This window comes from Artemia franciscana, chromosome 6 (genome assembly GCF_032884065.1).
Source record: "Artemia franciscana chromosome 6, ASM3288406v1, whole genome shotgun sequence".
Taxonomy (NCBI): domain Eukaryota; kingdom Metazoa; phylum Arthropoda; class Branchiopoda; order Anostraca; family Artemiidae; genus Artemia; species Artemia franciscana.
The window spans coordinates 10875350-11019528 of record NC_088868.1 but is presented as its reverse complement, the minus strand read 5'-3'; the positions used below and the strand labels follow the sequence as shown (position 1 = coordinate 11019528).

General features: G+C 35.7%; 3 protein-coding genes and 1 long non-coding RNA gene across 14 annotated transcripts; 2 read left to right on the top strand and 2 right to left on the bottom strand.

The window, feature by feature from the left end:
* Positions 1 to 26556: 26556 nt before the first annotated feature.
* On the bottom strand, positions 26557 to 87629 carry LOC136028038 (uncharacterized). 2 transcript variants are annotated; one of them, XR_010617719.1, is made up of 3 exons: positions 84818 to 87629; positions 80167 to 80240; positions 26557 to 26707 (listed from the first exon to the last, which is right to left on the bottom strand). It is a non-coding gene; the product is annotated as an uncharacterized LOC136028038 (long non-coding RNA). The 2 variants fall into 2 exon arrangements; XR_010617718.1 differs by having other exon boundaries at positions 84870 to 87629.
* Positions 30789 to 46934, top strand: LOC136028037 (zinc finger protein 583-like). 4 transcript variants are annotated; one of them, XM_065705627.1, is made up of 5 exons: positions 30837 to 30892; positions 33795 to 33902; positions 40421 to 40555; positions 44694 to 44849; positions 46022 to 46934. In XM_065705627.1, the coding sequence occupies exons 3-5, from the start codon at positions 40510 to 40512 to the stop codon at positions 46705 to 46707; spliced, it is 888 nt and encodes a 295-aa protein (XP_065561699.1). In that variant the 5' UTR covers positions 30837 to 30892; positions 33795 to 33902; positions 40421 to 40509; the 3' UTR covers positions 46708 to 46934. The 4 variants fall into 4 exon arrangements, with proteins under 4 accessions (XP_065561698.1, XP_065561699.1, XP_065561701.1 ...); XM_065705628.1 differs by lacking the exon at positions 33795 to 33902 and adding an exon at positions 33408 to 33485 and having other exon boundaries at positions 30840 to 30892; XM_065705626.1 differs by lacking the exon at positions 33795 to 33902 and having other exon boundaries at positions 30789 to 30892.
* Positions 65383 to 95111, top strand: LOC136028035 (zinc finger protein 182-like). Of its 2 annotated transcripts, XM_065705617.1 has the most exons (4): positions 65383 to 65545; positions 70478 to 70608; positions 72412 to 72582; positions 88881 to 95111. In XM_065705617.1, exons 2-4 carry the CDS (start codon positions 70566 to 70568, stop codon positions 89849 to 89851), a joined length of 1185 nt encoding a protein of 394 aa, XP_065561689.1. In that variant the 5' UTR covers positions 65383 to 65545; positions 70478 to 70565; the 3' UTR covers positions 89852 to 95111. The 2 variants fall into 2 exon arrangements, with proteins under 2 accessions (XP_065561689.1, XP_065561690.1); XM_065705618.1 differs by lacking the exons at positions 65383 to 65545; positions 70478 to 70608; positions 72412 to 72582 and adding an exon at positions 84046 to 84225.
* Positions 95112 to 96799: 1688 nt separating this feature from the next.
* LOC136028036 (zinc finger protein 664-like) lies at positions 96800 to 133668 on the bottom strand. Of its 6 annotated transcripts, none has more exons than XM_065705619.1 (4): positions 133524 to 133668; positions 107381 to 107543; positions 104332 to 104502; positions 96800 to 100356 (listed from the first exon to the last, which is right to left on the bottom strand). In XM_065705619.1, the coding sequence occupies exons 2-4, from the start codon at positions 107421 to 107423 to the stop codon at positions 99428 to 99430; spliced, it is 1143 nt and encodes a 380-aa protein (XP_065561691.1). In that variant the 5' UTR covers positions 107424 to 107543; positions 133524 to 133668; the 3' UTR covers positions 96800 to 99427. The 6 variants fall into 6 exon arrangements, with proteins under 6 accessions (XP_065561691.1, XP_065561694.1, XP_065561693.1 ...); XM_065705622.1 differs by having other exon boundaries at positions 133625 to 133665; XM_065705621.1 differs by having other exon boundaries at positions 133579 to 133660.
* Positions 133669 to 144179: the final 10511 nt, after the last annotated feature.

Sequence of the window (144179 nt, the reverse complement as noted above, 5' to 3'; positions counted from 1 at the left end):
CCAAGGAAAGATCCTCCAACATAGCCCCCTCCCCTCAGCCCCACCCCCAAACAAAATAAAATCCCCCTGAAAACGTCTGTACACTTCCCACTGGTCAAAGCTTGTAACTTGCAGCCCCTCCCCCAGGGATTGTGGGAGAGTAAGTCATCCCCAAAGACATAGTTGATATGGTTTTCGACTATGCTGAACAAAATGGCTATCTCGAAATTTTGATCCGTTGACTTTGGTAAAAAAATGAGCGTGGGAGGGGGCCTAGATGCCCTCCAATTTTTTTGGTCACTTAAAAAGGGCACTAGAACTTTTCATTTCCGTTAGAATGAGTCCTCTTGCAACATTCTAGGACCACTTGGTCGATACGATGACCCCTGGAAAAACAAACAAAAAACAAACAAACTCGCACCCGTGATTTGTCTACTGGCAAAAAATACAAAATTCCACATTTTTGTAGATAGGAGCTTGAAACTTCTACAGTAGGGTTCTCTGATACGCTGATTTTGATGGTGTCATTTTCGTTAAGATTCTACGACTTTTAGGGTGTGTTTCGCCCTATTTTCTTAAATAATACAAATTTTCTCAGGCTTGTAACTGTTGATGGGTAAGTTTAAACTTAATGAAACTTATATATTTAAAATCAGCATTAAAATGCGATTCTTTTGATGTAGCTATTGATATAAAAATTCAATTTTTTAGAGTTTTGGTTACTATTGAGCCGGGTCGCTCCTTACTACAGTTCGTTACCACGAACTGTTTGAAAAGATCTTGCAAAGATTTACTCAGTGGCTGCTCTCCCTCAAGTGCTTTATGTATCTCTTCTATGGGACTGGTTCACACAAACTGACAGACTAAAATTCCGATTTGTATGCTGCAAATACCTTAAGTTTTTGCTTTGATACCCTCTCTACGAGAGAAATGCATTTGTTCTAAGATCTCAAAATATGGTGGACCCAATTGTCATTGTGCTGTCTACTGAAACAAGTGCAGAAAAAAGGCGTTGGAAAAATTGTTCTAGTTTTGCCTCTACACCTGATCTACAAGTGCAAATGAAGAAGTTATTACTTAATCTTGTTCTCTGATGCTGAGTGTTTTTGTTTTTTTTTTCTTTTTCTTCTTTTGTATTACTCCACTTTTCTCTCTTTTTTTTTGTATGAGTGGGCAAAAATAAAATTATTATCATTATATATTTACCACATTTCAAATTGCAGAAACTGAAAAGAATAATGTTGGTGTATATCGGAAAAAATTCAGTGAGCATGTTGAACCCTTCTCAAACCCCATCTTCTCTCGATTCAATTGTCACCAATGAAATCAAAAAGAAGGAGAGACAATTGAATCATATGTGACAGCAGTAAAGTTATTGGCCCTATATTGTGATTTTGGAAACAGTTCTGATGAAATGGTGAGAGATATATTGGTATTTAGGGTGCAGAGCGATAGGATAAGAGAAAGACTGTTAGAGAAAGGATAGAGACAGTGAAGGTTGGACACTGACATAATGAAAGCTATTGAAACAACTCAAGCAATTGATACAGTAGTGGAGACCCATGAGTAAATGAAAACGAACCAAGTATCTTTTTATATAAAACAAGCAGTGGAAGCCATATGCAAACAAAAGGTGTTACAAAAGATAATGACATCAAGCAGTTACTTCTCCGGGAATCCATACTCCCGTGAACACAAATGCCCTGCAAAGGAGAAAATCTGTGCCAAATGTTGGGAGCCAAGTCATTTTGCAAAGGTTTGCTAAAGCAGGTCAGTCAATGAAATCGAAGGCTTTTCCATTGAGAATGAAGAAAATAACCAGTACTTCATTGAATCTATTGACTAGAATTTATTCAGTGCAAAAGCAAATTATTATAGTTAACCTACCTGAATACCACAAAGACATGATCTTCAGGCTTGATGCAGGAGGGGATGCAAACATTCTCCCTGCAAACAAATTTAGATCATTAAAACCAAGGCCTACTTTGCTTTCCAGTAAGGATATCCTAACAAGCTATAGCGGATGCAGCCGAAAGGTACTCGGAATTGCACAAATGGTGATTCAGCATAAGGACCGAAAACCACAGGTTCATGCATTTCATGTTGTGGAAACCAACAAAGGTCCAATAAACTTGATAACATTTGTGCTCAGCCTATCATGTGATAAGGTTCATATAAAGGTTCAGTCAGACCTGAAGTGCAACATATCCTTGAGGAGTATGATGACATATTCCATGGTATTGACATTTTGCCTGGAAAATTTCATATTTATTTAAAGAAAGGATCAGTACCAACTGTCCAGCCACCAAAAGAGTTCCCTATGCCCTTCAAAGCCTTGGCATCATAAAGAAGGTGAAGAAACCAACAGACTGGGTCAACTCCATTGTTCTGGTTTAGAACCCAGCTGCTACAATCCAAATTTTCCTTGATTCAGTTGATTTGAATAAACTCATGAAGCGTTATTATCACCCCATTTCTAGTTTGGATGATATTGCAGTAAAATGTGCTGGAACAGAGCGGTTTTTTAAGACTGATGCTAGAAATGGCTACTCGTCAATGGTTTTGGAAGAGGAATACCAAACCACTTTCAGTACCATATTTGGAAGATACAGATTTAAGAGATCCTTTTGGGCTCATGTCAGCTCAGGATGAGTACCAAAAGCAGTTGGAAAAGGTGTTTGAAGATATTGAAATTGAAATGATTTTTGATGATGTTTCTGGAATGGCTAGTTGTACTACACAGCATGATAGGGAGCTGAGGATAGTTCTGGAAAGGGATCAAGTTCAATAAAGAGAAGTGTCTCTTTGATGTTGAAGCTATTCCTTATTTTGGTCACACACTGACAAAAGGAGGTGTGAAACCTGATCCTTCCAAACTTAGGGCAATCAAGGAAATGTCAGCCCCGAAAAGCAAAGATAAGTTGCAGACTCTCCTTTGTATGTTTTATTATTTGTCAAGATGTATTTCTAGCCTCTCTACCTTAAACCAACCACTTCTGGAATTAGCGAAAGCCAAGGAGTTTGAATGGAAAGCTGTGCACAACCAGGCAAGAGCCAGAATCCAAGAAGCCGTTTGCAGCAATCTTGCATATTTTGATTCAAAAAGCACTGTGGCAGAAGTGGTAACAGATGCATCACAACATGGACTTGGTGCTCAGCTGATTGCAGATCACGCAAGAGTAGCCTTTGTTACCAGGTCTCTGAGTAATACAGAAAAGTCGTACTCTCAAATCCGAAATTAACTGCTGGGCTTTGTATTTGCCTGTACAAATTTTCACCAATACTTTTGCGGTACAAAGATCATTGTGACAACAGACTACAAATCACTATAGGCAATCTTGTCCAAACCTATAAACAGGGCAGCACCTAGATTGCGAAAGATTTAGATTCAAAAATGAAAACGAACAGGAGTTAAACTAAGAATCATAACAAACAACATACTACAGTTGGTAACATAAATGAATAAATAAATCTTAAAACGAGTAAACCTTGAATTGAATATGCAAATCAAGCTTTAAACAAACGAAAATCACTACAAACGAGAGTTTGGCTATTGCCCACTTCCCTAACTGTAAAAGTCTAAAGCCTACTGCGTCAACAATTTTGGAAATAACTAATAATATTAAACTGAATATGTGAAATTCCCAATTTTTTTTTTCTGCTGATCTTACGTTTAGCATGGCCTTTACTTTCTTTTAACAGCTTCTTTTTGGAAAGGTTTTTTTTTTTTATCAATTTCTGTAGTATCACACCCAAAACACCTCATTTTGGTAAGTGTCTGAAGGCTTGCATTAGCCTTGTGGACGGTTAAATTAATATGGGCACTGAAACTACAGTCACTAGAACAAAGTTTCGTTTATAATTCTTTGGGTGGAGGGGGATGGGCGGGGGAGGGTCAGGAGTCAGCTCCTGTATGTTTTGGAATAAAATATTGTTAGTATTTTTTGAGGAGGGTCAAGGGTCAGCTCCCGAAATTTTGGAATAAAATCGTCGTTAATTATTCTTTCGATGGAGGGAGGTCGGGTCAAGGAGGGCCTGAGGTCAGCTCCCATATTTTTTGGAATTAAATATCGTTAATATTTTTGTGAGGGGGGGGGGGTGGCTCGCGCCATGCGGGGCCAGGAGTCAGTTCCCATATGTTTTGGAATAAAATGTCGTTAATTTTTTCAGCTCTCATAAGTTTTCCCATAAATTCCCATAGTATTGTTAATTTTTTTTTTGGGGGGGGGGGGGTATATAGGGCCAAGGGTCAGCTCCCATAAGTCTTGGAATAAAATATCCTTCATATAATTTTTTGAGGGGGTTGGGGGTCAGGCCATGGACGGCAAGGGGTCACTCCCAAAAATTTTGATTAAAATATAGTTAATATTTGTTTTTATGGGGGGGGGTTCGGGCCAGGAATCAGCTCCCTTAAGTTTTGGAATAAAATTTCATCAATAAGTTGTTCGTTTTTGAGATATGGGATCGGGCTATGGTGAGCCAGCCTGCACTTCCCATAGTTTTTCGAATAAAATGAAGTTAATACTTTGTGAGGGGAGGGGGAATGGGTCGTGCCATGCAGGGCCAGGAGTCAGTTCCCATAAGTTTTGGAATAAAAGATCGTTATTTTTTTTCAGCTCCCATAAGTTTTGAAATAAAATGTTGTTATTTGGGGGGGGGGCATATAGGGTCAAGGGTTGGCTCCCACAAATTTTGGAATGAAGTATCCTTAATACAAAATTTTCGAGGGGGGGTTGGGGTTCAGGCCATGGATGGCCAGGGCCATTCCCATAAGATTTGGAATAAAATATCGTTAATAAATTTTTTGGCCGGGGGGGGGCATTGGGGGCCGCTGGTCAGATTCCTTAAGTTTTGGAATAAAATTTCATCATTAAGTTGTTCGTTTTTTGGGGGTAAGAGATGGTGCCATGGAGGGCCAGGCGTAACTTCCCATTAGTTTTAGAATAAAATATTGTTAATAAGTTTATTTGGGAGAGGGGGTAGAGTTGGGCCAAGAAGGGTCAAGGGTTAGCACCAAGAAGTTTTGGAATAAAATATCGTAATTTTTTTTTTGGGGGGGGGGGGGCAAGTCCTGCCAAGGAGGTCAAGTGGGACCATGGAGGACCAGGGGTCAGCTCTTTTATTTTTTGGAATAAAACATTGCTAATTAGTTGTTTTTTTTGGGGGGGGGTGTCGAGCCAAGGGCTCGACACCCCCCCCCCTTATATTTTTGCTTGTGCTATGCTGAGGACGGCCGCTGGATAAAAAAAAAAAATATGATAAAACATTGGAGCCTTGTACTCTTTACTATACCTCTCATGACCAAACTATGATAAAAAAAAAATTTTAGTTTTAAGGGTAGGCCTAAGATATTGTGAGTGGTGGCAGCCTGTTCAATATTTGGGAGGAGTCTGAATATGATATCACAAACAGACAGTAATTTCTTTTATTATTATTTTTAAGGGACGTGGTTGTAAATGATTCCCAGTGGAACAACCCTCCGAAAATTTTAAGTTGTGACCTAAATAGTTCGTTCTAGTAGCCAGAAATGTCAATATGCCAGTTTTAAGGGAAAAAAACTTATGTAGCTGATTTTTAGGCCGGACTCCAGCATTGATCTTCATTTTCGTTTACTATTACATCACACATTTTTTCAATACCCTTTATCTTAGCTTCACTGATTTGTCTTGTCACATTTGATGGTCTAGGCCAGTGGTCCTCAACCTTTTTTTTACCCATGGACCCTTTTTCCTTTCTTTTTTGGAAGTATGTTTGGAAGGATATCGTGTCTTAGAACTCTTATTTTAAATCCCGACAAGATCCCGTAACATTGGGGGGGGGGACCTGAAATCTTGGGAAACGCTTAGAACGGAGGAATTGGGATGAAACTTGGTGGGAAAAATAAGCAGAAGTCCAAGATACGTGATTAGCATGACCGGAACGGATCTGCTCTGTTGGGGGGATTTTGGGGTTGTTAATTTGGAAAAAATAGAAAAAATGAAGTATTTCTAACTTACGAACGGGTAATGGGATCTTAGTGAAATTTCATGTTTGAAGGATATCGTGTCTCAGAACTCTTATTTTGAATCGAGACCAGATCCCGTAACGTTGGGGGGACCTAAAATCTTGGGAAACGCTTAGAATGGAGGAATCGGAATGAAACTTGGTGAGAAAAATAAGCAGAAGTCCTAGATACGTGATTAACATGACCGGAACGGATCAGCTCTGTTGGGGGGGGGGGTTCATTCTGAAAATTAGAAAAAATGCGGTATTTTTAACTTACGAAGGAGTGATCGGATCTTAATGAAATTTGAAGTTTGGAAGAATATTGTGTCTCAGAGCTCTTCTTTTAAATTCCGACTGGATCCAGGGACATTGGGGGGAATTGAGGGGGGACCTAAAACCTCGGAAAACGCTTAGAGTTGAGGGATCGAGATGAACGTTGGTGGGGAAAATAAGCACAAGTCCTAGATACGTGATTGACATAACCGGAACGGATCCGCTCTCTTTGGGGGAGCTGGGAGGAGGGTTAATTCTGAAAAATTAGAAAAATGAGGTATTTTTAACTTACGAAGGAGTGATAGGATCTTAATGAAATTTGATTTTTGGAATGATACCGTGTCTCAGAGCTCTTATTTTACATCCCGACCGGATCCGGTGACTTTGGGGGGAGTTGTGGGGGGGGGGCTAAAATCTTGGAAAATGCTTAGAGTGGAGGGATCGGGATGAAACTTGGTGGTAAAAATAACTTTGTGGTTGAAAACTTCGTGGTTGAAAAATTAGAAAAATTAGAAAAATTGAGGTATTTTTAACTTAAGAACGGTTGACCGGATCCTAATGAAATTTGATATTTAGAAGGAACTCATGTCTCAGAGCTCTGATTTCAAATCCCGACCAGATCTTTTGACATTGGGGGGAGTTGGAAGGGGAAACTGGAAATCTTGGAAAACGCTTATAAATGTCGTATATACGTGATTGACGTAATCGGACTGGATCCGCTCTCTTTGGTGGAGTTATGTGGTGGGGTTCACTGCTTTGGCGAGTTTGGTGCTTCTGGGCGCATTAGGCCGGTGAAAATTGGTAGGCTTTTCAGGGAGCTGTACAAATTGACTTGATAAAGTTGTTTCCCCTATTCGACCATCTGGGGGGCGGAAGGGAGAGGAAAAATTAAAAAATTGAGATATTTTTAACTTACGATTGGGTGATCGGATCTTAATGAATTTGATATTTAGAAGGACCTCGTGACTCGGAGCTCTTACTTTAAATCTGACCGGCATTATCCCTCTGATTTTCTTTTTAAACCAATCTGTTGATTCTTAGAATTTTGCTAGAGCTCATACCATATGAGCTCTCGACTCTTCCGACCTCGTCACAAGTCCCATATGAGGTCTTAGCTCTTGTTTAAATTAAATAATTTTTTTTTTAACGGGAAGTAAGGAGCGACATTAAAACTTAAAACGAACAGAAATTACTTCGTATATGAAAGGGCTGCTTCCTCATCAACGCCCTGCTCTTTACGCTAAAGTTTGACTCTTTCTCTTAATTCTACTTTTTAAAACAGTATTTAGCGTAAAGAGCGGGGCGTTTATGAGGAAGCAGCCCTTCCATATACGAAGTAATTTCTGTTCGTTTTTAGTTTTAATGTCGCTCCTTACTTCCCGTTAAAAAAAATGTTTTTTTTTTTATTTAATTTCTGAACGTTTTTGAATCAATGCATGTCTTGATTTTGGCTCTCCGCTAATGAATAATTAAAACGAAATTTGAAAATTTGTTTTTTTGGCTATTTGGCTTTCTCATAGTCTTGATCGAGTGATTTTGAGAAAAAAAGGAGCGGGAGAGGAGGCCTAGTTGCCCTCCGATGTTTTGGTTACTTAAAAAGGCAACTAGAACTTTTAATTTTTTATGAATGTTTATTCGTAAAAGATATACGTAACTTACAAATTAGCTTACGTAACGAACTTCTGTATTCTCATGTTTTTATTACGTATATGAAGGGATTCAACCCCTCGTCAGCACCTCGCTCATTACACTAAAGCTTAAATCTTGTCCCAATATCCTAAGAAAGACCCCTGAATCACAAAAGCCGTAGAATAAATTGTTGAAATTACTAAAAATGCTGTAGCGTAAAGAGCGAGGAATTAGGAGGAGGTGAGCCCATCATACACGCAATAATTTTTGTTTGTTTTAAGTTTTAATGCTTCTCCTTACTTTCAGTTGAAAAAACTTTTTCATATTTATTTTTTCGTTGTTTTTTTTAATAATGCTAGAAAATCCTGCTCTCCCTTCATGAAACTTTTCTTCACCCATGAAAAATTCCTCCAAGGAAAGTTCCCCCCAACATATCCCCATCTTCTCAACCCCCCCTAAACCTAAAAATCCCCCAGAATACGTCTGTACTCTTCCAAAATAACCATTACTATATGTAAGCACTGGTCAAAGTTTGCAACTTGTGGCCGCTCCCACGGGGACTCTGGTGGAGTAAGTCGTCCCCAAAAACATAGTTATAAGGTTTCTTGACCACGCTGAATAAAATGGCTATCTCAGAATTTTGATCCGGTGACATTGGGAAAATGATTTGCGTGGGAGGGGGCCTAGGTGCCCTCCAATTTTTTTGGTCACTGAAAAAGGGCACTATAACTTTTCATTTCCATTAGAATGAGCCCTCTCGCAAGATTCTCGGACCACTGGGTCGATACGATCACCCCTGGGAAAAAAAAACAAATAAACACGCATCCGTGATCTGCCTTCTGGCAAAAAATACAAAATTCCACATTTTTGAAGATAGGAGCTTGAAACTTCTACAATTGGCTTTTCTGATATGCCGAATCTCATGGTGTGATTTTCGTTAGGATTCTATGACTTTTAGGGGTTGTTTCCCCCTTTTTCCTAAAATAAGGCAAATTTTCTCAGGCTTGTAACTTTTGATGAGTAGGATTAAACTTGATGAAATTTATATATCTAAAATCAGCATCAAAATCCGATTCTTTTGATGTAGCTATTGGTATCAAAATTCCATTTTTTAGAGTTTTGGTTACTATTGAGCCGGGTCGCTCCTTACGTTCGTTACAACGAACTGTTTGATAGAATTATTGCACCTGGTATTTTACGTTTAGCTATGTGCTTTTTGTAAGGTTGCATGCGTAATAGATATAAAAGCGATACAATCACTTCTTGAGGGGGGGGGAATGATGCAATTTATTCTCTTGAAATGTGGTCTTAAACATTATGTTAATCAGATGATTTTTTTCTTCCAAAATTAAAGCTCAAACTCGTTATCAATGTAGATTGTTTCTGTAGGCCTGAAAATCCAATTTTCTATAATATTTTTGACGCGTTCTGGTTTTTGCAGGCGCTTGTAATTCTTGCTGCCGTCGCATGTTATGTAATCACATATTAATTCTTGATTCGTTTTAATTCTTGCTGTCGCTTGTCTTCTAACCGTTTTTTTTTTTTTTCACTTTTAATTTTGACTTGATGTATTTGTCCTTGATGCAACTATTATAACCTTATATTCCTTCGTTCCTCATGGTCTAGGTTGTCCATTTGTCTTCTAGGTAGTATGAACTGGCAAATAGACTCATTACACCTGTGTCGCAGACATTAAAAACGATACATCTACTCCTGTGGCAAAATGGATGTATCTAAGCTCTTGAAATATGCTCATAAAGATAACGTCCATCACGGGATTTTTTTTCCTCCCGAAGTTGAGGCTCTTCATGAATTTCCTCAGACTTTGACCTATGTAGATCGTTTTTTAGGCCAGGAAATACCATCATACCAATTTTCCAAATAAAAAAGTATGGAGCCGTTTTCAACAAAAAAGCTCATAAGCACGTATAGGAAAATACAATTGTTGCTTCTTTTATGAGATAAGAATATAGTACTGGGAGCCCGATACTGCAGTCCTGTATATATGAATTCTTTTTGTCGCTTGTCTTCTTACCGGGGCTGTTGTCCCAGTGAAGTAGCATGTTGGTTTACAACAGTCTCCATTTCTTAAATTTTATGTGGCCTTTGGTATAGTTGTTTCTGTCGCGCAATGTTTCTTAATAGAGATCCAATAAGTATTAAAAGAATGTGCAAGGCTCAACAGCATCACCGGATTCTAAAAACTACGTTGGAATAAAACGCCGTTGTTCGTGTAACCTAATATTTCTTTCGTCTTCATTTTCGACTCTTTCTGATTCTCGCTTTCGCTTGGCTTAGTGCCTTTGTTCTTCACTTCCATTTTTGACATGTTCTGATTCTCGGTGTCACATGTCTTCTTTCTGCATTTTTCTTTGTCTTCATTTTGGACTTTCATTATTTAAGACAATGTTTCAATGACCTTTGCCTTAGCTACTCCTATTGGTCTTGGTTGTCCGGGTTAGTCATTTTCAGTCATTGTCAATTTAGGTTTTCCGGGTCACCCGCTTGATCTTATCATGTTCGATGGTTCAAAAATGTATTCTTATTCGAACGAATTATGATTTGAATACCTGTAAATTTGTGTTTTATGGGTCTTATAGGCATTGTTTTAAAGCTTGCGTAGCACACTGAATAGTGCGTTAGAACTCTAATGCGAAAGACATTGTTTTACCTATTATATAAGATCAACGATACGCAATAGGGAATCCTTGGTGTGGAACAGGCTGTATTTTATATTTACCTAAATATAATCTGGTTTAATTTTTATATTAACGTGCGAAACTATTCAAATATTCGAATATCAAGAGTAATAAAGAATTATTTTTTGCAATTGCCATTTTTTCACAGTTATCGTGCGAGATTCAGAAACTGATCACATGTTCCAACCGTTTTAAGGAAAACAAGTCTTCTAAACCTATGCGTCTTAGCTAAATTCAGTCTGCTTTAATTTCTCTAAGATTAACATGCTAGACTAATAGAGTGTTTGAATATTTAAAGGGTCATAAGTAAAGTTTTTTGCAATTCCTATTTTTTGTTTTTAACTTATCGTGCCAGATTGAGCAACAGAGGGGATGTTTCAAGGGTTTTTCTTCACTTCATTTGACTCATTACTTTTGTTATTTTGTACTTAGCTATGTTTCTTGTGTAAATTTGCATGCGTCGTAAATTCTAAAGACGATGCAACGGCTGTTGAGGTGAAAATGATGTATTTATGCTATTGAAATATGCTAATAAAAATCTGCAAACGTATGTTCTTCATTTTCTTTTTTGACAAGTTCTGATTCTCGGTGTCGCATGCCTTCTGACTGCGTTTTTCTTTTTTTCTTCATTTTGGATTTTCGACGATAATCCAATCGTCGAAAGTAGCTTCTCGTCGTAAGTAGCAACCTCCAAATGAATCACCTTTGTTTGTTATTCTTTCCTTATGAAAATGAAGTCCCCCCAGGGAATACGTATACGTTGAAGAGTCTCAATCACCTGTAATCAACAGTTGTATAGATTATGGCATCTTTGTTGATTTGTTCTTGGTTTGGTGCCACATTTTGTTGATGTCGATGTTTCCGTTGGCGTTGTTCTTGTAACTTAATATTTTGTTGTTGTTCACCTTCATTTTTTCTTCCCTTTATTTTTGACACGTTCTGATCTCGCTATCGCTTGTAATTCTCGCTGCCGCTTATCTTCTAACTGTGCATTTATTTTCTCACCGTGGCATATATTTTACTGCATATTTCTTTGTTTTTCACTTTCAATTTTATTTGTTCTACTGTCAAATGTCTTGCAACTGCGTATTTCTTTGTTCTTTACATTTGTTTTTGACTCGTTGTAAATGTCGTTGACGCATGTATTCTAACTGTATATTTCTTTGTTTTTAATTTTCATTTATCATTACTTTAGGCATTTTTTCAATATATTTACCTTAGCTGTTCGGATTGCTCTTGTGGTATTTGATGGTCTAGGTCGTTCATTTGTACTCTAGGCACCATGAAGCTGCTCAAAACGCCTTTTGTTAATAGACTAATTACACTTGGTATTTTATACTTAGCTATGTTCCTTTTGTTATGTAGCATGCGTCATAATGTTCACTCCCGCGGGGGGGGGGGGGTGAAAATGATGAAATATATTCCCTTGAAATATGCTCATGAATATGATGTCAATCTTATGACATTTCGTGTCAGTTATGTATGTATGTATGCTCTTAAAATATGCTCAAAAATAAGAAGTCACTCATGAGATTTTTTTTTCCAAAATTAAGGATCTTAACGAATCTCTCAAACTCGTATCTTATATAGATCTTTTTTTGTGGCCAGAAAACCAAAGGATGCCTATTTCTCCCAAAAGATTATGGAGCTGTTTTTGAGAAAAAATACAGAAATAAATAAATATACAATTATCGCTCGTTTAAAGTGATAAGATATGTTTTTTCTTTTTAGAAGTCGAAGCTGAAGATGAGATCACTGGAGAAACTGATTTTAATTCTCAAACTAATCAAAATGATACCCCCAAGGCCAGATTTTTCCTTTCAGATCCTGCAAAAAACTCTAAATTTGGCTTCAATGAAATGGCGTCTATGGCTTTAAATGATCCAGGTATATCTTTATTTGCTAAACTAAGTAACTTCTCTTGATACTGATCGAAAATTATGTTTTATGTTTTATAAATTAAGGAAATACGCCTATTATTATAGGGGACATGATAGTGTTGCATGAGTAAAGAGCGAAATGGCTTCAAATTATTAATTGTATTTTTTTTTCAGTTCACTTGTTTTTGTTTTCCTTGGAATCGTTTTTCAGAAGTAAAAGTCTTGTTTTCCTATGATAATAAAGAGTTTTTCGAAGTGAAAATTATATTTTTTAAGCTTCATAGAAAGAAATTCTTTTTTACGTGTACCTAGAATTTCGTAGAGCTGGTATAAATTTAACATCTGAATATAATTCAGAGCATTACAAGTTTGATCAGTTATAGACCTGAAATAAAACTATAAACAACTTATTGAATCATACTTATTTTACTCAAAGAAAAACACAAATTTCAATCACAAACTTAGATTAATTGAGTCAAAGGGATTTGCTCGTAGACATAAAAAATAAATATGCATGCTCAATAACAAAAGTATAAACAACTTGTTTAATCATACTTCTTTTACATCAGAATATTCAAAAATTTAAATCACACAATTAGATTAATTGAGCCAAAGAGATTTGTTCATAGATATAAAAAGTAAATATGCATGCTCAATCGGTAAATATACATATACAGTAAATATTCGGTGTATATATACGGTAAATATACATGATAAATCAACTATATTCATTCCATAGCTTGTTACATTTGTAGCTGTGGTTATACCTCATTAGTTTACACTTTATTGTGAAATGACTACAAGGACTGTTTTGGAACCTTAAATTCTTTGTTGATGCCTAAATAGGATGAAATCCTTCTGGTCATTTCTACTAGCCTGTCTCCAAAGATAATTTGTTGGCTCAAAGTTGTGGAACAGTTTTGTGTATACAACGTCCATCAATGATTTTCAATGACTTTCGTGTGTTTCGCTAAATTTTGTAATAAATGTGTGGTTGAAAGCTACAAAACTATATGACATGCATTAGCAAATGCAGTATTTCGAGCCAGGATACATAAAAATACAAAGATCTAGCGATTTTGTAGACGTCGCTAATCCGTGCAGTGGGAGCGACCGCCATATGTTGTGTATTGTGGTGTGCAACTAAAACCTGTTTTGAAGGCAATACGTTTTGATTTTGGTGAGCAATACATAGGTTCTTTTCTTGGTTATCCTAAGCTTTTAAGACTTCACTTGGCTTCTTTAGGAAAGAATAGGTTTCATCTATCTCCAAAACATTTATTAATGTTACCACCCGGAAAATCTGAGAATCCTCATTCTAAAATGAAGAATAATCGAACAAAACGAAAAGCGAAATTGATGAACTCAAGAAACATCTCTGTGTTGTCTCGGAAGAGGCTCTTTTCTTCAGAGATTCTACATCTAATTTATCAAACCGCCTAATGTCCCTTGAATATAGATCTAATGACAGCAACCTAATTGTGTGGAATGTTCCGTGTGAAAGCCAAAATGAAGCTAAAGTTATTTTTGAAAAAATTTATGAGGACGGTCTGCAGATGTCTGAAGTACCGGAGTTCTCTGTTGTGATGGTAAAGAAGGAGAAAATTTTTTTTAAAGTGAATGTTCAGTCATCTGATGCTAAGGTAGATAGATATATTAAAAAGAGGTAAACGGCTGAAAGGCAAGTCAGTAGCTAATCACATTAACATTCATTTGAGTGATGATGCACCTATTTCTATTCGTGTTGCTAGGAAAACGTTATTTGCAATGAAGGATAAATTGACTGCACTGGGTATATCGTCTTGGGTTTCGAATTCCGTTCCGCCAGTTATTCGTGTCGAAAGAGCAAATGGAGTGAAAGCTGTTTATCAATGTGATCATTTAATTTCCGAAATAAGCCAACCAATGTGTTTAGGAGGTGTTCCACAGTGAAATTATAATTATGTAGTATGTCCATGTAAATGTTTTTTTGTTTTTTGGTTGTTTTTGTTTTGTTTTTTTTCTTTTTCCCTTTGCTTATATTTTTTCTTTTAAGTGTATGTTTGTAGATGTTGTTTTTGTTGTCAAGATTAATTTATGTCAAAGATAAAAGTAAATAATTTCCCTTTTTTTTCCTTTTAGTGTGAGTGTGTGGTGCGTTTGTGAGTGTATATTGTGTAGGTATCCGGTAAATAAAAATTAAGAATTATGTTAGTTTGCAATTCATTCCTTCCTTGGCCGATATTGGAGAGGAAAAGTATTGCTTGTATCTTTTTTCTGTTTGTATATTTTCTTAATCTATTTTCTTTTAATTCACTTATTGCTTGTGTTAAGGATAGTTATTTCAGTCATATTATTGTTGGTTATATTTATTTCCGTTTTTTGAAGGAAGTTATTAAAGGCTCTTTTAACTTTCATTCGTCCCGGGATTTACTGAGAAGAATAATATTGGATAGTTATAATGATTTTTTTTCACTTGACCAGTACCATTTAAATGATTTTGAAAATGGTTGTAGATTTTGATAGATTGCGTCCACTTGAGAATAGTCCACTTAATTTGGCTCATTTGGAGTTAATAGATGAAAGTAGAGGGATTGATGATTTTGTTGTAGAGGAAAGTAAAATAGCAGTACGCTATATTAGCCCAGTTGATATTTCTGAATCGATGCCTAATGACTCTCTTACGGTTTTCCATTTGAATTGTCGGGGACTGCAAAGCAGTGTAACATATTTAAATGAACTATTTATGTTTTCTGGAATTCAAATATTAGCTCTAACTGAAACTTGGTTACAGAATCATAATTCTAGTTTAATAGAAATAGGTAATTATCGATTGTGTCTTAAGAATAGGGAGACAAATCAGCATGGTGGAATGGATGCTTACATTAGAAAAGACTTGCTAGTTATAGAAAGAGATGATTTATGGGTTAATAGAGAAATGGTATTTGAGAGTTTGGTATTAGAGGTTAGCAAGAAATCCAAGGTGTTTTATTTGGTTGTTGTTTATAGACCTCCGTCGAGTAATATTAATGATTTTTTTCTGTTACTAGAAAAACAGTTGGACATGATTAGGAGTAGAAACTTACCTATATTTGTGTGTGGTGATTTCAATATTGACCTAATGAATTTGTTTATTAATACAGAAGTTAGCCAGTTTTTAAATATTATGCTGAGTTATGGGTTGAAGCCTACGATTACAGTCCCAACTAGGGTTACTATGAATTCAGCATCGTTGATCGATAATATTTTTGCTAATGTCAGTTACTATAATGCAAGTGTTATAATAAATGAAGTATCTGACCATTTTGGGATATTTTTGAGTGTTCAAAATTTGTTTAGTAAAGGTACTAGGCTTAACTCAAATTCACAAAATACATACAAAAAAGTGATCATTGATAATAATGTGCTCATTCTTTATAAAGTAATGTTAGAGAAATGTAATTTTGAATTTTTAAATAGTAATGAACTAGATATTAATGCTAAGTTTCAAAATTGGTATTCAGTTATAAATAGTTTATTGATTGATTGTAGTATTTGTAAAAATGCAACTCGTCGTAGAGAAACTCCAAAGAAACCATGGATCACCTGAGCTCTTTTAAAGGCTATTATTAGAAGAAGATATTCGTTCAAAATGTGTGCGGCTAGTAATAGTGTAAGTGATAAAACAGAATACAAGATTTATAGTAACCAGTTAAATGCACTACTTCGTAAAGCCAAAGCTGATTACTATCGTAATAAATTTAAATCTTGTGAAGGTAACCCTAGAAAAACATGGCAAATTATAAAATCCGTCGTAAGTCCTAATAATGATGGTATATTTCCTGACGGCATACATAATGATAGTACGATTGCTGATAGAATATGCCGTCATTTTGCTAATGTGGGAAAGGATTTGGGCCAAAGTATAGTTATTTCTGAGCATGAAGGTAGTTTTAAGAAATATTTATCGAATGCAAGTGATGTTTCAGCATATTTGAAGCCAATCAACGCTTCTGAGTTTTCTGAAACATTGAAAAAATTAAAAATTGGAGCTTCAGGCTCTGATTTTGTAACAGTTAAAACTTTAAAGTATATTTACCCTGTTATTTCCGGTCATTTAGTGTATTTATTTAATGAATGTTTAAGGACTGGAGTGTTTCCAAGTTGTTTTAACATTGCAAAAGCTATTCCTGTCTATAAAGGTGGATATAAAAATGTACTAGGAAATTATAGGCCCATTTCTTTATTCCCAGTAGTATCTAGATTGTTTGAGAAATTGATAGTTAAAAGAATGGTTGAATTTTTGGAGAGTAAATCATTTTTTAATCCAAATCAATTTGGTTTTCGGAAGGGTTTATCTACTGAGCATGTTGTTTTATTTTTGACAACTTTTGTGAATGATGCGTTGGATAATGGTATGAAAGTCGCTTCTGTTTTTCTTGATATTGTAAAAGCTTTTGACTGCGTAGACCATTTTATTCTCATTGCCAAATTAGAAAATTACGGTTTTAGACGGCCATTTCTTGAATTACTGTCCTCGTTTTTAAATGAAAGAACTCAATATTTACAACTAGGAGATAATGTTTCTTTAGTCAGTAGTGTTAAATTTGGAATACCTCAAGGATCTGTTCTTGGTCCCCTGTTATTTCTAATTTTTATAAATGAATTATGTATAGCTTTTAATGTGATTTCGTATGATCTTGACATTGGATGTGACGGGGAAAAAGTAATTGTTCCCAGCTTTGCGGATGACACTCATATAACTGTGGCTGCACAAACAGGAATTCAGCTGTTGAGTCGTATTAGTTCTTGTCTGGAGTTTGTACAAAATTGGATGAAGCTTAATAAGTTAAATTTGAATTATAGTAAATCTTGCTTTTTACTGTATGGTAGGAGCTCAAATTATTACCCTTGGATAGACAGACTTAATATTGCTGATATTAGTATTTTAAGAATAAATTGTACAAAATTTCTAGGATTTTTAATTGATGAATGTCTCAGCTTTAGAGAACATATAGATTATATTAGTCTTAAACTCGCTAGGAATGTTGGCATTTTAAGAAAGTTGCAGTATATTTTCCCAAGAGATATTTTAAGAACACTGTATTATTCCTTAATTCATCCTTATCTGCTATATTGTTGTAATGTTCGGGGTAGTGCATTTCCTTCTCATCTCCATCGTGTTCGAGTTTTGCAGAATAAAGCGCTTCGAGTGTTATGTGATATAGGTTTTAAAGACTCGGTACAAAAGAGGTATATAGAATGCAAAATCTTGCCTTTAGCAGGACTTATTACTTTTTATCGAAGCCTGTTTATATATTAATATTTTCAAAATTGTTTACCAATATGTTTTAAAAGTATGTTTGAATTAGGAAGTGATATTCATACACATTCTACGAGACAGTCCTCGTAGAGGACTGTCTCGTAGATGTTTCAGATAAACTCTTTCGACAACCTTGATGCCCATTTAGTCTTTTGGCTAGTTCAAAAAGCCCTTTGCAGGTAACGAAAGTTTCAATCTTCAGCTGTTCCTGAGACATGTTGAGGGAGAAAATGTATCTTTGATTTAATCGGCTAGGTGTCAAGCTTTTTTTTTCTTTGGTTTTAAATCTCCCTCATCAGGCCTTGAAAGCTTCAGCTTTACATCCCTAGCATTCTTAAAATACTGCAGATGTGTCCTTTAGACAACCTGGATGCAAGTACTTTCTTTTAGCCAGTTCTACCCCCCTCCCAGGAGGCTCTGAATGTTGCAATTGCTTTGAAATTTTCACGTATTAATAGCAGCAGTACTAATTCTAGTAGTAGAAGTAGTCCTAGTAATAGCGCAAGTTTTAACACTATTAGCGCCATCTGCAGTTGCTAACACATCATGGCTAACTGGTAGTAACACACGAGGTATTCCTAGTATAGGGAGTTAGTAGTAAAAATTGTAGTAGTTTTCATAATATGGGAACACAAACTTTTCATAATGTGAGAAATGTCTTTTTATTTTGCTCAACATGCCTGAAAGTTTGAATTTGACACTTTATGCCGTCTCTGCGGTATAACAGATGCACCCTATTAATGACCAGGACATATGCACTGTATTTTTGTTTGCTTTAGTGCCTTCCTTAAAACCAATTTAAGTGTGACCTAAAATCCTTTTGTCTATTCTGACATACAAGGCTGGATTTTAAGTTCCTACGCTTCTAGACCCAAGTGTTTTGGCGCTCCGTTTTTGCAAGACTTTCGGGGAAATCCCCGAAAATTCGGGGATAGTGGACAAACTGGCGAGAACGTAACTGATGAGCAAAAAGTAATGAAATAGAGAGATGATAATGAACTCTCAGCTGCCATACTTGGGAGACATCAGACAGTTTATAAGTGGCCCCGGAGTTTTTGTTTTTACTTTAAAATCATTTTTCTGTGAATAGACAGCACGATGGCGGTGTACATTTGGCTATTTGACGATAAATCACATCAGTCCAGTTTTTGTTTAGAAAAATCAAAATCACAGTGGCAATTTATTGTGCACCTTGACGTTGTGCGCCCCAATGCCTAGTGGGCCTAATAGTAAATCCAGGCATGCCGAACCATCAAGGATAAAAAATTCACCTGTGTCCCAATGAGAAACCCCACACATAAACAATAGGAAAATCCATACAATCTACAACCCCAGGGGATCTTGGGGGCCTTGCTACCGTCGGAAGCATAGTTGTTTGGACCTCCCACCTATTTTGACTAAAATAGCGGTCTAAAAATTTTGATCTTTGGTGAGGCAAGGATGGAGTATCTAAAAGGGCGGGAGGAGGGTGGCTGTCCACTGGCCACTTTCAACTTTTACAAAGGACCCAAGAACTTTCAATGGGCCACCGCATGAGCTCCTTCCAAAGTTTCTGACAACTCCGATACGAAGTAGCATTGTGAAAAAACGTAACTTCAACCTCTTCTAAGGCCATTCCTTCATTTTTATTTAAGTTTCAAGTACTAGCAGTAACAGTACTAATTCTAGCAGTAGAAGTAGCCCTAATAATAGCAAATGTAGTAACACAATTGACGCCATCAGTAGTTCCTAACAAACTATGGCCAACTATTAGTCACAAAAATGGTATCCCTAGCATAGGGAGTTACAGTAATAGCATAAATTGTAGTACATTTCATAATATAGGAACACAAACTGTCATTTTGTTCATTTCAACATGATTTAAGAGTTTAAACTTAACACCCGTAGCCATCTCTTCGGTATTGCAGATGTACCATTTTTGATAACCTAAGCGCATACACTGTCTTTTGGTTTGCTTCAGTGTCCTCCTTAACATTAACTGAAGTTTCACGTTAATACCTTTTGTCTATTCTGACACACAGGGACAGATTTAAAGCTTTGAGGCTTCTAGGTCCGAGCGTTTTTGCTGCTCCGTTTTAGCGAGATTTTCGAGGGGAATCCCCGAAAATTCGTAGATAGTTGACGCACTGAAAAGAACGCAGCTGATGAGCTAAAAGTAATGAAAGAGAGAGATGACACCAAACTCTCAGCTATCATTCTTGGGACACATCCGACATTTTTTAAGTGGCCATGGGATTTCGATTGTTTTTTTTTTTAAATGACTTTTCTGTTAATGGACAGCGCGGCGGCGGAGTGCACCTGACACTTCGACGATAAACAAAATCAGTCCAGTTTTCTTAAGAAAAAAAAATCATTCAGTGACAATTGACAACCCTTGGCATTGTGCGTCCCTAGGCCCGGGGCCACTGGTAAATCGAGGCCTTCCGATACACCAAGGGTGACACATTCCCCTGTGTCCCAATAAAAAACCCTATGCGTAAAGAATAGAGAATCCATATAAATCTACAACCCTTGCTCCAGGGGCTCCGAGGGATCTTGTTATTTCTGGAAATATAATTGTTGGATCTTTCCTCTATTTTGAGTAAAATAGCTATCTTTAAGTTTGGCCACTGGTGACACAAGGAGAGGGTATCTAAAATGGTGAGGGGGAGTGGATGGCTATCTTCTGATCACTGTTGGTTTTTACAGAGTGCACAAGAGCTTTCAATGTTCAATCCAATGAACACCTTCCAAAATTTTTATGACAACTCCCATACGAAGTGACATTGTGAACAAAGACAACATAAAGCTCACTTTGCTCTCTACTTCGGCAGCGCTTGAGCTCTCTATGGTATTAAAATTACAGTGTTTGTCCTAAAAGTTAGTTAATCAATGTCGAAACGAATCAAATATTTGGATGAAAATTTTCTTAAATGTGTCACACTCAAAGAATCCTTTGCCTGTATGAGTTCTTTGATGTCGAGACAATGCGGGGTTTTCAAGAATATTTTTTGTATACATAACATGGATAAACTTCCTCCCCAGTATGGATTCGTCGGTTTTCAAATATATAAAAATGAGCTTGGAATTGTTTCTTAGAAAAGCCACATTCAAAAGCTCTTCGCTCGGCACAACTTTCTTTTGTGATGAGATAACTGACCAGCTGTGCGGTATCTCATCTCACATATATCGCACGTGTAAGGTTTCTCCCCGGTATGAATTCTTTGGTGGGCAGTAAAATAAGTTTTTGTGGTGAACCGGTGCTTACAAATATCGCATTCAAAAGGTTTTACCCCAGTATGAGTTCTTTGGTGTACAGACAATGCGGAACTTGTGCGGACTCTCTTCTCGCACACATCACACATGTAAGGTTTTTCACCTCTGTGGATTCTTTGATGAACATCCAAACTAGCCTTTCGGGTAAAAGTTTTATTACAAGCATCACACTCATAAGATCTTTTGGTTATTTTTTCCTTGGTATGAACCAACTTTTTCCTACTATGAATCCTCATATGTATTGATAAACGACCATTTGGGTAATATTTGCTACACACTGGGCACTCATATAACTGCTTTTTGCTCGGCAATATTTTGTTCGTAACACCTCCCACGTCTCTTGGCTCTGACTCAGGATCCTCCTGGTTCGAGACCTTGAACTCATCAAAAACGGTGGTGCTAACTGCTGCCTCATATTTGTAGTCTGACTCTGTACATTGTTTTAAGCCTATATCTGTAAAACTTTGCATGCATGGAATGTTATTTGTTTGTTTGAATGGACCAGTCAGGTGCAATGACGCGTTAGTGATACCTAGAAGAGATATTCACAACATAGTACAGATTATTGTATAGGTTAAAATACAAATTGGTGGTTTTGGGAATTTGCATTTGAAATATGCTTGCATTTGATACATGTTCCTCTTTTAATTGCAAAGTTTACTAAGGAATCGATTCAAATATGTCCTATTCTATGCCGAACTGAAAGCACTCATGAACAACATGAGGACTACATATTCCAAGAACACCGTATTCCACACAATCAGCAAATGCAACAGGGTTATTATAAAGGATATTTATTGGCTTTTGCTGTTGTTTTTATAAACAAACTCAAGTTTCAAAGAACACATTTAAGAGAGAGAGAGAAAGATGGGTTTATTAATATAAATAACAAAACAAAACAAGCAAATGGCCCAAAGCAAAGCTTGTTTGGGCTTACAACCCGAATACACATACAAATAAAAACAATACGAAAAACAAGAAAAAAATAAAAAAGAAAAGGAAAAGAAAAAAGAAAAGAAAAGAAGAAGAAAAAAATCAATTACCCTGCATTTCAATCGAAACGGAATTACACTTCAAAAGAGACAAAACAAAAAGAAACTAAAACCACTTTACCAGTATTGCCAAAATCAAAACCAACATCTTGGCTCCACTTGAGGTCTACTCAACTATCAAAACCATAAATATTAAGGCAAAATAGCTTTAATTCCCGCCGAAATTCAAGAAAACTATCCATATTTCTCAAAGTCGTAGGTAAACAATTCCATGCATGGGGTCCTAGATGCCGAATAGAAAATCGAGATCACGGGTAATAGCGTACCAGGGGATCAGTTAGATCTTAAATTAAATACACTAAGTCATTCCTGAGAAATTTTGTGTGCACCCTTTTGACAGCTTGCACACACATAGCTGGTTTTTATTTAGTTCAATATCATCCTTAACGTTTTCCTGAAAACTTCACTTTATTATTGCCTTTTGTACAGGTCTTAGCAGAAATAGTACTAGCAGTAGCAAAAATAGTTTTAGTACTACTACTATGAACAAAGTGCCTTCTAGTTTGTTTGACATCCCCCTCAACATCTTCTGAAAGTTTTAACTTAACACCCTAAGATGTTCCTGAGTTTTGCTGGTACGCCCTTGTGACAACCTGCGTTGTGTGTTTTGATTTAGTTCAACCTTTCGTGGAAGCTGCACCTCAATGCCCTTTGCCCTTTTAGAGACCCAGGATCATATATGTTCCCCTGTGTCTTTTATAAACCTTACATGTAGACAATGGGTCAGTGACATAACTTACAACCCTTGCTTCATTAAGCTATGGGATTAATGATCCCCAGAGGCACAGTAATCGCGCCTTTCAACTATACTGAACAAACTATCAGTCTGGAAATTGAATGGGTTGTCTTTGGGGAGGGCCGAAAAAAAGAGGTGTTGGAGGGGGTTTTTTAGTCCTCCAATCACTTACTCTTAAAAAGAATGTGGAATTTTCAATCGAATGAGTTCCCTCCAAAGGTTCTGTTACAACTCCTTCCATACGAAGTGATTCGGTGAAAAGAAGAAAAAAATAATACATAAAACCCACTTCGCTTCCATCATCCGAACAGTGGTAGATGACAAGATTTTATATTTTTTTTTGCTCAAACTGAGTGCCTTTTAACACATTTCTTCCATGTTTTATTTTTGAAAAGAATTCAAATCTTGAGATATTGAATAAATAGAAGCATAATTTAATTATTACTGCTTTTCGTTTTGTGTTTTGCTATATTGAACAAGCTGTTACTAATTTCTGAACTAACAATTTTGATTGGATGGATGCAAAGAATGCTTTTAAGAATGCTAGGGATGTAAAGCTGAAACTTTCAGGCCCTGATGAGGGACATTTTGAAACCAAATAAAAAAAAAAACTAGACACCTAGCCAATTAGATCAAAGATACATTTTCTCCCTCAACATGTCTCAGGAACAGCTGGAGATTGAAACTTTCATTACCTGCAAAGGGCTTTTTGAACTAGCCAAAAGACTCAATGGGCATCAAGGTTGTCGAAAGAGTGTATCTGAAACATCTCAGAAATGGGTAAGGATATTAAGTTTAAAATATCAGGGGAAGTAAAACTAAATCAAAAGACTATTTATCAAGACGGTCAAAAGGCCTGCCCGCAATATCTATTATTAGTAGTAGTTAGTACTACTACTACTTGAAACTGAAACTACTCAAAACTTTCAGGGCAAGATGAAGGGGATGTTGAACTAACCAAAAGACACCATTTGTATCCGGGTTAACTAAAGGGTGTATCTTCTATTTCCCAGGCATACATTCAAGGGCTAAACTGACCCACTGAAACTGTGAATGAATGTTGGACCAGAAGATCAGTTAGATCTTAAATTAAATACACTAGTCATTCCTGAGAAATTTTGTGTGCACCCTTTTGACAGCTTGCACTCACGTAGTATGTTTTGATTTAGTTCAATATCCTCCTTAACGTTTTCCTGGCAACTTCACTTTATTATTGTCTTTTGTACTGGTCTTAGCAGAAATAGTACTAGCAGTAGCAAAAATAGTTTTAGTACTACTACTATGAACAAAGTGCCTTCTAGTTAGTTTGACATCTCCCTCAGCATCTTCAGAAAGTTTTAACTTAACACCCTAAAATGTTCCTGAGTTTTGCTGGTACGCCTTTGTGACACCTTGCATTTTGTGTTTTGATTTAATTCAACCATGCTTGGATGCTGCACCTCAATGCCCTTTGCCCTTTAGAGACCCAGGATCATATATGTTCACCGTGTCTTTTATAAATCTTACATGTAGACAACGGGTCAGTGACGCAACTTACAACCCTTGCTTCATAAGCTATGGGATCATATGATCCCCAGAGGCACAGTAATCGCGCCTTTCAATTATACTGAACAAAATATCAGTCTGGAAATTAAATGGGTTGTCTTTGGGGGAGGGCCTATAAATAGAGGTGTTGGAGGGGGGTTTTTAGTCCTCCAATCACTTACTCTTAAAAAGGATGTGGAATTTTCAGTCGAATGAGCTTCCTCCAAAGGTTCTGTCACAACTCCTTCCATATGAAGTGATTCGGTGAAAAGAAGAAAAAAATAATACATAAAACCCACTTCGCTTCCATCATCCGAACAGTGATAGATGACAAGATTTTATATTTTTGTGTTCAAACTGAGTGCCTTTTAACACATTTCTTCCATGTTTTGTTTTTGAAAAGAATTCAAATCTTGAGATATTGAATAAATAGAAGCATGATTTGATTATTACGGTTTTTGTTTTGAGTTTTGCTATAGTGAACAAGTTGTTACTAATTTCTGAATTAACATTTTGGATTGGATGGATGCATTCTAGTGTTGTAAAGTACCGTAAAGTAAAAAACTCGGTAATTAAAATTGGTTAAACAACATAAAATTGGTAAAATAAGGTACTCTCTTGGAAAACAGGGTAAAATCGGTCTTTTGGAATTGCCCTGTAGCTACAAGACCAGTTGAGCATTTCTTTTGAAGCATTACTTTCAGCTTTTAATGAAACTTTCCGATTTTCCTGGGCTTGAAAAAGGTAGTGCCCCTTCATCTAGAGTTTCATCAGTTTAATTAACTATCTAGCCTATCCCTTTGATAATCTTGTGCCTAGTGTAATACCTTAGCAATTGGACAGTGCCTGATTTTGGACACCTATTTTGTAAAAAAAAAAAATGAATCAAATTTACCATTATTTAGGAGTAAAATCATATTAGTCATTTTTTATACATTTAAACCTACGAAATGTTGCCCTTACAGCATTAAATATTGAATGCTGTATTCTGCTATTCTGCTACATTCCTCATATAGTATACATGTTATTTTTCATTTATTTTTAAAAGTACCGAATACAATTAAAAAAAGGTTTGTAACACTCTGATAGCACCGGATTATAACAGCGGATATTCAGTCACATTCAGAGTCATTAAGACTGTCTTCAACAAATTTTGATTGCAAATCTAGCTCCTCTCCTTCAAACTTAGATTCTAATTCAGGTGACCGTACCTGTTTTGAAGCCCCTCCCCCCAACCTTCCCTAAACGAAAGCCTGGATACACTCCTGAGGATTTTATATCAATTTATGCATCCATCCTCCCATCGTCTCTCTCTTTGAGCTAATTCAGTTTTTATCTGAAGATTCTTTCAAAATAGTTGGTGAAACACAAGGGCCGTTAAACTAGAATAAGAATTTCTTTTAGAGACGTAACAACTCATTTGGTCAGTAACAACTCATTTGGCAGCAATTGGTCGAAAAGCAGCCCGGGTCTTAGAAAAGGGCATTGAAGCTTTCGATTTCCAATTGACTGAACCATATTACACTTTATCGTTCTTATAACAAGATACCTAATTCAGACAGACCGCCTTTTAACGAGGGAACACAGCTATTCATAAAACCAAATCATATTTAAAAAATTTTCTGCGAACCCCTTCGCGTTTTTGTGCTCTGAAAATTGCAAGGAGTCGTAAAATATGTCAGTAAAATATGTAAGATACCTGTAAAATACGTAAAATAGGTGACATACCAATTTTATAGGGATCCGTAAAACTAAAGTAAAAACATATAAAATACCCAATTTTACCTCGATCAACTTTACCATACAACACTAATGCATTTCCATCACTTTTGAACTCTTAAAAAGGAACTAAATCTCGTAATATCAAATTGAATAAGCCTTCTCTCCATATGAAGTCGCCCTGACACGTAGGTGACAACTCGATTTTATTTAGTCATTGCTTTTGCAATGGCTTGGATAGCACCTTAGGATATTATGGGAGGCACTTTGTTCTTTATAAAGTTAATTTTAACATTTCGCACTTCCAAATATACGTTAAAAAATAATAAATAATGGTACTCTTTGATCTCTTTTGTACTATTTATTTAGTTCATCAGCCAAATAAGTTTCACTAGTTCTATTACTGCAATTTACTATAATTTTTGAAAGCTAAAGGAAGGGTATATACGCAATAAACATACAGAGAAAACACAGGCGACTTATATAACAAGTTCTGTCATTTAACACCTTAAAAAAATTTATTTATTTTTTGTTTTTGAGGCTATTGCGCACCTGGGTCTGGACTTCTTCTGATTTGGCATATGGTTGATGAAGTTGTAAACCCAAAGCCATGGAATCAAGCTGTATCTTTGTTTAAGCAGAATTCTATACAAGAATCTCATAGGTAACAGTGATTGAAAACATGCGTCATCTGGCTAAAAAAAAAAAAAAAAAACTGAAATTTTTTGGAACTTTGGATGTTATCGGTGTACAAAAACTAACCTGCATTGTCTAAAACAGATTAGGACACCTAGTTTCAGCATTTGTAGAAAGTGATGGTAGGTGTGTTCCCTGTCGAAAAGTTCTCTCGTGGAAAATTCTTCCCCTCCATAAAACTCACCCACAGAAATCTTTCCTACTGGAAAATTAAGGACTTGATGGTCATTTTTATCGGCTGAATTGAATGATTTGGCTATTAAAATTACTTCTTTTTATGTTTTAACCGACACAGACTGATTTTCTTTCATTTATATTGCGGCTTATATTTCCACCAGCCCATTGCGTTTCGTGTCATTAATTTACTGGTTTCAGTTTCTTATCCGTTTAAATTTGTATTCTTTTTCATCTGGCTGAAACACTGGAGAAGAGCATTCAAGTCCTGATCGCCAAAAGTATTGGGCATCGTCCATTAAACCCACGCCAAAAGGTTTTCCCCTTTGAAGTACCTTTACTAATATGGAACGAATGCACAACCATGCGCCATTACTCCCTACACTACTGGGAAACTCAATACATTGTTTCTAATATTTTCAAATCGATTTGTTATCTCAGAATTTTTAACTGATTAAAATGTTGTCCACCATGGGGCAAAATAATAGTTCAGGGCTACAAAATGGCAGAAAAGAGTACTTTCCCGTAGTAGTAGTAGAACAATTTTATTAGAAATAAACATTTCTTAATCAATAGCGCAACATAAGCGAAGCTTGCGAGGCTGTGCTAAATTCAAAGAAAATAAAGAGACAATATAGAGAATAAGAAAATATGGAGAATGAGACCATATACCGAAATCAACAAAAAAAAAACATAAACAATACACTACCTTGCGTGACCCCAAGACAACAAAAAAAACATAAATATTACAAATGAATAACCTATGTAAAATTTATTTTAGTTAATCTGTTTCAAAAGTATACCTACCGAGCAACTCCATACGTAAATCAGACTTAAACTGGCCAAGGCTACCTATTTCCTTGATATCTATTACCAAGCATAATATGTTTGGTCAATTTAAAAGGGCTGTAGAACTTATATAAATTTCTGTTTGAATGAGCCCTCTGCTGATCTTCTAAGACTGACAGCTCGGTAAATCATAATTACGCTTTGTTTTTTCCACGGGGGAATTTTTCATGGGGAGGGAAGTTTCCAGGTAGTGAACTTGTCAGGGAAAATTACAATTGCGGGAATTTGCCAGAGTTTTTATACAAAATTATTTTTATAAGCATTTTTTATTGGATTTATATGCAAATACCTCTCCTTAAGCATATAATTATGGAATTATAATTTTTTTTTTTATGAAGAAGTTTGAAGAACTTTTTTAGTGCTAGATAGACAGAAAAAATGAGGTATTTCTAACTTACGAACGGGTGATCGGATCTTAATTAAATTAGATGTTTGGCAAGATATCGTGTCTCAGAGCTCTTACTTTAAATCCCAATCGGATCTGGTGGCATTAGGCGAAGTTGGGGGGGGGGAATCTAAAATCTTGGAAAACGCATAGATTGGAGGGATTGGGATGAAACTCGGTGGGAAAAAAATCCCAGGTCCTCGATACGTGATTGACATAACCGGAACGGATCCACTCTCTTTGGGGGAGTTGGGGGGAGGATTAATTCTGAAAATTAGAAAAAATGAGGAATTTTTAGCCAACGAAGGAGTGATCAAATTTGATGTTTGGAAGGATATCGTGTCTCAGAGCTCTTATTTGAAATCCCGACCGGATCCGGTGACACTGGGGCGAAGTGGGGAGAACCTAAAATCTTGGAAAACGCTTAGAGTGGAGGGATCGGGGTAAAACTCGGTGGGAAAAATAAGGAAAAGTTCTAGATACGTGATTGGCATAACTGGAACGGATCCGCCCTCTTTGGGGGAGTTGGGGAGGAGATTTAATTCTAAAAAATTAGGTATTTTTAACTTACGAAGGAGTGATCAGATCTTAATGAAATTCCATATTTAGAAGGACCACGTAACTCAGATCTCTTATTTTAAATCCCGATTGGATCCAGTGTCTTTGGGAAGGGAGAAGACCGGAAATCTTTAAAAACGCTTAAAGCGGAGAGATCAAGATGAAACTTGGCAGGAAGGATAAGCACAAGTCCAAGATACGTGACTGACATAACCAGACTGGGTTCGCTCTCTTTGGTGGAGTTGGGAGGGGGAGGTAATTTGGAAAAATTAGAAAAAATGAGGTACTTGTAACTTACGAACGGGTGATCAGATCTTAGCGAAATTTGATATTTAGAAGAATCTCGTGCTTTAGAACTCTCATTTTAAATCCCGACCAGATCCGGTGACATTGGGGGGAGTTCGAGGGGGAAACTGGACTTCCTGGAAAACGTGAAAATTGTGGCATCTTACGCATGGGTGATCGGATCTTAATGAAACTTATATAGAAGAATCTTATGTCTCAGATGCTCCATTTTCAATTCGAATCAGATCCGGGGACATACAGAGTTGAGAGGGGACCAGAAATCTTGAAAAACTCTTAGAGTGGAGAGATCGGGATGAAACTTGATGGGAAGAATAAGCACTAGCTATAGATACAAGATTGGCATAATTGGAACGGATCCGTTCTCTTTGGGGAATTTTGGGGTTGTTAATTTGGAAAAACTAGAAAAAATGAAGTATTTCTAACTTAAGAACGGGTGACCGAATCTTAATGAAATTTGATATTCAGAAGGAACTCACGTCTCATAGCTTTTATGTCAAATCTCAGCCAGATCTGTTGACATTGGGGAGAGCTGGAGGGGGAACCGGAAATCTTTTGGAAAATGCTTATAAATGTTCTAGATACGTGATTGACATAACTGGACTGGATCCGCTCTCTTCGGATGAGCTAGGGGGTGGGGTCAGTGCTTTGGCGAGTTTGATGCTTCTGGACGTGCTAGGACGATGAAAATTGGTAGGCGTGTCAGGGAGCTACATAAATTTACTTGATAAAGTCGTTTTTCCCGATTCCACCATCTGATGGGCTGAAGGGAGAGGAAAAATTGAAGTATTTTTAACTTACGAGTGGGTGATCGGATCTTAATGAATTTTAATATTTAGAAGGACCTCGTGACTCAGAGCTTTTATTTTAAATCCCGAACGGCATTAAGCCTCTGATTTTCCTGATTTTAAAGAAATATGTTGATTCTTAGAATTTTGCTAGAGTTCATACCATACGATCTCTTGGTTCTTGGCTCTTCCGACCTCGTCACAAGTGCCGTATGAGCTCTTGTTGTAGGTAGGAGTTGGAGTCTGTAATAGCAAAGCCCTCAAATTCCAATGTAATGTTGTGATTTTCATTAAGATCACTTGTCTTTTCGAGGGTGTTTTTCCCATTTACGAGGGTGAATGAGGTAAATTTTTTCAGGATCGTAACATTTGATTTATATCACTGGACTTAATTTATTTAGAACTAGCATAACAGCCATTTCTTTGATGTACTGATTGTTATCAAATTCTTTTTTTAGAGTTTAGATTTCTAATGACCCGAGTAGCTCGTAACTTACTGTTCATTACCATGAAGTGTTTGATTCTACACCATATGTTCTTTATATATTTTAGAATATAGGTAGAGTATTCCAGAATTACTTCTTGTCTCCAGTCTTTCTATTTGTCTTAATTTTCCTTTGGCTGTTAGATTCTACAAGTGTGCAGAATTTTCCAGATTGGGAATTCTTTCCAGGGGAATATGCTAAACCCCAGAGGAAGCATTGATCAACAGGTGGACAGGTGGTGATGCTATTTTTTTTTCTAAGAGTCAGATTTCTCGTTTCGTACTGTCTTTCAAAGGTTGTCTAATAAGGAACAAGATTTCGCGTGCCTACCCATGAAAAAATCCAATGTCGCTTGTATTTGTCTTTATTTATATGTTCTACGGAGGAGCAGTATCGTACTTTGGGCTTGTCTAATGGTTGAAATAGGGAATGATGCTTCTGTTTGCATCTCTCTGCAGTCTTTGTGCCTGTCAGACAAGGATCATTTGTCACTTTATGCAAAGAGTATGGGTAATTCTTAAGAGTAGTAACCTAGTGGCGCTAATGTCAAAAAGCACTGTCGTCATCTAGTATTGCCGAATTTTGGCAGTTTTTAAAATTTGTAATCATGACTTTTCGGAAGTTAATTACATGACAGTTTTGGTAAGTAACAGGAAAACCAGTAGAATTCAAATATCTTTTAATGGAATTTTTAAACTTCCTATGGGTTGAAGGAATGTCAGGTGATTACGGGTTTTATCTCTGTTCCTCTTCACTATGAAGAATGTACACATAGGCTGTATTAGGCCTATACACACATGTATATATTCATAGTACCGATGTATATAAGCCTAGTTCTGTGAATAATTTTGCAATTAGTATTAAAATTATAAATAGTAACCAGTCTTATTCAAGCTTCCATGCACATAGATAAATGCACCAAATTTTCCTCCCACTCTACACATGGGATGGTCAATGTAAATATTACCTGAACAATTGTTAAGGGTCATGAAACTATTTTTAATAGATGCATTTTAACTTTTGGAACATCTTTTCTCTCTTGCAAAACTACTGCAAACTCACTGTTATGGAGTTATTCCAGCCCAAATATTCTTGTATTTATACATATAGAATTGCAATCATTTCTGTTTTCATTGATCAGATATTTGAAGTCATGAATCTGTAATAGTTTTGAAACAAATTTGGGCTATGTTTTTACGCATGAGGGGGGTGGGGGTAAAGCATAGCTTATATTAAATACATAAACTAACCATTGTTGTATTTAATATATGCTATGATTTACTCCCCCCCCCCTAATGTGCAAGTATATAATAACTCCATAATGGTGAGTTTGCAGTAGTTTTGCAAGACAGAAAAGATGTACAAAAAGTTGAAATGAATCTATTAAAAATAGTTTCATGACCCTAAACAATCGCTCAGGTAATGTCAACATTGACCCATTAGACCACTTTAATGACTGGTCTTTATTCTGACCCTTCTCAAATGGATTATTCACCCACACCACCCCAACCCCCCTTCCAAGTAGTTTTACCCCTGTGAGAAATTACCCACTTAATATCCTCCCTTAGTAGTCCAGCTTTAAATCATAACTCCTCTCTTAATGCCTCTCTTACTGTAGCATACAAACAAAGAGAACCAGAAATTTCCATCTGACACCCCAACTTTTGAAATTCCTGATTGACTAAAATAGAATATACTTGTTTGTATACCTCCTCCATGTGCTTACCATTGCCATGTCCTCTATTTGTATTCCATATAATCTGATATTCAATCTAAAATCGCCATGTTTTTTTATATGATTTTTTTTACTTGTCATACTTTCTCTTTGGTGACTCAATTTTATACATGAAGATTTTCAATAGAAAATTCAGAATTGTCTGAATCAAGCCATACCCAGGATTTTTTGGGGGAGGGGGTACAAAAGTATTGCTTATGATTTTTACAAAAATGCATCAAAATTTTTTAGGTTCATTTTTGTTATGTTTTTATAAGTTGAACAAACAGTTTGGGGATAGAGGAGGGGTAAAACCCCTGAACCCCCTGGATATGGCCTTGATCTGAATTTTTTTGGGAATTCTTCACAGGTAACATTTTTGATATTGGAACTTTCTGTGGGAAAAAACTTTCTATGAGATAATAGCCTAAATTTTTTCAGAAGGATTCATGACTTCAAGTATGAGTTGAGAAAAAAAAATAAAGTAAAATAATAACAAAGTCTTTTTCAAATTAGAATATGGAAAATTTTCTAGACAAAATTGTTTGCAGAAATTTTCACCATGGAAAGAATTATTTGGGGGAAGTTTGTGGGCTGTCTTGCATCTATCTGGGCTATCTACAAGCTACTTTTTGCTATCTTGGAAAGGGGTTAGGTTAGGATAATGTAATTTCCAGTAATTAATTCAGGGCAAAAAAAGCTCCAGGAAGGTATTGCTAAGCTGCTATGTTAACCCTCTTCTGATTTATAAGTATTGGTAATTTTTTCTGTCCATGTGCATATTGATGAGAATAATATTGGTCACTTGCCAATTTCTTTGTGTGCATTAATTGCATATAACAATTTTGCACACCCAAGAAAACAAAGTAGTAATTGGTTTCAACAAAGTAATTGGGATCTAGCAAATATTCCCTCATATATTTTGAGACCTATGAAGTCTTTTTTTTGTGCTGTATCATTTACTCTAGTTGCAAGTTTCCACTCTGAATGCTAAGTCTTAGCTTCATTCATATTATGCTCAAATTATTCCTGATATGAAAAATCCAGTGCTTTTTTCTGTACCTCAAGAAAGTATAAATGTCCTAATTGCCCCTGAGTGAAAATTGGTTAAAAAGCAGGCAAAGTTTTGGCTTCAAATTTGATCAGATTGTAATTGGCTAAAATTGAGCATAGGATATTTAACATAACACCAAGCATGCATATAAGAAACATTTACATATGGTGTGCTATAAGGGTTTGAATTTTCCTTGCAGTAAATATGATTGGCAAAATATTTATAAATTTTTCAATCTAGATAAGATGTCTAGGAGTAGTGCAGTTGGTTAGGTTAGAGAGTCTCTGCAGGTTTTTCAATTTATTTGTATTTTTATACTTCTGAATAAGAATGTCTATTATCAGTTTTAAAAGTTATTGTTAAATGCTGTTCTACAGAGTTTTTTTCAGCACAATGTTATACCTATTTCTGCTGATGCAATGTGTTATGAAATTCTTCAATTCAGGCCACTGATTTAGATGAAATTAGTAAGGATCATTTACATGTTGATTTTTGTCCATTTTTGTTCTATTTGCAGTTGCTTTTTCAAATGTCACTTTGTTGCTCAGTCTAGTAGCTTCCTGTGTGGCATGGTCAGTTGTATTTTAAAGCAGGAAAAGGGCGGTTTTCTTGCTCTTCATACCGCCCTGTATCTTTTTCTTGTAGTCTTTTCAAAGTGCTAGAATATCTTTTACTGCCTTTTGTAAGTTTAAATGTTAAATTGGGGATATGCCTGCTTGGATTTCAGAAGGGCTTTGGTTGTCACCATGCACACAAGGTTCTTTCTTCTCTTCTAGTTCAAGCTTCAAAAGGGTCTGGTGGCCTGTGTATATGCGCTCCTGATTTTTCAGACGCTTTTGATGCTGTTGTGCATGCTCAAGCTCTTTATTCTCTGGTTTCAAATGGTAAAAATTTTTCTATTATTATATTATTTTCTGCTCCTATTTTCTATTAAAGTATTGGAATTGAAATTTTTCTCTGGCTTAAAACCAGTGATGATCTTTTTTTAAGTTCTCTAGTTTGCATAAGATAAGGCATTAGATGAGATGGTTTTTATCTTCCCATTTTTTTAAACTGTGTGTTTCTATTGTTCTAAATAGTCATCCAACTACATACTTTTCAGAAAATTCTTATGTTTTATACCTTGCTTGTGTAGATGAAGTTCTTGAAATAAGTTGTACATGGAAGGGGCTTTCTGATTCTGTTCATTTTTTCTGCCTCTTCTTTTTTCATTATGGCAGTTCCTCTCTTTCACTGCTGTCTTCTTCTAGATCACCATTTATTCATCTAAATTTTTCTATACTTTTCATTGAACCCATTAAATGGTTTGGAATCTTGATTGCATGTAATTTACTGGTTTTTTTTTTTGTTTTTTTTTATGCAGTTTCTGGTGCTTAATTTTAACTCCAAATTGGGTACTCAAAAACTGTAGCTAACAGGAGTAGATATAACAATAAAGCACTAGCAAAACAGTACTGAAACAACTACAACCACTCCATCTTATCTTTATCTGTCTTTTTTCAAATTTTTCAACAAAAAAGATATCCAAGCTCTGCTCAGAATATTTAAAGTCTTTGAGATTTTTACTTTATTTGCAACCATGGTATAAGAGTAGAAAAATTGTACAGAATTTTAATGCCCAAATAAAATGGCAAAACTGGCCCTTTTACATGAAGAGTTGCCTGAGTCTGCTATTTCTAAGTTCCAGCCATTTCATGGTCTTATCCCATGTTTTTCCCTAGTTGATAGCTTATTGTTTTATTTTGGTCTCTTTTTCTTTTATAATTCTTTACTTCACCTTTTCTTGCTGTTTTTACTGGTTTAAAAATAAATTGCTAGTATTATTATAGAAACCAAAACTTTGAAGATGTGTTTAAAAAAACTGTCTAGTGAGGCAAAAAACCATTCATAGGAGATTCAGAAGTTAAATATGATTTAATAGACTGTAAAAGCCTACAGTTAGGAGAGGGACAGCAGTCAAACTCCTGTATGCAGTAACTTCTGCTTGTTTGAAGTCAGACTTTAGTACTTGCAGCATTATGGACTAACCCGCTTGTTTATGCTTATATTGCATGTGCTTATACATTGCTTGCTTGTGCTTATATTTATAACATTGCTTGCTTGTGCTTATATTTTGTATTTGTTCTAGGTGCTTGGGTTTATAATAAACTATAAATAGTCAAATGCTACATGGTGTCAGACGTCATGGAGATCACCCACCCGTCAATAAACTGGAATGCAGACAACCTCGACTCAGAATGGACCGCATTCGAAAACCACGCAAAGCTTATGTGCCAAGGCCCCCTTGCTGACAAGTCTGAGAAAGTAGCATGTGCCTACCTCTGAATCTGGGCTGGTGCACAAGGCAGAGAAATCTTCAGCACTTTTGAGCTTGCGGATGAAGAGAAGGACAAAATCGAGATCTACTTCAATAAGTTTAGAGACTATACTGCCCCCAAAAAGAATCAAGTGTTCTCCCGCTATGTTTTTCAGAAAAGAGACCAGAACAACACAGAAAGTACTGACAAATACATAACAGAGCTCAAGATTCTAGTTAAACCATGCGGATACTTAAGTGAAAGTGAGATGGTAAGAGACAAAATAGTTAGTGGAGTCAGAAATCCTAAACTACGTGAAAAACTATTAGCCGTCGGTGACAGCCTTACTCTGGCCCAAGCTGTCACAATATGTCGAGCTCACGAGTCAACCAAAGCACAACTAAAGACATTCGAACAAAAGGAAATAAAACAAGAAGTGGATGCTGTTGCAAAGAGTCGCTCCAGCTTCTCACTTAAAAAGACAGAGTGCTACTTTTGTGGCGGAAATTACTCACCCCAGCATGTGTGTCCTGCAAAAGGGAAAACATGTGCCAAGTGTAAAAAACAAAACCATTTTGCAAAAGTCTGCAAAAGTAAGGCAGTGAATATCGTTGGAAATGAGGCCACAAACACTCCAGCATTCACCAGTGACCTGTACAACCAGGAAGAAACAGAGGTGTTCCTGTATGCCATCAACAAGGACTCCAGCAAGGATGAAATCTTTGCTGAGATTTCTGTTTGTGGGCAGATCCACATTGATTTCAAGATCGATACGGGTGCTCAGGTCAACATCCTGCCTTCACAGTACCTGGACAAGCTGTCGCCAAAGCCAAAGCTGCTGAAAGCCACGCAACGCCTCACCAGCTACTGTGGATCGACAATACCCTATGTAGGAGTCTGCAATATTCCTTGTCACTACAAAAATGGGCCTACACAGCAACTCACCTTTTATGTGGTTGAGTCAAACACCACACCTATAATTGGGTTTAAAGCAAGCAAAGACATGAACCCGATCAAGCTTGTTCTGAACATTGAAAAATCACCAGTCAGCGAATATAGTGATGTTTTCAAGGGTATAGGCAAACTCGAAACAGAGTGTGAAATATACTTAAAAGACAATGCAACACCCACAGTACATCCAGCTAGGAAAATACCGCTAGCCTTAAAGCAGAAGCTCAAGACCGAGTTGGAGCGCCTAGAAAGTCTTGATATCATCAAAAAGGTCAGTGAGCCAACAGACTGGGTTAATGCCATGGTCATGGTGGAGAAAAAAGATGGTGGTGTGAGACTATGCATCGATCCTGTTGACCTGAACAAGGCGATAAAACGCCCCTACTATCCGGTCCCATCTTTCGACGATGCCGTTGCTGAACTGGATGGAGCGGCAGTATTCAGCAGGCTTGATGCCCGCTCAGACTACTGGATACTCCCACTTTCCACGCGATCCTCCTACTATACAACCTTCAGCACTATCTACGGCCGATACAGATGGAAGAGATACCCATTCGGCCTAGTGTCTGCGCAAGACGAGTTCCAGAGAAAAATGGAAGAGGCGTTTGAAGGATTGGAAGGTATCAGAATACTTGTAGATGATATTCTGGTATATGGAAAGAACCGCGAGGAGCACGACCTGAGACTATCCGCCGTTCTTAGAAGAGCCAGAAAAAAAGGAATCCGCTTCAACAGTGAAAAATGCGAATTTTCCAAAGACAAAGTCAAGTACTTTGGACATATCATTAGCAGAGACGGGATAAAACCAGACCCAGAAAAGATTAGGGCTATACAAGACATGCCGAGCCCACAGTCTAAAGAAGAGCTACAGACACTATTAGGAATGCTCAACTTCCTATCGAAATACATACCCGACCTATCCTCGAAAAATAAGCCACTGAGAGATCTTACTAAAGCCACCGATTTCAGATGGGAAACCGATCACGAAGCAAGTATGAAAGAGATCAAGAGCTGCATTTCAGAAAATCTAGCTTTCTTCGACCATAAATGCAAAGTAGTCGAACTCAAGGTTGACGCTTCAAAGCATGGACTTGGAGCTGAGCTCTCCTCAAATGGGAAGATCGTAGGATTTGCATCTAGGGCCCTTAGCACGACTGAACAGAACTATTCTCAACTAGAGAAGGAACTGTATGCGATCGTGTTTGGGTGCAAACACTTCCATCACTACATCTATGGAAGAAAAACCATCGTGACAACAGATCATCGCCCATTAGAGACCATCTTATCAAGACCACTCCATACGGCACCAGCACGACTACAGCGAATGATGATTCAGATCCAGCCATACGACATCGAAGTACACTATAGCCCGGGGTCAGATATCCCAGTCCCAGATGCACTCTCTCGACTACACCTGCCAGACATTGATACCAAAATGCAGAATGACATCGAAGTTTTTGTGCATACAGTGATGAAATCCTTGCCAGTGAGCGACTCCAAACTAGACGAAATACGCCGCGAGACAGAAAAAGGCAGTCAAAGAACTCATACTCAAAGGATGGCCCGGTACACGCCAGTCGTGCCGAACAGATGCCGTTCGATTCTGGAATATCAAAGACGAACTAGCAATCCATGATGGGTTAGTTTTGAAAGGTCAACGAATCATCGTACCCCATCCTCTCAGAACCAACATAATTCATCAGCTACACTCAGCACACCTTGGGATAGACAAAACCAAACAGCGCGCCCGGATGATTGTGTACTGGCCAGGGATGAACGCTGACATTGAGTCCTTCGTCCAAAAATGTGAAATATGTGCTAAATTTGCAGCAAATAATCAAAAGGAACCGTTGATTAGCAACCAGCCGCCCTCATTCCCATGGCAACACATTGGCATTGACCTTTTCGACTGGAACAAGACCTGCTATCTCATCACTGCCGACTATTATAGCAGATACTTTGAAATAGACAAATTGTCAAGTCAGACATCAACCGCAATCATCGACAAACTGAAAGCCAACTTCGCACGTTTCGGAATCCCTCAGCTGATAACTTCAGACAACGGCTCACAACTTTTCTCAAAAGAGTTCCGAGATTTTGCGCAAGAGCGGGGAATTAGTCTGAAAACCTCCAGCCCCATCTATCCGAGATCAAACGGTCTGGTGGAGAAATCAGTACAAACCTGCAAACGGATACTAACCAAAGCGAAAGAAAGTGGAAACGACCCACATATTGCACTTCTAGAATATAGAAACAGCCCAGTTGACGGCCATGCCTCACCTGCTCAACTCCTCATGAGCCGCCAGCTACGGTCAGTCCTACCATCAACATACAACCAGCTAAAACCAAGAGTCACCCCCCTTCAGACCTTCCTACAACACAGATCGAAGGAACAGGAAAGACAGAAACGCTATCACGATAAGACTGCGAAACCGCTACGTGAACCTCAACTGGAAGACCAAGTTTTTATCCAGAAGAAAACAAACGGCCCCTGGACCAAAACGAAAATCATATCATGCCATGAGAACCCCAGATCATACGTAGTGGAGACAGAAGACGGTTCCAGGCTGCGACAAAATAGAGTCCATATCTCCCGCCATTCATTTCCCATAGCCAAGGAAGAGGTCAGAATCCAGCCCACCACACAGGACAAAAGCAATGATATATCCCATCATATCTTAACCGAATCACCCCAGCCAATCCGCACAGACATCGAAACCTCGCCAAGAAATGTTCCGTTACCAAGAGAAGAAGATAAACCTTCTGACCCACCCCTTGTCGCACCAACCATCGTTCCTACGCCTGAAAATGCCGCTCCCGACTGCCCAGCCACAGGGACTAAATCCCCTACCACTACATCAAAGGTGATGCCGCACACCCGCAGCGGCAGAGTGGTTAGGCCACCTAAAAGGCCGGATTTGTAGGCAGACCGCCTTTCATGAAAAGAAGGGAGATGCAGCATTATGGACTAACCCGCTTGTTTATGCTTATATTGCTTGTGCTTATACATTGCTTGCTTGTGCTTATATTTATAACATTGCTTGCTTGTGCTTATATTTTGTATTTGTTCTAGGTGCTTGGGTTTATAATAAACTATAAATAGTCAAATGCTACAGTACTCAATTAAGTTTCTATATCTTTTCAGATTAAACTATTCTTCTTATGTCTGTTTACTACCCTTTTCCTGTATGTTGCATGTGAATCATGTGATTATTTAGTTAAATTTCTGTTTGTTTTGGGTTTTAGTTATTCTTTGACAGTACTTCCTGGTTGTTTTAAATTTTAATTGTTTTATGCCTTTATTTCTGTTTCTGTTAAGTTTTATTATGACTTTGAATTTGTTTAAAAATTGCCTATTTGGGGTTTTCTTTAATTATTTGTTTAGACATTGGTAAAGTTATAAGAGTAGGCTATTTTGATTTGTGAGGGGGTGGGTCAATAGATATAAATCAGCAAAATTCTTGCTCTCTATTTCTTTAAAAGTAAGTATCTGGATATAATAATAGTTTCAATTTTATCCCTTAATATTTCAGAATTTTTTTAAAAAAATTATATAATTGGACAGTACTGGATTCTATTGGCTTTTGAAAAGAAAAATGTTGAGAGCATAAAAGTAGTACCTGTAGGTTACTTTTTTTGCTCTTTTCAAATATTAAATTTGTATTTCTGTCAGTGTTTTCTTCCATAACCATTATATATATTCCAAACCCATCTGCTGTCCTGGAAAAACAGGCAACACACCTAATACAATTCCTACTGCAGAAAGAAAGCCAATTTTGGTCTTTCCCATAATGATAATTACCATCTTCAAAAATCCTTTCTGAAAGAAACCCATCCCATAGCCCCATAGGAGTGAATAACTATATGACCAACAAACTTAATTTTCTTTGTATCTAGAGGTATGTTCTCAGCAATCAATCCGGGCTAAATCAGAAACAGGAGCTCTATTACAATTTTGTAAATAGACAAAATTCTTCTGAGTGCGGGAATAATTTGACCCGTAATATTTTCATTTTCATCATAAGTTCCAGTTTTGTAGACTCAATGCAACCTACTAACAAAATAGTAACAATCATAGGTCAATTGGTCAAAATGTACCTACATAACCAGTATTTTTTAACATTTTCTAGTTTCTTTTTATTCTTTGGCAATAGGTTTTTGGTTCAATGTGTGGAGATTGTAAGTCACCAATTGTATTATTTTGGCAAGAAAAAAGACGTGAATACTTCTGGTAATTGATGAAATGACAGAAGAGATAAATCCTCTTGAGTTTGTTGCTATTAAGCTTGGTAAGTTTGCCAATTTTGTTTAGTTACCTCTATTAATCAGATATCTTGTCACTTACTTTTGCTGATGGAATTTGTTGTGAATTCTAATAAGTCAACATTTAAATATTTCAGTTTGAAAAAGTCAATCTTAAATTCATAAAATTTAAGTGTCTAGAAATGCCTTGGATTCCAATGAAAAAAAAAATGTTTAAAAAAAGATCAATATTAAGTCCTAAACCAGCCTAAATAAAGTCGATTATAAATCAAACTTTCTAGAGGCAATAATTACTATGAATGGTAAATGAAACCTAAATCTTGCAGAAATTAAGTAGATGAGATCAAATTTATAACAAAATTAAGTTAATTTGAATTGGATAGATAAAATAGGAATAAATATACCTCAAATAATTGCAAAGCACCCATTTCTTAAAAGTCTCAAACACCACAACTATATCTGTAATGGAAAAGGTGGCATTTGAGAGGTTATCTGCCCTTTTTGGGCACATTGAGGCTCAAGTTATATTAAATTCTAAAGTTAAAATAGGAATAAATATACCTCAAATAATTGCAAAGCACCTATTTCTTAAAAGTCTCAAACACCACAACTATATCTGTAATGGAAAAGGTGGCATTTGAGAGGTTATCTGCCCTTTTTGGGCACATTGAGGCTCAAGTTATATTGAATTCTAAAGTTAAAATAGGAATAAATATACCTCAAATAATTGCAAAGTACCCATTTCTTAAAAGTCTCGAAACACCACAACTATATCTGTAATGGAAAAGGTGGCATTTGAAAGGTTATCTGCCCTTTTTGGGCACATTGAGGCTCGAGTTATATTAAATTCTAAAGTTAAAATAGGAATAAATACACCTCTAATAATTGCAAAGCACCCATTTCTTATAAGTCTCAAACACCACAACTATATCTGTAATGGAAAAGGTGGCATTTGAGAGGTTATCTGCCCTTTTTGGGCAAATTGAGGCTTAAGTTATATTAAATTCTAAAGTTAAAATAGGAATAAATATACCTCAAATAATTGCAAAGCACCCATTTCTTAAAAGTCTCAAACACCACAACTATATCTGTAATGGAAAAGGTGGCATTTGAGAGGTTATCTGCCCTTTTTGGGCACATTGAGGCTCAAGTTATTTTAAATTCTAAAGTTAAAATTGGAATAAATATACCTCAAATAATTGCAAAGCACCCATTTCTTAAAAGTCTCGAAACACCACAACTATATCTGTAATGGAAAAGGTGGCATTTGAGAGGTTATCTGCCCTTTTTGGGCACCTTGAGGCTCAAGTTATATTAAATTCTAAAGTTAAAATAGGAATAAATATACCTCAAATAATTGCAAAGCAACCATTTCTTAAAAGTCTCGAAACACCACAACTATATCTGTAATGGAAAAGGTGGCATTTGAGAGGTTATCTGCCCTTTTTGGGCACATTGAGGCTCAAGTCATATTAAATTCTAAAGTTAAAATAGGAATAAATATACCTCAAATAATTGCAAAGCACCCATTTTTTAAAAGTCTCGAAACACCACAACTATATCTGTAATGGAAAAGGTGGCATTTGTGAGGTTATCTGCCCTTTTTGGGCACATTGAGGCTCAAGTTATATTAACTTCTAAAGTTAAAATAGGAATAAATATACCTCAAATAATTACAAAGCACCCATTTCTTAAAAGTCTCGAAACACCACAACTATATCTGTAATGGAAAAGGTGGCATTTGAGAGGTTATCTGCCCTTTTTGGGCACATTGAGGCTCAAGTTATATTAAATTCTAAAGTTAAAATAGGAATAAATATACCTCAAATAATTGCAAAGCACCCATTTCTTAAAAGTCTCGAAACACCACAACTATATCTGTAATGGAAAAGGTGGTATTTGAAAGGTTATCTGCCCTTTTTGGGCACATTGAGGCTCAAGTTATATTAAATTCTAAAGTTAAAATAGGAATAAATATACCTCAAATAATCGCAAAGCACCCATTTCTTAAAAGTCTCAAATACCACAACTATATCTGTAATGGAAAAGGTGGCATTTGAGAGGTCATCTGCCCTTTTTGGGCACATTGAGGCTCAAGTTATATTAAATTCTAAAGTTAAAATAGGAATAAATATACAACACAAATAATTGCAAAGCTCCTACTTCCTAAAAGTCTCAAACAGCACAACAATATGTGTAATGGGAGAGGTGACATTGGAAAAGTTTTGTGTCCATTTTAGATGACTAACTGTGGATATTGGAAATCTCCATTTTGGTTTCAGTATGATATAGTGTGCTTGATTTTGTACTTCTTCTTCTTGTCATACTTTGATCGAAGGACTTAAATATTGGTTAAAAGGGGATTGGAGGACAATGGGTGTCAAAAGGGAATTATCAACACTTTGAACTTTCTATATTTCAGTCTCATGGGTATTTTCCATTTAAAACAAGATACGGTTTTTTTTTTACTATTTTACTAACAAAGTTTTGAGGGGGGGTATGACTAAGTCCAGCTTTGACTCATTCTGACCTTTCATAGCTTAAATTGTTTTTACACTCAGTTCTGAAATAAGGTATTAGCTAGAAATATTGAACTCTGTTGAATGAGTTAGATCCCCCCCATCAGTCTTGAATGCAATACTACAGTATTTGTATAGATTCCAGAGGAAAAATTGTGAAAACCCAGGGAAGAAACATTGCTCTACTATATCAATTATACTCTAAATCTCTGTTATGCCTAATTGGGAGACTACAAAAATCATCTTGTTGTTTTCAATACCCACCAAAATAAACCCCAAATTTGGTATAAAAACAAAACCTGTCCCAGAGCATATTATTCTGGTCAGTCTGAAGGAGACCCATTTGCAAGTAATGAAAGATTGATTTATTTTTACATGGTACCAAGCAACCAAGGCCTAATCCAGGGGTGGAGTGGGTTGGTTAGGTATTCCCCCCCCCCCAAAAAAAAATGTCAAACTAAAAAATGTAACAAACATGAATAAAAACAAATGTTTGATGCCATTGATTACTTTTTTTGAAAACCGTTTTGAGTCTTTGAAAACCACTATTGTTTTAATATTTTGTTTACTTACTTATGACACGACTGCCTGTCCATGAATTATTCTTTATGGTTGATTGTGTATGGCTATGCTGTTTGACCTATGTAATTGGATAGGTGAGTAGGGTTAAGGCATCATTCGAGTACTAATCTATATTAATTACTAAAGAAGGAAAACAGTCTTCCTTTCTCCTTCTGTCTTCTTATATATATATATATATATATATATATATATATATATATATATATATATATATATATATATGTATATATATATATATAAATATATATATATATATATATATATATATATATATTTATATATATATATATATGTGTATATATATATATATATATATATATATATATATATATATATATATATATATATATATATATATATATATATATATATATATATATATATATATATATTTATTTACATATATATATGTATATATATATATGTATATATATATATATATATATATATATATATATATATATATATATATATATATATATATATATATATATATATATATTTATATATATATATATATATATATATATATATATATATATATATATATATATATATATATATATATATATATATATATATATATTTTCCTGTAACCTCCCTTCTTTGGGAGAAATGTGTTTGGGATTACAACACTCTTCTTACTGCAGAGATGGTAGTATCTAATGCAGTGATTTTTTTTTCTGTAATCAAAAGATAGTGATGAAAAAATAGATTTTGTTTTAAAGAGTAAGATATTGGGGTGGTGGCAACCTATTCAATATTTGGGATAATTATGAATATGATATCACAAACGCACTGAAATTGCTTTTATTATTACTTTCTAAGGAGTAGGGTTGTAACTGATTCCCAGTGGAGCTCCTCTGCTGAAGAATTTTTACTCGTAACGAATATTTGTAATGACCATTGGCTGCCGATTTTTCGTTTGAAAAGAACCAGTTTAATGGAGGTCTTAAAAAGAGATTAAGAACTTCTTATCTCTCTCATGCTAATATTAATCAGTGCTAGTTTGATTGCTATAGCCTATATATGTTCATATGTAAATATATCTTCTCTTTTTTAGAAGTCGAAGCTGAGGATAAAGTCTCTGGAATAACTGATTTTAACTCCCAACCTAATCATAATGATACTCTGAAGACAAGATTTTACATTTCGGAGCCTGTGGAAAGCCCTAAGCCCGGTTTCTATGAAATGGCTTCTATGGCTTTAAATGATCCAGGTATATATGTACTAAAATGAGTAACTTCTGTTGATACTATTTAAATTGAATGTTTTGTAAGTTAAGGAAATACACCTATTATCATTGGTGGCATGATAGTGTTGCATAAGTAAAGAGCGACATGGAGACAAATTGTTAATGGTATTATGTTTTGTTCCGTTCACTTGTTTTTGTTTTTCTTGGAATAGTTTTTTAGAAGTAAAAGCCGTGCTTTTCAGTGATGATAAAGAGTTTCTGGAAGCAAAAATTCTATCTTATAAGCTTTACAGAAAGACATTATTTTGTATTTTTCTTAAAAATTTCTGAAAGCTTGTATAATGTTTAGATCTGTAATAATTCAGAGTTTTATAATTCTGATCAAATAAAGACCTGAAATAAATGTATAAGCAACTTGTTTAATCATGCTTTTTTTCACTAAAAACCTCACAAGTTTCAATTTGAAACTTAGATTATTTGACGCAGAAGGATTTGTTTATAGACAGAAAAAGTACATATGCATTATGAACCACTGAACATGTTCATGTAATGGTAGCTGAAATTATCTCTCACAAGTTTACATTTCCTAATCAAATAATCATAATGACTGTTTTGGAAGTATAAATCTGTTGTTAATGCTTAAATAGGATGAAATCCTTTTAGTATTTTCTTCTAAAGTGTCTGCAAAGCTAATGTGTTGGCTCAGTATTTTGGAGCACCTTTGGTGTTCAACACCCATTAAGGACTTCTTAATGATTTTCGTATGTTTTGGTAGTATTTTGTTCTGGATTATAGACGTATCAGCTTTTATCACTTAAATTGAGTAAATGATATAAAATGAAGAACAATTGAACAGTAAATGGAAGTGAACTTGTGACATGTTGTTTTAAATGTATTCTTTGAAAATTTTTGCTTGTTTATAAAAAGCTGTAAAAACCAATAAATATCCATTATAATAGCCCTGATGCAGTTTTTGATTGCATTTCAACCGGTGTTCTTGGAGTAGATAGTCTTGATGCTGTTCATGAGGGCGTTCTGTTTGGCTGAGAAGAATACATATTTGTATAAATTCCTTAGTAAACTTTGTGATTCAAGGAGGAAGAAAAATATAAAATACAAGTATGTTTAAAATGCAAAATAGCCAAAACCACCAATCTGTATTACAATCTCTGCAATGTTTTGAATATCTATTCTAGGTATCACTAATGCATCATCACCCCTGACTGGCCCATCCAAACAAACAAGTAATATTCTCTGCATGGAAAGTTTTTCAAATATACACTCGAAACAATGTACAGAGTCATACTACAACTATAAGGCAGCAGTTAACACCACCGTTTTTGATGAGTTTAATGTCTCAAGCCAGGAGGACCCTAAGCCAAAGACAAGGGTCGTTGAAAGTGTTACGACCAAAATATTTCCTTGCAAAAAGCAGTTATATAAGTGCCCAGTGTGTAGCAAATATTACCCAAATGGTCGTTTGTCAATACATATGAGGGTTCATACTAAAAAGAAGTTGATTCATACCAAGAAAATATTTTATGAGTGTGATACTTGTAATAAAACTTTTACCCAAAAGGCCAGTTTGGATGTTCATCAAAGAATCCACAGAGGTGAAAAACCTTACATGTGTGATATGTGCAAGAAAAGATTCCGCACAAGTTCCGCATTGTCTGTACACCAAAGAACTCATACTGGGGTAAAACCTTTTGAATGCGATATCTGTAAGCACCGGTTCACGACAAAAACTTATTTTACTGCCCACCAAAGAATTCATACTGGGGAGAAACCTTACATGTGCGATATATGCAAGTTGAGATACCGCACAGCTGGTCAGCTATCTCACCACAAAAGAAAGTTGTGCCATAGGAAAACCTTTTGAATGTGGCATTTGTAAGAAATGATTCCCTACTGATTTGATTTATCTGAAAACCAACGAATCCATACTGGAAAGGTACTATGCAAGGAAAGATTCTGGAAAAACTCCACATTGTCTTGATACCAAAGAACTCATACAGGCAGAGGACTCTTTGAGTGTGAAACATGTAAGAATTTTTTTCCAAAACATTGTTTGTTTTGACATCAATTAAATAACTTTTTGGATAAAAATCTTAATTTTAATACCATAGAGAGCTCAAGCGCTATCTAAGTAGAGAAGGAAGTAAGCTTACGTTTTTTTTTTTTTTTGTTTTTTTTTTCCCAATGCCACTTTAAATGGGAGTTGTCATAGAAAATTTAGAAGGAGCTCATTCGATTGAACATTGAAAGTTCCTGTGTCTATATTAAAAGTCAAAAGTTGATAAAGGGCATCCACGCACTCCCTTCCGCCCTTTTAGATACGCTATCCTTGCCTCAACACTGATAAAAATTTTAAGATAGATATTTTACTCTAAATAGATGGAAGACCCAACAACTCTTTTTTCAGGAATAATAAGGCCCCCCCAGATCCCCCGGAACAAGGATTCTAAGATTATATGGATTCTTTATTGTTTATGCATAGGGTTTCTTATTGGGATGTAAGGGAATGTTTTACCCTTGGCGTGTAGGCAGGCCTCGGTTTATTCGACAGGCCTGAGCCTAAGGGCGCACAATGCCAAGAGTCACAATTAATTATCACTGAATGATTTAATTATCACTGAGTGACTAAGTTTTTTTTTAACAAAATTGGACTGACATTGTTTATCTTCAAAGTGCCACATGCGCTCCGCCCCCGCGCCGTCTTTTCACGGATCAGTGGTTTAAAAAAAAAACAACAACACCGAAATCCTGTGACCACCTTTAAACTGTAGGATGTCTCCCAGGAATGGTTGCTGAGAATTAGGCATCATCTCTCTCTGTCTTTACCTTTGGCTCATCAGCTGCGTTGTACATCAACTATCTCAGAATTTTCGGGGATTCCTCTGGAAACGGAGCATCAAAAACGCTTGAACCTCGAAGTGTCAAAGCTTTAAATCTGACCTTGTGTGTCGGAATAGACAAAATGTATTAAGGTGATATTTTAGTTAGTGTTAAGGACGACATTGAAGTCAACCAAAAGACAGTGCATTTGTCTAGGTTATCAAAACTGTGCATCTGCAATACCAAAGAGACGGCCAAAGGTGTCAATTTCAAACTTTTAGGGTATGTTGAACAAAACAAAAAACAGTTTGTGTTCTCATATTGTGAAAACTACTACAATTTTTACTACCACTGTAACTCTCTATACTAGGGATACCACTTGTGTGACTACTAGTTGGCCACAGTGTGTTAGTAACTGCTGATGGCGCTAATAGTGTTACAACTTGCGCTATTATTAGGACTGCTTCTACTGCTAGAATTAATAGTGCTACTACTAGTACTTGAATTTTTCAAAGCAATTGAAACATTCAGAGCATCCCGAGGGGATGTTGAACTAGCCAAAAGAAAGGATTTGCATCCAGATTGTCTAAATGGAGCTTCTGCAATATCTCTTGAGTAGCTAGGGATGTAGAGCTGAAACTTTGAGGGCCTCATCAAGGGGATTTCAAACTAAATCAAAATAAACACCGAACCTAGCCAATTAGATCAAAAGTACATTTTCCCCCTTAACATGTCTCAGGAGCAGCTGAAGGTATTAAGTTGAAGCTTTCATGACTTGTATTGGACTTTTTGAACCAACCAATAGACTCAATGTGCATGGAGGTTGTCGAAAGGCAGTATCTACATCATGTCAGATATGGCTAAATATACTAAGTTGAAACGTTGAGGGAGAGTAGAACTAACTCAAAAGACCGCTTATCTAGACGTTCACAGGGCATATCCACGATATCTTAGGAGGTCCTGTGCGTATAAAGCTAATGTTCAGGGGGATTTTGGAACTAAATTTAGACGTCTGGTCCATTCAGAAAGTCAAAGGGGGCATATGTGTATGATCTCAGGACTACCATTTGCATAAAGTTCAAACTTTCAAGACATTTTGAATTGAATTTTGAACTAAATCTTAAGATACTCTGTGCATCTAGCTTGTCAAAAAGTCGAACCTGCGTTACCTTAGGAATTGCTAATGGTATTAAGTTGGAACTTTCAGTTCATATTGAGGAAGATGTTAAACTAAACCAAAGACACTGTCTGCATCTATATTTTCAGAACTGTGCATCTGCAATATTGTAGAAACAGCTAATGATATTAAGCGAAAGTTTCAGGACATATGGGACTAAATCCAAGGGCAATAATACTTGCATTAATACTGTCAAAAGGGCCCATCTACACCATCTTAGGAACAGTTTGTTTTCAGTTGAACGTTCAGTATATTATAAACTTAATCAAAAAGCATTAAGGGCAGCTAGATCCTTAACAGGTAGTATCTGCATATCCTGGGAAAGATGAAACCTCCATGGTATGTAGAGAGAGAGAGAGGGGAAGGGTGTACTAAATCAAAAGATACATGTAGCTTGGTTGTAGAAAGGGTGGGTTTTCAATATCTCTGGAATGGTCATAGGCATGGAGTTGGCCTTGATAGAAATATTGAGAGAAATATCGAACTAAATCAAAAGACTTAAAAGTCCATTCATGTTGTTAAAATAGAATATATGCAGTATCTTAAGAACATGATATGGTATTGAGTTGAAGCTTTCAGGGAAATTTGAGGGCAACGTAAAATTAAATCAAAAGACTATGCATATCCAGATTATCAAGGGTGTGTATGTCCAACATCCCAGGAATAAATAAGGACCTTCAAGATATGTTGTTAGGGATGCTAAGTTAAATCAGAAGAAACTGTGCATTTGGGTGGTCAAAAGGATATTCCTGTAATGTATCGTGAATGGCTAAGGTGATATGATTAACACTTTTAGATATCTTCTATATCTCAGGCATAAATTCATGGGCTAAAGTGACCGACTCAGTGAGTGGATGTTGGACCAAAAGATCAGCTAGATGTTAAATTTAACACCCTAAGATACCCCTGAGAAATTTTGTATGTGCCCTTTTGATATTCTGCCCACACATAGTGTGTTTCGATTTAGTTCAACATTCCCCTGAAAACTTCACTTTGTTATCGCCATAGTAGAGATCGTAGCAGAAGTAGTCGGGGTGGTAGAAGTAGTAGCATTAACAAAATTTTTTTTTAGTAGTATCACTATGCACAGATTGCCTTCTAGTTAGTTCAACATCCCTCTCAATATGCTCTGAAAGTATTAACTTAATACCCTAAGCTGTTCCTGAGATATTGCTGCTACGCGCTTGTGACAACCTTCATAGTCTGTTTTGATTTAGTTCAACCTTTCTTGGAAGCTTCACCTTAATGCCCTTTTAGAGACCCAGGACCAAACATGTTCCCTTGTGTCTATAATAAAGCTTATATATAAACAACGAGTCAATTGTATAACTTACAATCCTTGCCTCCAAAGCTGTGGAATCATGTGATCCTGAGAGGAAAAGTAAAGTTTTTTTTTACAACTTCTTCCAAGTGAAGTGACTTGGTGAAAAGAAGAAAAAAATACATAAAGCAAACTTCGCTCTATCATCCGAATAATGGTAAATGACTAGATATTTTATGTTTATAAAGTGACTGCCTTTTTGAGACATTTCTTTCATGTTTTGTTATTGAAAGATTTTTTTTCAAACCTTGAGAAATTGATAAATAGAAGCGTGATTTGATTATTACGGTTTTTTTTCATTTTGTGTTTTACTATAGTGAACAAGCTGTTATTAATTTATGAATTAACATTTTGGATTGGATGGATGCATTTTAATTACTTTTGATCTATCAAAAAGAAGCTAAAACTCGCAAAATCAAACCAAATAAGCTTTCTTTCCATATAAAGTCGCCCTGACACATAGGTGGCAATTTCATTATTATTTAGTTATTGCTTGCGCAATGGCTCTGATAGCACCATGGGGTATTATAGGATGCACTTTCTTCTTTATAGAGCTAATTCTATTATTGCGTACTTCCAAATATATGTTCAGAAAATAATGATACTCGTTGATATATTTTGTACTATTTATGTAGGTTATCAGCCAAATAATTTTCACTAGTTATATTACTGGAATATACTGTAATTTTATGAAAGCTGAGGGAAGGGTATATACGCAATAAACATACAGAGAAAATACAGGTGACTAATACCACAAGTTATTTCATTTGACTTCTTGAAAATCTTTATTCTTATTGATATTTGAGGCTATTGAAGAAACTGAGGCTTTTCGAGGCTGATTTGGACCAATGATCTGATGACATTGTAAATTTCGAACGTAGAGAATCAATCTGCATCCATATTTAAGGAGTGCTCAATATATAGGAGCTCATAAGTAACGGTGATTAAAAGCATGCTTAATTTAGCTAAAAAAAGAAGAAGATTTTCACATCTTTCAAAAGAGTGTGGATTTATCGGTGTAAAAAGATTAGCCTGCACTATCTACAACAGATTCAGATACCTGGTTTCAGCATTTATAGAAAGAGATGCTGGAAGTAATCCCCCCCCCTGAAAAATTCTCTCGCGGAAAATCCCGCCCTCATAAAATTCTCCTGCATAAATCCTCCCTCCGGGAGAATTCTCCCACCTGCAAAATTGAGCAGCCAAGATTGAATTTTGGAATATTATGCCTAAATTTAAAAATATATGGAGAACATATGGTGTAAAAGTATTCCCTTCGTAAATACTTCTGTAAATTTATTTCGATTTTTTTTTTCGTGTTCATTCAAAACTTTTTTGGAGGGAGTTTACTGATTCTCTGGTCATGACATTGCTATTAAAATTACATTCATTTTTGTTTTTGCTGATTGAGACTGATGTTCTTTCATTTATTTTAAGTCTTATATTTCCATCAGCTCATTTTTCCTACTAAAAAGAAAAAAAATCAGTCGGTATTTTAGTGGTGCTCGTATCATTAATTTACTGGTTTCAGTTTTTTATCTGTCTGAATTTGGATTATTTTTTATATGACTGAAACTTCGGAGAAGAGCGTTCTCCCTCCCCCTTTACGGGATGCTCCAGTAAACAGCCATAGTGGATGATACCAGTTCACCCCTTGTGATCTAGAACGCTTCCACTTGGCGTACATCACAAGGTTTTCTGTCGGAAGCATCTTTAAAGGCCATTTTTCAAATTTAATTTAGAATTCAAAAAGTCGAACTTTTCAGTCAGAATCAAACAGATTTAAAACTGACAGAGGCCTTTATTCCAAATAAGTAAGCAGTAGTTTCAGTAAAGAAAAATTCTTAAAACCCTTTTTGCCAAAAGTATTGAATACCGTCCATTAGACGCACGCCAAAAGGTTTTCCTCTCTGAAGTATCTTTCTATGGATTACGTGACTTCTTAAGGACGAATGCGCAACCGTGCGCCATTACTTTTTCCACTACTGGGAAACTCAATGCATTGTTTCTAATACTTTCAAACCAATTTTTTATCTCAGAATTTTTAATTGTTAACAACTTAGTCATCCATGGGCAAAATAATAGTTCAGGACCACAAAATGACAGAAAGCAGTACTTTCCTGTAGCATAGTCTGTTTGGTCAATTCAATACGGCTGTAGAGCTTCTATTAATTTATGTTTGAATGAGCCCTCCGCCGATCTATTTGGACCATCGGTTTGGTAAAATCATCTCTAGAAAAAAACGCGCATCTGTTCTTCTTCTTCGTTAAATAACACTTGAACTTCATCATTCGTTTTCCTTTTGGCTTCAAAGTTGGTTAATTCTCCTCCGTGGTATTGAATTTATATTCTTCCCAAGGGGGGAAAGGAAAACAAATTTGTTATTTTCATAAGGGCCAAACAAGGGAAGCGTTGGATCCTGCTACCTTTCCCCCGCAATTTCAGAGTTTAACTCGTCAGGTACTACGCCTCTTGCAACAGGACCCTTCTTATATGAATTATTGAGGCTTCGGAAGAAGTCAATGGTCCTCTTGAAGATCCATCCTCTTCCTGGGCTGGGAGGTCTGCTTCTAGCAACAGCTTAATATTTTCCTGGAATCCCAACTTCTTGGTGGTCCTTTTCAGCTGAGAGGAGATTGTTGCTGACTTTGGGCATTCAAACAGGTGATGCTGAATAATCCCTGTTGTTGATGCGCATTGCTGACAGAAAGGGCTTGGGTGTTTTTTCCACAAGTGCTCTTCCCTCCTGAGAATAATTGCTTGGCTCTTAATCCTCAGAAATGCCTAGTTATTCCCCCGGTCTATGAATAACTGCTTCAACGGTCTATAGTAAAGTAATTTGCACCTTCTACGTCTCAATGCATTCCTAAGGGTGATAGATATCTAGTTTTGGCCGATTCCAGAAGAAATCTGGTTTGTTTGGTTTGCCAGTTTGTCTACTTCTTCCTTAAAAAGTATTCCCTGGTGGCTGGGGACTTGTTGGAAAGCTAGTTCTATCCCCTCCTAATCAAGGGCTATTATCAATTCTCGCAATCGATAGACATCCCTGTCAGTAGCTTCAAATTGGATTTTCTTGATAATTAGTAGAGATGATTGGGAGTCTTAAGATACAACTGCCTTTTTCCTAGGAGAAGGGTTTCCGTGGACCACCTTCAGAGCCTCGTTGGAGCTATTTCAGCCCTGAGGACAGACGAGCCGTCGGGAAGCAATTTCGAACTGCGGAGGTTTAGCTGGGGGACGACTGCCGCGCAGCTGCTTTACTTGCTTGTACTGAGCCATCTGCTTAAATTTCCAGGAACTCATGAAACTTTTTCACTCGAATTTCTTGAAATTCCGTTTGAATTATTAAGGGAGGGATATTTTGCTTCTTTTCCGCTATTAGCTGCAGGATTCCATTGACAGGAGTTACCCACCATGGTGGAGGAAAGGCTGACAATGGAAAGATAAGTAGCAATTTTGCCAGGTTGGGCATTTGCAAATAAAAGTCCCCGATGCCCCAATTCTCCCTGAAAATTGAGTACTCATTTTCCCAACGGTTAACCGGGACAGTCTAAGCCATATGCCTGAATCCTTGTAAATTACTTTAGTGATAGCAATTGGCTCCATTCGACTATCGAAGAAAATCCAGCTAGTTGGCAAACTTTTGCTCCCTCTGAGTGGTGGTGAAGCCCTAAAGCAGTTTCAAGAGATATATTTTGAAGGGTCTCTAGCTTTGCTATGGTTTTTTCACTACAATTGATGTATACTATCTTCCATAATTATTTTTTGATCTGATAAACCATATAAAATTCCAGCAGAATTTTGGAATAATTTCCCCGGAAGAAGGATTTAAATCGTCTAGCGGTTGATATTCTTTTCACACATGACCACTTCACAGCATCGACTTGAGCATTCCATGTGAGCAATTGATCCAAAGTTAATCCTAAAGTCACAGAGTTAGCTTCAAGCTGAATTAAAGAGCCTTTCATGTAAAGCTGTGGTGCTTGAACATTTTTTTTATGATGGAAGATTGCTGCTTTCGTTTTAATGGCTGATATCGGAAGGGTCTTCGTTTCTAAGAAAGCTTCTAGTTCAAATATGGGTTTTTGTAGATTATCTCCAACTCTGTAATTGAGTGTCTGAATTCCCAAATAGTGACATCTTCCGCATTCTCCCTTTTGGATATTGTTGAACTTGAAAGTCCAAATCCAGATATTATCAGCAGAAAAAGCAGAGGGCTGAGGGGAGATCCTTGGGATAGTCTTACCTCAAGCGTTTTGACTGATGAGAGTGTCTGGTTTACCCGAACCCTGAGAGATCGGTTGTTTAGGTAGTTCCAAACAAAATGGATAAATGGTTCTTGGAATTCCATTGAAAGAAGAATTGCACATAGCTTATCTTTAGTTACATATCTGTAAGCATATTCAAAGTCCATCAATAAGACTAGTATGATTTTGTCTTGTTCTAAGGCTGCTCAGATGGCTTCCTCAAGACATATGATTCCGTCAAGTGTATACATTCCCTTTCTAAGCCCGACTGTGATTGCGGGAAGAGATGGTTTTTCTGCAAACAATTCCAGTGTCTTTTGCATCATCTTTTCTATTATTTTCTAAGAACTGGAAGCAGAAATAAAGGTCTGTAAGAAGAGGGTTTTTCTGGAGGTTTACTTTTTTTTTCCTGATTGGCTTAATGGTGGCTTGTTTGCAAACTTTTGGGAAATCCTCTTTCTGCCATAGTTCCGTATACAACAAAAGCAATTTTTGGCATAGCTTTGCCCCTGCTTCTTTTACCCAAATGTATCCTATTTCATCTTCTCCCGGTGCTGATTTTGTATTTACTGTATCAACTGTAATATCTAATTCATTCATTGAGAAAAGGCTTATCAGTGTTTCTTTGTGCTGTGTTTTGCCATATAATTTGCAGACTAGTTGACGGCCAAATTGGGATCTGGACTTTGTGTTTTTGGTACAAGTCAGCAAGGACTTCTGCCTTATACTCGTCATCTTGTGTTGAGGAATCATCTATTTCAAATGCTGGGATTTTTTTCCAGCTGATCCTCTTTGCCAACCATTCTATTAATAAAGTTATACAATTCGGCTATTTGAGTCTAAAATCTAAAAAAAGTGGATCTTGTTTGTCTTTTCACCATTTTTTATGACTTTGTGAGCTATTTCCCCAGTTCTTTTCTTCTCCACAAAATCTTTGGGGCCTCAGTTTTACTGAAACGGTTTTGAGATCTTTAGTTTTCCTTTACTGCAACTTCTGTTGGACTATTCCACCATATCTTTGGTTTCCTAAAACGAGGTCTCGAAGGTGGTTGGTACAACTTTCTGGGTATTGCTTTTTCTGTTGCATCTAGAATTTTAATAGTCAAGGATTGGGTCCAATCATAGGGACTAGGTAACCTCTTTAATTCTGATTATTTTTCTTCTTCTAGAAATTATTTGAAGATTGTCTGTTCTTTGATGTTGTAATCTGTATCTAGCTGGGTTTGGAGTATATGAAACATCTCTAATGGAAGTGAGAATGGCGCAGTGGTCTGAATTTAACTCTGGGATCAGCTTAATGGTTGTATTTTTTCAAAATTCAGGTGGGGCTATTTGAAGGTCTATTGCTCCAAACCTCTTTTCTTTTTGGTTGTAGTGTGTTTTTAGACCATATGGGGTAATAAACATCAAATTTAGTTCTAGATTTGCTGCCTCTCGCGCTTTTCCCTGCCGAGTTTGATTGTTTAGTATCTTCTCATAGGTAGCTGTGAGCATTAAAATCTCCCAAAATTGTGGTTTTATGGTCCTGGGTTACATCTTTTATCACTTCAAATATGTTATTTCTTCTATTTGGGTTACAAAGGGAAACTACTTTAAGTAGTTTTCTGTCATGTTGTAGGATTTCAACTGCAATTGTATCAACTTCGTTAGGATATACCTTTGGGGCCTCCAGAGAATGCGGGGTCCCTTTTTTATCATCAGTGCTATATCACCTCCTTTTATTCCCATTGATCTGTCTTTCCTGTATGTCCCAAAGCCTTTTTTATTCGGATTTTCTCATATTAAGGTTAGTTTCCTGTAGGCATGTTAGGTCTACTTAATGTCTTGAAGTAAAAGTAGTTATATCCTCCAGTTTCACATTGCTAAGAGACACTACGTTCCATCGCAGGATATTTATTTGAGATGAGTTCTTTTAGTTGTCTGACATTCTGGTTGAGTTTAGTTCCTCTTGGGCTGGAGACTAAAAATCCTCTTTACCTGAAGAACTGTTGGTTTTAATGGTGAAACAGCATCAAATTTGTCTATCTGAATGTTTTTGATCTGTTTTTCATATTTTGGCAAATTGGCTGTGCTGCAGTATTTTTTTGCTCTTTTGGTTGGGTTATCTGGTGTTTGGATTGATCTGGCTCCTAGGAAAATTTGCAAAATGGGAAATTTTTGTAGGTGGGAGCTTGAGCCTGCTACAGTAGAGCTCTCTCATATTTTAATCTAATATTGTGATTTTTATTAAGATCACTTGCCCTATTGAGGACGTATTTCTCATTTTTTGAAAATGAGATAAATTTTCTCAGGATTGGGTAGTATTTGGAATCAGCATAAGAGCTATTTATTTTGATATACTAATTGCTGTCAAAATTCTTCTCTTAGAGTTTAGGTTACTATTGGCAGGAGTAACTCATAACTTACTGTTCATTACCAGGAAGCGTCTTGATTTTTCAAATCGAATCATAACTTACTGATTTGAGAATGGAACCTGCATCCTTAACATCATTGAGATAACAATCAATCATCTGAACTAGTAGTACTTTTTTTGGTAGCACTTTTTTCGAGTTAGATATTTAGAAGAAAGAAATGACATATATTAAAATCTTTAGTATACATCTAATCATGTCAGAAGATTTTGCCAACTGAATACTTTAGTGATGCAAGAAGATTCTTTAATATACAAATTAACAAATTATGACAAAAAAAACAGTCAAATTTAGCTGAACCGAAAAGAGATATATCCATTAATAAATATATGATGCTGATATCACTAGTTTGAAAGGACTTCTTGAGATGTAATTTTCGGAGGTTTTTAATGCTTAAGGTTTTTTATGGATGGTTATACTAGCCATTTGGCCTTAAGTTTCAGGTTTAAGTTAAGTTAAGTTTCATTGGCTGTAAGTTTCAATGCACTGTGATTGAAATCTGTGTCATTTAACTCTGTTAAGGTTCCTTAGTGCCGTACTAACAATAAAAGAACATGTTGCAGTTAGTGACAAGCTGAAGGTAGGTCATGCCAATTAAAATGTTCAACAATCAACATAGACGTTGTTCCTGTTGCTAATAGGGGAGAGGGGACAGGAGGCCTTAATGTTGAAACTTACAAAGTCATACTTTGACATATTTATGTAAAGACCGTGGTCCATCAGTGTCAACTGCAAAATTTCAAAATTCGCCGAAACCTGCTCCTTAGTAGGGCTCATGAGAAGCAAATCATCAGCGTAGGCGATGATACTCATGCTGGTCTTTATAAAATGAAGAAGACGCACTCAAATGCCTGGAATACATTTGAAAATGTTGGGTGATAGGACACTACCCTGGCGAACGTATTTTAGAACCTTGCTTCCTTAAGTATCTCATTTGACTATTTAGCTCTGGCAGACCTGTTATTATACCAGAAATTAAACACTGAAGTAACAGACCAATTTGCTCCATCAAGGAAGGCTGAAATATAGCTTGTGAATGGACTACGTTGTTGAAGATGCTGGAAATATCTACCACACAAATACATGAATAACACTACCATTGTCTCTTAGTTTTCACAATTTGTGCGTACAGGAGACCACATGTTTTGTGAACCGTGGCAAGATGATCGGGATAAAAAGAATAACCATGCGTGCCTTTGAATCTTTTACAAGACATTGCAGCTGATCCTCGACTAAGGTCGTAGTTTCACCAGTGTACAGTAACACCAATGTAACTTTAATGATTTGTTTCCATATATATATGCTGTAGCGCATACATAATACAAGTTAGTCAATTTCTTCTTCAGATTTATCATCATCTGTAGGAACCGCTGGCTTATACGAGTAGACAGGATATACCGACACAAAATTCGTGCATACGGTGCCAAGCCTTGAACAAGGTTTTTTGAAAGTTTTTTTTTATGCACAGTCATTATAGGCCAAATTTCTTCAATTTTGTAGTCCACTATGAGATAATCTATTTGCCTCTGAGAAAGTTCGCTTGGCTTTTTCTCAAAGAAATCTGTGTTCAGAGTACTCTTTCCAGGAGGTTGCTCTGTAATGGCTTCAGAATCTAAAGTACTGCAATCTTTGGGTTGACTTTGAGGTTTGACACCCTCTCTGACTCATTACCATTAAGAGTGTCTGTGAAAATGTGTTTTGTTCTCCTGAATCTCCTCGTACTTAAAATATTACAACCCAGTGATGGATTACCACGCGAGAAAATGAAACATTTTCAAACACCTGCATGACCAAGCAATAAATTGACAAACATTTTCTTTAAACACGATCTTTAGCAAAACGTCTCCTCTTTGTAGGATACGAATCTACATTTCATCACTGACCGGCTAAAGAAGTAAGTAAATGAAAAAAGAAACAACCTCAAAAGAGCAAGATAGAAGTGGGACTAAGTCTAGCAACAATTTCTTTTATTTTCAAGAAATCTAGATAAAAATAAAGCACATGTGAACAATTGTGCCTTTTTTCATTTCCTTTTTGTCAAATATTTCAATTTTTTAGTTACAAATCAAGGCAAAGTAGTCTATCGGTAAGGAAGTATATGGCCAAAAGTACTTTCCTCGGGCTTGTATGCACTGACACAATAAAAAATTTAGCTTAAATCTCCTTACAGTTTGCGCATCCACGCTATAGTTTGAGTCTTCTAAAGTGATTCTGTTGCATACTGCATTCAACAGACCCACAAGTTATTTTATTTGAATTGAAAGTTACTTGCTTCTTAAGCCTTGTTTTTAGTGTTGAAGGAACAAGTTTAAAATTGCTTAATTACCCTTTCAGCTTTAGAAGAAAAAAAACTTGATATGAAGAGAGTCACGACTAGTTGGAAAAAATTGGCATGTAGACGTTTACAAGTCTACTTGCCATCGGATGTTATGAAGATAATCATTTTTATACTTTATATCACTTGTCTCGTCTCCACATGAGGTTCTGTTTTAGCCCGATGTTATTATTTGCCTGAGAAGAAGTAAAAGCTCAGAGTATAGACTAGAATTTTAATAATATCTCCGCATATGTTCCACCTAATTTTAGCACCTTGGAATTTTCATTACACAGTTATTATACTTTTCAGTTTTTTCTTAGCATACTCAGTACTCCGTCTAGTTCAATTAAAACACTTTAAAATGTTTTCCCTTCTTCAAAAGACCGAATACTAATAAATACCAGGACCGGATTTAAATCTTTGGCAATCATAGGCCCATGGAATTTTTTGAGGAGACCAACCTGATGTTAAATCCTGAATTGCTTACTTTTAGTTTTATCAAGATAATAATATAAAAGCGAAAAGATGGAAACTCATGATCATAAAAGGGGCTCCCAAAAACTTGGGGATAGTGGAAGCCCTGAACAAAAGGCAACTGATGACTTGAGAGCCAAAAGTAACGCAAGAGACAGGTGATATCGAACTCTCAGTTGTCATTCTTAGGGGACATCTGGCAGTTTATAAGCGGCTACGAAATTCCTGGGTTGTTTTAAAATCGTTTTTCTGTGGATGGACAGCTCAGCAGCAAAGTTAAGAAAAGAAAATCGTTTTGTGTTTTTTGTGCCCCTCGGCATTGTGTGCCCCTTGGCATTTTGTGCCACTAAGCCCAGACCTAGTGAGCTTTCGCTTATATCCTGGCCAGACAATGAGGGCCAAATATAAGTCTTGTCTTGGCTAATGAACTTCTGTTGTTTTGATGTTTATTAATACTCTACAAGTATAGCTGGCCTCCAGTACAGTGTTCCTGTGGGTCTTCTTCTCAATCAACATTCTTCAAACTTAACCATACAAAATGTCGTCCGAAGAAAGTAGTAAATACTCTCAAAAACTATGTTTGACAGGCAAATGATATTACCGGAAAAAGTTGATTTGGGTTTAAATACAGAAAAAAATAATTAAATAAGTATTTGACTTATTTAACGTATATAAGTAATTTGTAAGTAATTTGATAAGTATATTTACTTATCTAAGTGTTTGACATATTTAAATAAGTATTTGACTTATTTGACTTAATTAACAACAATTAATGTCTCTCCCTGAAGAGACATTAATTGTTGGAAATATTTATCGGAGCTCCTCTGCACCTAATGCTAATGATTCACACCAAGTCGTGGCTGATCTTGTGAGTAAAATAGCTTTGTCTAGTTCAAATTCTGTTTTCATCACTGGTGACTTTAATATGCCAGATGTGATATGGGTTGACGGCAACGGATTCACAACTCCAAACAACCCTGCCCAAACAACTCTGAATTCTGTTGCAAATCTAGCTCTCACTCAACTGATTGATCAACCAACCCGTTATAGAGATGGTCAAAACCCAACTACACTTGACTTGGTATTTACAAATAACCCTGACACAGTCCTGTCTATTAAATATTTACCTGCAATCGGCTCTAGTGACCACAATTATGTTATGTTTTTGGTGCTGGTTTCCACTAGGCCAAGTAATATGAAAAAAAGATCATATACAGATTATGATAAAATCCGAGAAAACTTGTTTGAAATTGATTGGCAATCTTTGATTATTAGTGATAATGTGGATGATTCATGGTTCAATTTTAAGTCATGCTTGCTTGCAGTTGAGAAGCAATTTACTTCCATAACATACACAGAAAAAAAAAACATTGCCATTTTCACTAAAGAGGTAAGAGAAGGCATTAAGAGTAAGAATAAGGCATGGAAGAAATACAAGAAATCAAAACAGGAGAATCATCTTGCTGATTTCAAGAAATGCCGTAAAGAGCTGAGAAATCTCACAAGTAAAATCATAAGTGATTATGAAATAAATATAGAAGCTGAGAAATCTCACACGTAAAATCATAAGTGATTATGAAGTAAATATAGCCCTTAGTGCAAAAACAAACCCCAAAAAGGTTTTGGAAGTATGTTTCCAGCTCTAATCCTAATAGACGTAGAAAAAGCCAGCTTATACGTCCTGATGCTACTGTGCTTGATTCCCCCACAGACATCGCAAATTGTTTAAATGCCATATTTGCCACTCATTTCTCTCATTCAGTTTTAGTATCTCCTCCTCCCCCTTTCCCAGAAATAAACCATGTCCACGAAATTCCATCTGTTGTGATTGATGCGGATGATGTTCTCAAGCGCCTGAATAAGTTGGATCCGAACAAGGCTCGGGGCCCCGATAGCATTCATCCACGTTTGCTGAAAGAAGCTGCAGCTCTTGTTGCCATGCCACTGGCTGATATTTTTAAGATGTTCATAAGGATGATGGTGGTACCAGCTTATTGGAAATCGGCCAATATAGTTTCAATTTCCAAGAAGGGAGATAAAAAATAACCCTGAAAATTACCGGCCTATTAGTAGTCTCACATCAGTCATTTCTAAACTGCTCGAAAGTATTTTCAATGACGCTATTATTAACCACCTTGAAAAAAATTGGCTTACTGTCGAAATCTCAACATGGTTTTAGAAGGAGTCGGTCCATTGAGACGAACCTGGTCCACTCTTATGATATAGTCACTAAGTTAATTAAGGAAGGTAAAGCAGCTGATGTCCTGTTGCTCGACCAAGCCAAGGCCTTCGATAAAGTTGTCCACGAATATCTTCTACATAAGCTCCATGCATATGGAGTCCATGCTAACACTTTGGAGTGAATAAGATCGTTTGTGATTGGCCGAATCCAGAAGGTCATGGTCTACTCTGACAATGGAGACCCAATATTTTCAGAGCCTGCACCAGTTATAAGCGGGGTACCCCAGGGAAGTATCCTTGGCCCCATCCTCTTCTCTATACATATCAATGATTGTGAGGATGTTCTACAAAACCCCATCATTCTCTACGCTGATGACAGCAAACTAATTGGAATTGGCGATGGAACCCTACAAAATGACTTGAATAGTCTCTCCTTATGGGCTTTCACCTGGATGATGGAGTTCAACCCATCAAAATCCAAAGTCCTTCACATGGGTCCCCACGACAATCAGATTTCATATTTTATGCTGGATAAATCTGGCACACGTATCCAATTTGAGTCTGTTGAGAGTGAACGAGACTTAGGGGTGATTGTTGACAGGAAGTTTAAGTTCTATGAGCACACTATGCAGCAAGTTGCTAAGGCCAACAGAGCCCTGGGACTAATTAAACGAACCATATCATCGCGCCATCCTCTGATAATAAGTCAATTATATAATGCTCTTGTAAGACCACATTTGGAGTTTGGTTGCCCCGTTACAAATCTTCAATATAAGGGAGATGTGGCAGCCCTAGATAGCTTACAGAGAAAAGCAACTAAACTTTGTGCCCCACACCAGCAGCTTCCCTACCCTGAATGTCTGCGTCACCTGAAGATACCCACATTGGTTTACCGGCAGCAGAGAGGAGATGTCATTTTTGTCAAGAAAACGTACCAAAACAACATGGCTAACTCCATTTTTACTCCCTCCCTGGCCACTATGACACGAGGCCACTCAACGAAGCTGCAAAAGGAGCACTCCAGACGCAGAGAGAGGACGAACTTTTTTTTCAGTACGTGCTGTCTCAACTTGGAACAGTCTTTCCAATGAGACTGTCATTGGTGAATCGATTAATTCTTTCTAAAATGCAGTTGATTTGAAGTGGAGTAACGCGGAATGGAAGTACCAGTGGGACGCCACACCCCATCACACCCACTAATTGTGTCACCTCATCAATTCCACAGCGAGATACTCTACAGGAGGATGCAGTCCACCTTATCTCACTGTAAATGCGATTTAAGGTAATTACTGGATTTTATTTATAATTAAATACGTATTTAAGCACTTTGAAAAGCAATTAAATACGTATGTAGATGCTTGTTATTAATTACTTCCAAAACACTGAATTTTTAGTAGTAGCATGCACATATTGTCTCTTGGCTAGTTCAAAATCCGCTACAAAAAGCCATGTAAGTTTTAACTTCATATCCCAAACCTTTTCTAAGACATCGGTGATACGCCCTTTTGACAATCTACATGCACAAAGCATATTTTGATTGTTTTCAACTTCTCCTTAAGTTTCCATTGACATTTTTACCTTTTTAGCAGTAGTTGTAGTCACAGTTATAGCAGTAGTAATATTAGCAGTAGTTGTTTGCACATATTCCCATTTGGTCATTTGAACAGTCCCCTGATCAAGCCCTTGCAGTTTCAACTTAATATTTTCTGGCGTCACCATGATATTGCTGATATGCCCTTTTGATAATCCGTATGCCCTTAGTGTGTGTTAGTTTAGTTAAACGTCCCGTCACCTGCTCCTGAAATTTTTACCTTATTACTCTTACCCTTAGCAGTAGGCTTTTGGCTAATAATGCTATTGGTGTTTTTTGGACACTTAAGGTCAAACAAGCCCCCTTTCCTAATAAAAAATTGTATTTGTAAACAATGGGCAGATTGCATAACTTACAGCCCTTGTGCTAATTTCTGTGGGGGGTAGACATCTTCAGAGACACAGCTATTGGACCTTTCGAATATGCCTAACAACGAAATAGTGTTGATGAATGGCGATAGCATACCCACCCTTAGCAGCAGGAAATACATTTATAAATAAAATACCCAACGCAAAAGACCCTATTGTGATGTGCTATAAAGGCTAGTTGGTCTAATGGCCTATTCAGTAGGCTATTCAAAAAGATCTGCCAAATTACTAAAGAAAATATTTCCTTACATCATCACTTGCAATGCTCAACTTAAACTGAAACCCAATTCTATCAAGAACAATATACGTCCAAAGGGGGATGATTGATTGCCATGAGTAAATGGCATTCGAAAAAGGAAAAAATTGTAGAAAATAGTTCTTAGGTGCATTCGTGATTCAGTGTTGCCACATTGGCTTAATTTACGCAAAACTGGCTTATTTTGAAGGTAACTTGTGTATAAAATATCTTGACTAGTTTTGGCTTGAAACTTGGCTTTTTTTTTCTTTTGATCTTCCTCTTTTGGAGTGGGAGGGGACTACATATCTTTATTAAGAAATTAGTTTCTTAACAATCCATACATCATTTAGATCTAATACAGTGAATGTTGTTGAATGCACCTGTAACGCTCAAACAGCACTATTGTATAGTCACATCTGTAGAGGAATAACTTTTCAGACAATACTGGCAAATCGTGACTAAACTAAAGAATTGCAAAGAAGAGATAATGAGGATAATTAGAGCCAGAGAAAAAATCTAAAAAACAAAACTATGCAAATATTTAGTCAAGACCTCAGCTTGACCGTCTTCAGTGATGAAAAATACAGATAGAAGTCTTAAGGATGATATACAAATCGAACCTAAAAAACACTGAAACTAGAACAAGAAGTCCCTTTCCAAGTAACGAAGAAAGGGTAACTAAATGAAAGTATAACACAGGATGGGATTTCAAACTTTCAATTTATGTGAAGCTTTCCAGGTATGCTCTCTTCGGTATAAACGGGGATTAGACAAATTTCTCCATTATCTCGAGGGCGAACTTTTGATGAATATACTTTTTCATTTCAATTGCCTCTGTGAAATATCAAAATATCTTTAAGGGGGTAATAATGGAGGTATTATCACACAAAATGGAACAATGTGGGCTGTCATAACCGTGCTGAGGTATGGCAGAATCGAATGTCTCAGGCCTTTGGTGTAGCCCCATGTCTTTGTCAATTGAGGACCTATGTTCCGATAACCTGGCCCCCATGGTCATTGGGTTCTTCTAACGTAGAAACAGCCCTATGAACAGAGACTTCTTTAAATACCACTACCCAGATAGGGGCTGTTTTTTTTATTGCCAGAGTTGAAAAAACTCTTGTATTCTGTTTGAATTTTTAAAACAGAAATTGAGTTTAATTTTTTTTTTTTTTCTCAGTTTTCCACTCAGTTTAGAAATATAGGTTCAAATTTAAGGTTATGACGAAAGCAGATTACGGACAAAAGCCTTACGAACAATAACATTTGGAAAACCTCACAGGCAACCAGAGGAGAAAAGTTTTGAATCTTGACAAAATCCCGATCTTGTCTTGGGTAGTGTTTATGATGATACAAACTTCGGACATCTCACGGATCAAAAAGAACTTTAGTGGGAACACTGACCGAATTGTGTGGAATTTAGCAGACTTTATGAATTTCATAAATACGCTCGTTGATCTAATCATCCATTGGTGACATAAAAATTATGAACTAAATTAGGTCTTGTGCATTATTCTTAACACAGTCAATAAGTGAAGTGAGGTTTTTACGATGCAGGTACGTTTTAATGAAATATTTTACATATAGAGGTGGTTAGGTTAGGTAAGCTAGGTGTGATAGGCCTATAATGCACCCCCCCCCTTAATATGCAAATATATAGCCCAGGGTTTTGACAAAGCTAATGAAATAAAACAAAATTTAATGAAAATTGTAAAATTACAACTTAGAATTCTAACCTAACCTTTTATCTGAGTTTTGTTTGTGGCTATGAAACAAGATTTTATCACAAAATGTACCTCCATTCTAGTTTGTTTTATGAAAGAACTTAACTTTATTTATTGAATGTGTTCTGGATAATACATAAGTACCCTAAATTATGCTTTTAGAACCAAGAATACAATATATCAGTGGTCAGTAGTAAAAGAAGGTTCTGATGCACTGTTACCCCTCCCATATTTACTTCATCAAATTCTGGAGGCTTATTGGCTAATAGTTCTGAAATAGCCCCAGTTGAAGCCTGTCATTCTGAAAAATGTTTCACTTAGTTTTAGCCCCCCCCCCCCCTCAATGTGAAAATATATAACCCAAATTACATTTTTCCATGTGCTGGTTTCTTCAAATAGATTGAAGGGCAAAGAGATAGGTGTAATATTTACAAAATCACAAAGCAGAAATATGCATAGAGATTGGGCTCTAGGCTGTATTTGTATATTAGAATGGGCTAAAGTTAAGCAATATGTTTATACATAGGCCCTATTCGAATAGGCTAGTTTACATAGGAAAAAACTTAATATGACATTTGAGGTCTTTTTATGTTCTTTCCAAATTCAGTAGCCTATTCATTTCTGGGGCAAATTCTGCTATGAGGACTTAAAGGGGCTCAAAACAGCCCAAAAGCATAAAATCATGTTTCCAAAAAAATGTTTATTCAAGATAAATTCTCATTTATAGTTGATTCTGGATTTTTTTTTTATCATTTTCTTTAGTCTTTATAATAAAATTTCATTTTTAAAACAAATATACATGCATTTATATGTTTTGGTTTGTCCAGGAATCAGATGCTAGGTCTAGAAAGCTCAGTCTGTAAAGTGGAGCTTCAAAATGCATTATTTTATCAATGCTAAATGCCATGCTAGAGCACCATTAAGTAATGAACTATTATGTTCAGCACATGATAAGGGGAAGGCATACACAACAAAATTTGTATTGTATTTGGGGCAAAGCATTGTTTGGCTGATTTTTCTAATGCCTGAGCTTATTTATTTTTTTTTCGCAACAGTATCCAGGTTTGACTAAAATTTAATGTACATTTTTTTTCACTCTAGGTAGGAACAATTTAACAGCTAGGCCTATTCAATCAAAAATTAAATGTTTGTGAATATAGTTAACAATTACCTTAAGCCCTTCTCTGGTTAACATATTATTGATCAACAATTACAAGAAAATGTTTGTTTGTCAATAATTATTGTTCAAAATAATGTTTGCAAGGCCATAAATTTTTATTATTAATTGAAATAAATAGCAATATATTCAAAATCAGTTAAACATTGTTATTCTATTTTCAGTTAAACTAATGTTTACTCCTATAATTTTCACCATTTGTAAACCTTTTCACTGTCTGATCAAATTCTGCAATTTTCCATAAACACAACTAGATTTCTTCACTGCCCTTTGGAGAGAAAAGGGTTAGGTCATTCAAAAGAAAGTATCTTCTCATATCTTATTTTCACCTAGAGATCAAGTTGACAATACATTCAAAACTTATTTGATTTTTTCTCTCCTAAAATCCTCCATCTTATCCATCTTCAAAATTCCCTGCTTATATTTAACCAACAAAATTGACAAATAACAATGCCAACTGTGATTTGTTTTTGTCCACATTCAGGATACCAGTTCTGAGTACAGTGTCCCAAAAAATTAAAAATACATCACATAATATAGGACAGACATAATTAAAACCATAGATAAATACATGAACTTGCATTACCTCAAACTGGTCCAAATTCAAGGAATGACCAGAGATCAAAGATATCTCAGAGCAAACAGGAAACAGGCAACTGCTGCTTATATTGGATATGCCCAACCACATGTACTGTTTCAAAGCAGGGATATGGGTATTTCTCAATTTCTTATTTAAACTTTACATTCTTCAGCTTAGGTTAATGTAGTTGTTTCGAAAGCTTCTTATCTTAGTAAAAGTGATTATTTCAAAACTTAGTAACTTACATTTTTATCTTGAAATTTATTTTTATTAATATTAAATTCTTACTAGAGTTGTCAGCTCACACACATACATACATACTCATACACACATACACACACACATATATATATATAATATATATATATATATATATATATATATATATATATCTATATATATAAAAATAAGTTGTCTGTCTGTCTGTCTGTGGATCAGGTGACGTCATGTTTCTGTGTTGGCTGACGTCATGTTTTTTGACTGACGAAATTACGAAATTACATTGGGACACAAATGATGACCAGGACACCGGCACATAGGGAATATAAATGATGACCGGGACACTCAAAGAGAAAGCGACCGGGACACAAGGAATGTTCAATTAGCAATCACCATCAACAAAACACCGTCAACAAACCATCACAAATGACGACCGGGACACAGGGAGTATAAATGACGACCAGGACATAAGTAAAAAAAAACTAAAAAAAAGGTAAAAACTACAAAAAAACTAAAAAGAAAAAAACAAACTAAAAACTAATAAAAAAACTAAAAAAGCTAAAAAACTAAAAAAACTAAAAAATAAAAAAACTAAAAAAAGGAAACAAAAAGAAAAATAAAGGAGAAAAATAAAACTAAAAAAATAAAAATAAAAAAAAATAAAAATAAAAAAAACTAAAAAAACTAAAAAATGTAAAAACCAAAAAAAAAACTAAAAAGAAAAAAAGGGGAAAAATACAAAAATTTATTTCATCATTTACCATTTCAAAAACGAATGTATATACAGACTGGGACACCGGAATACAAATGACGACCGGGACACAGGGAATATAAATGACGACCGGGACACAGGGACACAACTACAACGGGGACGCCAGGGGGCACAGGGGGATATATAAATGACGATGGGGACACAGAGAATGTTCGATTAGCAATCACCATCAACAAAGCTCAAGGGCAATCATTAGAATCATGAGGTATAACTAAAAAAAACTAAAAAAAAGGCAGAAAACTAAAACCTAAAAAAAAGACCAATTCAAAAACGAATGTATATACAGACTGGGACACCGGGACACGAATGACGACCGGGACACCGGGACACAAGGAATGTCAATGACGCCCGGGACCCTCAAAGAGAATTCACAGACTGGGACACCGGGACATAAATGAGGACTGGAACACATGGAATATAAATGACGACTGGGACACCGGGGGGCACACGGGGATATATAAATGACGACGGCAACACAGGGAATCGTCGATTAGCAATCACCATCAACAAAGCTCAAGGGCAATCATTAGAATCATGAGGTATAGACCTGAATACGGATTGTTTTCCCATGGACCATTATATGTTGCATGTTCAAGAGTCGGTAAACCTGACAATCTATTTATATGCACAGACAATGGGACAGCAAAGAATGTTGTATATTCGCAAGTTTTACGTAGTTAAAAACATAGGCCTATATATATATATATATCTATCTATATTCACAGGTGGGACATAGGGACACAACTACAATGGCGCGTAACTAATATGGCGCGTAACGACTTACGCGCGCGGGGGGGCTTGGGGGGGCGCGAAGTGCCCCCACCAACTAGGTGTTGGGGTGGCATGAAGTGCCACCCCAACAGCTAGTATATATATATATATATATATATATATATATATATATATATATATATATATATATATATATATATATATATATATATATATATATATATATATATATATATATATATATATATATATATATATATATATATATATATATATATATATATATATATATATATATATATATATATATATATATATATATATATATATATATATATATATATATATATATATATATATAGATATGTATAATTATTATTACATTGAAATTATTATTGGACCTCTAAAATTTAGAGCTATTTTTGTACCTTGTCCTTGACTATTCTACTGTTTACATCTTCACTGTATTGACATTTTTCTCATAATGTGATTCAGGTAAGTAAATCTATCTACTTGACCCATCTTCTGATTACTTAAAATAATTTCTTCACCCCCCTCCCTCTCTGCTATAGTTTTGGTGCACCTGGTCTTTCTGTTTATTTTTTCAACATTTATTTATTCTTTAAAGAACAAAGGTTTGTTAATTGAACAATGTTACAGAAAAAATAAATTGACATCATTACAGTAATCAATATATCATGCTGGTGCATGCTTGGAAGGCATGTTTAACAAAATAAGGTACTTGGGTCAAACCAAAAATTTACACAAGTATCACATGTCAATCACATGCACATGTTGCATTAACTGCATATTTATCAAGTCTAACAAACTTAGTCCTCTTAAAGCTAAGCTTCAAATATATTCATATCCCCTAAACTGTCAACTTTTCAATAAGTTCATTCTTTGTTCTTGTGTTTTCACCAAGGACAATTAAATGATCAATGTAATATCTGAAAGATTAACTTCCTCATTTAAGTTCTATTGAGTCTTAAATTATCAAATCAACTTACTATAAAACCATTTTGTATGCAGGTAGTAGAAAAATGTAGAATGAAAATTGAGATGGTGATTTTGTGGCAATCAAATGGGGTTTTGTTGAGCCTAAAGGTCTCGTAATGTCGTGTTGTAAATAAGATTAATGTTTTACTGTACTTGTCAAATTATAAAACTGAAATTTGAGCTTGTCTTTCTTGCTTGTAAGTATTGATATGTAGGTGTTTTTTACCTTTTTATGGTTTTTATGTATTTTATTATCTTTTTAAGACACAATCAATATTCCTTTTAGGGATTCTGAGTTTGAAGACTTTAAAGTACCTCAGGAAAGTAGTTCAGTTACCTCAAGCCAATTGTATATTAGACCTGATTGGTATAACATGGATGCAATTGAGTTTTTGGATTGTGCTGCTCTTAAGCAAGGTATTAAATATTTAGCAGAGTGTTGATCTAGAATTCAGGGCAGTGGACAATTATTCTTTGAGCTGTTTGTCTTTGTTTGAAGTTTAACTTAATCATTAATTTTAGTTTCTACTTGTTTCAAGTTTCATTTACTTTTTGGTTTCAATGTTGGTCTTTTTTTAAATTTAATTCTCTATATACCATTTTTCTGCTTGTTTTGCGAACTGAAAATTCAATATAAAATTTTGATCTTTGATATCTAATTATTCTTTATTAGACAAATAAAAATCAATCTTTACTAAGAATCTTCACTTTCCATAAAAATTTCATGTTTAAAAAACTATCTATTATACATACTGAAAAGTAGAATGCACTGTTAAAAAAGTAATACAAGCATTTAGAGTGATATATTTATAGTTGTAGTTAATAGGTTTTAGTTAAAAAAGAAAAAAAGTTTTTCTATATTTGAGGTGAAATAGTTTTAAGACATATTAATTATAGGCAGTTCTATTGCATTGCCTAAGTAAAGAACAAAGTGGGTTCAATGTACTGTTTTTTTGTTTTCTTTTTATGAAGCAATATTTAAATTTTTTACCAAAGCAAAATTGAAAGTTGTAATGCCCTTTTTATGAGTAAAAAATGGCTGGAGAGCAAACAACCCCTCTCCCATACCTTTTTTTGATTCAATCAAAATTTTGAGGTAGCTATTCTACTCAACATAGTTGAAAGGCCTAACAAATATGCCTCTGGGAATGAATTAACCCCCCTCACTACCTTTGCAGCAAGGTCTATAAGTTCTTCAATATTCTCCATTGTTATTGGCGAAAGGGGGGGGGCACATCTAACCCTTAGACTTTAAAAAGGCTGAGAATATTAAGGTGAGGTGTTCAAGGAATGTTGATCAAAATACACTCTGCTCATGGAAGCTGTCTAAAAGTTGTATCTCAGGAACTGCTTAAGGCATTAAGTTGGAATATTCAGTTTGTGATGAGGAAGATGTTCAATTGACCAAAAGGCAATGTGTAAATGCTACTACTACTGTAAGTTGCATAAACTGTGAAGCCATAATTTTTATTTGTTTTTAGGTTTCATCTTTTCTCTTTACTTTATCAGGAAAGCTTTGTTTTTTTCTTCATTAATTAAAATCTTAGTAATACGGAGCAGTTATATTATCTAAAATTTCAAACATGCTTTGAATTTATTCAAAGGCTGAATTTTCCTGAAATTTAGAAAGTACTGAATGTTAGATAAACCATGTGGAATAAAGAAAAGATTTAAAGTGATACTGGGTTGCCGAAAAATATTTCTGTGAACAACATGCCAGTCCAAAAGTTATCAAGCAAAGACCTCAATCTGGCTTTATCAGATTTTAATTTAGAAAATTTTTGTGGTTAGACAGAAGTTGATCTTAAGCCCATTTCTTGGTGGAATAGTGCTTGGTTTGTATAGTAACAAATTAATTTAATTCTGTGCTATGCCTGTTTCCGAGCTAGTATTCTCTCTAATGCAACAAAATGAATTTTTTCTGTCAGATCGTTTAACAATACTGAAAGAATTTGGAATGATTGGCCTTTTACACTTAATGTTTGTTGTAAAAACTCAAGATAGTGATGTTGTTATCTTACAAAATTTTTATTTATTAAAATTATATTCAAACTTTTATACTCCTCTCCTATGTGCTCTGTAAAATTGCATCATAAATCATATAAGTAGTAAACTTTCTTTATCTTGTGGTTAGATCTGCAAAATTGCATTAGAAATTTCATGTGTGGTAAAGTTTCTTTGTCTCTTGGTTTTAAGTATTAATTTATTTATAATTTTTAGAAGTTGAAGACACATTCCCAATTGATAATGTAGATTTTTTTGGAAGTACAAATTGTACTGAATCACCTAAACAGGAAGAGAATTCTTTGGCCATTCTTTCTGGCATATATGCAGATCATGAGCCAGATCTGGACCCTCTTAAACTCGAAGCATGTGTCAACAAGGTTGGAGGTATGTTTTTAGATGCCCCAACTTTTTCATATATTTGCTTGCTAAGTAGTAAGTGATCTATCTACCACTCATCTCAAAATATAATTGTAAGTGAACAATGTTTATCTTTGTCCAAGTGTCTATTTTTTCCATTAGTTGGTTTAGGGTCCTTATTTATTCTCTCTTGCATTGGTGAAAATTTGAAGCCAATTTCTCTGTTCTTATGTAAAAGAATTAGCTATAAGTAGTAGAAGCAATAATGGTGAAATATCTTTCTATGCCAGCCACACCATAGTAACACCTGTCTTTTCGGAATAGATTCTGATCACAGCTAAGTTTAAAGACTCACAAACTTAGGGGAACAGACATTAGTCCCCTTGTATTTTAAAAATACGTTTTTTGGTATTTCAATTGGAAAAAAATGGAATATGCTGCATAATTTGTCCCTCTTGATTTCTACCCTGCTAGTCCAGAAATACTAGCCTTAATAGAATCTTGAATGCCTTACAAGTAGAGACCCCTACCTCCACTGGTGGAGGTAGGGACTTGTAAATACCAGGCCTCTAGTTTCAGCTAAAGAGCGTTTCTGGGTGTTTCAGAGAATTTAAGTTAACTTATTGAACAAATTTCCAAGCAGACAGAATTCCAGTAAGAAGAACAATTATTATAGTATATTTATTGTCGGTGGAGACAAATTAGCTGAATTTCTTGATGCCTTTTTCAAAAAATCCTGGTGGAGATTTTGCTTCAAACCAGAGGACACTGGTAAAATTTTGGCTGGATATTTACTTAGTAGTAATGGTGATAAGGGGTCAAAATGATCAACCCGCTTCTAAAATCGTCAATAGCCAACTCAAACCCTTTAGGTAGGCTTTGCTGAACAAACTTCAAGTATGATATAAGCTTAACTGGGGAAATAACGCTAACAGGGAAATTACCATTTAACACTTGAATCAGACCTTTGGACAATTGTTCCAAGTGAAAACGAAAACTTTGTAATTTATTTAAAATATTAGAAGTTAATTTCTCTACTGCATTATGTATTTGGGCAAAGTTTACAACTAAAGAAGAAGTTATTTTCAGACAATTCAGATCGAAGGTTTTAAACGATTGGCTTACTTGGTCTAAAGTTTCGTTACGCAATTTATTAAGAGAAATTTCTAATTCTGAGATTACCGACGCTGATACAGAAATGAATTTAGTAACCTTTTCTTGGTCATTACTTAATTCTTCTAATTTGTCAGATAATTTTTTCCACAGTGCTTGTAGAACTTAAACCAAATAGAACTTCACCGATCTGCCCCACTATAGGTAAAATGGCCCTTTTCTTACTAGGATTAATGCATTATTCAATAAATTATGGTGACCATTTGTCCTAGAGGCTATTATACCTTTAAGAGTTTCCACATCTTTATCAAGGTTAACATTTTCAAAATTTAATCCCTTTTCTCTAAGAATACTCAGCATATCTCCCACCTGAACTTTAAGCAGCAAAGCCGTGTTTTTAAGCTTTTCTACGCTAAGAAAGAAAATGAGTTTGTGGTTTCCACTCGATCCAGTTCCAAGTTCGCTCAGATATTGGAAGCCTATGCCTCTTCGAACAAAAGATTGTTGGCCATCTAATGATAAAGTCGATTGCTTAGCCGACATTCCAAAATCAAGGAATACACTAATTATTAGTATAAATTTCATCGTAAAATAATTCATCTGAAAAAAATCACGTTTAAATGCTAAAGACCTTCAGCTTAAAATAAAGACTGACACTAGTTTAATAGCGTTATAGATAGAATAAACCAGGTACCTTACTCTTAGAAGGTAATTGTATAATTAGGCTACTAGTATTGCAGGATTGGCTACATCATATAAAAAAAATATATATAAGCCATCGATGCTTATTTTGAAATTTGTAGATTGAGAATTCAACTATCTAATGATTTTAGGGTCCCAAATTGTTGACCTTAAAACATGACACATTTATACTTTCCCTTTCAATTACACGTTTTTAGCTACTTTAATTTTCTTAAGGAATAAAAGGGATTTTCTTCGCGTTTTGCTTTAATTTGATCTACCTTTATTTTAACCTTTGAAGTCGGGGATGACAACATAATTTCACTTTCTTTAGCTGTAGGAATAATTTTAGAACATTCACCTTCAGAGAATGTGGACTCTCCTGTTATACGTGAAACTTCAGCACTAGGAATACTTGAAAAGACATTAGTGTTTTCTGTTTCGATAACATTTTCAGGCTCAATTAAATTATTTTGTGTTTCATCAATTATCGTTCTTTTGTGCATATCGACGCTTTGAGATAAACGAAAAGAGTCTTCTTCAGTAAGAGAAGGGGCTTTTTGGGATTTTGCAATATCTGAACTAAGAAGGGGTAAGTTATCATTTAGTATAACATGAGTGCTTGGTTTGCAAGACCCAAGGTCATATGGTCTATTTACTGTTTCCTCTAGGGAGCAAACATCACAATTAGGGTTCATTTCATCATTTTTTATTTATACTGGTTAATCTCTTTCTGGTAATTCTTGGAAAATTGAGGATTATGTTTCAAAAAAATTTCATGGTTGACTTTTTTAAGGAGCCTAGCATTTGAGGTTCTTTTTCTTAATTCACCTGGATTCAAAGAATCCAAATAGAAAACATTTTTATGCACTTCGGATAATACCACATACGGCCCACGAAAAGAATAATTGGTCGATTTTCTACCAACTGACGTTGTGTCACGGCAATATACAATATCTCCAGAGGCAATTAATGTCTCTTTTGAATCTTTATTATACTGAATCGCCTGTTTGGACCTTTGAATTTTAATCTCATTTAAACAAGTTTGGTGAATTTCACAGATATTTTGTATTCATCGTGTTACATATGAATCATAGCCATCAAAATAATTTAAGTTTGTCGGTTTATTAAATTGTAAATCTGCTAAGGATTTTCCACTGAATCCATGCACAATAGTAAAGCTAGAAAATTTTCGAACAGTATTTAGAGAAGAGTTCATACTTAACATTATAAGGGGAATCTTTTCATCCCAATCCACCTGAGTTAATTTACCACAAGAATGAGACAGAATTTTCTTCAATATTTTAACTTTATTCTCGCTAGCTCCATTGCACTGTGGATTATAGGGGCTACTATAAATTTTCTTACAATTAATTTCGGAAAACATCTTCTTTATTTCTATATTGTCGAAATTTGAACCATGATCAGTTAACACAGCCTCAGGCAGACCATAATAAGCAATAATATTTTCCCAAAGAAATTTTATAGTGTTTTCTGTATTCATAGCGGGTATACACTTTAATACTACTAGACTACTAAAAAGATCCACTCCAACTAGAACGTATCGATTCCCAGAGCTTGTAATCGGAAAGGGACCAGCACCGTCTAGTGCCCAGACCAAAAATGGCATTTCAGGAACAATATTTTTCCCAAGTGGTGGTTTGATTTTTTTCGTATTAGCTCGGTTACAAAGATCGCAATTATTAACAAATTCCTTAATTGTAGAGGCCATATTTTTAAAAATGCAAAATTTTCTGACTTTCCACAAAGTCCGCTCAAAACTTGCATGAATACCTAAAGCTAAATGCTCATGGAAAAGTTTTAATATACCTGGAATCATTCTCTTAGGTAAAACTACTTGAATGTTTAATTCTGTGCGCACATTTTGATTCAACCTAAAAGAACCACTCGAAATATATTCTATTCTATATAAAACTCCGTTCATTAACACACGTTCATTAGCAATGGGAATAAACCATGGGGCTATATTCTTCAATAAGATACTCCTCTCTTCTTGAGGGAGATCAATAAAGTGGAGAACTTTTTGTCTCTCACTAATAGAGCGCTCATCCGGATGCCAAGGTTCTTTTTCAGGGCCCTCCGAACCTTTAGACACCAGATCGGGACCTATGCCCGTTGCAGCAGGGTTTTCAACTCTGGAGCTCCTTAATTTATTCAATATATCAACAATAATTTTTATATCAGGATCCTGTAGTTGCCCCCTGATTAATTCCTCGTCAGCCAACCCTAAATAGTCAACTTTGTGACCACTAAAAATCCCCGCTGCTAAAAATTCTGCTTCATCATCAATAAAAGATGGGGTTTCGCTGTTGCTAACTATTTCCTTACTTGGCCTTGAAATAATATCTGCGATCATTTTTGTCCCTGGAATATGTTTATAAGTATACAATGGACTATCCATTAATAAGGAGATACGGTACATCTTACTTGATAAGTCTGTGTTTTCTTGAATACTCGAGATTTTTAGCGTCAATAAAAATATTGCACTTTCTTCCCCATATATAATATTGAATTTGCGAGCTTTTCAAGGTCTCATAAAGACCATACAGTTCTCGCACAATCGAAGGTTATTTAGAAAAAGACTAGGAAAAAACACGGCTGAAGGAACAGACAATTCCCATTCTCCCATCGGCCTTTTCCTGACATAAAATTGCCCCTACACCGTTTTTCGACGAATCCACAAATAGATTAAAATCTTTCTCCAAATCAGCCATGTGAACAACGATTTCACTGTCCTTTTTAGTAATTTGTCCCACTAAGTATAACCAACCAAATTCTTGCTCTTCTCCCCATTTCCACTCTGTGTTTTTCTTTAATAGCTTAGTCAAAGGGGCGATTAAATCATGAAAATTGAAATAAAAACATCTGTAATAGTTAAATAAGCCAAGTTGAGACCTAAGCTCCGAAATATTTTCTGGTCTTTCAAGTTTCTCAATTGCATCTAACTTTGATACCTGGGGTTGAATTTTGTCTTTAGATACTATAAACCCCAAAACTGGTATAGAACCCTTAAACAATAGCGTTTTTGAAGTAGACAATTTGATATTAAACTGTTTAAGACGAGCAAAGAGCCTTTTTAAATGTTCTAAGTGGTCTTTGGGATTAGGGCTTTCTGTTTTAAGATAAATATCATCAAAGAAATTGAAAACGAATGATCTAAATTCTGCTGGAAACAGCTTATCCATGAAACTAGCAAAGGCCTTAGGACCAAAAACACTCCCTTGGGGTATTCTTGTGTAACTATGACTTCTTCCTGTTAGTGGAGACAAGAACGAAAAGAATTTTTGATAATTTTCGTCAATAGATATTTGGAAAAATCCGCTACGCATATCAAACTCACTGTAAAATTTTCCTTTGGATAAATTCTGTAAAATGTCTGTAGTTCTGGGTATTAGAAAAGCTGTATCTTTCATTTTAGTGTTGCAAGTACGTAGATCAATCAAAAATCTCGTGTTTTCTTTACTAAGTTGTTCGTTTTTATTTGCGCTATGCTTACGAATCAGGAATACCGGGGAAGGAAATTGAGAAGATTCCTCTTTAATAATTCCAGATTGTAGCATTGCCTGGATGTGCTCTTCTAAAACAAGAGCCATCTGGTAAGGAATTCTAAATTGTTTAGGAGGTTTAAACTCTGTGTCAATTGGTATATCTGGCTTAAAAATCATTAGATCATTTTTGCCTACATCATAGGGGTGACGAGAGAAACAGGATTTGCTATTCAAAAGTAAAGCTTCCAGTTCAAGCTGTACTACATTAGGTACAGAAGAAAAATCAAACTGTGATAAATATTCTTTGCTATCCCATTCTACTTCCTTCTCTTCAATCATTGAACCATTACATTCCAAGGATTTTGAAAATGCTACTGGACTTTCCTTAGGAAAGCGCGAAAAACTTGCGATTTCGGTGTAATGTTTAAGCTCAATCGGAATGCAGGAATCATTAAATATTAAAATTTTCGTTTTCTGATCATATACTGTGCTAACATAGTCATGTAAATAATTTTCATAACCTTCCAGAGGCGTAACAATTAAATCGTCACCATCTTCGATCTTGATTTCGTCCCCATAAATTAATTTACAGTCTACATTTTTAAAAGTTCCAGGATCGATAGTAACATCTGTTCTAACCACCATGCTGCCGTATGCACAGGAGCTGTCAGAAATTTGTTCTTTCTGAGGGGCATATCCAAATTCTAGTTTTCTTTTGCGAAAATGTAAAGAGCAGTATAAACGTTCCATAAGGAAAAAACCTAAAATAACTGAAAAAGGCAAATTTTCAACAATGATGAAATCCCAAAATAAACTCACTTTTTTATTACTACCTGGAATTATAACGAATAATTTTGCTACACCCTGCACTGGTAAGAAATGTCCAGAGAGAGACTTAATAACAATTGTCGTAGGTCTTAAAGAGTTCTTATAATTTATAGGCAAAGAGTTAAAGAATTCATTTGATATGAGTGACTTCTCTGAACCACAGTCTAAAAAGGAGTTACATTCTACACCACAAATAATTATCTTGTTAAACAATGGGAATAATTCAGAGGAATTTTTTTGAAAACTAACAAACGAAAGTTTTTGAAGAGATTTACTATTAATAGTTGCCAAAGAATACTCTTCTGAAGTCATTGGCTTATCTAGTTTCCCTGATTAGCATTTTCTTGCTCAATTGCCCTACGTCCCTTTAAAACTATTTCACAACTGTAAGTGTGATGTGTATCAGACTTGCACAAAACACAAAAAACACTTTTTCTTGAAACTTGCTGATTACTAGCGTCTATTGATGTGGATGCATTAGCGTTTGGACCGCCAAAATTACCACTATTATTCTGCATTGAATCATTATTGGAACCAAGTGGCATACTTTTTTGAAAATTTTGTCTAGGGTACCCTCTGTAGCTATACCCTCTGTATCCCCTGTAATGCTGACCTGGAGACGGAAATCTTCCAGGATGTCCTCTCCTGAAATTCCCTCTATTTGAGGAACCGTTATACGACCCAGCATTGAAGTTTGAATAGTAATTTCCACGGCCCCTGTATTGATTGGGGTTATACCCGGACTGGAAGTTTCTGGGCCTAAAATTATTTCCTCTGGGTTCGAATATTGGACCCCGACTATCATGAATGGTAGAAAGAGTGGCAGCAGATAGGGAGGAAATACCTGCCGTTATACCGTTAATTTCTTCGTATAGCTTAGCCCTTTTAAGTGATTCACTTATATTCTCACAAGCCCCTCTTTCACGAATGAACCTACGAATGCCATCATGCAATCCTTGTTCAAATGCTTGTTGCTTCAAAATGTCAATTCCCAACAAAAGGTTTTCAGTGCCCGCGATTTGTTTAACCAAGGAAGCATATCCCTCGAATTCACCCGTAATTCTCATGAAAAATTTTACTATAGGTTCATTTGGCTCTTGCTTAATTGTCATTATATGTTGTAATTTTTCAGCGGGTGTTATTTTGTCGAGAAAAGCAGAACACAGAGACTCTTTCAAGCTAGCAAAATTTGTCGCGTCAACATATTTTTCAATATAAGTACTAAATGGTTCGTCCGACATTAAAGCTGTATACTTTTCGATCATAATTGACTCGCTAATTCCCATTAACCTACTGACTCTTTGGAGATCCTTTATCCATAGGCTAATTTGTGACGGTCTTACTAATCTTTTAATTGTAGAAAAAGGGTCAATAGTACTATAAGCTACATGTTGAAATACAGGAGGCTGGGGTAAACTAGACCCTCCTGGATCATTATTTTTAATTTCGACACTAGGTAAAGACATTTTTATAGACTTACCCGGAACTTAGTGAATAATCCTTAATGGAAACCACAAGAAGCAGTCTTACAATAAGTAGTCTTATTATATATATCTAAAAAAAAGAACAAACGTGCAAATAAGCATGCAATTATGCAAAAAAAAAAATTAATAGCTTGCGAAAAAGTAAAAAGAAGGTAATATATAAAAGAAAAGGCAAGCATTGTACCGTATATATAGAAGAAAAGACAAGCATTGTACCGTAGAAATAACAAAGATTCTGGTCTTGGACTTTTAAGCGAAGCGTAAAATTTTTTTTAATATTATATGGATTCTATAAATTTTATTAGGAGGAGGGTTTCATCTCCGTCGCTGCCACCATTTTGTAACCGGTTTAAACAGAGTCTGGAGAATTAGCAATAGTTCGAGTAGCGTGGAGGTATCAAACTCTGCCGGTTAATAAATATATAAGAAATGCTAGAAATAACCCGTACCTAATACTTGAGATAAAGTTAACACAACACAAGAGTTAAAAAAGAGCAAAGGTTTTATTTTTAAAAGAAGTTTGGGTTTTGGTTTTTAAGTCTCGTTTTAAACAGATAATTAAGAAAATCAAAAAGTTTTATAACTTGTAATATAAGTACAATCTTGCTTAGTCTTCGTACTGAAATAAGAAGTTTAAGATATTAAAATAAACTAACTACTAACTAATATGTGAGCGAACAAAATGTTCCAAGGTATTTAAATTTTATCAGCGAGACTCATGTCATGCTGTGGAAAGTAGTAAATTAACATTGTGAGATAGAGAAGGAACAATTTATTCTACTCACATCTAAGCAAAGCTACCACACTCGCCAAGTACCAACACCGACTAACTCTCTCCAAAATCCTCCTGTCCTCTATATAAAACTCCTGTTTTTCAAATCGCACATGTTATTTAGCAAGAATCAACTCGTACAAACAAACACTTCCAAGGCTATACCAAGAAGAGATTAAACCCCTGTTAAACAAGAGATTAAACCCCTGGCAAACAATAACAAGATTCTTACATGTCTACCTGAAAAATAGTATATTATATGCTTCATTATATGCAAGATATTCGGGATATATTTAGGCAAATTGTTTCCTTTGTCACTAAGATAATCATTTATATGAAACTAATTGTTAAAGCACCAAGGGCATCGAATTGAGAACACTTTTTACCCCCTGTCTCCACCTTAGGTATGTTCATTATACCTAAAAATATTACCTAAAATGTTGTGAACTTTGTTTGGGATATTATGCTGCTATGAACTTCTTTCTCACTTTGTTGCCGCACTTAATCATAAAGATCAAATAGTGGGATATTTGGTGTCTACACAAAAGTGGAACCAATCGATTTTACAGCCAATGTATAGTAAAGTATTTCAAAAATCAGTGGGGCAATGCAACTGTTTGCTACTGAACAAATATATGCTAGTGAGAATATGTACAAATTTAGTTTGAAAAATTATGTTTTTTGAATCAGAAGAAAAAAATATACTGTTGATATTTCAATAATCGGTTCACGAGATAAGTGGTAAAACAAAATAGGATTGCCTAATTGTCCTTTGTAACGATAGCTTGTTGCTAGTAAGTCAGTTAACTAGTAATTTAAGTGTTCAACATTGAAGAACTTTAATAATAAACATACCACTGCATAGCTTAGATTTTTGCTATTCAATGATATATGTATTCCCTTTCATTTTCTATTTGGGAACAAGATGTTATGACCTTGTTTTGTTAAAATCATTCAATCACTTTTTTACTCTGTTGGGTGCCAATTAGTGGAAGTGCGTGTCTTTTGCAACATCAGTCAATAAGGTTCGACTTTCTAGAGCTATGTAATAAAAAAAATCGCTCATTCTCTGCTGATTTTTTGCACTCATGTTTTATTTAAACTTGGTGCCCGCCAAGTGTAAAAACTTCAACTGCATCAAATATCTCTTACTATGAAAATTGAGCTTCATGGCTTTTTCGAGTTTTTTAAGACTTCTATGGCTGTGTAACACTCCACTTAACCAATTTAAAAGAAAAAAAATAAGAATTGATTTTTAGTGTCCTTGGTACTTAAAGCTATGTGTTGTAACTAACTTTAATATAAAATAATAATTTAAACAAATTAATGAATATTTAGAAAGAAAGCAAATATTGTTTGTTAATTCCCCCTAAGAGTTTCTTTGCTTATAAAAAATGATTGTCCTTAAACCTTTTTGCTCAGTAATAAAAGACCAAATGAAAATAATGTTTTAAAATATAGACTTGCTTTATAAACTTCTCACTGATTTGGTATGTCAGTTTACTCTTTTTGGTAACTTGAATACACATTCACAAATAATTATGGACGTGAACAGTATTAGACCATACTAATACTGTTTTATCATCTACATGTAAAGACAATTTCTCGGTTGTTTCTTCTAGCATATACGCAGATCTAGAGCCAGATTTGCTTCCTCTTAAAGTGCAGAAGGATACAGATAAATATGGAGACACTTTTCCAGATGTCCCAAGCTTGTTTTATATTCATGCGTGCTCAAAGTCAAATGGCCTATCTAACACTCTTCCCAAAACACGGTTAAAGTGGACGCTTTCTTTTTTGATCTTTGTCCAAGTGCAGTAAGTGGTGAGATATATTACATGAAGCCTGAAAGATTGGTATGATTAGGGTGTTAAATCTTTCTATTGGTTAAATCCTTGAGCCAAAACTGGGCCACACTACTAGCTTAGTTGTCTTATCTGTAATGTTTTGCATCATTTCGATAATTTTAGACACGTTTTTTTCACATAGATTTAGCTATGATTAGCAGAAGTATTAAGGATGACTCGTTTTTAACGACATCATCACACCGTAGTCATACTGTATACATCGTCACACCTGCAGGCTTTCCAGAGGACACTAATTTCATGTCTGATTTTAATGACTCAATGGTGCTAAAATGTCTTTCTGTGCAAAGGATACGTTAAACCGAAAGTGATTAAGACTGAATCCATAATTTTGGCACATGTTCATGTAACTATGGGACTGAGACAGGGGGAGGGGATAATAACTATCCTTCACTCACTCCAAAGCTAATATCATGTAAGTGCTTAAGTTCTGTTCTTTGTCTTTTGTGCAACTGGGAGGAGTTTCTATTTATGAAGTTTTCAAATTTATGTAGCAATGGGGTGGGGGAGGGGAGAAAGGACGTTTATATAGCCCGAAATTGAAGATCTGTATAATAACTAGAGTTTCGTCCAGTAATTTTTCCAAAGGAGGCCAGTTGTAATTTCTTGCTGACTTGTAGGATAATTCTTGGTTGTTTAATGGACAGAGATATACTTCATGGGGTTCACTCTCATGTTTAAGCAGTATAATATAGAGCATGATGCTAAAGACCCTACAATCATTTATATTGAGAGGGAAGATTCAACTAAAATATATGCCAAACAAAAATGGCTAAAGGCAATAATAAAAATAAATAGATTATTTCAAATTAATTTCGATTATTTTAGTTTCCGCTGCCACCTCATTGCTAGATAATGATCCATTCAAAGAAGGATATGGAACAACTAACATACCTGACCTCACAAGTATATATCTAAAAGAAGAAATTGATTTGAATTATGAAATATGAAATACAGAGTAATAGATATGAAAAAACTTTTAAGCGTTAAGTGTGTACAAAAAGACTGACTACTAGTTCCAATTTGGATGAGTGCCAAAGAAGCCATACCCGAGAAAAGTATTTCAAATGTAATGAATGTGAACAAAATTTCGCATCTTGCTTCCATTTATCTCAACACCAAAGGGTTCATATTGGGGAAAAATCCTTTGAGTGCTATATTTCTGACAAAAATTTTACTTCTATCTTAACATTATCTGTGCATTTACCGACTTACACCGGGAAAAATCTTTCCAGTATGATGTATGTGAAAAACGCTTTACTGCCAGATGTAAGTTATCTCAGCACAAAAGAATACATGCCGAGGAAAAGCCTTTCAAGTGCGGTTAATGTGATATAACCTTCATGTCTAGCTCAAATTCTTTGAAACACCAAAGAAGTCATACGGGAGAAAAAACTTTCAAATGGAAAATCCATATGGTAAAAGTTTCACTTTCAGATATAGTTTGTCTTATCATCAGAGAACTCACACTGGGCTTAAACCTTTCGAATGTGACATTTGTAAGAAGTGATTCGCATTTATCTATGAATTACTAATCCACCAAAGAACACAAACGGGAAAACCTTTCCAGTGGGTTTTGAGTGGCAGAAGTTTTATTTCTAGTTCCCTTTTATCTCAGCATTGAAGAGTTCACACAGGAGAGAAACCTTTTGATTGTAAGGTTTGCGAGAAAAGATTCAATACTAGCTCAACTTTATCTGCACACATAAAACATCTTAGAGGGGAAAAACCTTTCCAATATAAAACATGCAAGAAGAGTTCCACTTCCAGTTTTAATTTATCCTAGCATCAAAGAATTCACAATGGGAAAAAACCATTTGAGTTCCATATGTGTGAAAAAGATTTACTTCTAAATAGATAGATAGATAGATAGATACTTGTTTATTTACAACAAGAATTAAACAATTTAAACAAACAGCGCAAATGCCTAATGGCATACTTAAGCGCGTGGTATATCACCAAAAAATAAAATAAAAAATAAACACAAACAAAAGAAAAAACCGTCATTACTTCGGCTTAAACTAATTTGCACTTCTTTCGGAAATCAAACATCAACACTTACTACGGAAAATAGTATGGGAGACTAGAAACATGATTTCTTAATAACTTCAGAAATTTAACTCTATCATTACAATTTCTCACAGCTACTGGGATTCAATTCCAAACTTTTGGACCAATATGACGTAAACTAAATCCCGATCGCACCGTTGGCCTATTTTCAAAAGAGAAATCAGAACTATGAGATGCTGGGTAATTGTGGAATTGTGAATTTGTCGTGAATAATCTTGGGAAATTTAGTGAAAGTTGTCCAAAAATGTAATTGTGGCAAATATTAGAAATGGCAATAAAATGATGTTGATGAACATAGAAGAAACCAGAAGATCCATAAAGATGATTGAAATAAATTCAACTTTATTTGTACACTTCGAGCTCACAAAGGAGAAAAATCTTTCAACTGCGATACTTGTGAGAAAGTTTCACCTTTAGTTCATGCTCAGCACCGAAAAACCCATACTGGGGCAAAATCATTTAAATGTGACTCCTGTGATAACACCTTTTCTCAGAAAAGTTTCTTGATTAAACATGAAAATTCATGTAAAAAGATCACCGGTCTTGTGAATATGGTACTCGAGAAATGGGTCATTATTTTGCAGTCGTACTGTTCATTCTGATTCTCTTCGTTTGAACTTATCCTTCATCAGTTTTGTAATTAATTTTCATTTAAATCGGGAATTTTTTTTCAGCTATCACAGAAGTTATAAGTCCATGATGACTTTTTTTTTTTACATGGTTTCAACGGCTATGCCTATTTTTATTTTATTTGGCTGTGTCATTTTAGTTGTTGACTAGAAATAATATATTAGAAAAGTCTAAAGCCCTATTTTATCTTGGGATTGAATAAATTTCAGTAAAAAGCATGAATTCTATTCAGATTTCTAAATACCTTTGATTAAGCATATGAAAATTGATATATAACTAAAGCTAGTCCTATGAAACTTCTATATAACTTTAGAGTCGAACCTTGGAATGCATATTGAATTAAATGAGAATAAACAATCGTCAAACTTTTGGGTCTGTTTTCTGATGTTAACCATATATTCCAGCCTTGATTTTTTTGTGTGGTATTATTGCAATTATTCATTCCTGACGAGTTTTGTTTACGTTATAAAATGTTATGTTTTTTATATATTCTAATTTGATTTTTACTTTCCTATTTGGCTCGACTGCTTGAGTTTGACTGTTGACTAGGAATATGTCTTGACTAGATGATCAATATTTAGATAAAAAAAAGTATAGAGCTCATTTGTATTCCACTTAAACAAAATTTCCTGGTAAAAATGAGTAGAATGAGGCTAGCTCTGCTCCTAATGGGAATACATTGGGAAAATACTTTCGTGTTTCGAGTCTTTTCTTACTTGCCTCTAAAAGAAGTGCGGGACTTAAGTGTTTTTAACATCTGGCTGGCGAGGGAAGATGTGCTTTTCCTTTTTCTTTTTTTGTTTGACTGCAGGATTTTATTTTAGACTAGAAATTTTACTTAATAAAAAAAATGATGGTCAATGATTAACTTAATAATAAAGTTTCTTTCCACTCTAGTGAAAAAAAAAATTGGAAGGAAAAAGTTCAGACCAGTTTTACTCTAAATCGGCAATCTCCTACGCTAAAGCACGGGTGCTAGGAAGGTCTTTCTTTAAATTTCCTACAAAAGAAACTAGGGACATTGAAGTATCATCTTCACCAGTGCATTCAGAAGTATCTGGAATTTGAATTACTTTACTTTTAGATTTTCAAGTTAAAAGAAGAATATTTATGGCCTAAAGAAATGGGATGAAAAATTCTGATAATTTAGGCTTACTCTTGATAGATTTTTTCATGTGCTCTATTTATCGCTGTGATATTGTTCCTTGATACAGAACCATCTAGAAAAGGAAATTAGCCATTGTGCTCGATTTTCTGTCTGAAAGACAACAAAAAGTATTTGCTTTACATGAAGAGGACTGTGACTCAGAGTGGAGTAAAATAACCTGCGGTGCCCCGCAAGGGACGAAACTGCCAGGAATAACGATTCTTGCCATCATCAACTACTTGCTGGTAGAACATAACGTAAAATACAAATTTGTCGATGATTTGTTGCTTTTATTAGCCTATTTTCTTTATGGCAATGTCCCCGCCAAGCAATTCCCCGAAATCACTTTAGATCTACTGATTTCACAGTGTTCTGATACGAATATGACTTTTGACTCTGGTAAGTCAAAAATACTTAGACTGAACCAGCTGAAGAACCCGCTTTCCCTGTTGTGAGTGAGATGAAAATACAATTTTCTCACATGATTTCACCTTTAGTACCCATATTAATTGTATGACTTGTAAAGCTAACGCATCTCTGCAAACCCTTTCAAAAGTGTGTCGTTTTGGGTGCAACGCCCACAGTCTTCTTTGGGCATACCTGTGCTGCGAATGCCCATACTTGAATAGGCCTGTCACTATCTAATGCAAGAACTGGAGTCAGTGCAAAAGCTGGCAACCAGGATCATCCTGAGTAATAGAGACATTTCCTACCACGATGCCCTAGTAACTCTTGAACTCCGTTTGGTTGACCTTATCCTAAGGTTCGGAAAAATGTTACTGTCTAATCCTGCTCACCGTGGCGTTTCCCCCCCCCCCCCTGAAGCACCAACAGTCAGCCGTACGAAACAGAAGCTAAAATTTGTGCCTTTGCGTACTCAGACAAACTGCTATCAGAACTCTTTCTTCCCTTTTTTTACGCCATTATGTAATAGTGCATAATAACATGTTTTGTAGTTCAACATCAAATTAGCCATTTGAGCCACTATTGTTGTTTAAATAAACCCCCCCCCTCTCTCTCTCTCTCTCTCTTCCCCCCCCCCTCTCTCTCTCTCTCTCTCTCTCTCTCTCTCTCTCTTCAGTCAAAATTTAAAAAAAAGACATCGGCTTAATTAGCCAGTGTAGTCTCTAGCTAATCTGGCTGGGAACGCCTAAAGGACAGCTCCAACAAGTCTGAGAATTCTCCGTGGAAAACTCCTCGCAGATAATTCGAACTCGACGGAATTTTTTTTTCTGAACAATTCCCTCAGACTATCTGCAAACATGAAATTCAGTTGCTAAAGAAAAAGTGAGACAAATAAAACGAATTCTGTAAAATGATTCTGTTTATTTCTCTCGTGGGAAATTTTTCCTGGAAAACCATATAGAAACCTTTCCCCCAACGGAAATTTATCATCAATGAAAATTGTATGTTTCCCAGTGGGAATCATCCCCCTCCCCACAAAAATATCTGTTTATTCTTTAGTAGCAATACTTTCTACAGGTACTCTGTCCAAAAAATGGCACTAGAACATTTAATTCATATTTGAGTGAGCCCTCTCCCGGTCTTCTAAGACTGTTGGGTTGCTACCACCCCCCTGCGAAAAAACAAACTCTGTTGCAAATTTTGATGGTTAACGTTAAACTTGATGAATTTTATATAGTTTGAATAAACATAGGAAGCAAATTCTTTTGATGTATGTATTGTTATATATATTGTATATATTCTTTTAATGCTCGATTATTATTGGGCCGAATTTCTCCTCATTTACCATTTATTACCATGAAGTGTTTCATAATTATACTGGGTAAATATATATTTCATGAATTTACGCTTTATATTCTTTTAACTTAACCCACTGCCATTTTACTAGACTTAGGCTTCATGCTATATTTGAGAAAGTGAAGTTTTCCAAATAAATTTTATTATGCATCTTTGAATAGTAGTAGAGATAAATTAGGGGTTAATGCAAACAGCACCTGATAAATAATATAAATGTAATAAGTACTTGCTGGTTATTTCTCTATGAAATACGTTCAACATTCCCTCTAAAACAAAATTGTAAGATTTACAGAAGTGAGAGTGCGGCAGGGGATGACGTAACCCGCATTTGCCCCCCCCCCCCCGCCAAAAAAAAACCTAGATTCGTCTTTGACTAGAGAAGTACTTCTAAATTTTCTTAAGGGTATCTTCACTGCCCCTACTTTATTACCATGTTTAACTTATAAATTTTCCCTTTTTTTTCAGATGTTGCTACTGTATCGTTGTTTCAGCATGCTCCTCCCGAGCAAAGATACCAAATGCCTGATTTTGCCAGTGTATTCTCTCGTAACCAAAGAACTCATACCAGTGAAAACCCTTTTGAGTGTGACATATGTAAGAAAACATTCACGTATAGGTCTAGTTTATCTGTTCATCAACGAACTCATACTGGAGACAAACCTTATGAATGTGACATTTGTAAGAAAACATTTACCTATAGATCTAGTTTATCTGTTCATCAACGAGCTCATAGTGGAGACAAACCTTATGAGTGTGAGGTTTGTAAGAAAACATTCACCAAAAGATCTATTTTGTCTGCCCATAAAATAAGCCATACAGAAGAAAAACCTTTTGAATGCATTATATGTAAGAAACGTTTTGTTTTCAGGTCAGGTTTATATGCCCATAAAAGAACTCATAGTGGGAAAAAAACCTCCCAGTGTGATGTATGTGAAAAATTTTTCTTTTCAAGTTCCGATTTATTTCGTCATCAACAAACTCACACCGGTGAAAAACCTTTCGAGTGTGAAACTTGTAAGAAAACATTCACCAGAAAATCTAGTCTATTTGTTCATCAACGAACTCATTCTGGGGAAAAACCTTTTGAGTGTGATATTTGTAAGAAAACATTCACCTATAGATGTAGTTTATCTGCTCATCAAAGAATTCATCGTCAAGAAAAACCTTTTAGATGTAATATATGTAAGAAATGTTTCACTTCAATTTCTGGCTTATCTCGTCATCAACGAACTCATACTGGGGAAAAACCATTCGACTGTAACATTTGTGAAAAAAAATTTGCCACTAGATGTAATCTATTTGCTCATCAAAGAACTCATAATGAAGAAAAACCTTACACATGTAAAATATGCAAGAAATGTTTCACTTCAAGCTCTATTTTATGTCACCATCAAGGAACTCATGCTAGAGAGAAAGCTGTTGAATGTTATGAATGAAAGAAGTGTTTTACTTTCAGTTTAGGTTTATCTACTCATTAAAGAGCTCATACGGACGACAATCCTTTCAAATGTAATACACGGATGAACGGCATGTATTTTGATTGCCGTTCACATTTATCTCATCATCAACGAACTCGTACTGGAGATAAACCCTTTTTGTCTGACATTTGTAAGTAAATATTCACTACAATTTAATTTATCTGCTCATAATGGCGAAAAACCTTTCAAATGTGATTCATGTCCTAAGTGTTTTACTTCAAGTTTCTGTTTATCTCGTCGCTAAAGAAAAACCTTACGAATGCAATATATGTAAAAAGAATTTCACTTTTAGGATTTAATTCATTTGCTCATCAAAGTACTCTTACTGAAGAAAGATCTTTCTGTGATCGAACATCTTAATTTTGGTTGTGGTTTGTATAATCATCTAAAAATTCATATTGGGGGAGAAACCGTTTGTGTTTTTCAGTGTAAAAGTTAGATGTATTTATTTGATACTATTTAAGATACTCTTTAGGTTCGATACTATTTGATTTAATAAGTGAGTCACCATCACTCTATACATATAAAAAGAAATTGAAAGTTTTTTCTGCCTATAGTTGTGGGGACTGAATGTAAAGTGATTTATTTATAAATTAGTTTATAAGTCCCATCCGTGTCTCTAGGGTCGATTCTTTTTTTTGTCCTTTTCGCTTCTCTCTCTCTCTCTCTTTCTCTATATACTTCGTGTGAGGTATTGAGGTGTGATTCCTTCTTTTTTTACTCTCTATTGTTAAAGGAGACAAAACGAGTTGCCACCCTGTCTCCTTTGTATAAAGTTTATGTATATCGTTTTTTATTTAATTTATTTAATTATTAATTTATTTAATTTATTTATTTAGTTTTTTTTTTAAGTCAACTCAAAAGTCCTTGTCAAAGTTATAAGGTAATTCATGTTGTATTAACACTTATTTTCTGTTAAGTATTAGCAAAGCATATTCATATTTTCTAATACCTATAAAAGAGATATACACTTACATATGTATTTTTACATGTATGTATATGTTGTACTACCATCGCCTCTTCTTCAGGAACATATTTACTAATACAAAGAGATATGCAATTATATATGTATTTTGACGTGTATGTATATGTTGAATTAACAATGCCTCTTCTTCGGGAACATATTTTCTAATACTTATATAAGAGATATGCAATTATATATGTATTTTGACGTTTATGTATATGTTGAATTAACAACGCCTCTTCTTCAGGAACAGTTGAATAAGAAGTTGCAGAGTAGAAAATGTTACAACAGAGAAGATGGCTGGAATAAATGTAGGAAAATAGTTTGTGAAGTCGCTGATAGTGTCTTAGGGAAGAAAGCTAGAAACACAGCTAGGGATATTAGTGAAAATGCTTTATTTTTAATACAGAGATGGAGGGTCGGTACAAAATTATTTGAATGATGGATTATATAAAAATAAGAAAAGTAAAGAAAGTGGAGAAAACATTAAAATGTGGATTAAGGAGGCGTGAAGATGGGGGAAATTGCCGAAGATCTGGAAGAGCAACCAGAAAGCATAATAGGAATATATAGTACTGGCATGTTTATAAATTGGGAGAGAAAAGTCAATCTGGACTTGTCCTAGTTAAATTAGTAAGAAGAAAAGAGTTAAAGAGATTGGCAGAACGTTTTGAGAATTTGCTAAACCGTGATAGAGTTACAGGAAAAGATACAGAAAAGAACGAAAAAATTTGTAACACATTGGATGTGAAGGAAGATTTATTTTGTGAGGAAAAATTAGTGACAGCACTGACTAAAATGATAAAAAAAGTTAATAAGGCTCCAGGTGCTTGTAGTATAGTAAATGAGTTTTTTTTTTTAAATACGGTGGTTGTGAGGTTAATGATAAGTTTTTGGAAATTATGAATGTGATTTCTGAAGTGATGAGTGAGTTACACATTTATAGACGCATTAGCCCATTTTCTGTAATAAGCAAATTGCTTTATATTATGATACTTTATAGACTTAGATTTGGAGTAGAATTAGAGTGCAGAACCAAAATCAAAACACGCATTAATTCAGAAGCGTTCAGAAATTAAATATAATTTTTTTTTTTAACTGAAAGTAAGGAGCGATGTTAAAACTTAAAACGAACAGAAATTATTCCGTATATGAAAGTGGCTGCTCCCTCCTCAACCCCCGCTCTTAACGCTAAAGTTTTTTACTGTTTCAAAAAGTAGAGTTAAGAGAAAGAGTCAAACTTTAGCTTAAAGAGCGGGGCGTTGAGGAGGGAGCAGCCCCTTTCATATACGAATTCATTTCTGTTCGTTTTTAAGTGTTAATATCGCTCCTTACTTTCAGTTAAATTTTTTTTTGTTTTTTATTTAATGTTAATAAAGGATAAGGACGTTAATTTCAGTTTCATAGATTATGAAAAAGCGTTAGATTCGACTGATAGAAGAGCTTTAATGAAGGTTTTATCCTTCTGTGGTGTACCAGATAAACACATTAGTAATAATCCTATACAGAAGATAATATTGCTGCGGCTAAGCAAGGAAGTGAGTTTAGAAGCTGGTTTTGTATTAAATAAGGAGTTAAGCAGGGTTGCATTCTATCCCCATTTTTTGGATTCATTTTGATGAACTTCATCCTAAGGAGTACAGCAAAGATTGCGGGAGAACACGAAATCAAAAAAGGAAGTAAAACTGTACTCCGCCTAGATTATGCTGATGATTCAAGCATCATAGATGAAAATTTTAGTAAATGAAAGAATTTTGAGAGGTTTTGTGGTTCAGGGTGAAAGAATAGGTTTGAAAATGAATGCCAAGAAGACTAGGAATAAGTAAAGATCAAGAGGTTATGTTGGTAACAAGAACAACAATCGAGCGGACAGCTTCACTTACCTAAGTAGTATTATTAGTAAAGACGCTGGGTGCAGTGAAGAAGCTAAAAGTAGAATAGCCAAGAACTAGTGTTTTTTTGTTGTTTTTTTTACAATTAAAAAAAGTCTGGAACAATAGGAAGATCTGTCTGCGAACCAAGATTAAAATATTGGGAGCTACAGTGATCAAGTATGGTTCCGAAGCAAAACATAATAACAATCAAGTTGAAACTTGTATCCTTTATTCCATGATCGAAACGCATAGCTATGCAAAATAAGCAATATACTGTTTTTCCGACAAGTGGAACCTAAAATAAGATAGAAAAGAGTTTTTTCTCTCTAAAATCCTGTAACTTGCCACCAATAAGATTTTGGGCCGAAAAAGAACCCTATTTAAAAATAAAAATCAAGTTCAGACCTAGGTCGCCATCAGCTCACAGCACCAGGGATAATAACCCTATGTTATGTAAATCATCCATTGTTTACCTACAGGTTTAAAATATTGGTTTAAATTAAATGTAGTTTTAAATACAAAACACGGCCATGCTTGGTCTACGTTTTCCGATCAGTATTTGTCTGAAACAAATTAATATTTTTTTTCTCTAGCTTTGGATTGGTCGCATGTAGTTCCGATAGTTTTATCTTAAAGCCTAAAACTATACAGTGGGGCCTGTGAGTTGTACACAGGAAAAAAATGTTTCCCTTTAAATAGGCTGAAAATTTTTATGAATGATTTGATAACGATATTTGTTGCTTTTTTTGGGCGTATAGCTCGCACTGTAATTTATTCTTTTCTTTTTTTCTCCGTTGGAATACCTTATAAACGTAAATTTCCGATAAGAATTGGTTCAATTGCCGTGCGGAAGGTTGCTTGAGGTAGATTGTGAAGAATTACTTCCATAGGAGAAAAATTATCACTCGTCTTATCATCTGTCGTCCTAGCCAAGTGATTAACGCTCCGGACTTGAGATCCTGGGGTCAGGGGGTTCGAGTCCTGATGTTACTGGTTATTAGGTTTGAAGCGGGAGTCAATGGTGTGACTGTAAGCTCAGCTGGAGACGACCCAGCTCTAAATGGGTACCTAGAGAAATCTAGGGGAAAACAAAGGAAGCGTCAGATAATTTGCCTCCAACCATGCATTGCACTCCCGGCCAAAGGCATTGAATCAGAAGATTGGTCAGCATACGAAAACGTTTTTTAAGTTATGTCTCCTCCTATCATTGTATTGGTCAAGACACTTATGGATACAACTTTGAATCTAACCGCAATAAAGAATGTCCGTTTGAGCAGGGGCGAACCCAGCGACAAATTTCGGACGGGGAGAGGTGGATAAATTGACTAAGGGATGGTAATGCTGGTTATAAAGGATAAGTAAAGTTTTCAGAATATAAGGTGCATTTTTTTGAGAAAACACAGCAAATATGTAATTATAAAAAAATATCAAGCCATCTTTTTGTTGTTGTGGGCTAGTTTATCCAAAACGTCTTCTGCATTGACTGGAATGTCCCTGTCAATGGATAATAAGGGCAATCAATTAAGCCATTCATGACCCGAGGCGCTCCGCACGTAGCCGTAGTGGCGGGAATCGCACCAATCTGCAAAAACTGATGTAGAGTTGGGAAAATGTTCTAATTGCATTTGTTTAAACATATTAAGAAATACTTCGATGCCTCGTTTCCCGACTGTATCCATATTCTCCTCTACAGAGCCAACTCAGCTTGTAAACTTCCCCTATAGCTTTCTGCATCAAAATACTCATAATTAGTTAAAGTATCCGATATATCTTTTTTTTCTGCTTCGAGTGAAACACAGTGCAGATGAAGTAGATATTGCAGTGACTCGAGCAATTCTCTGTAATTAAGAACTCGTCGATGCAGAAAGTAGTTCATAAATGGGATAAACACAGAAAGTCGGTAAGACGTTTTAGGATCCTCTTACACTGTTGCGTTATTATCCCTGTACGTTTGTTTTGGAGCTCATCTGGGTAATAATGCTGATTTCAGGATCTTGACCCGGTTTCAGTAATAAGTGAAAAGGACAATTTTCGGCAATCTTTCATCCTTATAACCCTAGAAAGCGGGATTGAACCATATCTTTCGTACAGCTGACAGTTTGAAATACGGTCAGTCAGCTAGGTATCAAGAACAATGCGTAGGCAATTTATCTGGAAAACATCTTGTAAATCTTCATCCACGTTTTGGAGCGCCCATGCTACAGAGCTATCTGTCCATCACTGTACCTTCCAATATTCTAATCTTAGTTTGCATACTGATCTTCCTATTCTTCACTTCTTTTGTTCAAGTGTGAAAAAAACTAAGCCTTTGCTATTCTACTTTTAATATCTTCACTGCTCCCATCGTCTTTACTAATAACACTACCCAGCCAAGTGAAGCTGTCCACCTGATCAACCTTTTCGTTACCCGACGTCACCTTTTCATCTTCACTTATTGCTAGCCCTAGTGACTTAGTCTTCTTAACATTAATTTTCCAACCTATTCTAGCACCCTGAACTCTCAAAGCCTATAAAAGTTCACTCATTTTGCTCACACTTTTCATCTAGGATGCTTAAATCGTCAGCATGAGTCCAGGAGAGTTTTTCCTCCCCATTTGATTCTGTGGTTCCCCATTGCCTCTCCTATGCTCCTTAAGACAATCTTTCAAAATGATCTATAAAAGGGGATCTATCACAACTCTGCTTAACTCTTGAGTTAATACAAAACCAGCCGCTAATTTCATTTCCTACCTTAACCGGAGCGGTGCTATTCTTGTATATAGCACTAATCACTTTAATGTGTTTGTCTGGTACATTATACAAAGATTTTTGAGCACCGTCTGTACTCTGCTCACTCAAGCCCACATCAAAATACTTAACAACCCCTACTAGAAGGCAGCAAAACCAATTAGTAGTTACGGATACTGCAATGACACCACTTTTTGCTTACACATCAGTTTTGTTTAAAATGCAACTTAATTAAGACAAATCATATCAATAGCTTCCAAGGATAAATTATTTCTGAATATTTACGCATATTTTCTTTAAAGACATTGTTTTTCTTAGTTGAATTTAACAAGTATAAAATGTGCGTTTATTTAACATCAATACACATGTTAGGAGCAACTTCCAGTTTTGACTCGGAATTCATAGTGCATAATGTAGACCTTTTTTTGGATTTAGACTTTTATTTATTGGCAACAGATTATAGCTTTGTCCGGACCAACAGCTACATTGATAAGAATTAATTCAGCTACGAAAGTATTATAATTTGAATAAGCGGATCCGTTTTAGACTGAGAATTCCCTTGAGAATTGTGGATTTTCTTATTGATAGTCCGTATCGATCGAATCTACCTTTCTTTTAATACATGTTATTAACATTTACGAATTAGAAGAGACATTTTAAGTGGCTATAAGTGACTCAACGCAAGAGAGAGGATACAAAGCTGGACTGTTCTATAGGAAGTACCAGTGCCTTGCCTAGCCAGTTGGGTGTTTTGTTGAAGATTTTCAGTCGCTCAATTACGCCCTGTATCCCGTTAGTATCTGGCTTATCTGTGCTTATATCTTACAAAACTTTGAATACCGACTTGAATAGAAAGTTTTTCTGCCCTGAATACGTAGGCAGTTCTGGTAGAGGAACTTGTCAATGTAGCAAATGCAATCAGTGGCTGCACCCCAAATGTGCTGAAATTAAACTGCAACAATGGTTAGAAAACGTTACCTGGTGCTGTTTGAACTGTTGCATCTATTATCCCAGCTCTTCTGAAGTTATAGAGCCAGTTATCCCCGTTCAAACAAATCCCTGCGAGGGTTTAGCACCAGACTTTGCATAAGAAATTTCGAGTTCTACTTATTCCTCGTCCTTAGTGAAACCCACCGAGCGCAGGAATTCTAAGAAATTAGAAACGTCTCACTTATGCGAAATTAAAGATCAAGAGAAAATTAGTGAACTTCACTAATCAATCAAGCTTTATTTCGCTGTAAGAAATGAGTCTAACTCGCTTAATAAGACTTATACACCTAAAGGAACTCCTATTTCCCACGTAAAGCTATCGATGAATGCTGCGATTCAAATTGAAGGACATAATGAAATATCGCTTTAATGAACCAAACTCATGCAAAACAGGCCTAGGTATGTTTATGAGTTTGATCAGATTAATGACCAATTACCCTGGCGGAATACCAAAATTCATCTTATGACTAAACAGCTAAAAAACATTGGTGAACAAACCAATAAAATGACATACGATCTTAAACTATAAATTTGTTGAAAAGACCACAAAATTTCATGTTTGGAAAACAAAATTGAGAGAATAAATAGTCTCTATCTCCCTTCTCCCGGGCTTGCAAAGCTGCCGTCAATTAAAAGTGCTATCAACGATGTCAGCCTGTACTTACGCCAATATTCGGACATTCTATTACAAATACAACTTTGGAGATGCATATAACTCCAGCAAGTTTTTTCGTAAAAAAGCATTCTAAAAGTAACAGTACTAAAATAAAATGTAACTTCATTGCTCAGCTAGTGTAGAGTAGCCCCCTGGCTGTTGATTTTAAACATCACATAGTGTTCAGGATATTGCGAATATCTGAATATGAGGACATTCCTGTGCTCCTTCAGGTAAAATCCATCAAAATGATCCATATTAAGGGCGATAAAACAAAAGTTGCTAATCTCCTGATTTAATACGAAACCGGCTGCTGACCTCATTTCCTATCCTAACCGCAGAAATGTCATTCTCGTACATAGCACTAATCACTTTAATGTATATCTGGTATACCTTACAAGAATAAAACCTTTGCTAAAGCTCTCTATCGATAGAATCGAACGCTTGCTTATAATCTATAAAACTGAGAACCAAAGGTGTTTGATAGCTCAGGCACTTCTCAATTATTAACCTAAGAGTGAAAATTTGGTAGAAACATGCTCTACCTTTCTAAAACGGCAAACTAACCAAGCAAACACAGTTTGCCAATTTTTCGCTGTAAGTTATTGTAAACACGGGGAAGAAGTGTCGTTTCTTGCACATTTGCAAGCAATCTATTGTCGGAAATTGAAAAAAAGACGATCGTAATTTAGACCATAACCAGCGTGCTTTAAAGTTGTTGTAAAAGTACTCATGTCCCTAGACCTAGTTTGATAGTTCCAGTTCAGTCTAGGGATCGGCATCAGCCATGTGATCGTTTTTTGAAAGTACCAAAAATGACATCACGATGGAAACTGGCGCCAGAACCTGAAGCACCAGTTAACAACCACTAACTCAACTATTTTCGAAAGTACTCCAGCCCATCTTTTAACCAAGTTTTTACCCGAAGTATTGATAGTCACGTCCTATAGATTGTCCCCCCCCCACTGTCAAGCCCTCTATATGATCTGGTGTACAGGGATGCTACAACTTCTAATGTTGGAAATAGAAATTCCCCGGTACCCCCATCTGGTCGCCCGAATACTAGGCATCCCTCCTAAATATAATAAACCTCAGCCAAACCTAGAAAGTGTGCATAGTCCTCGTATGTATGTATCGGATTAACGATGCTTCTTGACTGCTAAGGCACTGCAGTGCATTCCTGCAGCATGGTTCGATCTCTGGGTCCCGTGCTACTAAGCTAAAGTTACCCTCAAGCTCATATTTCAAATTCTTTGCCGGATAAAACGAGTGTTTCTGGAACCCACAGTAATAAACATAAGAATATTGAAATACATTAAAATTTACCTCGTTTATAATTAAGTAACGCAGAGTGCCTAAATCTCGAAAAACCTGTTGAGTTTGATATTGCGTTGAATAATCTAGCATCAGATTTAATTTGTATAACCGAAGTTCTGACCCAAAACCTGGATGACCAGGGAAAGCGACTGCAAATAACGCTGTAAAGGTTGCTGTGTTAGCTGCAACCTAGTAAGAGACGATCCCCCCAATATTATGAAATACAATAAATCACAACTCCTAAAATGATGTCAAAAATATTTATTTAGTCTACAACATTAAATATTGAAGATTTTCAAAATTGGAAGAATGTAGAGTAAAGTGGTGAAAAGGGATTAATTGCAACAAAAAAAAAATCAGAAAAAAACTTGGAGTCGCTACAAAAAAAGTTAAATAATAAATGTGGAACAGAAGCTAGTTTATGAAACAAGGTCTTTAGGTCTCACCTGGTCCTGATGACTGTCGGAATCAACTACGAATAGCTAATATTATAATATCCAATTTTATAAGTATGGTGTTCTTGTGTGATTTTTGCATGCTCAGTAAAAAGTTTTACGATAACAAGAGTATGGGCAATAAACTCTATATATAGTGCATGCTTCTAATGTACGAATTTAAAAATATACCTCTGATTAGCTGACATGTAAAAAAAAACACTCATAAAGCGTTATTTGCTTATAACTACACATTTAAAAAATTTTCTCCAGCATGAACTCTAATGACTTTGGCATTTTGATAATTACATCAAACTCTTACATAGTAATAAATGCAAACATTTTTCCCCTTTCATGAGATTTTCGGTGATAATATAAACCTAAACTGAGTAAAACGTTTTTAACACATATCACATTCAAAAGATTTTTCTCCTGTATAAGTTCTATGGTGAACAGATAGGCCTAAACTACATCTATAGGTGAATGTTTTCTTACACATATCACACTTAAAAGGTTTTTGACCGGTATCAGTTCCTTGATGATAAGATAAACTAGATCTACAAGCGAATATTTTTATACATATTTATTACACTCGAAAGGTTTTTCATTAGTATGAGTTCTTTGGTGACGAGATAAACCTGAACTGAAAGTAAAACATTTTTTACACACACAACATTCGTAAGGTTTTTCTCCTCTATGACTTCTTTGGTGACGAGAGAAACGTAAACTGCAATTAAAACGTTCCTTGCATATGTCACATTCGAAATTTTTTTCTTCTGTGTGAGTTCTTTTATGGGCAGATAAATTAGAGCTTCTGGTGAATTTTTTCTTACAGATTTCACACTCAAAAGGTTTTTCTCCAGTATGAGTTCTTTGATGACGAGACAAATCATAACTTGTTGTAAAACGTTTCTTACATATATCACATCCGAAAGGTTTTACCCCAGTGTGAGTTCTTTGATGACGAGATAAATCTGAGCTTGAAGTAAAACGTTTCTTACATATATCACATTCAAAAGCTTTGTTTTCAGTATGAATTCTTTGATGAGTAGACAAATTACATTTTGAGGTGAATGTTTTCTTACAAATGTCACACTCAAAAGGTTTAGCTCCGGTGTGAGTTTTTCGATGACGACGTAATTGGGAACTGTGAGTAAAACACTTGTTGCATATATCGCATTCAAAAGGTTTTTCTTCCACGCGATTTTTTCTATGAGCAAAGATGTTATGCGCAACCAAATCTGTCTTATTATTATAACTTTGACTGCACACTCTACAAATGAAAACATCTTCTGTGGGTAAAATAACCGATAAAGTACTTGGATTTTTTTTAGGTTCCTCGTTTTTTATCACATCAATATTGGGATAAATACAGTTTTCGCTTGACGCCTCAAATTTACATTCTTGATCTATTTCTTGTTTTATATAAACACTTACAGAATCAGGTGTTTGATATTCTTGCTCCGAAAAAACATGCTTAAACAGCGATGTAGTGGCAAATTCTGAAATAAAATTAAAAATTAATGAAGCCAAATACAATAGTAAGGGCTGACGTGAGGATAGGGCAATCCTCAAATAAAAATAAAGTATTTCCCCAGCAATTCTATTCTTTTCCCAGATTAAATTCGACCTCCACCTCCTGAGAGTCAAAAATGTTTGCCAAAGAATGAAATATTCAGTTGTTCACAAATCCATGTTCAAGGCCATTCGCAAGTCTTTTGCTTTACAAGCTAAACGTGGTGCAAAGAAGTGAAGTTCAAAAAGCATATCCCTTAATAATAGAAATTCAACATAGCAATAAGAAAAAAACTATAGCCGATTTCGAGGCCGGGCCCCGGCACCTGGCACGCAACAGGATTGTATATTTAGAAGGCAGCTTGTATAAGGCAGATAATGTTAACTTTTTCCTGATGTCATGGCGTCAAGTAAGCTTCGACGTAACCAACCTGTGAAGAATGCTAAAAAGGCAAATATTTCTAACAAAAAGACGCTTTAAATAAATACAAAGTCGCTCTTTTAAAGGGGGCATTAAAGTAAAAACAAAGAGCCCTTTCAAGTGAAAGTAGGGAACAACATTAAAACTTAAAACGAATATAAATTGTTACGTATACGAGGGGAGTTGCTCCCTCCTCAATAAAGCTTTTTTGGTAATTCAAAGTTTAGCATAAAGAGCAAGGTATATGAGGAGCGAATAACACCCCTCATATACCTAATAATTTCTGTTTGTTTCAAGTTTTAATGTTGTACCTTAATTTCAGTCAAAGAAGCTTTTTTTATTTGTGTTGCGAGAACAACACTTTGGTTTTGTCCCGTTTTTTTTTTTCTTTATTTTTCCTATGCCGCCGATCTCGGCTTATTCCTGGAAACTGTTAAGGGTCTAACCTGTGCGGCTCTTACAGAAAGGGTGGACCTCAGGATGGATTGATGAATATGACATTACATTTTGGAAAGCTCCACAGAACTCTTGCCTGGGACCAAAAAGGATGGTTTTGCTTGTCCACGAGCCAGAGCCTATGGTGTGCAAAGTGAACTGGAGTAATATAGCCTATGTCAGAAAGGAGTATTTGAAGCTGTGCAGCCAAGCTTTCGTTTCATCAAACCATGTTTCTGCTTTCGAGTGGAAAGCTCCGTTCTAGCAGGCAAGCACGCAGGCACCACTTTAAAATTGAAGATTGACTAACATCTATAAGTGTTAAATATATGCGGCAGTTACCCGGCCCCACAGCAAATATTTCTTCTTTGAGTGACAAATAGAAAAATTTACAGAAGCAAAAAAGCAGCATTTTCCCATGGGTCCGAAAGTGCTGCCGTGATTTTGGCTGGGTTTATCATTTTTTTTTTTCGGACTTGGGATTGAGGTAGAGAAATGTTACCAGATGTACCTCTTAAACTTTAAAAGTTCTGTAATTGCTAAAGAAATTGGAGCTTATGGCGCTGTTTTGGTTTAGTTCCCCTTTTAATCTTACTTCGTGCTTCGCTGGAACAATCATGCTTCGTTCCTTTTTTTGTGAGTTTTTGGACTTTTTTTAGTGTCCCTTTTAAATTGTAGATATATATGTTTATTTCTTGTTCTTTTCTGTATTATCATATTTTTTTTTTGTCCCTTTCCCTTTTTTTCTGACTTGTATTTGTTCAAGTTTAGTTTGACAGATTTTTTTTTTTTTTTTTTACTCATAATTTGATTATTTATTATTATTAGTGTTTTTGCTTTGTTTGCTTTGTTAGTCGACTCAGAAGTCCGAATTCGGTCCTTTGAGGTCTTGTGATAGTGATCTTTTTGAAATAAATATCTTATCTAAGTGGTGACGTTAAAAAGTTGGCCTACGGAAAAAAAAATCAACTTTTAAACTAAGACAGATAGAATTTTTTTTCGACGGCAATCCATAGCTCTTGATGAGATGATCAAAGCATATGTCATCCATTTTTTGGTACAAAAATTCCTTCATGAGATATACTAGTTTGAAAATTTCAAGGGGTTGACAACTTCAATAGTAAGGTACACACTAAAAATAGGCCGATACCAATTGTGAGACAAGTAGAGGACTTGTAAGCAACAGTCGGCTGTTAGCTCATAATCATCTTCGGCAATAAGGGTTTTGCAGCTTTGGCTAGTTGGTGCACCTATTATTTGTTTCCGGTGTATTTGATGGTAAGACCAATGTGGTTCCAGTGGTAAGACAGGCAGGGGACTTGTAAGTAAAAATCGTCTGTTAGGCTACAATTATCTTCAGGGAAAAGGGGTTTGTAACTTTTGCTAGTTGGTGTAGCCTACCCATACTCACTGTAACCTAAAATTAAGTGTTTACGCAACGGGTAGAAACGATAACGTAAAACAATGAGGTAGTTTCGTAATAATTAGTGTCACCTATGGTATTTTAATCCTGAAAAGTTACAGATATCTTTATAATACCAACTCGATTATGTAAGATATTATTCCAAGTTTTCATCCGTCACGATGTCTACGATTGAAAAGGATAAAGTTCAACTGGCCGCAAAGTCAATTTAGTCCCTTCTTTCGATATTCTTTTGTTACTGTCGTTTTTTCAACGCTGAGGAATAGCCTTTGATCATGTGATTACTGATCGCGTTCTTCTTTGAACATAACGTTTTAAAAGCTTCGATAGGCTGATAACTTCAGCTTTTAACCGATAGCAAAGAAACAAAACCAAAGTGTTGCTCTCGCACCACTTTATTGCGAAGCCGGAGAAAGGTTGCCGCAACACTTCACGTTGCTCAGACAACATAGGTCTAGCTTTATTTGTGATCATTCTTGAACACTACCAGGATTTCCAGCATCACCTCAACGGAAAGATCCTCCGTACCCACGGAAAAATCCTTTAAGATGAATTAATCCCGGGGAAAATTTACTCTGGGCAATTACCCTTAACATCTCTACGCTTAAAATTGAGTCGTCAAAGAAAAAATAAAACAAATAAAAATAATTTCGTAAAAGAATTCTGACAAATTCTTCCAGTGGAAAATGTGCGACAACTAAGATCTTTTTGTAGCATTTTCAGCTAATAAATATACAATTCCCCTCCATCCAAATCCCCAACTAAATTTAAATCCGCCCCAGAGTCTAAAAAGACTCTGGGCGGAGACTCTGGTGAGAAAGACTCTGGTGAGAAACGTCTACAAAAATTATAGGAAGATTAGGTGGGTATAAGCTTTATATCTTGCATCATCTCATTCGAGAAAACGTCTTTTCCCTAGAGCCAGTATGGGTGGCTTTCATGAAAAAACTTTTGCATTCTTTCACATAGTTCATCCATAAAATGCACTACAGCAATCTGAACGTTTTATTCATGAAGTTCATAAAACGTGAGATCAAACCATATTCTCCGCAAAACTCATTATTTAACAAACAGCTACTAAGACATTTGCCGAAACACATACAGAAGTATCAAATTTGATGACTGTCATTTTTGTAGCTCACTTACTTGTACTTGTTGCGGGAACAGACGCGGACGCCTCACCCAACATCTAGAAGACTACGTATGGTTGACTCCCATGTGTCACGATCCTGTGCCAGTTCTTCAGCAGACCAGGGCCAGCAGCTCTTCCACTTTCTGCCAAACCTTCGAAATCCCCCAGTGGGGTCGAGGTCGTTTTTGGCAGTTGCCCACCAATTTTTCAATTGACCCTCAGGACGCCTGCGCCATTCCGGCAATGGGGCAGCTAGAAGCACTTGCTTTATAATGCGGTCATTTGGTCTTCTAAGGACATGGCCAAGCAAACTCAGTTTCCTCTCTTTGACAATCGTGGCGGAGGGTTCCATATTACAGCAGCGGTAGCTTCCTATGTCCTAACCATAATTCACGCCAAAAAAGCCCCCTTCGCTCTTCTTCAAAGTTTTTTTTTCAAATGTGAAAGACCTTCTTTGAGTATTCTGCAGCAGCTCAAAATTAAGCATTTTTATCCTCTTATAAGAGTCAAAATAAATACAATTAAAAATTCTAAAAAAGTTGAAAACATACCTCCACTTCGGGTTTTATTTGAGACTGTTTTAAGAGGGTCAGACACAGACTTGAGCTCTTCAGGTATTCTGAGGATATCACCCAGGTCATTATCTTCACGCTTAGGTGATACAATACTGTCTGCATTTTCAAAACGTTCTCCAGTGTCATTTGAATATACGTCTTCAACTTCTTAAAAAAAAAAACCCAACAAATTATGAGAAAAAACCACAGGACAGAACACACTTGTTGCTCTTAATAACGTTCTATCCATAAAATCCTCAATTTATGTAAGTGACTGATTTTAAATAAAAAGAAATTTCAGCAAGTTCTACCATAGTCATTATAATACTATAACTTCCTTAAATAGGCATAAATTATATCAAAGTTTTAAGATAATAGTGGACTTATTGAAGGGCTCTATGCTCTCCTCCTCTATATATGTTGTAAAAACATACACCTTTATACATAGCTTCTATTGATAACGATCATGATGGGTATGTAAATTGAACTGCTCGCAGTCATATATTGATGGGGAGCAAGTTCTACAATAGTGATTATACTACTATAACTTCCTTGAATAGGCATAAATTATATCAAAGTTTTAAGATCATAGTAGACTTATTGAAGGGCTCTATGCTCTCCTCCTCTATATATGTTGTAAAAACATACACCTTTATACATAGCTTCTATTGATAACGATCATGATGGGTATGTAAATTGAACTGCTCGCAGTCATATATTGATGGGGAGCAAAGTTCTACAATAGTCATTATAATACTATAACTTCCTTGATCAGACATAAATTATATAAAAAAACGGAAGTTATGAGTTCCAGCGACATTTTAAAACGTTCGATGTAATAAAAGGGTAATTGGGCTTCCTTTTTTATCATATTAATGGCTTACCGTAAATATGGAGAAAGCGAAATTGTTCCCATCATTGTAAAATATGATGTAAGATCAAAAGCCAAAATAGTTATAACAAGAAATTGAAAATATAAGCAAAAAATTAATCAAAAAAATTTAATCACAAATATATCCCTTGTTCATATAGATTATTTCCCTTTTGTTTGCATCATTTATAGCCGATGACCCGGGCAATAAAAAAAAATCCATTGTAATCAAAAGAATTGAGCCATACTAAACTCAGAGATGGTACCTAAGGCATAAGCAAAATAATTTTAAAAAACATTTGATAAGACAGAGACGTTCATTTAACAAAAGACTTTATCATCCAGATACTTCACATATAGCGATCCAGGCTTTTTTTGTACTGTTATATTAACCTATTAGCGGTTTATGTAGCCAAATGAAATTTTGGCTTGATGTTGGATATAGGAAGCTATTGGCTTAACAAAATGGTTCGTTATCTATTTACCTCCCAGCCCAGACAGATAAATTTGTAATGATAAAATTAACCGAAAATTTATGCTTTTGAATGTAAACAAGCCATTCAAATGATAAAACAGGTATGGCGATGCTGTTCCATTGACAATGGGGATAGATTTGACAAATCATTAAAGCAGATTGTGAATTCAGCAACTTTGTCCTGAGAAACATTATGGCTTTTGCACGGTTTTCGTTCTTAGATAACAAGCTCGTATATGTTTTTATTTTATTTTCAAAGGTAATTCTGGATCTTATTTCAAAATCATCCTTGTCAGTGGAATATAATAACATTTGTTCTTACAATAAATAACCGATAGTCATATAAGGCTCAAAGCCAACATTTTAATGCAGAATTCAAACGAAGCGGCAAGAAAAACCAAGATGTATACTATTTCATCAAATTCCATCCGGTTCTTCACATTTCCAAGCTTCTTCTTTACACAGGTCTATAGCTCAACATTGTTAATTTTGCCAGAATAATTACTCGAAATTTATTTAAAGCTTAAAATTTGTATTTTTAAGCAGAATTAAAAAAAATATATTTTTGAAATTCTTTATATTCTAATTCAACATATTTATTTTCTTTTGATTTTTTAACTTTCATGGGAAACGGGTTTTAAGGCAGAATTTTAACGTTTTTAAAGCTGACTAAAATCAACAGTTTTGGAAACAGATTTTTCATTATGTTTTCTATGTCGAAACCATATGACTCTTCATATCAGGGCTCCTTATATAAAATTGAAAAAAGCTTTTTTTATTTATTTTCTCATTGTTTTTCTTAATAATACTAGAAAATCCTGCACCCTCTTCATGAAAATTCTCTTCCCTAATGATCAATTCTTCCACGGAAAGATCCTCTCAAGTAAGCCCCTCCACCCGATCCCCCCCACGCGAAAAAGTCCCCTGAAAACGTCTGTACACTTCCCAATAACCATAACTATATGTAAACAGTGGTCAAAGCTTGTAAATTGCAGTCCCTCCCCCGGGGACTGTGGGGGATTAATTCGTCCCCAAAGACATAGTTTGTTGACTGTGCTGAACAAAATGGCTATCTCAAAATTTTGATCCGGTGCTTTCGGAAAAAGATGAGCGTGGGAGGGAGCCTAGGTGCCCTCCAATTTTTTATCACTTAGAAAGGACACTAGAACTTTTAATTTCCGTTCGAATGAGCCCTCTCGCGACATTCTAGGACCACTAGGTCGACGCGATCACCCCTGGGAGGTAAAAAAAAAAAAAACAAATAAACACATCCGGATATGTCTTCAGGCAAAAAATACAAAATTCCACATTTTTGTAGATAGGAATTTTACATTAGGGTTCTCTGATACGCTGAATTTGATGGTGTAATTTTCGTTAAGATTCTATTACTTTTAGCATGTGTTTCCCCCTGGTTTCTAAATTAAGGCAAATTTTCTCAGGGTCGTAACTTTTGATGGGCAAGACTAAACTTGATGGAACTTATATATTTAAAATCAGCGTAAAAATACGATTCTTTTGATGTAACTATTGGTATCAAAATCGTTTTTCAGAGTTTCGGTTACTATTAAGCCGGGTCGCTTCTTACTACAGTTCGTTACCATGAACTGTTTGAAAAAGCGTGTTATACATTATTTCTAAATTTTTACACCAAATTTCCGGCAAAAATATTAAGAAGAAAAGAAAACTATGTTAATCATTACCATATTTGACACCACCATGCTCAGATGTGTCAAATGTCTCCATATTTTCCAAATAAGTTAAACACGTGCCGAGTTCGCTGTCCACTTTATTGTTCTTAATTCACAGCCTTTGGATACAGTACAAATGACAAATTTGAATGCTCAATGTTTTACTGACGAATATCTAGAAAATTAAAGAACAAATGGCATAAAAACTAGATATCCCAACACAAAACAGCATACTTGGTAAGAAAGCGCAAGCAAGAACCTTAGAGAAGGGTAAAAGAAAATTTTACTCAATAAAGGGATGTCCAGTTAAGGTTTTTATAGCTTACATTTTTGTAGTCGCTAATTTCTTTCCTGGTAATGGCCATACTCTGCTGAAAAAGTATTGCAGTACCCAGCATGTAGTATATTCATTAATTTACCTTTGTTTACCAGCTAGTTAATAAATTATTAGTCGGTTCATAAGGAATGACACATCCGTCAAATGAATCAATCAAGGACTTAATTAAGCTCTGATTAGAAAACTTTAAATTTTATTTGTGAGTATGACTCTTTTTTTGATATTTCCACCAAGAAGCTAGTTTAATTAATCTGTATTACCAATTCTACCTAGTTCTTTTTGGATTATTTTTTATTTTACTACTGTCTATTTACAACATTTTGCTGATTTTTGTAGATAGAACTGGAACAAAGGAAAAAAACAAATACTACCAAATTCTTTACAGTATCTAAATATTTAAAGTTTAAATCTAATGGCATGGAATAAAGCTTGCCACCAGGGACACAAAGAGACATACATTATTCATGTGATCAATCTATATATATATAAAAATAAGTTGTTTGTCTGTGGGTCTGTCGAGTGACGTCATGTCATCATGTCGTCATGAAGTTAGTTGTCATGTTTGTTATGACGATGACGTCATTAAAAGTATTTAAGAAAATCGTTCAAAGACAAATTTTTAATTGTAAGAAGATCGTGGACGGAAAAATGTTTAATTGTAAAATGACTGAAGAACCTACAATGGCAACAGCCGAGGAAGCTGCTCAAAGAGTCTATGCCAAAAAACTTGCGGCTGATAGAGAAAGTAAGAATAGAAAGCGTGCCGAGGAATCACAAGAACAGCAAGAAAACAGGCTTGCGGCTAAAGAACGCAAAACCGCGCAGTTAGATGAAAATCCACCTGGACAGCGAGAGTCAAAACATATCAAAACTGAAAATGATAGCGATGATGATTGGGTTTGGGATTTTGACTTGGATAAGGTCATCAATGCCTACCAGATTTTAGTTAAAAAAACAAAGGTTCGGCAATATGTATTTCATAGTGACGCTGAAAAATAAAGAAGAAAAAGAAAACTGAAAAAAGGTAAAAAATAAAAAGAAAAAACACTCAAAGAGAAATTACAGACCGGGACACAAATGACGACCGGGACAGAGGGAATATAAATGACGACCGGGACACTCAAATAGAAAATTACAGACTGGGGTACCGGGACACAGGGAATATAAATGACGACCAGGACACAGGTATTTCAGAATATCGTTCAAAGACAAATTTTTAATTGTAAGAAAATCGTTGAAAGAGAAATTTCTAATTGTAAAATGACTGAAGAACCTACAATGGCAACACCCGAGGAACCTGCTCAAAACGAATGTATTCAAGCCGAAGTAGCTGAGTTGGTAAAGCGTTATGTTTCAGGTTCTAGATCCGAAAGGCTCCAGGTTTGAACCTTGGCTTTAGCATTAATACAAAAGAAGAAAAAAAACTAAAAAAGGTAAAAACTACAAAAAAAACTAAAAAGAAAATACTAAAAACACTAAAAAAGCTAAAAAACTAAAAAAAAAAACAAAAAAAGGTAAAAAACTAAAAACTAAAAAAGAAAAAAAAAACTAAAAAAACGGTAAAAACTACAAAAAAACAAAAAGTAAAAAACTAAAAACGGATAAAAAAAACTAAAAACTGAAAAAGAAAAAAAAACTAAAAAAAGGAAAAAACTGAAAAATAAAGGAGAAAAAGAAAACTAAAAGCCGGGGCACAGGGAATATAAATGACGACCGGGACACTCAAAGAGAAATTACAGACTGGGACAATGGGACACAAATAATGACCGGGAGATATAAATGACGACCGGGACACTCAAAGATAAATTACAGACCGGGACACAAATGACGACCGGGACACAGGGAATATAAATGACGAACGGGACGCTCAATGAGAAATTACAGACTGGGACACTGGAACACAAATGACGACCGGGATACTGGGAATATAGATGACGACCGGGACACAGGGAATGTTCGATTAGCAATCACCATCAACAAAGCTCAAGGGCAATCATTAGAATAATGAGGTATAGATCTGAATACGGATTGTTTTTCCCATGGACAATTTTATGTTGCATGTTCAAGAGTTGGTAAACCTGACAATCTATTTATATGCACAGACAATGGGACATTGAAGAATGTTGTATATTCGCAAGTTTTACGTTGTTAAAAACATATATATATCTATAACGAAAAGAGAAATATTTTCTCTTTTATCCATATTCACAGGTGGGACACAGGGACACAACTACAATGGCGCGTAACTAATATGGCGCGTAACGACTTGCGCGCGGGGGGCTTGGGGGGCGCGAAGAGCCCCCACCAACTAGGTGTTGGGGTGGCGCTTCACGCCACCCCAACAGCTAGTATATATATATATATATATATATATATATATATATATACATATATATATACATATATATATACATATATATATATATATATATATATATATATATATATATATATATATATATATATATATATATATATATATATATATATATATATATATATATATATATATATGCTCGTCAAGACAGAATTTTCATTATAACCAAAAACTGATTTTAGAAAAGACTTAAGAATAATAAAGACACCGCATTTAATTTGAAATTTAAGCCACATTACTTAAATCCTTACTGTTCAGTTTTGCAGAATTGGTCACTTACACCAATAGCTTTGCTGACGGTGCCAATTCCATACTTGACTTGACTTAAGTCTTATCCGGCCTTGGTGGTAATCTCGGGGCCTCTCCCCTCACGAGCAAACATATTTGCTCTCTGTTTTGTGCCTTTCTGAGAAGACCAGGGAGGTTGCAATCGGAGAAGTTCTCCTTCCAGCGCTTCGGAGGGCGAGAACCTTGGATGCGACCTTCGAAGGCAATTTTTCGTAGTTGGTCGTTGCACATGCGCAGGACGTGGCCAAGCCACCTGAATTGTCGGATATGGACCATGTCCGGGATGGTAGTGGAATACCGAACAGGTATTACAGCAGGACCATAGTTTTGGTCCTGCTGTATTTAGACCTACTTGTCTTACAGGTTTTCCATGTGAATTTAGGAAAGACAATGAGCAACTGAATTTTTTTTCGTTTCTGGTTGACTAAAGAAGACACAAGTGGCAGAAAGACCAAATAAGTGGTGTAGGATAGGTGATGATTAGTTTTTTTCTATCAAATATTGCATTGAAAAAGGAAGCACTTTCAGTTTTTTTTTCTTTCTGCTGGGCATCGTACCGATGGAAATGTATGTATTATTTTAAAAAGTTGAGTTGTGACAAAGAGTAAACTTTAACGTTAAGACCGTGGCGTTGAGGAGGGGACAGCCCCTCTCATGCACAGGATAATTTCTGTTGGTTTTGACTGTTGCTCCTTATTTTCAGTAGCAAAAGAGTTTTTTTTATTTCATAGGTTTATAAAATGAACCATATCAGCATGAATTCTTTCGAATTAATTTATTTTCCAATTGCATAAAATATATATATTCTCTCCCTTTAATGGTTAGTTAATAAACTAATAGCGGGCCGGAAAAGAAAAGGAGAGTACCATGGGCGGAATATTCAGATGACAAAAATCTTTTTCTCAGTTTTGGTCCTGCTGTATTTAGACCTACTTGTCTTTCAGGTTTTCCATGTGAATTTAGGAAAGAAAATGAGCGAAGAAAGCCATATACTTGATTACCGATGCACTTCACCCACACTATAAATAGAATCTTATGAAGGATATAGGTGAAGCTCAATTTGTTTTTGAATACTACGAAGCTATGAAACAGCAAAGGAAAAAAACGTTATGGATTAGAGTGTGCTTTTGGTTCTCGTTAAGAGATAAAGTTGTGAGTCGCCATCTGGTGGACTTAATTCATGGGACATGCAACAGGTGAGAATATTTTAAAAGAGCTTATGACATGCAGTGGGAGCGACAATTTATTTCTTGGAAAACTAATAAAATGATTATAGCGATGGGCCTAATTTCAATAAAAAGGTGGGGTCGCCAAAAAATTTATTGAAGATGAAAAATCTTTGAAGGGATTTATGAACATTAGAATGTTTAACATCCTTGTTGTGCTAAGTGCATTCATGAAAGGACTCCAGAAATTTGGCGAGGAGCTCTCCGACTTTGTTATCATCTTGAGACATTGTTTCCATGGCTGGCCTGCACGATGCGACGATTTTAGAGAATGCCAGAAAAAAAGGCGTCCCATACAAAAATTCATTCAGCAAGTCTTAACTAGGTGGCTGATGTTGGGTCCTGCTGTTCCCTGAGAGATTGATCAATCGCCAGTACTCGTGGAGTACTTTTTGCATTATGTTCCATCAAAGAAACATTTGACGAATGTCGCGTTGTCTGCAAAGTATCTTAAGATTGTAAGCTGCCTAAAAAGGAAAGATATGGTTGCAGAACTCAAATTTGTGTATTTATCGTCTGAGTTTTTTACGAACTTCACAGCAGCGTTTCAGCAGAACGTGCCATCAAAGAAACATTCGACGAATTTTTCACAAAGAAGGCGTCCCATACAATAGTTTCATTCAGCACGTCCTAACAAAAAGGTCGATGTTGTGCCCTGCTGTTTGCTGAAAGAGTCATCAATGGCCAGTACTTATGGAGTATTTTTTGCATTACGTGCCATCAAAGAAACATATTTCATCAAAGTATCTCAAGATTGTAAGCTACCTAAAAAGGAAAGATATGCTTGTAAAATACAAATTTGTGTATTCACCATCTGAGCTCTTTAAAAATCAGAGCAGCGTTTCAGAAGAACGAGCCCCTTTTGCAGGCTCTTCGTGCCCAGCTAAAAACTTTCTTCTCACTGTTTTGGTGAGATTTTTGAACCCAGACATTCTCATGACTGCTGATGAAATTTCTACAAGTTTGCTTGAGAGCTTGAACAACTACTTGCAGGACACTACTGTAGGTAAGCCAGTTTAGTTTGCATTAAATGGTCAGAAACTCACCTTGGCAAGGGTTCTGTCGAAGGATGCGAAGGCATTTCCAGGCAGCTGACGGAAACTAGATGAAAAAGTACACCATCTCTCTTAATAGTCCTCTCGAAGTTTTAAGGTGCCTAATCGAAGAAGGAAATAGGATTGCTTGCAAGTTTTAAGTTTTATGGATTCTTTTAACTTGTTTGTAGTCTGGAAGTTGCTTTTCTTTTATTATTTTAAATAAACATAACTGAAAATTTGAACAAAAAAATGGAAAAAAAGACAGCTGACCTGACTCCAGGGAAAATGAGTTCCTTCCTGGGCTCATGAATATGATGATTCTTAGTGTGGCTTGGCCACTATTCATTACCAAAGGAATGTTTTGATTATGAATAGTAATCAAAATTTCTTTCCACTTTGGTCCACATCTTTCTCTTTTTAACCCCTAAAAGTCCCTCGACAGGTCGGCAAGTCCCTTTTCTATTAAGCAAGAATCTTTTCAATCCCTGTATTTCTCATATGAATTTGAAGTACCACTCCCAACAACATACAAATTAAATCTTTTTTGCTTTCAGGAGCCATTTTATGTCTATTAAAGCCAAAAACACAATTTTCTAAGATGTTTCTTCTTATTGCATCAAAATATTGATGTTTTCAGGACATTATTACGTTTTTGTCATTGTTGCCATGTTGAACCATAAATTAAATAAGCAAAACCAATTAGTTAAGTTTTTCAACTGTTTTGACTAAAGTTTAAACATTAACAGTTTAAAACATGCTATGTTTTTGACTTTAAAAGTTTAAACATAACCCATGTTTATTTCGGCTTAAGGTCGGGTGCCTTAAGCCGATTTTTTTGATGATTTTCACCCATTCCCGCTACTGCCAAATACTCCAAAAATATGATTTATTATTAAATAATTGAATTGACGCTTTTCCCTAATTTTTAAGACGTATATGGCTGTATAACCATAACTATCATGGTAATCTTTAATAATCTTTAATTTGTAACCTTGGAAAGTAGTTCAGTTAGGTGAATAAAACCCTCAGGACTGCAAACAGACCATTAATGATCTCCTGAGAAGATATTTTGATGCACCTATCTCCACTTTTCCTTTCGGAAGGAACTCAGCTTTGATAAACTTTAACAATTATCATCTTATAAGGGTGAAACCTTGCAAAATGAGTCTCTACTCATATCAGACATCCGAAAAGCGTTTTGGGCCTTCCACCTTTGCTCAATGCCAATATATTAAGTTTTAGAGATCAGTTAAGCTTTTTATTAAATTTGGGGAAAAAATGATATGGCTTCTTGAGGTATGTCATTGCCAGAGGCAAAGCTATTGAACGTTTTAACTATTCTGAACAAAACTGCTAACTTGAAATTCTCATGTCTTGGGTGGAGGGCAGCATAAATGGGTGTAAAAAGGGGGCTATTATTTTCTAAATCCCTTTTGACTCTTTAAAAGGGCATTAGTACTTTCAGTTTCAGAGTGAATGGATGTCTTCCAAAGTTTCAACAAGACCTCCTATACAAAATAGCTGGGAGGAAAACAATAAAAATAAATAATGCACTAATTACCTTTTATTGAACTATTATTTTTAAAAATGGCTATGTAACTTTGTCTGTAGGGTTATGATGATTGATATTATCTAGGGGTAGTACTATATAATCTCCCTCAGTATGCACATAAAGTTTCAGCTTAATACCCTTAGTAATTCATTGGACATTGTTAATACAGACTACTAACAACCAACATGTACATAAAGTATTTTAATTTTGTTTAAAATCCACCTCAATATTTCCTGACATTTTCACCTTGATACTCACAGGCTTTTTGGAACCCAGAATTAAACATGCTCCTTTACCCCAACAATACAAATCTTATATACAAACCATGACAAACGACATTACTTACAACCCTTGCCCTATGGACTGTGGGGGGTTAGGTCATCCCCAGATGTATATGATCTGATTTTCTAATGAGTAATTATCCTGGCCAACTAGGATTCATTTTTTTATTCTGAACTTCTAAAAACAGCCTTCTTTCCCACAATCCCAGCTTTTCCACCAACACCCAGCCCTATCTTCATTGGAAAATGTAATATTTCTATATATTCCATATGATGTTCCTTTTCAAAGCTGCTTTTTTAAACACATGTGCTTCATACATGCATGTTGTCTTTACCAATATTGCTGCATCTTATCCAGTTATGGCTCTAGATCCTGGCATATTTCTAGGAATTTTCCCATGGTAGAGCAATAACAACATCTCCCGAAATTTAGTATTTTTGGTATCAAGTCCCCAAGACTTCTCCGGAATATAAAACAGATTTTTTTTTTTCTACCCAGATTATATGAACAAAAACTAGTATCATCCTCCTAATCAAGTGAGTTATGGTTAAACAAAGATAAAAAAAGAAAATTTTTGAAGTCAAAAGAAAATAATCAGCATTTTCAAGAGGAGGAAGTTCTTCTGAAGTATATTATGATTATTAGTATCATAATCTACACAAAGATAAGATAAATGTAAAAATCCATGCTAACATATATGCTAACATATGTTGATATGAATCAATTTGGATTGAACCTATCACTAATATTTGGTACAGGATTATCGTCTCTACCTGACATATAGCCAATTTTTTCATAATAATTAATTCAGTGTCCAAAGAATTATAAATAAGCGGATTATTTTCAGACTTGAGTGAAAATTCCCTTGGCAACAGTGATTTCTCTTATCGATTTTTTCATGAACTATATATGATATAGGTCAGGATTAAGCAGTTGCAAAAATAATTATAATTTCCGATATTATAGACGATTGCTTTACGATAAAGGTGAGAGGAGAAAAGTAAGCAGAAGGGTGGGGGAGAGCTGTTTGCAAGAGCCGTGGTACCCGCCGGGCTTGTCCCTTAAATTGCGGGGACAAGGTAGGCAGCCTCCAACGCTTCCCTTACTTCTCTCGCAAGTGAACCTTCAATCTAGAGAAAATGGGAATTGGCAATTGGTGCGAAAATGAACTTTTCTACAATCCTATCCTGTGCTTTGTACAGAAAAATCTTGCAAAAGGAGTTTCGCCCGATACGATAAAAGAGTACTTGGCCGATTTCTTCGAGTCTTCTTCTCTTGGTGAGACCCGTAAATTGCTTTTTTTAAATCTTTTTCCGAATGAAGTCCCATCGAAGCGCGTAGGAGCCAATGCTGCATTAAACTGTGCTTCGGACATTATTTCTTCGCTTGTAAAGTGCGATTCCCAGAACATAAAGCTCCCGGACTTTGTTATCAAATGTCCCAGCGAAGTGCCAATGATCCCTGTCGATGCCTTCAGTACCCTCAGTGCCAAGGTGAATTCTTGCCTTGAACAGCTGCGTGATATTGCGTCCAAGGTTACAGAGGGACAGTCTAAGCTTGTAGCCCCTACTCAAAATACGAAAAAACCATCCTACGCTGTCGTTGTAAGAAACCCACCCCCGGAGCTCAGCGACCCTATCCTTCGCATGAAGAAGCTCGAAACGTTGGATGGTCACGACGGAATCATAAGTCTAAAATCTAAGCCACATAGCAAAAGCTGGGTTGTGATGGTACGCGATAAGCGCTCAGCCGACTCGCTTGCTGAAGCTGTTACTAGCTCCATCCCTAACGTTGGAGCCAGAGTGATTGATAAAAAGCCTTTAGCTGTGGTCCGGGATATACCCCATAATTATTCAAGAGCTGATTTGGAGGCCTCAGTGGAAGGACTTATTAGTGCTAGTCAAATCGGCGACTCTCGTACTTTTCGCCTCGAGTTCGTCGACAAAACCGCTCTGAATGTGGTTCTGGAGTCGGGAATCCGTATTGGATATGAAATTTTTCGCGCTAAGCCCTTTCAATCCATTCCGCGTCGATGCTTTCGCTGTCAAAGTACTGATCACCTGATTGGAGCTTGTCCCAGCTCACCAGCACATCCCAAGTGTTCCAGATGTTCTGGCCCTCATGTGAATTCCAAGGAAAAGCCTTGCCAAGCCTCACCAAAATGTGCAAATTGCACTATGGAACACGTAAGTTTTAGCCTGAAATGCAAAGTTCTCCGATCGGCTCTCAACAATGCTAATAAATGAATGCTCAAACTCCGTTTAGCTTTGTTTCCCTTAATATTAATGGTACAAAAGACAAGGATCTACTGATAAGTGAGCTACTTGAAAATGATATTTTGTTTCTACAGGAGCACCTTCTCTCTAAAGTGAATGTTGATAGCCTAAAGCGTTCTCGGACCCATTATACCTTCTTGAGAGCCGCCCAAAAAACCCGTGGAAGACTATCAGGAGGTCTGGCCATCTATTTCAAACACAAGACTCAGCCGATATTATTGCAAAGCGACGCTAACATCTTAGCGATAAAATGTGGTGATACCGCATTTATAAACATTTATTTCCCCTGTAATAAAAAGACTGGGCAGTCATTGTCTAGTTTTTCACAAGCATGTAATCGCCTACGAACACTACTTAGCGACCTTTCAAAACAAAATACCAAATGGGTTCTCGCCGGTGACATGAACACTGACTTATTATCTAATTCCGACCGATCTGAAATCTTTCTCGATTCACTACCTGGAGGATTCCATCTTGCTGATAAAGATCTTCTATTTACTTATATTCACAATCGTGGTGGTCTTACTTCCAACCTTGATCATGTAATTGTGTCAGATTCAACTCTACTTTCATCAATAGTTCATGTGGAAGACTCTAAAATCGACGACGATCATTTACCAATCACGTGCCAACTATCTTGCTCCATGGCGACCTCTGTGCAACGTAACTCTCCCAAGTGGTTCTCAAAGTTAAATTGGGAAAATACCAATGTTCCACTTTATGTATTGACATTGTCCCAGTTATTATCATCTATTAAAGTGCCTTTCCACTTATTGCAAACATCTGTATCTACAACTTCAACGCGGATAGATATCAACTCGTATTATCAGCAAATAGTGTTCTGTCTAAAGTCTGCCGCTAAAACAGCTGTACCCTCCGAGTGCGTGCGAACGGGTACTCGCAATCCCTTTTGGAAAGTTTATCCTAAAGTGAAGATAGCTAAACAAAAAGCTAAGTTCTGGCTCCGTATGTGGATAGCCTGTAATCGTCCTTCTTCTGGTTCAGTACATCAAATAAAACAGAAAACCAAACGAGAGTACAAATATTCCCTGCGTAGAGCGAGACTGAATGCCTGGGATGGTCCTTGTGACAAGAAATCCTGGGATCGTGTTATAAACAGTGTTAAGTGTTCACCTCCAATTAATTCGTCTCTTCGGCTATGTGACTTCGTTTCTCATTATAAAAATATTTTGCTTTCGTTTAATATTAATCTCCAAAATCATTTTACAAAGCTTGTAAACTCAATCCTCCCAATTCGTATCAACCAATCTCAAGTGTTGTCGGTGGAATCTGGTGTTATACTCCGAGCTCTTATGCAAGTGAATAAGTCTGAGTCTCTCGATAGTGATGGTCTTTGCTTCAAGTTTTTTGCTTATGATTGTCCTGAACTGCTGAAGCATTTGCAATTATTGTTTCAGATGTGTTTGGCACAGTCCGTTGTGCCAGATAGTTTTTTGTCCGGTTGTATATCTCCCATAGTCAAGAGGGGTAAGGACCCCAGTGCTTGCTCTAATTATCGTCCTATCACTGTGTCTTGTTTTGTTAGTAAGCTATTTGAATATGTATTGCTACCGGCCATTAACTCCAAGTGCAATTTTACACCCTTCCAGCTTGGTTTTAGAAAAGGTATGGGCTCTTTTCAAGCTCACCATATTGTGGGTCGGCTAATGAAACAAGCTGTTGCTCAAAAAAGTCCCCTGTATTGTTTGACTGTTGACATATCTAGTGCTTTTGATAATGTAATTCATTCAAATGCTTTGTTTTCTCTAGCAGCCTCGGGTGTTAACCTTTCTATTGTTTCCGTGCTTAAGTATTGGTATGCTAATTCTTCAGTTAGGGTGAAGTGGAATGGTACGGTAGGGGAGTATATTCCTGTTAAAAAAGGCGTTAGGCAAGGTGCCGTGTTATCCCCGAGCATTTTTAAATGTGTTTTAGCTTCGTGTCTCCAACGTCTTCAACCGTCAATTTTTTACAATGATAATTTAGGCATTAGTCACGTTGCATATGCTGATGATGTTCTGCTTCTTAGCCGGACAAAAAATAGTCTAATTACCATTTTCTACCGGCTTTCAGCCGCACTATCCACAGTAGGCCTTTCAGTTAATGCCTCCAAATGTGAGTTTTTGTGTTTTGGGAGTCCTCCACCAGCATCACCTCTTTGCTTGGGTTCTTCAACTATACCATGTTCAGCAAGTATTAAATGGTTGGGTCTCTCTTTTTCCACGTCACTTTCGTCTACTTGCTCCGCTATTACGTCCAGCGTGCTGAAAAGTATGCGGGTTGGATACGCGAAAATTTCACCAAATCGTGGTCGGTATAACCGAAATGGACTATGCCGTCTTTATTCTAGTTTTTGTGCCCCTGCTGTTTTTTATCTTTCTGGTTTTGCTTTCCTCCTTCGCAAGAAGGATACAAAGAAAATACGCTCAGGATATTTTAAGTATTGCAAGTATTTGCTGCGTCTGCCTCGGTGGTATCGGAATCATACAGTCGTCTCTAAATTTGACATCGTTGATGCGCCCTCGCGACTGAAACATTTATCTAAAGATATATGTTTTAAAACTCGGCAAATGGTCGGTGTTTTTGACCCTCTTTGGCCATTTTTTGATTGGAGGTAATTTATTTATGTTGTATGTCGTTATGCTGCTATGTTATTTATGTTATTATGTTTTTTGTCTTGTTTTTTTCTTTTTTTTGTGTGTTTACTCCACAGTTTAATGTACTTTGTGGGTTATAAATAAATTATTATATAAACAGTGTTAGAGAAGTTGCAGCCTCTTTAGGAAATTTCCATGTAAAATATCACTTTATTTTCTGAGCATGTTGATCACTTGGCTAGAGACCTTCTTGCATCACAGACAATATTTGTATAGTGGGTGACATGACCTATGTTTCACTACACTTGTCAGCTGGATTTAGTGTGAGTGCATGGATACAATAAGTTTAATACAGTTGTCTGGTAGAGTGAGAACTGGGGGTAAGAAATTTGATAAAAAGACAAAGTGTGCTATAGCTAATGTTGTTAGATCTTACTCTTATGTATAGAACCTACCAATTAAAGTGACTTACTATTATCTCCTAAAATTTATGCGTCCTCGGTTAAATTACTAGGAGTCACAATTTCTTCAAATTTAACGTGCAATATCCACGTTAAAGATATCATCCATAAAGCTAATGCAGTCTATCGCCCTCCTTAGGCTCCTAAATAAATATAGCGTTCCCCCTTCTCACTCCTCAAGGTTGTACATGTCTTTTGTCCACCCGCATCTTGAATTTGCTTGTCCAGTTTGGCACCCTGGCATCTCCCGTGAAGAATCAGACAAAATTGAGTCAATCCAAAAAAGAGCCTTGCGAATAATTTTCAAAGAAGGCAAGGTGCCTTGCTCTCTGCTCCTAAAAAAAGCTAGTTTGGAAATCCTTGAACGAAGGAGGTCGTCGTTGTGCCTCCGTTTTTCAAAAAATGCAATAACGAACCCTCAGACGGCAAGTATTTTCCCCAAACGTCACTCACCGTCCAGATTACGACAGCCTCGAGCTGTTTCCGAGCCTATCCCAGTTTTGTTCCCCATTCGCTGCGTTAGTTCCAGATATGAAAAAACCTTTGTCCCCTTCATCACAGAAAAAATAAATAAAATAGCCAACTAGTTTCTCCCCCCCCCCCTTTTTTTCATGTGAGATGCTTTAGGACGTTGCACTAATTTGATTGCCCCCCGCTGTTTTTGGTTTAGTTTCCCTTTTAATTCATATGTATTTTTCGTGTCTTTTATGCTTCGTTCTTTTTTTGTGAGTTTTTGGACTTTTTTTTAGTGTCCCTTTTAATTTGTAGATATATATGTTTATTTCTTGTTATGGAGGTTTTGTTTCTGGTTATTGTATTATGGAGACTGAAAACCTAATGGAGAAAAGTAAAGGTGGTATGTGCCTGTACTAAGTCTTCAATAGTACATTTTTCTGCAAGCAATAGTGAAATGTTTATTATGCTTTGTTGGCTAATTTCAAAACAATGCATAATAAACAATAGACATAGTTCAACCATAAAATTAAATACCAGTACTCAACTTTTACTAAAGCTGTCAGCAATGAGTTGCTGCAGATGATAGTAGTGTAGTGTAAACAAGCTTTTAGGTGGGTAATGGTAAATTCCTCATAAGCTTGGCTGTTTTTGCCAGGTTCACCACAAATATTAAGCATTTATAGGCCTTTCATTTCCCTCAACTCCCAGACCCAGCCCAGGAGACTAAATTTTGCAGTTGAACTACATGCTATTCGAACAGCCCTGTTCAACATGTCATTCAGTTGCATGTGATTTGAAAATAGCATTGTAGCAAGCCAAAAAGTACAGCCTTTGAATCACCATTGTGTAAACATTGTAGAGGAAAATTACAACCCCCTCTCCCTTCTTGAACAAGATGGGAAATTGCATTTTTGTATGAGCAGCACTGATATGTACTCTGTTTTTCTCCTGTAATTTTTTCTTTATCGCTTTTGGGTTCCGGAAAATCATTAAGGGCTCATTCTAAAAGTAATTCTTGAATCTTATTTTCTGTTTATGATAGGATAAGATGTGTTACTGAAAAATGGCTATCACTAGCCCAAATAGGCCAAATTCACAGTTCAGCATCAATAAATATAAATAACCAAAAACAAACAACAACAAAAAAATTATAAAAAGGTCAAATATATAAAATTGCCAAAAGCAATTAACACTCATAAAACTAAAAGGTCGATGCCAAATATGCAAAACGCAAAAATGAAAAAAAACTCGTAAAGTTAAAAAGGGAATAAAATAATTAAAACAAAAACTATTTAATTATCCAACCAAAACACAGAGAGCTATAAATTTGTATAATGAACATTAAAATTTATAAGGTAAAAAGGGGTGGAGGGGTGAGAAAATTCACTGATTGAATATGTCAACTATGTAAGGGATGAAATCTTTTCAGTATCTTTCAGTGGAAACTTTTATTTGGGCAAGAACAGGGATTTTTTGAAGCAGAACATGGGAGGCAGTGTCAAAGGGGTGAATATTCACTAGGGAAAAGGGTAGTTGTCCAAGGGATCTTAAGGGCAATACACAAAGAAATTTTTGCACTCCTTTCCTTAAGGGTGACCAGATTAGCTCTCCAAAAAAAGGAAATTTAAGGCACTTTACCCTCACTAAATATAATTCTTGGGCACTCAATAAAGCCATCACAATGTCTCATGACACCCAAATATGCACTTTGGGCTGTTTTTCCATTGAAAAAATTAAATAACAGAAAAGGGTATGATCCTATGAAATAAGCTCCATGGACAAATTACCCCTGGGAAATCTGTCCCACACCTGTGGACATTTTCCTCCATGGAAATCCCCCTTGAAAATTTTCACCATATTTAAAATAACATTTGCATTTTTAATTTAAAAGAATTTGAAAGGTGAAGTTAGGATTATCAACTTACCTATTGGGCATTGTTTGACACAATATAAAAAACTGAATAAATCTTGATAGTATAAAGAAAGCAAACAATCAAAAATAGGGGTTTTAAAGGCCAAATGAAAATACTGAAGAAAACACAAAAAGTGAATATTTTGAAAGAACAACCGCCTCTCTTATTCGGCGCAAACAAAATATTATGATAAAGGAAAAAAAACTAAAAAATAAGCATGGAAAGTACAACAAAACCAATGAAAAAAACTGCCAAAAACTAAAATAAAATTCAATAAAAGACCAAAAACTAAAACAATTAAAATCAAATGCCTAACAATAATAAAGTTAATTATTATTATAATATCCGCGATTTGCACAAAATCCAAAAAAAATGAACTGCCATCAACAGATACTAACGAACAACTGAGAAATAAAGGAAGAAAATTCATTCACTCAAACAAACATAGGAGCAATTGAATAAATTGGAGAACTAGGTCACTTGATTTCTGATTTTACCATTGCATTTCTTGCAGATACCCTTTTAGACCTAAGGGGTTGATGATGTATTTGATAATGTGACTGGGGAAATGGTTCAACGTTTATTTCAGGGAAAACTAAAGTATTGGCTTCTCCTTTGAGAAAACCAAAATGCAACTCACTTAAATCACCTGAATCTCTGAGCAAAGCTAGACCTATAAGTTGGTATTTATAAATTTCAATAGCTTCCCTGTAGTGCTGGACAAATACCTTTGTCATACAAAATTAGGCTAGCTTGGTTAAATAAAACAGTATGGACTGGATTATTAAATATATGTTCTGAGAGGGCGGAGTCAAAATTTACTGTTTTCTTCTGCTTTTTAAGTGTGTCATTAATTGAGGTAGAATGCTGAATTAATCTATCTGTAAGTTGATGATCAGTTCTTCCTATGTACCAAAGGCCACTAGAGCAAGGAATTCTGTAGACACCAGAGTTTTCATCTATTGGGATAGGGTCTTTACCATGGTAGATTTGGGAACTGATAGTTTTTCTGGGTCTATAGTAAATGAAAATATTATTTTTTCTTAGATTTTTGGAAATGTGGTCTGAAACCCCTTTAACATACACGGGACAAAGATAAACTGAATTTCCCTTTGATTTGTGTTTACTGTGTCACTATCTGATAATTTTTTATACATTTTGCAATTACAGAATTTATAAACTAATTGGATAACCATTCCCAAATAAAATATCTCTAAGGTGGTCAAGCTCTGAATCCAGGAAACATGAAGAACAAACTTGCATTGCTCTGTCAACTAAAGAAGTGACCACTCCTCTTTTCACAGCAGGAGAATGATTAGAGGAATAAATTAAGTATCAGTCACAATGTGAGGGTTTTCTATAGACTCCAAACTCGAAGCATGTATCGTTTTGGTGAACCAGGATATCCAGAAAAGGAAGACGCCTTTTTACCTCTAATTCCTGAGTAATTTAAGTTTTGGATCCAAGGAGTTAAGCAAGTGAAGGAAAGACTACAGAGATACATCAACATGCTCCCACAAATAAAAAATATCAAACAGTTCGTGGTAACGACCTGTATTAAGGAGCGACCCGGCTCAATAGTAACCAAAACTCTATAAAATAGAATTTTGATGCCAAAAGTTACATCAGAAGAATCAAATTTTAATGCATTAAATATACAAGTTTCATCAAGATTAGTCTTACCCATCAAAAGTTACGAGCCTGAGAAAATTTGCCTCATTTGGAAAATAGGGGGACACACCCCCTAAAATTAATACGATCTTAACGAAAATCACAACATCAGATTCATTGTATCAGAAACCTTATCGTAAAAGTTTCAAGCCCTTATCTACAAAAATGTGGAATTTCGCATTTTTTGCCAGAAGACAAATCGCGGATGCGTGTTTATTTGTTTTGTTTTTTTTCCCAGGGGTGACTGTATCGACTCAGTGGTCCTAGAACGTCGCAAAAGGCCTCATTCTAACGGAAATTAAAAGTTCTAGTGCCCTTTTTAAGGGACCAAAAAATTGGAGGGCACCTAGGCCCCCTCCCACGCTCATTTTTTCCCCAACGTCACCGGATCAAAATTCTGAGATAGCCATTTTATTCACCATAGTCAAAAAACCTAATAACTATGTCTTTGGGGACGACTTACTCCCCCGCATTCCCCGTTGGAGGGGCTGTAAGTTACAAACTTTGACCTATGTTTACATATAGTAATGGTTACTGGGAAGTGTATAGACGTTTTCAGGGGGATTTTCTTTGGTTTGGGGGGAGGGACAGTTGAGGGGGGGTTACGTGGGAGGATCTTTCCATGGAGGAACTTCTCATGGGGAAAGAGACTTTCATTGGAGGGGGGATTTTCTAGCATTATTTAAAAAACAATGAGAAAATAAATATGACAAGTTTTTTCTACTGAAAGCGAGGAGCAGCATTAAAACTTAAAACAAACAGAAATTATTACGCATATGAGGGGTTTACCTCCTCGTAATACCTCGCTCTTTACGCTAAAGTATTTTTAGTAATTTCAACTATTTATTCTACGGCCTTTGTGATTCAGAGGTAATTCATAAGGAATTGAGACAAAATTTAAGCTTTAGTGTAAAGAGCGAGGTATCGACGAGGGGTGAGCCCCATTTTATACGCAATAAAGAGAAACGAATATAGAAGTTCGCTACGTAAGTTAATTCGTAAGTTATGTATATTTTTTACTTATGAAAGCGTTCGTAAAAAATTAAAAGTTATAGTTGCCTTTTTAAGTAATCAAAAAATTAGAGGGCAACTAGGCCTCCTCTCTTACTCCGTTTTTCTCAAAATCTTCCGATTAAAACTATGAAAAAGCCATTTAGCCAAAAAAAATTAATATGCAAATTTCGTTTTAATTATATATGCGCGGAGAGCCAAGATAAAAAAAATGCATTAATTCAAAACGTCGAGAAACTAAACAAAAAAACAAGTTTTTTTAAATGAAAGTAAGGAGCGAAATTAAAACTTAAAACGAACAGAAATTACTCCGTACATGAAAGGGGCTTTTCCTCCTCAACGCCCCGCTCTTTACGCTAATTTTTTTTTACTGATTTAAAATGTAGAGTTAAGAGAAAGAGTCAAACTTAAGCGTAAAAAGTGGGGCGTTGAGGAGGAAAAGCCCCTTTCATATACGGAGTAATTTCTGTTCGTTTTAAGTTTTAATGTCGCTCCTTACTTTCATTTGAAAAAAACTTGTTTTTTTGTTTAATCATCTTTAAAATGAACCTAAAATTCCAGTTTACAAAAAACTTTGCAAAATAGCCTTTTCTTCAAGGTTTTCCATGAAGATATCAGCCTCAGTTGGTGAAAGAGGGCGCCCATTGAAAGCCCATATTTCTGTCTATAAAAAATGCCTCTATAACGGAAGTAAAAATGAAGTTATATTACTTCAGAACTGTGCCTGTGTCTATTGAAGAGCTGTACGTGAAAGAAGTGCCTGATTCGAAAGTATTTTCTGATATAGATGGGCTAGAACTGAGTTTGTGCTCCAAAATCCTTTTGGCCTTTTGACAATCACAATTGGTAGACATTGAGTCCGCATCAAAACTGCCCATTCTTCTATTTGGATTAACCAAGACTTGCTTTAACTTGGAATCGAAATCAGCCGAATTTTTAATATAGGATTTTTGAGCCAGAATTAGTGGGCGAAATACAACTGATAAGAATTTCCCTATTTGTGCTGTAGGAGAATTAAATGAGGAAACAATGGGGACAATGTGGTTTAAGAGATTATCTTAATCTTGATAGTATTGTAGTAGAAACCTTGGATTAATTGAATCTTGTCAGGGATACCAATAAGCAGAGAAAAATTGATGACTAAAGTTTGAAAATCGCCATCCCTTTCGTATCTTTGTTGAAAAAAGTAAAGGTAGAAATGTTCCCCAAAAGTTTTTCCTTGTGTGAATCATAGGAGGGGGGCATACAGGTGGTAGATATATTCTAAATTCTTTTTCATGTCTAAAAATCTCTTCACCAAGTACATTTTGGTCTCCTAGTACTGCATGTTAAAATGACAGCAATAGAAGAGGTATAATGATAGCAATAAAGGACAGCATATGCTTTTCGTCAGTAAGTAAAAGTCGTAATTTACCAAATAAAAAAAAAGTAAAAAAAACAAGAGCTAAGAGCTCATATGGCACTTGTGACGAAGCAAGAAGAGCTAAGAGCCAAGAGATCATATGGTATGAGCTCTAACAAAATTCTAAGAATCCATAGATTGATTTAAAAGCAAAATCAGAGGTTTAATGCTGGTCAGGATTTAAAATAAGAGCTCTGAGTCACGATGTCCTTCTAAATATAAATATTCATTAAGATCCGATCACCCACCCGTAAGTTATAAATACCTAATTTTTCCTCTCCCTTTAGCCCCCCGCCTACCAATTTAGTCCCCCACCTACACGCCTACCAATTTTTATCATCCAAGCAAATCCAGAAGCACCAAACTCCCCAAATCAGTGAACCCCTCCCCCCAACTCCCCTAAAGAGAGCAAATCCAGTATGCTTCTGTGAATCACGTATCAAGGACATTTGCTTATTCTATCCACCAAGCTTCATCCCGATTCCTCCACTCCAAGTATTTTCCAAGATTTCCCCCTCCAACTCCCCCCAATGTCAAAAGATCTGGTCAGGATTTGAAATAAGAGCTCTGAGACACGAATTCCTTCTACATATCAAATTTGCTTAAGATCCGATCACCAATTCGTAAGATAAAAATACCCAAATTTTCATGTTTTCCAAGAATTCCGGTTTCCCCCTCCAACTCCCCCCCCCCCCAATGTCACAGGATCTGTTCGGACTTTAAAATTAGAGTTTTAAAGCACAAGATCCTTCTAAATATCAAATTTCATTAAGATCTGGTCACCCTTTCGTAAGTTACAAATACCTCAATTTTCAAAATTACCCCCCCCCAACTCCACCAAAGAGAGAGATCTTAATTTTGGATGATCCAATCACTCCTTCGCAATTTAAAAATAACTTACGACTTCGTAAGTCATTTTTTCTAATTTTTTAGAATTACCTCCCCCCCCCCCAATAGAGCGGATCCGTTCCAATTATGTAAATCACGTATCTAAGACTTCTGCTTATTTTTCCAACCAAGTTTCATCTCGATCCCTCCAATCTAAGCGTTTTCCGTGATTTTAGGTTCCCCCACCTTAAACTTCCCCCAATGTTACCAGATCCGATCGGGATTTAAAATAAGAGCCTTCAGACATGATATCCTTCTAAATATCAAATTTTATAGAGATCCAATCACCCGTTCGTAAGTTAAAAACCTCATTTTTTCTAATTTTCAGAATCAAACCCCCTCCAACTACCCCAAAGAGAGCGGATCCGTTTCAGTTATGTCAATCATGTATCTAGGACTTTTGCTTATTTTTCCCGCCAAGTTTCATCTTGATCCCTCCACTCTAAGTGTTTTCCAAGATTTTAGGTTTCCCCCTTCCAACTCCCCCCCCGAATGTCACCAGATCTGGTCGGGATTTAAAATAAGAGCTCTGAGACACGATACCCTTCTAAATATCAAATTTAATTGAGATCTGATCATTCGTTCGTAAGTTAAAAATACCTCATTTTTTCTAATTTTTCAGAATTAACCCCCTCCCAACTACCCCAAAGAGAGCGGATCCATTCCGGTTATGTCAATCATGTATCTAGGACTTGTGCTTATTCTTCCCACCAAGTTTCATCCCAATCCCTCCACTCTAAGTGTTTTCCAAGATTTTAGGTTTCCCCCTCCCAACTCCCCCCCCCAAATGTCACCAGATCCGGTCAGGATTTAAAGTAGCAGGTCTGAGACACGATATCCTTCCAAAAATCAAATTTTATTAAGATCTGATCAACTGTTCGTAAGTTAAAAATACTTCAATTTTTCTATTTTTTCTGAATTGACAGACCCCCCATTCCCCCCCCAGATGGTCAAATAGGGAAAACGACTATTTCTAATTTAATCTGGTCCGGTCCCTGATACGCCTGCCAAATTTCATTATCCTGGCTTACCTGGAAGTGCCTAAAGTAGCAAAACCAGGACTGACAGACAGACAGACCAACAGAATTTGCAATTGCTATATGTCACTTGATTAATACCAAGTGCCATAAAAACAGATATGTAACAACAGGGGAAAAGCTGGAAAAGAAGTTTTTTTGGTACATATGACGTCATAGAAAATACTCAGGATCTACAACAAATCCGAACAGCTAAAGCAAAAGGCAAGGAAAAATGTCTGAGGTAATGATGCCCAAACGAGATCTATGGCTAGAGGACATGCGACAACAAGCATCACGAAGAATCCCAAATGAAAATAATAGACAAAGAAATCAGCGGGTAGAATAAAAGTGAAAGGGGTGATCAAATAAAACCGTAAATAAAACCAGCAATTAGAAGAGAAGCAACAGTGAAAATCACAACAAGTCCCAGGACAAATCCTTTAAAATGGATGATTTTTTGATCAATCAATCAATCAATATTTATTAATTCAAATTAAAAATATACAAAACCTGTTGATGCATCAACAGGAAGGACGGATTAAATTCACGCCAGAATTTCTCAATTTAGTTGACAGACGGAGAAAGGGAAGACTGTTTTCCGACATTAGTAATTAATATAGATTAGTACTTGAATGAGGCCTTAATATATACATATATATATATATATATATATATATATATATATATATATATATATATATATATATATATATATATATATATATATATATATATATATATATATATATATATATATATATATATATATATATATATATATATATATATATATATATATATATATATATATATATATATATATATATATATATATATATATATATATATATATATATATATATATATATATATATATATATATATATATATATATATATATATATATATATATATATATATATATATGTATATATATATATATATATATATATATATATATATAGTTTGTTCTACAACATAGTATCCCTTAGGAAGTATCCATCCAAAGGGTATGTTATTAATTATGCCAGAATTCTTTCAGGTAACTTTTCAGAAAGAACTGACCTTTGACAAGATCAGTACTAGTCTACTCGAGTACAATTTTATTCAAAAAGAATCATTTTCTTCATGTTCACTAAAATAAAAGAAAACATTTCCAAGTGAAGAAAAGAAAACCTATAGATTTTGAAGGAAAAACCTCATTGGAGAAAATGGCTCTGATAATGTAAGAATAGAATATATTTATTCACTACAATAGCCGGAGCTAGCATTAGCATGTCAAGACAAAAATAATTTATACCTTCAAAAAGACTCACAGGAAAGTTTAAACAAACATTATATTAATCAAACATTAAATATTAGTTGTGTCAGTATTATTAAAATGACAGGTAAAATATGGGACTCAAGGTTGGGTAGTAGATGACAATGAGTTGGGGAATACAAACAATTTAGTCCAAATCTGTATGTTAAGCCATGTCTACGACTATCAAGTGAGTCCAAATTGAGTTGTTTCAGTGCATCCTTGTAAGTTGAGTAGTTTTGTCCAAGTATAATTTTTAAAGCTCTTTTTTGTATTGTCTCAAGTCTATCTGTTTGATCTTTTGCCAATCCCGGATGCCAAGCAGGGCATGCATACTCAAGAGAAGGTCTGACATAGCTGCAGTATACAGACTTTAAAACCTCAGTTGGTGTACCAAATCGTTTTAGGTTGGAAAATGAATGTAAAAGTGAGGCGCCTTTTTTAGTCAGATAGTCAACGTGTGAATTCCATCTTAAATCGTCGTCCAAAAGTATCCCAAGTATTTTCACAGTTTGGACCTTGGATTTTAGCAAGTACCTTGGATGATTTTATGGCTAACTAAATGATACTAAAGACGAACAGTGAAAAATGCAATTGTTCCCCTTGATATTAATTTTCTTTTTTAACAGCTTTACAGGGTATCAGGCATTACAGGATTGACATTTGACAGGGTTGACAAAATTACATTTTTAGTATTTTCAACCCCCTGGAGAAATGCATGTACCCATAATACAAAGCAAAAACGCTTGTGCAAGGACCAATAGAAAGCAAAGCCATACCAGGCATTACAAAGTCAACATTTCAAGCAAATCAATCACTCATATACTTGTGATCCTCTTTCTTAAGATTTTTGGCTGAATAATCAAGCCACATCACACCAACTTCACAGCAACCGCCAGGCCTTGTCAATTCTTTAAAATCTAATATAAACATATGCTCATTCTCCCTACTCTGTAGACTCCACAGACGGGTCAGAACTGACTGCAAAATCTGCAGAGCCGAGAAAAGGAATCCACGTCACCAGAAGATAGCAAAGACAGTGGCTATATTGATATTACAGTCATTATCTGTAATATTATGTTCACTATAACTAAACTGAAAGCCGCAAAGACTTGCTGAAATATCCCCTAAATTTTGACAAGCTTAAGCAACCTTTTTATTACTGATTTTAAAATCACTTTAAGTGTGAAAATTATTCCCCAAATTTTTTTTAAGCATTTCAAATGGTCTAATTTAGCTGATCTAATTATGGGACAACAACTTTCATGCATTTTGTACTTAACAAACCATCCATTTTTAAGCCAACAAAGAAACTTCAGGATGTAAAACTTTTTATTTAAGCTATAGATAGCAGAAAATCCAAAGCATTTAATACTTCAGCAAACTATTAAAGTTAGCAATTTTTCCATTGATCAATTCAGAAATTCTTACTAGTTTAGAGGTAAAGAGAAACACAGGCTAGCAAGAAAATTAGTCAGAGTAGAACATCTTTTGTTGCCAACAAGGAAAAGATGTGTTTAATCAACAACCTTCATCCATCATTTAGAAATACAAACAAACTACGATCTCCCAAAGAATGACACGCCTTTGAAGATATAACCCATCTATCTGTCAATTCATGAGAATGTTCAATTGATCCTAGCCAAACACACCTGTAGAAGAAATAGCACATTTGACTGCATACTCTTTACAACATTAGCAGACAGTGATGAATGACACAATGAAATATGATCTTAAGTCTTATTTATCTTAGTGCAGCCCAGAAGAAACTCTAGCATTGGTTGTAAACAATCTGATTTGGGTTGCCACAACAAACATATATGCATTAAATGACATTAAAATGACATGCTCTTGTGTTTTTTCCAATGTTTTTTTGAACGTATGAAACCAAGAAAGGACAAAACAAATAAAAAAATCAAATAGGTATAAATATATATATATATATATATATATATATATATATATATATATATATATATATATATATATATATATATATATATATATATATAAATGTCCCACAAGTAGCACTGGCATTGGCAATCTTAAAAAAATGTTGTTAATCTATACAAGACTCCTAAGCTGACATTCAGGGTTGAAGCTAGGGTAATGAGTTTGGAGGGGTGGGGTTTATAAAGAATGTGCCAATAAAATATTCCAATGTGTTGACAAACATGGACACATCCCCCTCTCCCCTTAGACAAAATGTTGAATATACATTTTGATTCCTTTACTCATGCTCTTTCAAATACCATAATAAGCTGACTAGCAAACTCACACTCCCCCTCCCATCTGATGGTACCCTATCAAACCACAAACTGTAAGTAAAGAGCCACTTGGTTTAATAGTAACTGGAACTGTAAAAACAGAAAATTTTAAATCAATAGATACATAAAAAGAATTGGCTTGTTGAGTTGATACTAAATATATAAGATTCATTAAGCTTAATGTTACCCATTACAAGCTCTAGACCTGAGAAAAATTTGCCTGATTTTGACAAAGAGGAAAATACCCCTCAAAAATGAAGAACATCTCAATGAAACTTGCACTATCAAATTAATGGTATCAGAGAACAAATGAGCAAAATGTGGAATTTTTGATTTTCCAAAAAAAAATTGACCAGGGGTAAATTATATTTATTTTGTCCTCAGGAGTGATTGTATTGAATCAATGATTCTAGAACATTGGGAGAGGGCTCATTTGAATGGTAATTAAAAGTTCTGATGTCCTTTCAAGTGAACAAAAAGGATGGTGGGCAATTAGCCCTTTCTACTGCCCCCTTTTTCCCCAGGGATGTCTAATCAAATTTTAAGATAGTCTTTTTATTAAACATAGCTGAAAAGTCAAATAACTATGCTTTTGGGAATAACCTGACCCTCTTCAGTCCCTGTGAAAAGGTCTGTAAGTTATAAAATTAGCCCATTCTTTGTGTATAATGGCCAATATGCTATTGATACATTTTTTGGGGGGTGGGGGTCAATGGGAGGAATTTTCTGTGGCGAGGGAAGTTTCTGGGTTGGAATTTTCCAGAAATTTTGTACTGAAGGAACTTACCAGAATTCCAGAGTGGCATGTTTAATCCTGGATCTCTGAAAAGGCATGTGAGCATTAACATGAAGATTTTAGAAAATACTAAGGGAGCTTGGCTTGATTGCAACACACTATGTAGATTGTCAAAAGAGTGTATCAGAAATATCTCTGGAACAGCTTTTAAGGGTCTTAAATTGAAATGTTCAGGGTATTTTTAAATGTCCCTTAGGCAATATATATACAATCATAGTACTATATTACTGCCATTATCAAGACTGGAGGTATTCAGGTAAATTTCACAGAATATTAAATCTTTAATAAGAATCTGTTTTTTAGTGTGTGTTTTCATAGCCTAAATAATAAATAAAGCAGGAACATTATTACATAGTACCTATTTATTCTATTCTACTCTACAAAATATGTTAGTATAAAAATTTGCCAGATAATATATTAATGGCAAGTTCTGCAACCAGAATTTTGCAGATTTTAGCCTGTATTTTCTTATGTAAACTCAATGTTATCAATTTTCAGAAACAAAATAAAATCAGAACAGTGAGCTGGAAATTAATCAACCAAGCACTACCCCATAGGCTAATAAAGAGATGTAGAACCACAGCCCCTGTTAAAGCTAATTGCTTTAACATTGATTTACAAAACATGTTCATTTTCATACTGACCTATCTTTAATCCACAATGGCATGCTTTTTGTGCAGAATATGATCATTTCTTAATATAACCTATAGTAATATTAATTCCTTATTATATTGTATAGCTATATTTCTCACTAAAAAACATGTCTTTACAACATTTAAACAGACTAAACTGTTAATGTTGGTAGTTAAAGATTTAAATATGGAGGAAATCATTCCAGCTATGTGAAACATCAAATTTCATTCCTTGTTTTTTAACAAAGGATAGCCTACTGCAGCAAAAACATCAAATTTTTGGTATCCAATGCTGAAATTTCAATGTGCAATTAATTATTTTCCAGGCTGAGATCTCCTATTTGATCTCCATGTTCAGATAGGCTACCTTTGTAGGCATAATTCATAACAGGCTATGAAAATCATGAAAACAAATTCCTAACAGAACCAGGATGAAGTCACAGCATGAAAATTATTCGCAAAACAAACTTCTACTGATAAATAAAGATGCAACGTTTTCAAAATTTTACGCTGTTGTTGCTGTTCGCCTAGAGGACGTTCTATGGCAAGTCGATTCTCACTTCTTAATAAATAGTAGGAGGAAATCTTCTTTCCTGAAACTGTAATTCAAATGTCCTTTAATCTTGTAACTCTTGTCAGAAACTGTATGACAAGACTAACTATCATACAATTTTCTTCTTCACTATCAAATCCTCCTAATCAAACAGTTCGTGGTAACGAACTGTAGTAAGAAGCGACCCGCCTCAATAGCAACCGCAACTCTAAAAAATGGAATTTTGATATCAATAGTTACATCAAAAGAATCGCATTTTAATGCTGATTTTAAATATTTAAGGCTAATCAAGATTAGTTTAAACCATCAAAAGTTAATAGCCTGAGAAAATTTGCCTCATTTTAGAAAATAGGGGGAAACACCCCACTAAGAGTCACACGATCTTAACGAAAATCCCACCATCAGATTCAGCGTATCAGAGAACCCTATTTTAGAAGCTTCAAGCCCCTATCCACAAAAATGTGCAATTTCCCATTTTTTGCCAGAAGACAAATCACGGATGCGTGTTTATTTGTTTTTTTGTTTTTGTTTTTTTGCTTTTTTTCCAGGGGTGACCATATCGACTCAGCGGTCCTAAAATGTCGCGAAAGGGCTCATTCTTACGGAAATTAAAAGTTCTATTGTCCAATTTAAGTGACCGAAAAATTGGAGGGCACCTAGGCTTCCTCCCACGCTCATTTTCCCCCCAAAGTCCCCAGATAAAAATTCTGAGATAGCCATTTTATTCACCATAGTCGAAAAACCTAATAACTATGTCTTTAGGGATGACTTATGCCCCCGCAGTCCCCGTGGGAGGGGCTGCAAGTTGCAAACTTTGACCTGTGTTTGCATATAGTAATGGTTACTGGGAAGTGTACAGACGTTTTCAGGGGGATTTCTTAGGTTGGGGGGATTGAGGGGATGGGTTACGTGGGAGGATCTCTCCATGGAGGAACTTCTCATGGGGGAAGAGACCTACAATGGAGGGGGTGCAGGATTTTCTAGCATTATTTAAAAAAATAAAAAAAAATATGAAAAGTTTTTTCTACTGAAAGTGAGGAGCAGCACTAAAACTGAAAACGAACAGACATTATAACGCATATGAGGGGTTTACCTCCTCGTAATATCTCACTCTTTACGCTAAAGTATTTTTAGTAATTACAACTACTTATTCTACGGCTTTTGTGATTCAGGGTTCATTTTTAACGAATTGGGAAAAAAATTAAGCTTTAGTGTAAAGAGCGAGGTATCGACGAGGGGCGAGCCCCCTCATATACGCAATAAAAACAAACGAATACAAAAGTTCGCTACGAAAGTTAATTCGTAAGTTACGTATATTTTTTACTTATGAAAACGTTCGTAAAATTTAAAGTTAATGCCTTTTTAAGTAACAAAAAAATTGGAGGGCAGCTAGGCCTCCTCCTTGCTCCTTTTTTCTCAAAATCTTCCGATTAAAACTATGAAAAAGCCATTTAGCCAAAAAAAAATTAATATGTAAATTTCGTTTTAATTATTTATGTGCGGAGAGCCAAGATCAAAACATGCATCAATTCAAAAACATCCAAAAATTAAACAAAAAAAACATGTTTTTTAAATAAAAGTAAGGAGCGACATTAAAACTAAAAACGAACAGAAATCACTCCGTATATGAAAGGGGTTTTTCCTCCTCAGCGCCCCGCTCTTTACGCTAAGGGTTTTAACTGTTTTAAAAAGTAAAGTTAAGAGAAAGAGTCGAACTTTAGCGTAAATAACACCATCAAACTTAATAAATCAAACTTAACGAAAATCACACCATCGCATTCGGCGTATCAGAGATCCCCATAGCAAAAATTTCAAGCTCCTGTATACAAAAATGTGGAATTTCTTGGTTTTTGCCAGAAGACAAATCACGGGTGCGTGTTTATTTGTTTTTTTGTTGTTTTTTTCCCCAGGGGTCATCTTATCGACCAAGTAGTCCTAGAATGTCGCAAGAGGGCTCATTCTAACGGAAATGAAAAGTTCTAGTGCCCTTTTAAAGTGATCAAAAAAATTGGAGGGCACCTTGGCCACCTCCTGTGCTCATTTTTTCCCAAAGCCAACGGATCAAAATTTTGAGATAGCCATTTTGTTTCGCATAGTCGAAAACCATAATGAATATTTCTTTGGGAATGACTTTTCCCCCACAATACTTGGGGGAGTGGCTGCAAGCTACAAACTTTGACCAGTGTTTACATACAGTAATGGTTATTGGGAAGTGTACAGACGTTTTCAGGGGGATTTTTTTTGCTTTGGGGGTGGGGTTGAGGGGAGGGGGCTATGTGGGAGGATCTTTCCTTGGAGGAATATGTTATGGGGGAAGAAAAATTCAATGAAAAGGGCGCAGCATTTTCTAGCATTACTATAAAAAACAATGAAAAAATAAACATGAAAACGTTATTTCAATTGAAAGTAAGGAGTAGCATTGAAACTTAAAACGAACAGAGATTATTACGCATATGGGTGGTTCTAAAAATACTTTAACATAAAGAGCGAGGTATTTAGGAGGACATAAATACCTCGATCTTTATGTTAAAGTATTTTTAGTAATTTCAACTATTTATTCTACGGCCTTTCTGATTCAGGGGTCATTCTTAATGAATTGGGGCAAAGCTTACGATTTAGTGTAAAGAGCGAGGTATTAACGAGGGTACAAACCCCCTCATATACATAATAAAAATATAAGAATATAAAATTTTGTTACGTAAGTTAATTCTTAAGTTAGGTATATTTTTTACTAATAAAAACGTTCGTTAAAAATGAAAAGTTCTAGTTGCCTTTTTTGAAGTAACCGAAATACTGGAGGGCAACTAGGCCTCCTTCCCCACCCCTTATTTCTCAAAATCGTCTGATAAAAACAAAGAGAAATTTCATTCTAATAATTAATTCTCTAAAAACTAAAATGCAAATTTCTAAAATGCAATAATTTATGTGCGGAGAGCAAAAACGTTCAGAAATTAAATAAGAACAACAGCTAAGAGCTCATATGGCACTTGTGACGAGGCAAGAAGAGATAAGAGCCAAGAGCTCATATGGTGTGAGCTCTAACAAAATTATAAGAATCAATAGATTGATTTAAAAGGAGAATCAGAGGCTTAATGCCGGTCAGGATTTAAAATAAGAGCTATGATTCACGAGATCCTTCTAAATATTAAAATTCATTAAGATCCGATAACCCACTCGTAAGTTATAAATACCTAATTTTTTCTAGTTTTCCTCTTCCTTTAGCCCCCCCAGATGGTCGAATCTGGGAAAACGACTTTATCAAGTCAATTTGTGCAGCTCCCTGACACGCCTACCAATTTTCACAGTCCTAGCACGTCCAGAAGCACCAAACTTGCCAAATCACTGAACCCTTCTCCCAACTCCCCCAAGGAGAGTGAATCCGGTACGGTTACGTAAGTCACGTATCAAGGACATTTGCTTATTCTATTCACCGAGTTTCATCCCGATTCATCCACTCCAAGTGTTTTCCAAGATTTCCTCCTCCTACTCCCCCACAGTCAAAAGATCTGGTCGGGATTTGAAATAAGAGCTCTGAGACATGAATTCCTTCTAAATATCAAATTTTATTAAGATCCGATCACCTATTCGTATGATAAAAATACCCCAATTTTCACTTTTTCCAAGAATTCCGGTTTCCCCCTCCAACTCCCCCAAATGTCACAGGATCTGGTCAAAATTTAAACTTGGAGCTTTAAAGCACAAGATCCTTCTAAATATCAAATTTTATTAAGATCTGGTCACCCTTTCGTAAGTTACAAATAACTCAATTTTTAAAATTACCCCCCCCCCCCCAACTCCACCAAAGAGAGCAGATCCGGTGCAATTATGTCAGTCAAGTATCTTAAGACAGGTTTTTATTCTTCCCATCCAGTTTCATCCTGATCTCTCCGCTTTAAGTATTTTCTAAGATTTCTGTTCCCCCCCCCATCTGCCCCCCCCCCCAATGACGCTGGATTCAGTTGAGATTTAAAGTAAGAGATCAAAGTTACGAGGTCCTTCAAAATATAAAGTATCATGAAGATCCGATCACTCCTTCGTAAGTTAAAAATACGTCATTTTTTCTAATTTTTCAGAATTAACCACCCCTCCCACCCATTAGAGCAGATCCCTTCCAATTATGTAAATCACGTATCTATGACTTCTGCTTATTTTTCCCACCAAGTTTCATCCCGATCCCTCCAATCTAAGTGTTTTCCATGATTTTAGGTTCCCCCACCCCTAACTCCCCCCAAAGTCACCAGATCCGGTCAGAATTTAAAATAAGAGCCTTGAGACACGATATCCTTCTAAACATCAAATTTCATTGAGATCCGATCACCCGTTCGTAAGTTAAAAATACCTAATTTGTTCTAATTTTACAGAATTAGCCCCCCCCCCAACTACCCCAAAGAGAGCGGATCCGTTCCGGTTATGTCAATCATGTATCTAGGACTTGTGCTTATTTTTACCACCAAGTTTCATCCCGATCCTTCCACTCTAAATGTTTTCCAAGATTTTAGGATTCCCCCTCCCAACTCCCCCCCACTGTCACCAGATCCGGTCGGGATTTAAAATAAGAGCTCTGAGACACGATATCCTTCTAAATATCAAATTTCATTGAGATCCGATCACCCGTTCGTAAGTTAAAAAAACCTAATTTTTCAGAATTACCACCCCCCCCCCCGCCCAAACTACCCCAAAGAGAGCAGATCCATTCCGGTTATGACAATCATGTATCTAGGACTTGTGCTTATTTTTCCCAACAAGTTTCATCCCGATCCCTCCACTCTAAGTGTTTTCCAAGATTTTAGGTTTCCCCCTCCCAACGGGACGGGAGCGGGCCCCCACTCTCCCCCAGATGGTCAAATCGGTAAAACGACTGTTACTAATTCAATCTAGTCCGGTCCCTGATACGCCTGGCAAATTTTATCGTTCTAGCTTACCTGGAAGTGCCTAAAGTAGCAAAACCGGGACCGACAGACCGACAGAATTTGCGATTGCTATATGTCACTTGGTTAATACCAAGTGCCATTAAAACTAGTTTTTTTAACTGAAAGTAAGGAGCGACATTAAAACTTAAAACGAATAGAAACTGCTCCGTATATGAAATGGGTTGTCCCCTCCGCAATCCCTTACTCTTTACGCTAAAGTTTGACTCTTTGCCACAATTCTACTTTTTAAAACAATTAAAAGTTTTAGCATAAGGAACGACCGGGCTCAATAGTAACCGAAAGTCTAAAAATTGATTAAAAAAATATTTTTATACTAATAGATATATCAAATAATCAGCTTTTTATGCTGATTTCAAACATATAAATTCCATTAAGTTTAGTCTTACCCATCAAATGCTACGAGCCTGAGAAGACTTTCCTGATTTTTGAAAAAAGGGGGAAGCTCCCCCTAAAATTCAAGTGATCTTAACGAAAATCACATCGTCAGATTCAGCGTATCAGAAAACCCTCCTGTAGAGGTTTCAAGCTCGTATTCAAAATTGTGGAATTTTCTATTTTTGCCAGAAGAAATATCACGGAAGCGTGTTCTTTTTTTCCCTGGGGTGATCGTATCGACCCAGTGGCCCTATAATGTCAGGAGAGGGCTCATTCAAAGGGATATTAAAAGCTCTAGTTCCCTTTTTAAGTGACCAAAAAATTGGACGGCAACTAGGCCCCCTCCTACGCTCATTTTTATGGCACTTGGTATTAACCAAGTGACATATAGCGATCGCAAATCCTGTCGGTCTGTCGGTCCCGGTTTTGCCACTTTAGGCACTTCTAGGTAAGATAGGACGACGAAATTTGGCAGGCGTATCAGGAACTGGACCAGATTAAATTAGAAATAGCTGTTTTCTCGATTTAACCATCTGGGGGGGAGTGGGGGTCCAGTTAATTTGGAAAAAATAGAAAAAATGAAGTATTTTTAACTTACGAACGGTTGATCAGATCTTAATGAAATTTGATGTTTGGAAGGATATTATGTCTTAGAGCTGTTATTTTAAATCCCGACCGGATCTGTTGAAATTAGGTATGTGAAAAATTAGGTATTTATAACTTACGAGTGGGTGATCGGATCTTAATGAATTTTGATATTTAGATGGACATCGTGACTCAGAGCTCATTTTAAATCCTGAAAAATAAACAAAAACAAATGACCGTGGACTTTCAGTTTAACAGCTATATATTGATATTTATTCCTTAAAGTTTTGACAATTTTCTATTTACGACAGTAATAAAAATGAAAACATTTGAAACGTATCTTATTTTCAGCAAAGCGCAAATTAAGTACTGGTTTTGAGAAGACATAGGGGTTATCAGCCCTACTAGTGTTAATTTCTGCTCGTTCTGAGTTTGAATTGGTTATTTATTCTAATTTCTGTTTGTTTTGAGTTTAATTTATTTATTGATTGTGATTTATGGTAGTTTTACCCTTGGAAGATAATTTGACTTTATTTCTGCTCATTTTTGGCTAGATGGAGCTCTTTACTTTTCTTTGAAAAACTTATTTTCTGGAAAAAGTTTCTAAATTAATTTCTGTTCCTTTCTTATTGACATATTTTTTTTTCATGGGAAAAATTATATTTTATGTATTTTCAATTTTTTATTCTAACACAATCCATAGTTAGGGTTGCTATTTGTATGTTGGAGAAACTTTTTTTGCAATTTTTAATCCTGATAAACAGTAATTTTTAGTTCTATAACTCCTGAAGTTGACCTGAAAAATGAAGCTTAATACCATTCCCAAGATATTCTATCTATGTTCTGTGACAACCTGGATATACTTACACTATTTTTATGTATTTGAATTTTAAGAGCAGAAGTGGTAATAGTAGTAGCCCCAAAAGATGCAATTTAATACCCCCCAGTCTTTCTCGAAATGAAACTCAAAACAAAAAGAAATTAGAATAAATAACCAATTCAAACTCAAAACGAGCATAAAATTAAAACTAGTAGGGCTGATAACCCCTATGTCTTCTCAAGACCAGTACTTAATTTGCGCTTTACTGAAAATAAGATACGTTTCAAATGTTTTAATTTTTATTACTGTCATAAATAGAAAATTGTCAAAACTTTATTGATTTAAATATCAGTATATGCCTGTTAAACTGAAAGTCCACGGTCATTTGTTTTTTGTATATTTTTCAGTACAGCTTAAATTATGTTCTGGTCTTGAGAAGGCATGTGGGTGATTAGCAGTACTCGTGTTAATTTCGGCTCGTTATCAGTTGAATCGGCTATTCGTTGTAATTTCTGTTCGTTTTGAGTTTAATTTATTTGTTGATAGTGATTTGTGGTAGTTATACACTTGGAAAATCATTTCACTTTATTTCTGGCTAGATGGAGCTCTTTACTTTTCTTTTAAAAACTTGTCTTGTGGAAAAAGTTTTAAAAACTAATTATTAAAAAAGTCTATTAGTGTTATCAGGTAGATCAGAAAGAGAATCGGTTTGAAAAATTTGTAAGGATCTTAGGATATTGCCGGTGGCGGGTCTTCCTCATTTTTATATATTAGTGTTTTTGTATATGTCTGAGGTGAATCTGCTGCCGGAGTGTTTAAATTGTTTGTTTTTAAGACGTTGGAATTCACATAGCCAAAATACTAAAGGTAGGAATGACTATTATGTAGATAGGAGTGCATTTTTGTAGATAGGGGTTTGAAACTTCTAGCGTAGGATTCTCTACTGTAGGGTTCTTCCCCTATGAGAAATTCCTCCATGGAAAAATCCTCCCACGTAACCCTCTCCCCCAGAAAAAAATCACCCCTGAAAATGTCTGTATACTTACCAATAACCAATACTACGTGTAAACAATGAGCAAAGTTCATAACTTGCAGCCCTTCCCCTTGGGATAGTGGGGGGATTAAGTCGTCCTCAAAGACATAGTTATTAGATTTTTCGATGTTGAACAAAAATGGCTATCTTAAAATTTTGATCCGGTAACTTCGAGAAAAATGAGCGTAGGAGGGGGCTTAGTTGCCCTCCAGTTTTTTGGTCACTTAAAAAGGGAACTTGAACTTTTAATTTCCCTTTGAACGAGCCCTCTCCTGACGTTCTAGGACCACTGGATCGATACGATCACCCCAGGGAAAAAAAGAACACGCGTCCGTGATTTTTCTTCTGGCAAAATAGAAAATTCCACAATTTTGCATATACGAGCTTGAAACCTCTACAGTAGGGTTTTCTGATACGCTGAATCTGACGATGTGATTTTCGTTAAGATCGCTTGAATTTTAGGGGGTGCTTCCCCCTTTTTTCAAAAATCGGGAAAATCTTCTCAGGCTCGTAGCCTTTAATGGGTAACACTAAACTTAATGGAATTTATGTTTGATTAAATAAAAAAAACAAGTTTTTTTAACTGAAAGTAAGGAGCGACATTAAAACTTAAAACGCACAGAAATTACTTCGTATATGAAAGAGGCTGCTTCCTCATCAACGCCCCGCTCTTTACGCTAAAGTTTGACTTTCTCTCAATTCTTCTTTTTAAACAGTAAAAAACTTTAGCGTAAAGAGCGGGGCGTTGATGAGGAAGCAGCCTCTTTCATATACGAAGTAATTTCTGTGCGTTTTAAGTTTTAATGTCGCTCCTTACTTTCAGTTAAAAAAACTTGTTTTTTTTATTTAATTTCTGAACGTTTTTGAATCAAATGCATGTTTTGATTTTGGCTCTCCGCAGAGGAATAATCAATACGAAATTTGCATATTTTTTTTTTTTTTTTTTTTTTGGCTCAATGGCTTTCTCATAATTTTGATCGAATGATTTTGAGAAAAAAAGAGCCGGGGACGAAGCCTAGTTGCCCCCCGATTTTTTGGTTAATTAAAAAGGCAACTAGAACTTTTAATTTTTTACGAATCTTTTTATTGGTAAAAGATTTACGTAACTTATAAATTAGCTTACGTAAAGAACTTTTGTATTCTCTTGTTTTTATTACATATATGAGGGGATTCGCCCCATCGTCAGTACCTCACTCTTTACACTAAAGCTTAAATTTTATCCCAATTCATTAAGAATGACCCCCTGAATCACAAAAGCCGTAGAATAAGTAGTTGAAATTACTGAAAATACTTTAGCGTAAAGAGCGAGGTATTAGAAGGAGGTGAGCCCCTCATATGGGTAATAATTTCTGTTTGTTTTAAGTTTTATTGCTGTTCCTTACTTCCAGCTGAAAAAGCTTTTTCACTTTTATTTTTTAATTGTTTTTTTTTTAAATAATGCTAGTAAATCCTGCTCTCCCTTCATGGAAATTTTCTTCTCCCATTACAAATTCTCGAAGGAAAGTTCCCCCAGCATATCCCCCTCTTCTCAACCCCTCCCCCAAACCAAAAAAATCCTCCTGAAAACGCCTGTATACTTCCCAATAACCATTACTATATGTAAGCACAGGTTAAAGTTTGTAACTTGTCGCCCCTCCCACGGGGACTGTGGGGGAGTAAGTCGTCCCCAAAGACATAGTTATAAGGTTTTTCGACTACGCTGAATAAAATGGCTATCTCAGAATTTTGATCCGTTGACTTTGGGAAAATAATTAGCGTGGGAGGGGGCCTAGGTGCCCTCCAATTTTTTTGGTCACTTAAAAAGGGCACTAGAACTTTTCATTTCCGTTAGAATGAGCCCTCTTGCAACATTCTAGGACAACTGGGTCGATACGATCACCCCTGGGGAAAAGAAAAAAAAAACAAAAAAACAAAAAAACAAAAAAACAAATAAACACGCATCCGTGATCTGCCTTCTGGCAAAAAATGCAAAATTCCACATTTTTGTAGATAGGAGCTCGAAACTTCTACAGTAGGGTTCTTGGATACGCTGAATCTGATTGAGCCGGGTCGCTCCTTACTACAGTTCGTTACCACGAACTGTTTGAAATCAGCATAAAAAGCTGATTATTTGATATATCTATTAGTATCAAAATCTTTTTTTTAACCATTGTTTAAAGTTTCGATTGCTATTGAGCCCGGTCACTGCTTACTTACAGTTCGTTACCACGAACTGTTTGAACCGCAATTTTCTCAAATTTTTCCTTTGGTTGTTATTACGTATACGAGGGAGTTGCCCCTGCTCAGTATCTCGCTCTTTACGCTACAATGTTTGTGAATTTTTAAAAAGCGTATTATTCTAATTAAAAGGTCCTTTTGTGTCACGAGGCATTTTTAAATAATTGGAACAAAAAGTCAAAGTCAGCGTAAAGAGTGAGGTACTGAGAAGGGGGCAACTCCGTCATATAAATAATTATTTCTGTTCGATTTAAGTTTTAATGTTGTTCCTTACTTTCAGATAGAGAAACTAGTTTTTTTTTATATCCATGGCGAATATTCTAGGATATTTCCATGGTGACAATAAGGATATTTCCATGGTGGGGGGATTTCTCCGTGGAGGTGGGGTCAGATTTCCTAGTATAATACAAAAAGAGATCAGAAATTAAATAAAAGACACAAGTTTTCTACTGAAAGTAAGGAGTTACATTTAAAATTAAAATAAATAGAATTATTTCATATATGAAAGG

Bases quoted from the DNA above. Each gene is read 5' to 3' on its own strand.
- LOC136028035 (XM_065705617.1), top strand. From the start codon at position 70,566: ATGGATGCAATTGAGTTTTTGGATTGTGCTGCTCTTAAGCAAG. The intron at 70,609-72,411 runs GTATTAAATATT...TATAATTTTTAG, and splicing joins TTGTGCTGCTCTTAAGCAAG to AAGTTGAAGACACATTCCCA. The intron at 72,583-88,880 runs GTATGTTTTTAG...CTTTTTTTTCAG, and splicing joins ATGTGTCAACAAGGTTGGAG to ATGTTGCTACTGTATCGTTG.
- LOC136028036 (XM_065705619.1), bottom strand. From the start codon at position 107,423: ATGGAGACATTTGACACATCTGAGCATGGTGGTGTCAAATATG. The intron at 104,503-107,380 runs GTAATGATTAAC...TTTTTTTTTAAG, and splicing joins GCATGGTGGTGTCAAATATG to AAGTTGAAGACGTATATTCA. The intron at 100,357-104,331 runs GTATGTTTTCAA...ATTTTATTTCAG, and splicing joins AAATAAAACCCGAAGTGGAG to AATTTGCCACTACATCGCTG.
- LOC136028037 (XM_065705626.1), top strand. From the start codon at position 40,510: ATGACAGAAGAGATAAATCCTCTTGAGTTTGTTGCTATTAAGCTTG. The intron at 40,556-44,693 runs GTAAGTTTGCCA...TCTCTTTTTTAG, and splicing joins GTTTGTTGCTATTAAGCTTG to AAGTCGAAGCTGAGGATAAA. The intron at 44,850-46,021 runs GTATATATGTAC...TATCTATTCTAG, and splicing joins TATGGCTTTAAATGATCCAG to GTATCACTAATGCATCATCA.